This window comes from Tiliqua scincoides, chromosome 13 (genome assembly GCF_035046505.1).
Source record: "Tiliqua scincoides isolate rTilSci1 chromosome 13, rTilSci1.hap2, whole genome shotgun sequence".
NCBI classification, from domain to species: Eukaryota; Metazoa; Chordata; class Lepidosauria; order Squamata; family Scincidae; genus Tiliqua; species Tiliqua scincoides.
In genome coordinates, this window is record NC_089833.1 from 966,032 (window position 1) to 1,106,869 (window position 140,838).

At 48.9% G+C, this 140,838-nt stretch overlaps 5 protein-coding genes across 8 annotated transcripts in view; 1 reads left to right on the forward strand and 4 right to left on the reverse strand.

The window, feature by feature from the left end:
- The window catches only part of LCMT1 (leucine carboxyl methyltransferase 1), a 14,966-nt gene extending 14,755 nt beyond the window's left edge, over positions 1–211 (reverse strand). Inside the window, exon 1 of the mRNA XM_066640773.1 lies at positions 24–211. Coding sequence (XP_066496870.1) covers positions 24–112 — 89 coding nt within the window. The 5' untranslated portion in view covers positions 113–211. The remainder of the gene's footprint in view (positions 1–23) is intronic.
- A 6,976-nt stretch (positions 212–7,187) lies between these two features.
- Positions 7,188–74,184, forward strand: ARHGAP17 (Rho GTPase activating protein 17). Of its 4 annotated transcripts, XM_066640441.1 has the most exons (21): positions 7,188–7,369; positions 41,042–41,081; positions 46,502–46,606; positions 48,582–48,658; positions 49,745–49,856; positions 50,930–51,006; positions 52,761–52,872; positions 54,645–54,713; positions 54,831–54,912; positions 58,090–58,217; positions 59,408–59,519; positions 60,859–60,940; positions 61,397–61,477; positions 61,962–62,075; positions 62,531–62,622; positions 62,931–63,084; positions 65,296–65,538; positions 67,455–67,624; positions 68,829–69,443; positions 70,837–70,880; positions 73,280–73,349. In XM_066640441.1, the coding sequence occupies exons 1-20, from the start codon at positions 7,317–7,319 to the stop codon at positions 70,842–70,844; spliced, it is 2,526 nt and encodes an 841-aa protein (XP_066496538.1). In that variant the 5' UTR covers positions 7,188–7,316; the 3' UTR covers positions 70,845–70,880; positions 73,280–73,349. The 4 variants fall into 4 exon arrangements, with proteins under 4 accessions (XP_066496538.1, XP_066496536.1, XP_066496537.1 ...); XM_066640439.1 differs by lacking the exon at positions 70,837–70,880 and having other exon boundaries at positions 73,280–74,184; XM_066640440.1 differs by lacking the exon at positions 70,837–70,880 and having other exon boundaries at positions 68,832–69,443; positions 73,280–74,184.
- Positions 74,185–75,502: 1,318 nt separating this feature from the next.
- LOC136663626 (testis-expressed protein 47-like) lies at positions 75,503–81,875 on the reverse strand. The gene is made up of 7 exons (XM_066640450.1): positions 81,795–81,875; positions 80,912–80,981; positions 79,460–79,563; positions 78,605–78,669; positions 78,035–78,230; positions 77,049–77,208; positions 75,503–75,540 (listed from the first exon to the last, which is right to left on the reverse strand). The coding sequence occupies exons 1-7, from the start codon at positions 81,873–81,875 to the stop codon at positions 75,503–75,505; spliced, it is 714 nt and encodes a 237-aa protein (XP_066496547.1).
- Positions 81,876–92,304: 10,429 nt separating this feature from the next.
- On the reverse strand, positions 92,305–118,013 carry SLC5A11 (solute carrier family 5 member 11). Its single transcript, XM_066640444.1, has 15 exons — positions 117,882–118,013; positions 114,623–114,694; positions 113,949–114,053; positions 113,057–113,116; positions 111,504–111,608; positions 110,055–110,160; positions 104,921–105,001; positions 103,387–103,592; positions 102,712–102,847; positions 98,550–98,657; positions 98,143–98,293; positions 96,198–96,366; positions 95,879–96,094; positions 93,960–94,140; positions 92,305–92,525 (listed from the first exon to the last, which is right to left on the reverse strand). Exons 1-15 carry the CDS (start codon positions 118,011–118,013, stop codon positions 92,305–92,307), a joined length of 2,049 nt encoding a protein of 682 aa, XP_066496541.1.
- Positions 118,014–135,635: 17,622 nt separating this feature from the next.
- The window catches only part of GRID2IP (Grid2 interacting protein), a 71,635-nt gene continuing 66,432 nt past the window's right edge, over positions 135,636–140,838 (reverse strand). Inside the window, exons 19-23 of the mRNA XM_066640793.1 lie at positions 139,515–139,601; positions 138,908–139,037; positions 137,741–137,859; positions 137,064–137,228; positions 135,636–135,710 (exon numbers count right to left, since the gene is read on the reverse strand). Coding sequence (XP_066496890.1) covers positions 135,636–135,710; positions 137,064–137,228; positions 137,741–137,859; positions 138,908–139,037; positions 139,515–139,601 — 576 coding nt within the window. The remainder of the gene's footprint in view (positions 135,711–137,063; positions 137,229–137,740; positions 137,860–138,907; positions 139,038–139,514; positions 139,602–140,838) is intronic.

Consider the following 140,838-nt stretch of genomic DNA (forward strand, 5'->3'; position numbering starts at 1 on the left):
GAGTGCAGGCCACGCCCCCTCACCGCTTGCAGAGCGAGGCGTCGTCACAGGTGCCCCTCACCGCCTCATCGAACACATCCGCGGTCTGAGGGGGCCGCGAGGTGCCGGCCATGGCTGGGCGGTCAGGCTGTGCCGGGCGGGCGTTCAGCGAAGCGAGCGCGGCCTACCCATGCCGGCCGCGGCCGAACCCCCCCTCTCCTCCGAGCCTCCGCACCGTTCAACAAAGCCAGCGCCCATTGGTCCGAGCCGCGCGCGGTTTCCATTGGACAGCACAGCGCAGGAGGGCCGCCCTTATGGGAGAGTGCTCTTCCTATTGGTCAGCCGCCTTGTCAGTTCCGGGCTTGGCCCAATCAGGCCAAAGCGGGTTGCGAGGGTCCTCAGAGTCCTCTCTGGGAATTGTAGTCATTCTTTCGGGTTCCGCCCTTGGCCTGACGTCAAAACCCTTGGCTGGTGACGACATCCACTCGGCATTCTGGGAATTGTAGTCTCGTGTATTGCAGTCTGCGGGGAGGCTGAAGATGCTCAGGAAGAGCAAGAGATCCATCCATTGGCGTAGCTGGAGGGGGAGCAAAGCCCTAAGTTCTGCAGGGAGCCTCACTGCAGCGTACAAGGGGCCTCTCCCCTTTGGAACCATTGGGGGGGATGGGGGACGGAGACTTTGCCTGGAATGGCTCCAAAGAGGAGAGGCCCCTTTCATGCTGCGGTGAGGCTCCCTGCAGAACTTAGGACTTTGCCCCCCTCCAGCTACGCCACTGGATTGATCTCTTGCTCTGTCCCCATCACAGCTATACTAAAATCCTGGTTCTCTCCATTGCAGGATTTGCAGGTGGGGGGGCCGTGCTGTTTGCAGGCAGAAGAAGGTGCCCCTGCCCTGCCTGCACACACCGCCAGGAAAGTCTCAGGCAGCTCCAGGCCCAAATGGAAGTTTCTCCACCACCAGTGCATGCCTGTTAGGGCTGCTTCTGCTGCCCCATCTTACAAGAGCAGGGTGACCAGATTCAAGGAGTACATAATGCCTCTCCCTGAAACTGTGGTCTGGAAGAGGGAATCTGGGCAGGTGCAGCTTTTTCAACCCTTCCATGTTGAGCTGCACCTGCCTAAACTCCCTCTTCTATGCAGTGGTTACTCTGTCCTCCTTTGTATCTGGTCACCTGTACGAGAGACGTCCCTGTTGCTCTTCTCTGTAAGGAAGACCTACAGCTAAATTCTAGGCATGCTACATTGGGGCTTACTCTCAGGAAAGTGTGCAGCCTTAGAGCCTACTCCTATGCATGTCTGCTCAGAAGTAAGCCCCATAGTAGTCAGTGGGGCTTACTTCCCTGTAATTGTGGACCGGATGACAGCCTTAATCTGTAGTATGGGGCTTGTTTGCTTCTTTTAGTGAGGGTGCAATGGGGGGGTGGTGGTTTTCCAGCTTTTTCAGCACATGCCTCTTGAATGATGTGGCAGCCTCAGCAACCCCATAATTAAATATTGCCTGGGGACAGTCACACCTCCACTTCCCCAGTCAGAGAGAGATCCTCTTGGTATGGATTCCTCATTGCATGCAACTTCCTGGTTGCATGTAGGTGCATCTGGTGTTTAGTGCCCAGAGTAGTCACTCCACTGCAGAATATATCCCTGAGTACCTGTGATGTCCTTGGCTTGCATTGTTTCCCAGAAGCATCTGCCCACCTTCCTATTGTACAGAAAATGCAGGACCAGCTGCATCCTTAATCCAAATCTCCTCTAGTAGAGACTGAGGTATCAAAGGAACCTCCATGTTCAGGAGCAATCTACCTCCAATTTATGGTGTAAATGCTGCTACTGAATGCATGCCTGAAGGAATCACTTTTTCTATGTCTTGTGCCTGCGCAGGAGCAGAGCCTTGAAAAGAGAGTGACTGATCTCGGTGCCTCTGCAGGGAATTCCTGGGTGGACATTGCAGAAGCCTTTTTTTTAAATCCTTCTGGAATGGAAGACAGTTGAGCAGAGAGATCTGTGCAGAAATGCAGGGTTGGCCTGGCCATGACTGGCAGGAGGGTGTCCCTCCCTCCCAATAAAAACAAAAGACAGAAAGAGGAACTTCTTTAAAAAAAAAAAAATTTCCTTTAGTCGGAGTCTTTAAAATGTTTGAAAGGCTGCCCTTGCAAATCCAAACACCGGTATCCCTATATTGCAAGCTGCAGGGGGCTGAGGGCCCAATCCTATCTAACTTTCCAGAATGGGTGCAACAGCAATGCAGCCCTAAGGTAAAGGAACAAATGTCCCCATACCTTGAGGAGGCCTCTGTGACTGCCTCCCCACCACAGGATGCCGCATATGCCCCATTGGCACAGCTGCACTAGCACTGGAAAATTGGATAGGATTGGGCCATGAGATCCTATGCGCCTTTACTTAGCAGTCAGTTCCACTGAACTCAGCGTGATGCACTCCTGAGTAAACATGCACAGCCACTCCCAGTGGAAACTTTACAACAGTCCTGCAAGTTGGTATGCTTGATCTTACAGGGTTAGAGGTGATGCTGAAGACTGGTCTGGATTCTCATAGATAGGTAGGTAGGTAGGTAGGTAGAAAGCAAGCAAGAAAGAAAGACTTGGACATATCCTATCCAACCTGCCAGCTCTTCCACCACATATCTATGCATGTCTACTTGGAAGTCAGATCCACTGTGTCCAATACGGCTTACTCTCAGAAAAGACTGTATAGGATTGCAGTCTCACAAAGAGCTTTATAATTTTGTATTTTATATGTATGTATACTTATTTTTATATTATTTATATTTATATATAGAGAGATTTCTGTTTAATTTTGTTTTATGCAAAATACAACTATTTTATATTTATGACATGTACTATACTTTGACAGTGGTGGCCAGGTCATCATAGAATTTGTCCTTGGCTTCTGCTGGAGACGACAGAGTCGGTGCATAAGCACTGATGAGAGTGATAGGTCCTGCTGATGACTGGAGCTGCAGGGACAAAATTCTTTCACTTCCCACAGTAGGTGGGATGATGGATTTCAGCAGGGTATTTCTGACCGCAAAGCCAACGCCATGTTCCCTGGTTTCGTTTGGTGGTTTTCCCTGCCAGAAAAATGAGAAATTTCTCTCCTTGACAGATCCGGAATCTGGCAGCCTAGTCTCTTGAAGGGCGACGATGTCCATCTGCAGTCTGCTCAGCTCCATGTCGATGACAGCTGTTTTGCGTGCGTCGTCTATTTCTTGCAGGTCATCAGAGAAGCCAGGTGTCATTGTCCTAATGTTCCAGGTGCCCAGCTTTAGGGCAGTAGTTTTCTGTTTTCTGTTGCATGGTGCAGAGTTGTCGATCCGCTTGTCGGTTTTCACCCTAAACCCCACGCACCCCATGAGGTTAACGGACCGTGGCGAGGCAACACCTTACTGGCTGGGGACTGCCCAGCTTAAGGCGGGCGGTAGCTGCCCAATGAGATGCAATGATCTCTCCCACCGTCGGAAGCAGCCCCTGGCGTCATGCTCTACGCCAATCGAGCAAAGACTTATAACCGGTAAACTGCTGCTTCCCGTGTTGTGCCGACGCCGTATGGCGAAGTTGGAGTGTCCTCTCCAGTGCGCGAAGCCTGGGTAAAGAAGGTATGGAGGATAGGCTGTTACCCATGCAGCAAATCCCCCCTCTCCACGTCGCTGGAATGGTCCAATGGAAAGGCAGAAGCCAATACGGTTGGTTCCAGCGGCGTCGCAGGAGTTGCCAGAACGTGACTGTGTTCAGCCATGAACTGCCTAAGGGACTCCGGCTCCTGATTTTGCCTCGAGGTTGACTCCTGAAGCCTCTTCCAGAACTGGATGTAGCCACAAGGCAGTGGAGGTTTGAGGTCAGAGTTTCCTTCTCTTAGATGAGCTGCCTTCCTAGGCTGACGAGTCCCATCTACCCGGTGGCTGTTTAGTCGCCTCTTACGACAAGTACAGCCAAACTGAGCCAAACTGAGGGCCTATTCTTAGCTCCCAGCCCCCAGGGTAAATTTTTCACCACTGTCAAGAAAATCCCTGTAAAAGAGCCATTGTTCATCCTCGGCGATTTCAATGCTAGAGTTGGTGCTGATAACAGTTCATGGCCCACTTGCTTAGGTCAGTTTGGCACTGGGAGGATGAACGAAAATGGCCAACGCCTGCTAGAGTTTTGCTGTCATCACGGTCTCTGTGTCAGCAACACGTTCTTCAACACAAAGTCCCAACATAGAGTCTCTTGGAGACACCCAAGATCAAAGCACTGGCACCAGCTCGACCTGATCCTCACCAGACGCTCCAGCCTTCCCAGCATCAAGATCACACGCAGTTATCATGGTGCTGCCTGCGACACTGACCACTCCCTGGTGTGCAGCAGAGTGAAACTGCAAACAAAGCAACTGTATCACACGAAAAAGGAAGGAAGACCTCGCATTGATACCAGCAAGACCCGGGATCAGAGAAAAGTGGAGGAATTTGCACAAGCGCTTGAGGAATCTCTTCCAGGCCCGGCCGACGCAAACGCATCCAACAGATGGGAACATTTCAAGAATACCGTTTACAACACCGCCTTGTCCATATTCGGCAAAAAGACCAACAAGGCGGCAGACTGGTTTGAAGCCCACTCTGAGGAGTTGACACCAGTCACTGAGGAAAAGAAGAGAGCTCAAGCAGCATACAAAGCCTGTCCCAGTGAGCGCAACCTGCAGGTCCTCCGAACTGCTCGCAGCAAAGTCCAACAGACTGCCAGGAGATGTGCTAACGACTACTGGCTCCAGCTCTGTTCCGAGATACAGATAGCAGCTGACACGGGCAACATCAAGGGGATGTATGATGGTATCAAGCAGGCCCTAGGTCCAACACAGAAGAAAATTGCCCCTCTGAAGTCTGCCACAGGCGAGGTCATCCAGGATCGGGCGCAGCAGATGGAACGCTGGGTGCAGCACTACTCTGAGCTATATTCCAGAGAAAATGTAGTCACCGAAGAAGCACTGAACAACATTGAGTGCCTGCCTGTGCTGGAGGAGCTTGACAGTGAACCAACCCTAGAAGAACTTCACGTGGCCCTGGACTCCCTTGCCTTTGGCAAGGCACCTGGAAAAGACAGCATCCCTGCTGAAGTCCTAAAATGCTGCAAAGAGATCATCGTCACTGAGCTGCATGAAATCCTCTGTCTCTGCTGGAGAGAAGGTGGAGTACCTCAAGACATGAGGGATGCAAACATCATCACGCTGTACAAGAACAAAGGTGACAGGGGTGACTGCAACAACTACCGCGGCATCTCTCTCCTTAGCGTTGTAGGAAAGCTGTTTGCCCGAGTTGTACTAAAGAGGCTCCAGGTACTTGCAGAGAGCGTCTATCCAGAATCGCAGTGTGGATTCCGAGCCAACAGGTCCACCACTGATATGGTATTCTCCCTTAGACAACTGCAGGAGAAATGCAGGGAACAACGACAGCCACTCTTTATAGCCTTCATAGATCTCACAAAGGCTTTCGACCTGGTCAGCAGAGACGGCCTCTTCAAGATTCTCCCCAAGATTGGATGTCCACCCAGGCTCCTCAGCATCATCAGATCTTTCCACAAGGACATGAAGGGCACTGTTGTCTTCGATGGCTCCACATCAGACCCTTTTGACATCCGAAGCGGAGTGAAGCAGGGCTGTGTTCTTGCACCAACCTTGTTTGGGATTTTCTTCGCTGTCCTGCTGAAGCAGGCCTTTGGAACTGCAACAGAAGGCATCTATCTCCAGACCAGATCAGACGGAAAGCTCTTCAACCTCTCCAGACTGAGAGCAAAATCCAAAGTCCAGCTGAAATGTCTGCGTGACTTCCTCTTTGCCGACGATGCAGCTGTCACTACCCACTCTGCCAAAGATCTCCAGCAGCTCATGGATCGTTTTAGCAAGGCCTGCCAAGATTTTGGACTGACAATCAGCCTGAAGAAAACACAGGTCATGGTTCAGGATGTGGACTCACCTCCCTGCATTACAATCTCTGAGCATGAACTGGAGGTTGTCCATGACTTTGTGTACCTTGGCTCAACGATCTCCGACACTCATTCTCTCGATACCGAGCTAAACAAGCGCATCGGTAAAGCAGCTACCACGTTTTCCAGACTCACAAAGAGAGTCTGGTCCAACAAGAAGCTGACGGAACATACCAAGATCCAGGTCTACAGAGCTTGCGTCCTGAGTACACTTCTGTACTGCAGCGAGTCATGGACTCTCCGCTCACAACAGGAGAGGAAACTGAGCGCTTTCCACATGCGCTGCCTCCGACGCATCCTCGGCATCACCTGGCAGGACAAAGTTCCAAACAACACAGTCCTGGAACGTGCTGGAATCCCTAGCATGTATTCACTGCTGAAACAGAGACGCCTGCGTTGGCTTGGTCATGTCGTGAGAATGGATGATGGCCGGATCCCAAAGGATCTCCTCTATGGAGAACTCGTGCAAGGAAAGCGCCCTACAGGTAGACCACAGCTGCGATACAAGGACATCTGCAAGAGGGATCTGAAGGCCTTAGGGATGGACCTCAACAAGTGGGAAACCCTGGCCTCTGAGCGGCCCGCTTGGAGGCAGGCTGTGCAGCATGGCCTTTCCCAGTTTGAAGAGACACTTTGCCAACAGTCTGAGGCTAAGAGGCAAAGAAGGAAGGCCCATAGCCAGGGAGACAGACCAGGGACAGACTGCACTTGCTCCCGGTGTGGAAGGGATTGTCACTCCCGGATTGGCCTTTTCAGCCACACTAGACGCTGTGCCAGAACCACCTTTCAGAGCGCGATACCATAGTCTTTCGAGACTGAAGGTTGCCAATACAAATATACTTTAAAGGCATTTTATATTTATTTATTTTTACTTTATATAAGTTATATTTATATGATTTTATACTGTGTATTTATATAATTTAAATTTAATATTTGTGAGTTATGCATAATTTAATTAACACTTACTTTATTTCTGCTGTCTGTGCTAATGATGGATGTTTCAGCCCAGCCTCTGCACGTCTACTCAGAGGTAAGCCCCACTGACCACCAACTCCCAGGAAGGCGTGGCTAGGCGTGGTCTGCAGCCTCCCCCACCAACTGCGACCAGCCCCGCGGAGACGCTCTAGCCGCCCGCTCTTCTCTCCCTCCCTCGGCCCATAGAGTCTGGGGAGGGCGGGACAGAGCGGCCCGGGAGCCGGAAGTGACGGCAGCTGCGCGGCTGGTGCTTCCGGTGCGGCTGAGGCAGGAGGCCGGGCTGGGAGAGGGCGCGAGCCGGAGAGCGCGGCTGGCTGCGGGCGAGAGGAGCTCGGTGGGGCCGCTGGGGGAAGCAGGCAGCGGGCGAGGCGAGGAGGCCGCAGCGGCGCCGCCACCATGAAGAAGCAGTTCAACCGTATGAAGCAGCTGGCCAACCAGACGGTGGGCAGGTGAGTGGGGCGGGGGGGAAGAGTAGGAGGGCTCCCGTTGCCATGGAGACGGAGCCAGCGCGGCCCCCGCCTCACGTTGCCATGGGGACGGCGCTCCCCCTCCTGAGCTGAGCCACCACCAGGCTGAGCCACCAGCGGAGGGGAGGCGGGTGGGTGGCGCCCTGCTTCCTCCCCCCTCCCCCCTAGCCCTGCTTGGGCTTGGGGGCTGAGGAGACCCCACCTTGACTGGGTGTGTGGGGGCTCTGCCCTGGTGGTCCTCACAGGCGGCGGGGCCACATCACTCATCACCCACCCAGCGCATCATTACTTGCCACAGGATGTGCCACAGGAACTCCTTGCCACAGGACGTGGTGATGGGTAGAGTGGATAACGGATGTCCTTTTCTCTCTCACACAGCTCCAGAACAGTCACTAAAACTGGGTGGTGGGGGAGTCAGAACAGACAAAAGAAAATGTTTCTTTACCCAGTGTGTCCTTAGTCTGTGGAACTCCTTGCCACTGGATATGGTGATAGATAGAGCAAATGCTCTTTTCCCTCTCACACAACATCAGAATCAGGGGATAGCCACTAAAATTGAGTGGCAGGAGAGTCGGAACAGACAAAGGAAATATTTTGTTAGCCATTAATCTGTGGAACTCCTTGCCATAGGATGTGGTGATGGCATCTAGCCTAGATGCCTTGGAAAGGGGACTGGGCAGACTCATGCCTCCATGAGTCCATCACATGTTACAAGCCAGTGTGGGTGCGCGCAGTCTCCTGGTTCTAGAAGTAGGGCTGCCTCTGAATGCCAGGGAGTGGCAACAGGACACAGGTCTCTTGTTGCCTTGAATGCTCCCTGAGGCATCTGGTGGGCTGCTGTGAGATACAGGAAGCCTCTTCCAGCTGGGACTTCCTTCTAAAAACATTCAGGCTTCCTAATGGCTCTCACTGTGCCTTCCTGCATCACCTGCATGTTTCTCAGGTGCCTTGGGGGTGAATCCAGTTTCTGCCCCATCCAACACTTTGACAAACAGGGATCTTTTTTTTTCCAAGCACCTGCACTCCTGTGGGTGCCTCTTTTCCTTCACCTCCTTGAGAAAGAGCCTGCTTGTCCACTGGCATCAGCTGGAGAGGGTTGGACCCTTTTACTTTGCCCCCTTAGAAGTGTGTTCTCTGAGAATGTGACTTCTGTGCAGCATCCATCCCTGCCCCTGGAGACCCATCCGACTGGACCGCCTGACCTTTTGTCTTTTCACCTGAGTACTGCCTTATTATGCAGAACTCTCCGTTAGGTTCAGCTTAAAAAAAAATCTTATATTTTTAGCAACAAGTTGTCAGAATTCCACTACCTTAGCCAGCTTGGGTGGCTGAGCCTTGAGCCAGAGAAGTGGGTGTGAACATTCTGAAATAAATACATCTCTCAAAAGCAAGTACTCTCACATCTGACACACTTTGCAAGGTGCATTGGTCAAAGAACAGCTGGTTTCTTCCAAAGCAAAAGCTGAAGGGTCCTTGTTTTTGTGGTTAAACTGGCTTTAGCCCAGTTGGACTTGAAGGCCTGCCTGTTGGACTCCATGTATTTTGTGCACTGGCTGTTTTGAGTGGTCTGAGTGCTGGCGTGCAGCGGGTCTTGGGGTCATGCTAGATCAGCCTTTGTGTGCTGTCATGTCTACTTGATCAGGTGTTTCAGAAATACATGCCAGGCTGGCACAGTGAAACCAGTACACCGATGACCTGAGGTGGTTCATGCCTCCAGTGTCTTGCGGTGTGTTACATCTTGCTTCCCCGCCCGCTCCTTGTTTCATTTCCTGTAGCTTTGCAGAGATTGTTGTGTGTGGGAGGGAACCAACCCAACCTTCTCACCTCACTGGCCTCTGAGGTTAGATCATAGAAGTGTAAGAACTGAGGCAGGAGAAAATGGTTTGGTTTGGTCCTTCCTTGGCAGTACTGTGGTGAAGAAGAGGCTAGGAAGCAAAGCAGGAGGTTCTAGTCCTGTTTCATAAATTTTGTCGGTGGCCTTGGACAAGCTACCCTTTCTCTACCCCAGCTCCGTATCTGCAGTACGAGGATAATGCTGACCATTTCTGAAGGGCCATTGTAATGATCGGCAGAAGAGAATGTGCCTTAAATGCCTAAAATGTTACTTACATGTTTGATATTTTTTATGGTTGCGCTTGGATAGTAAAAGTCAATATTTTAGTAATATCAATATTACTTGGCTTTTTAAAGCAAGGGTTTCACATAACTCTTTACAGCAGTGATTCTCAAACTTTTAGTAGCAGGACCCACTTTTTAGAAGGAGAATCTGTCAGGACTCACCAGAAGTGATGTCATTATCAGAAGTGACATCATCAAGCAGGAAAATTTTCAACAATCCTAGGCTGCAATCCTACCCACATTTACCCAGGAGTGAGTCCATTTACTATCTTTGTTAAAGCATCAGTGTAGTAGGCTGTTAAAAGTACACATCTGTTTCATTTCCCCAAATGCAGTCACATACCATGGTAGCATTAAGTCTAATATATTCAAAATAAAATATTGAAATGAATGGGGACTCACCTGAAATTGGCTCACGACCCACCTAGTGGGCCCCAACCCACAGTTTGAGAAACGCTGCTTTAGAGCATTCACAGAACTTAGTTGTCCTTAAACATTGTTTGTATTCGGATACTAGGAAGAGGTGTGAGGTGGAGAGATGATGGGGTTTTCCTTGAAATCAGTACCAATTTCATGCAGAGGCGAGATTCAAACAGATAACCTCTGGTTCACCAGCCAGCCTTTTAGCTGCTTTGTGCAACAGGAGCTGTCAAAGTAAAGCTGTTCCAGCACCAAGACCTGTTTTGGTTCCCTTCGTAGTCTTCACAGTCAGAAAAGGAATTTGGAATAAATATCTAAAAAACTTGCTTGAATTCTCATAAGTGACTCTGGGAACAGTGCGGGAGTGTACAGGACTGAAGGTGACCTTTGCTGCGCAATGAGGGTGGTGTGGGGAGTGAAGGCCTTTGCTGCAATAACTGAGGAGCTTCTGCTATCAGCATTTTAATTTATTGCGGGCATTCTCAGGGTGTTGTACTTAGAGTAGCTATCAGTTTGCATTCCTCTGCTAGATACAGCGTTAATGTAATTTGGCCAGAAGAATGGCATTCACTTAAAAATGCTTGTGGATCTGCTGGCACAAATAAGCAAGGAGGCACATTCAGAGTTGGAGGGTCTGGTCTGAAGGAGCATGAGGTAGCTGCCTAGCTGAAGCGAAGAGGGTCTGGCATTGGTCGCTGCCTGGGTGGGAGCCCTGCGTACATCACTCTGAGTTTCTTCACAGGGGAAAGGCAGGACAGAAGTTCTTTCACAGTCTTGTCCATTGCACTTCTGCTTCAGTTTCAGATGGGAACTCTTGAGGAAGTGGTGGTGTTCCTTAAACAAATCTGGAGTATTGTGGCCTGCCAAGAGCACGACTTTCCAGACCAATTTCTCCTTTTACCCCAGGCGGTTTCAGATCACATGACCTACACAAACCAGGGGTAGCAGCAATCCCAGACAATGGTTTTGAAGGTTCCTGATGTTGTTTCTTGCCAATGGCTGAGCAAATCTCAGCTTAGTTAATACCTGGAGTGTGAGCTATTGAGGGGGGAGCCCTGTTTACTATCTCTGATGTTCTTGCAGCAAGTGAGGGTGATGATGCGTTAAATGAAATGGAATATTCCTATCTTGGTTTGTTGCATCCTGAAACAATCTGTTTAAATTTGTAGCCAGCAGCTGTCTTAAGGTTAGCTGATTATTAAACAATCATTTAAAAAGTTGTAAATATAAATATAATAGGTTTGTTTAAAAAAAAATTAAACCTACGCCTGAAAGCACTTGTCCCAGTCATATTAATGTCCCTATTTTAGCAGGGGGAGAGTAACTGGCCCACCTCACCCCAGCACTGTCTGTTCTAGTGGCTGTCTGCTGGTATTCATTTGCATCTTTTTAGATTGTGAGCCCTTTTGGGACAGGGAGCCATTTAGTTATTTGATTTTTCTCTGTAAACCACTTTGTGAACTTTTAGTTGAAAAGCGGTATATAAATACTGTTAATAATAATTAATAATAATATTAACTCTGGCCACTACAAAACAGTATGAATATTTAAAAACAAAGAGTTATAATGTTTTTGAGAGAGCTTTCAGTCAGTGCCCCTGAGAAGAGAGTTCAACCTCTCTCTCTGTCTTGGAACCTGACACTCAAATGGTAGTGCTGAAGAGCATGTTTCAGGTGATAACAAGAAGACCATGTAAGCAGTTGTCTCTTCTGCAGAAGGACTTCACATGGGGCATTCATGTTATGGGCTTCATTTGAATTTGGTGCCCTGTTAGGAAGCAGTGAGGGTGCAGCAGCGCAGTGAAAAGCTTCAGGTTTCAGGAATCTGGCAAGTGACTTGAGCACATGATGCACACCTTCCAGGAGCGCAGGAAAGGGACTCCACTTGCATCGTTTGCCATGTGGAAGATGAGGGGAAAGGGGGTTGTCAGACATGCTTCCTGGTTGACAGCATGGTAGTGGGGAGCCCTTTCAGTTCGGCCAGGCTTCTGACTTTGCCTGTGCTAAAGTACGTGTTTGGAAACTTTTGAATAGGGACTGGGTTGGCTGACGCAGGGCGTCCAGAATATTTTCTAGCAAAGTGTCCTTCTTTTTCCGCATTTGAAATAGCAGTCATTCCTGCAGACTTTTATAAAAAGCAGCTGGGGGGGCATTTGGTGGGATTGACAGCATTTGGAGGGCTTTCTTCCCATGGCTTCTTGCCAATGAAGTCTCCCACCCAGTACTTGTCCTATTAGGAAAAAATTGTGTGGGCATATAGTTTTTCCCATCAAGAGTTAAATAGCAGCTTTTCTGGGGGAAAGGGGAATGGTTCAACAGGAAAACCGTGTAGGGAAAGGGGTTAAGCCCCTCTGCCTGAAACATGGTCCCAATCTAAATCCTCCCCCAACTTCTTTTTTAAATATGTAAAAAGATGGTAGAAGTCATCCCACATCTCTGTTGTTTTATCTAATTTGGCTGTCCTCTTTTCCAGCTATCCACAGTTAGTTTTGTGTTTCTCCAACTTCCTGAAATACTACTGTCATTATAAACTGGTGCTGACTCCTCCTCCTCCTCAGGCCTTTCAGTGGGTGGACTTGCCTGTCTTGTGTATTCCTTTCTTGCCCACCCAGCAACTGTGAACCTTCTTTGCTTTAGGCGATGTGTCTATCTGCCACCATGTCTATCCACTTTGTGCACCTGTCAAAGCATGCTCCTGCCTGTGAACAGTATTTGTTTAAAATATTTTTATCTCGCCTTTCACCTCCCAGCAGTGAGATGCATGAGGCGATGCACAATAAACTGGAGACTGCAATGGTAATCTTTAAAACAAAACCAAAAAGCAGTGTAGTCACATAACACCGGGAAGCAGAAAGGAAAAAATGCACACACAACAGCAGAGCTGATCTAAATCTCCAAACCAATAGGAAAATGAATGATGGCTGTTGGATTGCAGGCAAAGAGGAAGCTGGGGCCACCATGGAAGGGGCCACCTCTTGCAGCAGCACCACTCCATGCCTCCTTATGAGTGAAATAGGCAGGAAGACCTCCCCAGTTCACCTCAAGGGATGGGCCGTGTCAGAAGGCTGGGAGCCTGGCCCTAGCTTTCAGGGTGCCCAGCACTTTGACTCACACTCAGAAACAGTCCAACATCCCGATGTGTTGGTCCATCTGGACTGTTCCAGACATTCATGCTATGAAAAACTTGGTATGCCTTCCAGGTGTCTCTGGGGTCCTTTTTATTTTATCTGAGGGGTTGCAGATCAGCATGGCTGTTCTTCCGGAACCGGAATAGGTCTTGCATTGCTTCCGAAACATGTTCATGTTCAGCCTACTGTGCCCTCAAGTCTCCACCCACCAGTTCACAGTACAAACACTGCATGCCGTCAGAATAACTCAGATTCCAAGATGCCAGAATAAAAATGCTGGGGGGGGGGGGCAGAATCAAACACATAAATGCCTGTACAGTAATTTTGTTGTGTCTTGCGGCAGATCGGTTGGCTCCTGAACCTGTGCTGCTCTGGGTCTAAGTGTGCAGGTTCCAGTCTCCTTGTTCAGTCAGTGGTTTGAGACTGGGTCCAAGGAGTGGTTTAGCATTGAGGCATGGCTGCTACTCCTTTTCCTGCAAACGTTACTTCTGACATTGCATTTGCAAGTGACTATTTACTTGTTCAACTGAAGCTGTCGTGTTTTTCTCTTGTGTTCCCTTCCAATCCACCCAACCTGATTAAATGATCAGCAGAAGAAATTACTCTGGGCTTCCTGCTGTCGAATGAATCATTTCATTGCCTTCCTCCCCCCCAGCGTGTATTTGATCTTCCACATCTCAACATGAGCTGCTGTTGTATGGGCTCTCAATTAATGACTGTAACTTGTTCAAATCTCCTAGAAGGCTGGAGGAAACTGAAGTTAATACGTTCATTAATCTTCCCCAGGCTTAGCTTCAGGAATGTTTTGAATCTGCTTCCAATAGAAAAGCTGCCAAGGTTGTGGGCTTTGGCTGTAGCACAATCTGGAATCGGATCTCTCTGTATTCCCTTCCCCTCAATTTTTCTCAACTCTATTTTTTTCCTGACAGGGCATTCTTGATTTTAGTGATGCAGAAAAATTTAAAATATCCTGTAACTTGAGTTTTGAACTTTCATGGTTTTATCCTGGCACATTCTTCAAAACAGATGCACAGACTTGAGTGGTCAAATCTTAAGGAGCCTGAATCCTTGGACTTTTGTTGTCCTAATTTAGCTCAGTTGAGGGTGGATTTTTTTCCTTTCATTGTTTGATCATTATCCTTGCTGTGATTTGGGAGCAGAGCCGTGCCCCCTCTCTGGGATACAGTGAACTCCAGTGATCAACTTGAGCTGCTTCAGACACAAATGTGCTTTCTAAATACCATTTGGAGAAATGATGGGAATTATGATTTGGGCAGGCAGGCCAGTCCAGCCATTGGTTCTAAGGTGTGGCTGATTTGGCCTCTCTCAGCAAGTCAGAGGTTATTGCTGTTGCCTCTGCCTCTTATGCAGCCTTCCTGAATCAACTTCGCTGCTTGTTGGCAACCTTCAGTCTCGAAAGACTATGGTATAACTTCTGCATAACTTCTGCATAACTTCGCTGCTAAGCATATCAATTGTAGGTGTGTTCCTTTCCCAAACTCTGTTTATAATCTTCCTTTTGTGTTTAACAATGAAACCTGCACTGTCCTATTAGCCAGCCATAGGCAGCAGTGGCTTTTCCTGAGAAGAGTGAACAAATCCCTACCTTAACTCAATTTGTGTGTTTGCTGTTACAAAAGAATGCAAGTCTTGAGTTGACAAGGACTGTGTAACTCTAAAGTCTGCACATTCCTGCATCAGCAGATTAGGGCTCAGTAAGTTTGCTTTGGGTCAAGGAGCCAGCCCAGAAGTTTAGGTACCAGACACACTTTTCAGCTTTTAGGTCTTTGTTTTAAACACAAAACAAACAAATTTATATGCCACCAATAAATATAAATTAAATTTTAATAAGGTTTAAATTAGAATTTTTATTGTGTATGCACACAATTTTTATATATACACACACACGCATAGAAAAGTATGAACTTCTTGTGTCATATGAAACAGCATATTTTGATGTGAAATAGCATGTGTGCTATATGCATACTTCCACTCACACATTGCATTTTTCTGTCTTCCAGCTGTTGCTGTACACTTCATTTTTACATCATTTGCTAATAAAGATTAATGCCTCAACACAGAGGCTAACACACCCACTATATAAAAGGCTATAAAAGGTAATTTGTGACTCATCTACTGCTTATTCACTTACCTGAAATTTTCAGATTGGCACACAAGCTGTGCTTTGTGCCATGCACAAACAGAACGTCCATCAGATGTACTCATGACAGCAAATGACACTAGGCAAAGAATTCAGCACTTGGATTCGCTGTTGGAGATGAACAGTTGAGTGGCACAGTTGCTACTTTTCATGTTTTACTGTTGCTACCAGCCTTGTGTGAAATGAAGGTATGGTATGGAATGCTTAGGTCAGGGGTGTTAAACTCATTTCATAAGAAGGGCCGAATAGCATTCATGATGCCTGCTGAGGGCTAGAAGTCATTAGGCAAGAAGTGATGTCATTAAACAGGTCATGACCAAAAATAAGCACTTTTTTCTCACTTAGGAACTCATTAGCAGCAAATGACAGAAGAGAAAATACTCAAACCTTGACATATTTCAAGATATGGGAGAGCCCAATTTTCATGTGGGCTACCCTTTCAGCAGTAACATCTCAGCACTGCTCAGTGCCTGAGGGCCGGATAAAAAGCTTCCACGGGCTGCATCCAGCCCCCCGGGCCTTATGTTTGACACCCCTGGTTTAGGTCCTCAATAGCATGCCAAAAACTTCAAGACCATGTATAAAATGAAATCATCTGTGCATATTTCCTAGGTATTCTGTAGATTACTGAGTTTGTTATCGGCATTAGGTGAAACTAAGATGAAATACTTAGTGAAATATTTTGCTGAAAACATGGTAGACATTATATAGAATACGTAGACATTGTATTAAAATCATCAGGTAAAGTATATCAGGTCAGGACAAAATAAGCTTTTTTTGATACTTTGCCAAAACAATGTAGGCATGCTATACAATACCCTAGTTTCACATAATGCCGCTAACACTAGCATGATGACTTGAAAAGAGGTGAATAACTATTGAAAATGCTAGGTACTCCGACTGAATTTCTACACCCCATGGCAACCTGGCATCCAGGATTTGTCAAGGGCTGAGTTAGGTCATCTTGTATTGGACTGTTTTGTAGGTTCTGCTTCAATTTTCACCCTGGCTGCGAAATTGCTAGGTGACCTGCTAATTCATCTCCAAAATAGGGATATTACACCAGCCCACCTTACAGGGCTGTTTTGATGGTTGTAGGACTTTGCAAAGTGCCTTAAACCCTGGAAATGTGCTTGGTATTAAAACTATGTCATTGCCATGTGACAACGCCTGCGCCAGGCAGCAGGCAGTGTCAACAGTGAGAATGTCTGGGTGTGATGTCAGCCTAACTGAGGCTCGTTGAACAACACTCCTGTGTACGATGAGTAACTTGGAAGGGTGGGTGTGTTCAGTTCCACACTGGTGACTGGTTTCCAGCTCATGAGGCTGTTTTGGCTGCAGTCCTGGTGGCTTCTTTTCTGACTCTCGTTGCCTGTCTGCTTTGTCATTGTTGGTTACAGGAGGAATCTCACTGCTTCTTTTGCTTTTCCTAAATAGTGACTTGTCATCCCAGATGCTGTAGACTCTAACCACAGGCCAGGGAGATTGCTGCATTAAGAACTGGCAGTTTTTTTCTGAGGATGAGAGGGACAGTGAAGGTGGGAAGCCAGCACTTCTTGATTTGGTCTAGTGGTTTTTTAAAATGTTGAAAGCAAAATTTGAGATTATGCTTTCTTTATCAGGGTCAAGTGCTCAAGAAAAAAGTTGATGATGTCCTTGGACTACTTCTCAGATGATTTTTTAGGAGAAAGCAGCAGGAAGTGCTGGGCTGCCCATGATCCAGTTTAGACAAGTAAAAAAGTATAGGCCAAGCCCCAAATTGCTACCTGAGCTCCCATCAGGAGCGTCTCTAAACCCCTGGTATGTTTTTCTTTTCTTTTTTTCCCTTTGAACACCACCACTACCTATGCTATTACATTTTATTTCACATACAGTAGTTTCAGTTTGGGAGAATTGCAGTGTAACCTGATCAGTGGCATTTCTGACACAGACACTCAAAATCAATCCCCCACCCCAAATTTTGCCCCGTATCTCTTTAATTTTGGGGAAATCTAGCATTTTCCCCTACCATTGCCTTTGCTGACATTGGAAAGTTTCATGTGGAGCTTATAAAAAATGCACTGGGCACCCATGTTTTGAAATGTGGGGAAGCTCTTTGTCCCCTGAATTCCAGGCCTCTAAATATTCTTTCTCTGTTACGGTGTGTAAGTGAGGTAGCTGTGCCATGTTCCTGGACTGTCACAAATTCAGTTTCAGTGAAACTAAGAAGCAATTATTATGAATGATACATGAAAAGGGGGATACAAACTCTGCACCGATATTTTGATATTTTTTGGGTGAATCACTTCCTTTTCAGCCTTCCCCATAGATGAGCTGAGATAGCAGCTGTTGTCAGTTGCTTTTGATGGGGCAAGCTTGAATAATATGAGAGGAGGGATTCTTTTGTCCCTCCCTACTTTGCATGAAACACAAACCTCTTGGGTCAACAGGATTTCCTTCGTTATTCTGAGCAAATATTCTTTGTATCATTAGTAATCTGTGAACCATCATGATTCAAGCCATATCCGCAATGTCTGTCGAAGTACTCTTGTCCTGATGCTCATTCGAACTGGTTTCTGATCCTGTAAGAATCCCAACAGTTGAAAGAAAGAGAGAAGAGTGAGTGCTCCTTTTGAATTTTAGACTGGAGAAATGTCTCCAGTCCTTGGGTCCCAGGGTCAGATTTAAAAGCGAGCATCACTGTGTCACATGCCAACCTTGTGCAAGGATAAAGGAGCCCCAGATTAATGCCATCTGCAAGGCCTGATATGGGCAGCCGTCTTCTGTCTTAAGCAAGTACAGAACATGTGTCTGTAACATAGCTCAGTGCAGGAAGCCCATTGTGACTGAAATTCTTATTTAAGCATTGGCTAGCATCCAGAGTTCTGCACAGTTCATTCTGCGTACCCAGTAGGGGGAGATTTATAAGAGCTTGGGTTTTTCCGTTGCCAGTCGCTTGTGCCACATGGCAACCATTTTTGAAACTTGGGGTGGGGGGTCTTTCAAAGGTAGATGGTGAAAAAAGGGACATGGGGGAGTCTACTCTTCAACGGGTCAGTAAACCCATGGGGTGCATCCAAACCGTGGCTGCTTCTTTGAATCCCAGACTGTGTATTCATTTCAACTGTCTCTGCTCCTAAATAAATAAATGAAATCTATTTCAAGACAGTTCCCATAAACAACAATAATTTTTTAAAAGTTATAACAATAGAAACTATGTGCTGTAGAAAGTTTACAGCAGGAAATTTATTCAAATTCAAGCACTTGCTCAGTCCTGTAGACTGAGCAAAACAATAACACCTGATTGTGTGTGCCTTGATTTTTGAGGACAACAGAATCCCTCAGGGAGGGTGTTCCCCAGTTACTTGGTTCAGTTTTCACAAGACCATTGCATGACTGAGGCCTGGTCCAAGAGGAAACCATGGCTTCTAAAAGTTTAGCATCTGTTTCAGGGCCTGACAAAATTTATTTTGGATCTAGGAGCCAGCCCCAAAATTAAGAGCAAGAAATCATACAGTATACCCATCAGAAAGTCCTGTCTTAATATTGCTGTTAAGAACACGCACACTCATCACACACCCTAGTACACTCATGGGCATTATAAATAAGAGGGTAATTATTAGGAGAGGCCGTGAGCCTCTCCTTGTAAAATACTGTGGACACGAACGTAGGTTAAGGAGCTTAACATACAGCTTAAAAGTGCCTTTGACACAAAGAAATTTTTGTAGAAGGTCAAACTGACCCAAGTCCAGAATACTCAGGGAAGAACTTCCTTCTCTGTATCTCAGCACACCATCTTACATAGAAATATAAGGAGGTATGGTTTAAAAGGAAAAATATCTTTGTTTAGGATCCATCTGACCATGCCAACCCCTCAGAAGCACGCCAGGCATGCCTTTCTAGTCCCAGCTGGGACACCAGAGCCCAGGTCTACCTACCGGGTAGATCAGGACTTTTGGTTGCCGCACCAGCCTCCGGCATCAAAGCCCAGTGCAGCTAGTATGAGCTGGGAGAGCTTCCTGCCTTTGGTCCTGGCTTGAAGGCTAGGCTCCAGAGTGTCCCCCTCTGTGTCAGCTTGTAACTCCTACCAGTACTGTTTATTTTTGTGGCACCCAGTGTTTGTCTAGCCCTAGTCTGTATCATCTTGATTGCTTTGCCATGGCAGGCAGTGTGGCCATTTAGTTGATGGCCTGCTATGGCAGTTTTCATCTGTTAAACCAGCCATTTTCAACCACTGTGCTGTGGCACACTGATGTGCCATGAGTGGTCCACAGGTGTGCCACAGGAATTTGGGGGAAGGTCATTTATTAGTAGGACCAATGGGAGATGTGAGCCCCCCCCCCCCCATTGGCAGCATGGTGTGCCTTGTCAATTGTCAAAAACCTGATGGTATGCCTTGACCATTTTAGTGCCCTGTCAGTGTGTCCTAAGATGGAAAAGGTTGAAAATCACTGTGTTAAACGATCCTCGGTCTGCTCTGCTCCTTAGAGTCGGGCGTTTGATCCTTTGCAATCCCACAGTCGTACAAATCTAGAGGCCATGTAATTTAAAGCTCTCCAGTTATGAGATGGAGTTGTGCGTCATCAGGATTTCTCTGTTTTGGATCCTGCCTCTGCTGCTAATTCCTACTCAGTGGCAGTGAGCAAGCCTTCTCAAGCTGCAGTATGAGGCTGATAGTGCTTTACAGGGTTCTGGTGAGAATTATGATCCTAAATGGCCTTGGGGCCAGGCCCCCTCCCATGAATCTACTTGGGTGTTAATGCCTTCTGAAGAGGCCCCTCTTGCACATCCTATCCACCTACTGCAGGGTTGAAGGAGATCCATGGGAGGGCCATCTAGGTGGTGACCCCCTCCTTATGGAACTCGCATCTCCAGGAGATTTGCTGTGTGAGTTTGTTTCTTTGCTCCATGAAAACCTGTTTATTTGTGGGCTTTTGGGGGTTCTGTTTAGTTCTTGGCTGGTTCTTTCTCTCTCCTTATGTTGGTTTATGGTTTTGTTTTCTGGCTCTTATGATGTCTGTCAGAGTTTCTTGCGAACAGCCTCAAGTCCTTCAGGGGTGACAAGCGTTGGAAATTTTTAAGAATGAATAAACTGACAAATGTGAAGTGTTTCATATTCATGCCACACCAATGCTGCCACACCAGTGCTATTATGATTATCTACCCTCAGTTTAGCCTACACGATTCAGGTCACAGTTCACTTCTCCCTTGTTTCATAATTGGTTTCCTGCATCTAATTACATGTGGCAAGTTCAAAGTCATCCACAAAGGTTTCGAGAGATCTTGTTGCTGCAGCAAATTATCCTTGAATTTGGGGCAGAAGAAAACAGATACTGGGACATCCACCCTTGAAGTAACATTGGTAACACTGCCTCTCTCCATATTCAGCTTGCATTTGAATGATCTTGCATCTCTTAGGAATCCAAGTTGCAGGCAGTCTTGGGACTAGAAGTCAGGCAAGTCATAATTCCTGTCGGTGGCAGTACTGGTTTTTGGTTTTTGGCAAAAGCTCTTTGAGGGCTCCCCAGTGGCACAGCCCCACAAGCTTTGGAAAACTCAAGCCAGTCATTTCCTCCCTCGTGCCCAGGAGCAAGGCAGCAGGTGGACACAAGCTCTCCTTCACATGCCACCCACAGCTACAGCAGCAACCATGTTTGCTCAGCAGTGCAGAGCAGTGTCAGATGCAGATCACCTCCTTTCTCACCCTGGGGCTGTTTTATAATTCCTGGATCATGCACTGGGCAACAGCCCGTTTGGGAGTTGTAAGGTGGTTCGGGGGAGAAAGAAGATGGTCTGCTGCCTCTTTCTGTACAATCATCTGGTAAACATTCCCATAGGACCTGCCTTGCCAGGTAACAGTGGGACACTCAAGACCTTAACTATCTCAGGATTTGGCCAGGCATGGACAGGAACCCCACATATGGAGCCCCCAGCCTGGTTCCTGATAGAATGAAACCTGCCTGCAAAATAGCAGGACCACTTGAAAAGCTTTAGAAGTTTGAAAAAAAGTTGCAGCCCTGGAAGCAAATGCAAAATCCTCTGGGTGGCCTGGATCCTCTGTTGTCATCAGACCACATTATCCTGGTAGCCCAGTGGCTCTCTCGCCGTTTCGTTTTTACCCTGAGGTATAGTGCATTCCATGCCCTCTCAAACCTGCCTCTAGCATTTTAAAACAGAATGGTTTTTATCTGTGAGAACAGCCACTCGTGCCAAATGATTTTGCAGGAAGGAGTGTGTGCTTGGAATTTATAGCATCGAGCATTATTGAGGTGGGTGACCACCTGTGCATCCTGGAAGAGAGACTTTGGTAGTCATGTTGAGAATGGGCTGTGCAGGAGCTGGTTCTTCAGCTTACACTCAGTGCACTTTAGTTTACTGGAAGGCCGCCCCAGAGAGCAGTGGAGGGGAGTGTCTGTCTCCATCAGGTCCTCCTTGTCCTTCCTGGTGAAACAGGCCACAGTTTGGAGGGGTGGGAATCATTCTGGACCACATGAACGTTTGGTCTGATCCAGCAAAGCCATTTCTCTGTTCTGAATACCAAGGCAATCAAGGGAAAGGTCAGTGGACAAAAATCACCCAACCTTAAGGAAGGGAGCCTGCCGTTTTGTTGCTGGGTGGTCTTGCTTCAATGTCCATATGCTGTAGTCAGGAATAAACAGGTCGGGCTGCTAAATGAGCCTTCGGTTTGTTTCGTCATCCATTGCATGAGTGGCTCTCTTCCCTTGAGACTGTGAATGTACTGCCATGATACATTCCACTGTACTTGTTTCCTGGGACAGCAGGGCATGGGTCTGTCATCATTGCAAGCAGCCACCCGAGCTAAGTGAGATCATAGGCTTTTAAGCAAGGAGGAGTTTCCTGTTCCAGGCGGGCTGCGTTGCATTGGGCTGAGGTGTGAAGAGAATAAAGCAGAAGGTCAGTGTGTGTCTTGGAGTGAGTGAGGCTGGTCGTGGGTTCCAGGACAAGAAGGAAACTGGCTGTCTCGTGTACTGGGGCACATGTCCTGAGCTCAGCGGGAGGCTGCACCAATTCATCCAGCTTTGTTTGGTCTTGACACCTTCAGGCAATTTGTCTGGATCCAGAGGCCTGGTCTGCCACATCAACTCTGTTCAGCTTTCTACTCTGAGGACAAATTCCTCTGTGAGGGGCCTTGATCACCAAGAAGAACAAACAGCATTCCTTCAAAATGTGGCGTTCGTTAAAATACTTTGGAAACCCCAGCTTTAGACATGGTGGTTTCTCGGTGCGAGCCCTGGTGCCTGTATCCTACGAAAGCAAATCCCAACTAAACCCCATTGAAATCAGTGAGACAAGTTAGGGCCCAATCATATCCAATTTTCCAACACTGGTGCAGCCACAATGCAACTCCATGGTAAGGGAACAAATTTCCCATACCTTGAGGAGGCTTCTGTGACTACCTCCCCATCACAGGATGTAGTGCATGCCCCATTGGCACGGCTGCACTGGCACTGGAAAATTGGATAGGATTGGGCCCTTAGTCATGACTGTTGTGTTGTTGTTGTGTTGTTAGTCATGATGACTATGTCCCCTTTGAAATTAATTCTAAGACTTCTCAGAATACGACCCAATAGTACTGAATGGTGCCTTTCTAGTAGTCACTATCACTTACCGAGTCCTGAGATTCTGTGCATGTCCCACCTCTGCCAGATACAGCAAGTGGATGTGAGAGGCAGGGCCTCCTAAGGGCCCAATCCTATCCAATTTTCTAGCACTGGTGCAACCTCAATGCAGCCCTGAGGTAAGGGAACAAATGTTCCCATACCTTGAGGAGGCCTTTGTGACTGCCTCCCCTTCACAGGAAGCAGTGCATACCCCATTGGTACAGCAGCACTGTACCAATGCACTGGAATGCACTGGAAAATCGAATAGGATTGGGTCCTAAGTTGTGGCCCCTACCCTTCTTAAGGAGGCCCACTTAGCTCTCATCAGTGCTTGCCTTTCAGCAGGGGGGTCAAAATATGGGCCTTTGCAACTTGTTGTGCTTGGCTGGCACTGAGCACTGATCCAGTCGCCCCTGGATGTGTGTCTGCTGTTCTGGAACTGTGCTGCAAATTGTGCTTCTGATGGCCATGTATAATATCCTCTTGTAGTCTATGCAATGTGGTGGTTGGTGTTCTGTTATTTCTGCTGTAGTGCGAATGCTGTTTTTTGGTGACGTAGACTGGAGCAGTGCTGAGGAGGGCAGCAAAGATGGTGAGGGTTCTGGAAACCGAGTCCTTTGATGAATGGCTAAAGGAGCTTGGTATGTTTAGACCAGAGAGGAGAAGACTAAGGGGGATACGAGAGCCATCTTCGAGTACCTGAAGCGTTGCCATGCAGAAGAAGGAAAGGACCCACCCTGTGAGGCTCCCGAGGGCAGTGCTAGGACAGGTGGGCTAACCATGAGAAAGAATGTATCAACCGTAAGAAGTGTCCAGCACTGGAACCGTCTGCCCTGTGCCATGGTGGGTCTTCCTTCATTGGGGGGTTTCCAGCAGAGGCTGGAGGGCCACCTATCAGGGATGCTGCAGCAGTTGCCTGCACTGAGCAGGGGGTTGGGCTAGATGACCTTCAAGGTACCTTCCAGCTCCCACATATTGAGCATGTTTGGCTAGCTCTCTCAGGCACTGTCATCTTGGATTGTGCCAGAAATAGCCAGGATTGTGTGAGAAATAGCACAGTTCTCACGAGATCTCGTGCAATGGTGGCACCTGGGAGAGCCGGGAAGGCCACCGGGGACATCCTGCCGTGCTCCTGTGAGTTTGCCATGCACCCTCAGGTCTTGTGCATACCAGTTCTTTTCTTTACTAGACCGTATGTCCCAGGGTTGTACATATAGTGAAGATCCAGGTCCTGGGACTGGAACCCTGGGAGTTGGCAGCAGCACGGAGGAATACACTCTCTTGTGTGGGCTATTCAGAGCTGCCTTGATCTAGTCTGCAGGGTAATGGCTGCAGTTGGTATTGCCAACTGGTAATACCAACTGGTATTGAAAGGCTGGTAATGCCAGTTGTAATCTAATAACCAGCACATGTGTGTTTCCAAATTGCTAGCAAGAAGCAGGAAGGCACGAATGAACCTGGCAGAATCTTAGTTTTCTTTAGACCGTGGGCAACAGTGGTCCCAAGCGCCACTGATCCCTAGTTCTGGCTGTGTGGTTTTAGAGAACAGGCTTCTGGGATCAAGGCCTTGACGTTTGTTGACATCGTTTCTCCCAAGTGTCCTATACACTGTCAGTGCTCTGTTTCTGCTCACACATTTCAATGGGTGGCCTCAAAGAACATCCTCTCTGCTCTCCATCTATGATATTGTAATTACAGCCTGCTTTTTGCTCTCATGGCAGACAAAATACAGATGGTGAAGTGCTCTCTGCAGTAAACGATACAGAAACGATTGCAGTTCTGTGGAGATCACATGCCAGGAAAGCAGTTTTGGCAAAGCCTCAAAGGCATGCTGAGCGTTGGGCTTAGCAGCTACTGCCAGGCTGCAATGGGGTTGTTTCTTGGAGCTCAGCATTTCAGAACTCTTGCGGGGCTCAGTTGAGACAGAGCTCATGTCCAGCTCCTGGGCTCTGTGACACACACGCTCTCCTTCCTGCCCTCGCTCTACTACAGGGTGTCCTCATTATTGGTGTTTGACTGTGTGTGTATCCTGTTGCTAAGCAGTATCAAAACAGACAGGAGCACCCAGTGACGCATGAGGTCAAGCTGGGCGTTCTGGATGGGATTCTCCAACCTGGCAGGGCCCCCGTGGCTCACTTCACAGTACTGAACTTAGCATGAATTCAAACTGACTGCATGCCAGGCTGTGGTGCCTGTACAAGGCCGATCTCTTTCCTCCACAGCAGTCTGTATATATTTGATAAACCTGCAAACTAATGAGAGGATAGTTGTCTTTAAATACAGGGTTTTATTTTTGAAATATTAAACTGTGAAAGCTTTAACTCTAGCAGGAGGGACAATAGGGCTGAAATGAATGCAAAAATATATAGCAAATACAAATCTAAGGCACATAAACTTGCAAAAGGCAAGAACTGACCTGGAGCCAGAAGGACAAACCTACCTGCAGCTGGAGATCACCTGGAGGCTCCTTTTTCCAGTTATCTTTGGCTGCTGAGGTTTGGTGGCTGGCAACTAGGTCTTTTCAGCTAGGGGTTCCTGCCTTTTGGTGTGCCCTCCCCAGCTAGTCCCCTCCCCTTGTGAGTTTTAAGTAGCAGCTGAAAACAGCATTACAGGCGTGTGCCTCTTAAGGACAAGGACACTTTCTCCAATCCCCATTGTTATGCAATTAGGCTGTTAAGCGAACATTCAGCCCAATCTAGTGCCTGTGTGAAGACACTGTCTGCACAGGCTACTGGGGACAGATGGCCTCTTCTTTGCATTAAGAGCCTCTTTGTGGTGTAAACAGACACTCTGCTGCAGGCTACGGGAGACCCAACTGCCTCATTAAGAGCATCTTTGTTGTGTTTTGACCACCATCAGTATATGTGGTCCGTCATTAAGCGAACAGCTAAGTGGTGTTAAGTAGTGTTAAGTGGTAAGTGGTGCAGCTTGTATTTGCCCAGGCAGGCCTTTTAATGCAAACTTCCTTTGTCTCATTCATTTCTGCTTTTTGTGAACATACTTTGCCTTGAAAACCCGTCAAAGTCTTTCCATTGCTGCTGTTTTGGTGGTTTCATTTTATATTTTGGCCTATAGGTTGCTTTAGATAGTTTTTAGTAAGGTTGGAATACATTGTATATTATAAGGGAAGCAAATGGGGCCCCCTGTCCTCCCCATAGCCCTGCTCTCTGGAGAAGGAAGCAAGGAGTCCTAACTGTGCATCAGCCCAGGGAGGGCTGAATAATCAAGGCCTCTCCTTTGATACTTTGGCATGTCTCTTCAGCTGCTACTATTGTTGAGAATGCAGATTATCAGGGACACAACTGGAACCCTGATCTCTTTCTTTTGCAGGTTTGCACTGGTTTAGAAGTGGTTTTTGCTAGCTCAGAGCTTCTGGGTGTTTGATTTGGCTCAAAATCTCTTCCACCAGTGGGTGCTGTCTTCTCACTACAGTCTCAGTGTCCCATCACTCCTTCTTCATTGTGTGTGTGTGTGTGTGTGTGTGTGTGTGTGTTTTCCTTTTAAAAATAGTTTCATCCACATAAGGAAACGTATATCTATTTCTTTATCAGGTGCTGTCTCTAATGGCGCAGCAGCCTCTTGAAAATGTCTTGCAAAATGTGCTTGTTTCTACGTCACGATGTGAACAATATCCTTTACCTCTAAAACAGCTATTTTCAACCAGTGAGCCACAGCACATTGTGTGCCACAGGCATGCTGCAGGATTTTGAGCACAGAGGTTGAAAATCGCTTTGTAATAAACCCTTTCTGGGTCCTGTGGCTCTGTTTTTAGTGCAACTATCTGTAGTAATGAATTGTCTGTTCCTCTTCCTCCGCTGGCAGAGCTTAGGAAGAGGAACAGACAATTTGTTACTACAGTTGCCCTAAAAACAGCCGCAGGACCCAGAAGCGTCTCTTGGAAGCCAGAAATGACATCGCAAAAGGTGAAGACTATAGAGGTCAGTGTGCCATGGCAAGAAAAAAATGTTGAAAACTGCCCTGAAGTGTGTTGAAAGAGGCTGAAAGACATCCTTAGCTGCCATGACTGTGAGTGTGATGATGATTTAAAGAGATATTCATCCTCACCAAATGATCTTGGTGCACTCTCGTCATCCCCCTGACCTGTGTGTTAGTCACTGGAAAAGAATGTGCGTTGTTGTACTTGTCAGCATGAGTGTCTAGCCTTCATTGAGCAGGTATAGCAGAGTGGCGAAGAGACTGGAGTTCAAAGAGTGGCGAAGAGACCCCAGTTCAAATCTTGCCTCTGCCACATTCACTAAGCAGCCTTAGATAAGTTACTCCTCCTTAGCCCCTGCAACACTATAGGAGTAGTATTACTTATCCGACAGGGTTGTTGTGAGGATCACATCAAGGCAGTACATGTGATGCTCATTGCTCACTCTGAAAAAGTGGCACCAGTGCTGAACTGTGCCCCACCAAGAATCATCAACTACTCTGTGAGAAGGCAGAGAGGCCTGTTCCTTATTTTTGTATTCTACTAATATGTAGAATTAAAATATGTATAATTCTGATATAATAGGTAGAATTTTGTTTTACTAATATGTAGAATTATTGCCCTAATGAAGAGAATAAAAAAGAACAAACTGTGGCAAAAGAAATGTAAGAAGGTTATACGGGAGGCCAAGCGAGACTATGAGGAACGCATGGCCAGCAATACTAAGGGGAATAATAAAAGCTTCTTCAAATATGTTAGAAGCAGGAAACCCGCCAGAGAAGCGACTGGACCTCTGGATCGTGAGGGAGGGAAAGGGGAGATAAAAGGAGACTTAGAGATGGCAGAGAAATTAAATGAGTTCTTTACACCTGTCTTCATGGCAGAAGACATCGGGCAGCTACTGCCCCTCCTGACCAAGGAATTAAGTCAGATAGAGGTTGAAAGAGAAGATGTTTCAGACCTCATTGATAAGTTAAAGATCAGTAAATCACCAGGCCCTGATGGCATCCACCCAAGAGTTATTAAGGAATCGAAGAATGAAGTTGCTGAGCTCTTGAATAAAATATGCAACTTGTCCCTCAAAATGGCCACAGTGCCAGAGGATTGGAGGATAGCAAATGTCATACCAATCTTTAAAAAGGGAAGGGGGGGGCCGAGAAACTATAGGCCGGTCAGCCTAACATCTGTACCGGGTAAGATGGCGGAATGCCTCATCAAAGATAGAATCTCAAAACACATAGACGAACAGGCCTTGCTGAGGGAGAATCAGCATGGCTTCTGTAAGGGTAAGTCTTGCCTCACAAACATTTTAGAATTCTTTGAAAAGGTCAACAGGAATGTGGATGTGGGAGAACCCGTGGACATTATATATCTGGATTTTCAGAAGGTGTTCAACACCAGTAGCCTCACCAAAGGCTACTGAAAAAACTCCACAGTCAGGGAATTAGAGGACAGGTCCTCTCCCGGAATGAGACCTAGTTGAAGACCAGGAAACAGAGAGTGGGTGTCAATGGGCAATTTTCACAGTGGAGAGAGGTGAAAAGTGGGGTTCCCTAAGGATCTGTCCTGGGACTGATGCTTTTCAACCTCTTCATAAATGACCTGGAGACAGGGTTGAGCAGTCAAGTGGCTAAGTTTGCAGACGACACCAAACTTTTCCGAGTGGTAAAGACCAGAAGTGATTGTGAGGAGCTCCAGAAGGATCTCTCCAAACTGGCAGAATGGGCAGCAAAATGGCAGTTGCATTAAAATGTAAGTAAGTGTAAAGTCATGCACATTGGGGCAAAAAATCAAAACTTTAGATATAGGCTGATGGGTTCTGAGCTGTCTGTGACAGATCAGGAGAGAGATCTTGGGGTAGTGGTGGACAGGTCGATGAAAGTGTCGACCCAATGTGCGGCGGCAGTGAAGAAGGCCAATTCTATGCTTGGGATCATTAGGAAGTGTATTGAGAACAAAACGGCTAATATTATAATGCCGTTGTACAAATCGATGGTAAGGCCACACCTGGAGTATTGTGTCCAGTTCTGGTCACCGCATCTCAAAAAAGACATAGTGGAAATGGAAAAGGTGCAAAAGAGAGCGACTAAGATGATGACTGGGCTGGGGCACCTTTCTTATGAGGAAAGGCTATGGCGTTTGGGCCTCTTCAGCCTAGAAAAGAGACGCCTGAGGGGGGACATGATTGAGACATACAAAATTATGCATGGGAAGGATAAAGTGGTTAGAGAGATGCTCTTTACATTCTCACATAACACCAGAATCAGGGGACAGCTCCTAAAATTGAGTATTGGGAGAGTTAGAACAGACAAAAGAAAATATTTCTTTACTCAGCGTGTGGTTGGTCTGTGGAACTCCTTGCCACAGGATGCAGTTACGGCATCTGGCCTGGATGCCTTTAAAAGGGGATTGGACAAGTTTCTGGAGGAAAAATCCGTTACGGGGTACAAACTATGATGTGTATGTGCAACCTCCTGATTTTAGAATTGGGCTATGTCAGATGCAAGGGAGGGCACCAGGATGCAGGTCTCTTGTTATCAGGTGTGCTCCCTGGGGTATTTGGTGGGCTGCTGTGAGATACAGGAAGCTGGACTAGATGCGCCTATGGCCTGAGCCAGTGGGGCTGTTCTTATGTTCATGGTCCAAGAGGGGAAAGAAAAATGGGATATAAATATTTTAAATAAAAATAAATGATTATTGAAGCTAAGAATAAGTGACAGTTCTTTCTTGTAACCATAATATTAGGAGCACTTCACATAGGATGGGGCAATGCCCCTTTGCTCCTTGTCCTAATGATTGAGGTGCCCTCAAAGAGTGTTCAGATAATGATATGGGGAGAGCCATATGTTTGCGTGGACAGTACTTAGGCTGAGATTGTGCGGGGCTGTTGGAAAGCAGCTGAGAATAATTCTGAGAAGTAGACCACAGAAGTTGCAGCACCCAGGAGCCTCGTTTCCCTCCTAGGTTAGGAATTCTAAGCCGTATTTTTAAAAACCTGCACATTTCTCAGTTGCACATTTTTCTTGGCAGCCAGTGTGGAAAAAACATAATTTGTTTAGTATTTGGCTGTGATTTTGGGCTGATGTTGCAAGGGAACTCCCAGGTCAGCTGCTGAGACGGAGGAAGGATTTGCTCTTCATTACACACTGAAAAACCCTTTGGTGTGATGGTGTGGAGCCTTCTGTGTGGTGGGGTTTTGAGGCAGCTTCATTCTTCTGTTTGTTCTGAGTGTAGTTAGTTGGGCACCCTGCAAAACAGGGATCTGGGGGACTTGCCTCGAGGTGCTTCTGTGGCATGAAGTGCTGTTCTTGCCCCCTTCAGTTGGTGTGACAGGTGTACCTCCTCCTGGAAAGAGGTGATCTGACCACGTTGATCCATGCTCTGATGCATTTTGACCTGGATTGCTATAGTACAGAGCATGTACCCTCCTGGACTTCTAATAGAGCTTCATTAACTTTCCAATTTGTTGAGCAGAGTCCCAAGGGCATGTTTGTGCCTTTTAGAGTCCTGAATGGTCTTGGGATCAGGGACCCTGCAGGACCTCTTTCTCCCACAAGGACCTGCCTGTCCCTTTGAATAACAGAAGCCTTGTTCTGGGTTCCTCCACTATAAGAGTTTAGGCTGGTGGCCGCTGGAGACCTGGATTTTCTTTTCATGATACCACAGCATGGAAATCGCCCTGCTGCTTTCAGGAATGTCTTTTTAGGGTTCAGCCAAGGCTGTCCCGTTTTCCCAAGTGCTTAATTTTTAATCATTGATATGTTTGCCCTCTTAGTGCCCTCTTTGGTTCCACCTTATGTTGCCATTTTATCAATTGGTTCCTGAGACTCTAATGCAGCGATTTTCAGTCTTTTTCATCTTGTGGCACACTGACAAGGCACTAAAATTGTCAAGGCAGACCATCAGGTTTTTGACAGTTGACAAGGCACACCATGCTGCCCGTGGGGCTCACATCTCCATTGGCCCTACTAATAAATGATCTTCCCCCAAATTCCTGTGGCACACCTGTGGACCACTCATGGCACACTAGTTGAAAATGGCTGCTCTAATGGGAGGGTATTGCTCTATTCAAGAAGATGAATGAAAATGGCATTGTTGGTATAATCTGCAAGATGCTCTTAAATCCCAAAGGGACTGGCAGAAGGAGATGGTCCAGCCTTTTTGCATTGCTGCTGACCCAGAGGGTCACACCATGGACAAGTGGCAGCCAGCCACGCTTTTTCTATGGTATGCAAAATCCAAATGGCAGCATATTCTGGCTGACGTGAGTGATGTGGGCTCAGTGGCAGAGCCCGTTTATTCTAAAGGTTCCAGGTTCAGTGTCTGGTTTTCATGTAAAGGACCTCAGGTTACAGGGCTTGTTAAGGCCTCTTTCTGCCTGAGACCCAGAAGACCCGTTGCTTGTCATTGCAGTGTAATGGGGAGCGTGTTGGACTTGAACCAGGAAGCCCAGGGTTCTAATCCCCACTTGGCCTTGAGGCTTATTTGAGTTACCTTGGACCAGTCACCGTCAGGCTACCTTACAGGGTGGCTGTGAGGGTAAAAAGAGGGGAAGGAGGAAGGGTGAGATATAAATGTGAAATAATGCATCCTGACCCAGGCAGGCAGCAGTCTGCTTCCGTATCAAGTGTCTTCCATATCAAGTGTCTTCCTTTTGCTTCCTAAGCGACTGCAGCCCGATATGATTCTCATGGGCCTCTGTGATCAGGTTTCATCATTCAGCTCATATACAGCAGGCTTGACACTTTCTGCAACTGCAGTTTGTGATGGATTTCTGACACTGGCTGGAGGGGAAGCCAGTCCCTTGAATTATGGAGGCTTTTAGTCTTGGCTTCTGCACAAAGCGGCAGACTTTCCATGGTTGGGTGCCTCTTGTTTTTTCCTCCTTGGCAGCATGTCCAGCCATTGTACATATGGAAAGTGAGCAGGATGTATCGGTAACGCAGCCTTTCTTGAGATGGCTGGGGGGGACAGTTCCTTCCCCTGAACTGAAAAAGTGTTTCTGAGGCAGTCAACACAAAGTGTTTGGCTACTGGATAAAACTGAAGACCTGTTTGCAAACCTCAAGTCCAGAACTGCTCAAATTGGGGTGGACTTCCATCTGCTCTAGTTTGGTTTTCAGAGCTTCCCTGACTTCCATCACTGCTCTGTTCTCACTTATGGTTCCTTACACTGAGCCAAAATTGGGCTCTCTGCTTCCAATTTGACAGTAGTGCTGAGTCACTGGTACTCCAGTGCGTGTGCTGATTGAGTTCATGGTCTCTTCAGATGTGTGTCAGCAAGAGCATCAGATTTTCTTGCTATTTCTTTGTCAGCCTCTAGAGAACATGAGAGTTTCCACCCTCTCTGCATCTCTTGGCCTGGTTTCTAGGTTGTCTGCAATGACAGATGAGCCTGTAGAACTGGGTTTGGAGCTGCTTCTCACCAGGAAATGGCTTTTCCTGATGTCTTACTCTTTTCCCCCCATCACTGTTCCAACCCTAGCTGCTGGCCAGCCATCATTGCTGACAAAGCATTCCTGGCTGGTTGAGTGTGCTGCTATGAAGGTATAGGCCTGGAACATTCCAGGTGCTCAGACGATACCTGGCACATAGAAATTTGCAGTGGTGCTCCAGCTCAGAGTTTAACTATTGTGCACTGAAGGATCCGCCATGCAAGTATGTAGTCTTGCAAATCACTTTGGCTCATTTTAAAAACAGTCTTCTTTTTAACGAAGAGGAAACAAACAAAATTATGCAGGAGATGGAATGTACTTTTTTCTCTCACACAGCACCAGAACCAAAGGACAACTACTAAAATTAAGTGTCAGAAGGGTCAGAACAGAGAAGAGAATTTTTTTTTTTTACTCAGCACATCATTAAGTCTGTGGAACTCCTTGCCACAGGATGTGGTGATGACATCTGACCTGAATGCCTTTAAAGGGAATTGGACAGATTTCTGGAGGAAAACTCCATCACAGGTTAAAAGCCATGGCATGTACATGCAACTTCCTAGTTCTAGAAGTAGGCTGTCTCAGAATGCCAGGTAAAAGAGAATGGCACAAAGATGCAGGTCCCTTGTTGCGTGTTCCTTAAGGCATCTGGTGGGCCCCTGTGAGATTTAGGGAACTAGACTAGATGGGCCTTTGGCCTGATCCAGCAGGGCTCTTCTTAAATGTGTGACTTAGTAGTATGGGGGCTGAATAATATAGTAGTAGAATAGTAGTAGAATAGTAGTATGGGGGCAGAGGGTGGACCTTTCGCTTATTCAGTCAGCCAGGTGACCCCATGTTTGAATCTGGCTGCTTTTAATTTCAGTTTCAGCACGCAAATTAGAATATTTGTACTGAATCAAGAAGTGCTGAACAACTTGGTTCATGGATTGTGTTAACCTCAACACATAAACAAACCCACACATTGTCAAAAATACTAGGCGCCGTAATGAAACTTCTTGGTGGCTTAGCACCTGGGATTTATTGAGCCCTGACTCAGCTGTCTTGGTTAAATAGGAATTACTGTATGGGGGTGCAGATTCTTGATGCATGATTGTATTTAATGGATGATATCCCCCCTGGGGAGGGGTTAATAACTCTCTAATAGCTCATAACACATGCTACTCTTGAAACCCCACAGTTGACTAATAAAATAGCCTTTTGGGAGGAAACTCAAATAGTTTTTGTCTCTTCTGGAAGGGGACAGTTCAGTAGTAGAGTGCGTGGGGTGGTTTGTGAGGTCTGTGGTTGGATCCCAGCCTCTCTAGCAAAAAGGACCTCCGATTCCACAGCTGTGGAACCCCTGCCTCAAAGGGATGTAGAGTGCGCATTGCCAATACCGGCTCTCAGCATCAGGCAGATTTCTCTGCTAGAGCTGGTAGTTCCGCTCCTGTCCCTCTTCTCCCCAGCAGCTGTGAGTCTTGTGGAGAGCTGCCCACTCAGCAGTTTCTCTTTTTCTCAGTTGTGTAAACAGCTGAGCAGTCGACTCTCCACTTCCCATTTTGAGAAACGATCTTGTGGACCCAGAGAATTCAGAATACCTGCTAATAAGCTCGGCATTGCTGCCATTTGCCCAGACCAGCTGGTTGGAGGAGGACATCCATGCACTCCTCTGGTTTTTTTGTGCTTTGTTGCTAGGAAGTGTTGTCCTGTGTTTCCAAAGTAGTGAAACCTATACTCTGCTGCCAAGTGTATTTACTCAGGAGTAAGCCCCTTTGGTTTCAGTAGCACTTACTCCAAGTAACCGAAGCTTGTAGCCTTAGGCAGCAATACTGTGTACCCTTGCTTGAGAGTAAGCCCCGTTGAATTCAGGGGAACTTGCTTCCCAAGAAACATGAACAGAATGGCATTGCTAATGTGTTAATATTTTTTTAATTGCAGTTCTTCCGTAGCCATGAGGGAATCTCCATGCTGGCTCTCCCAATGTATCTTAAGCTAAAGGGGTAGTCCAGGGAAAACCCTCTTCTGCATTTGTGTTGATAGTTCTCTACTCTGCGAATCTCAGTGGTTGAAGTGCCATGAAAGTCTCTGGGGCTGGAAATGGTGGCCTGACACTTCAGGAGTGTGAAAGTGACTGGAGAGAAGCTTTGCTTCCTGTGTGTGCCCATTTCATTCTAAAGAGGAATGCCCAAAACTGTTGTGTGTGAGGGTGGGAGATTCCGATTAGGAGGGGAAGTCAAGTTTTCGATTGCATAATCTCTGAAAATCCATATGCCCCCTTCCGTTTATTGGCCCCTGAAGAGGCTAACTTGTACGTATCCCATTGCACAGCCATTTTGTTGTGTTTCAAAGTGAGTTACTTTATCTTTTGAATTTGTGGCAAAGTGATTGCTGGAGTGCTTTCTCACCACCGTGATTTTCCAGCAGCAGCTCCCTGGTTGGCTGAATGTGTGGAGAACTGTAGTTGCCTTGAAGGAACTAAGGATTCTTCAGCCCCTCTAGTTTGTTTGCCAGCATGATGCAGAATTTATGATATGGCTTGGGATCCAGTACAGAACCCTCCAGGTCCACTGCGAGGTGGACTTGCTAGAGTCCCTTGTTTCTCACGGCTTCCAAGAATAGCCATAGAGGTCCATAAATGACCAGATTGGCAAGGCCCTTTGAGTGCTGGGGAGAAGTAATTAGGGTCGTAAACCCCCAGTGGTGGACTCCAATTAGGAACTAACACATGAAAGTTGAGTCTCCATTTGAGTCTCCTTGCTCTAGTCTAACCTTAAGGAAGTTGCTGCTCAGGTAGTAGCAAAGTGGCAACCAACTCTGCTTCTCGGTCTAGTTCACAATTTGACAGCTGCTTGAGGATGCATGACCAGAAGCTGTCATGTGTCCCATGGCGGTGACAGGGTGCCAAGGTGAAGCCATTAATACCTATTATTATTATTATTATTATTATTATTATTATTTATTATTTGGGTCCGTGGCTTTATTCCACCAGTGGTCAGAGTGCAAATCTTTGACAATGCTCTTGCGCTATTGTCAGGCACCAGAAATTCTGGCCTGCTCCAAAGACTCCACGCTTTGTTTGTGGCAGGGAAAGTACAGTTATTTTGAGAGGCTTGCTGTTTTTATAGACTGTCACTGTCAGACCCGGAGGTATCCAGGGAGTCCCAAGTAGTGGGGAGTGCAATCTGCATGAAATCCAAGCTTACACTGACCACACACCACCTCCTTGCACCACTAAGCACTTTCTCCCCACCACTGCCTTTCCAAATGCCGGCACCTTCCCACCTCCATGGCTTAGGTACAGGCAAAAAGGAAGGAGAATCACTGAGTCTCTCAGGTATTTCACCCAGACTTTCCGAAGGTTATTTGAGGCAGCCCAATTTCCCACTGGTCAGGCAATTGACGTGTACACCCAGCACTTTACTTGGCAGCGTTTATTAAAGCTTTCTCATGTTATTAAGAAAGAGAACTCCCTCCACACCCAGACTGAGGGCTCTCAAAGGGGTGTCCCATCCAGTGGGTGAATACGCACAGTTCAGAGGCAGCAGGAAAATCATAAACTACCTACTTATTGCATGATAGATTCTCAAAGTTCTACTCTACAAAGTTGGTGTTCAGCCAGACAGAACATCCCGCAGCACTCCAGGTGTGAAGCACAGGCTCTATAATATCACTTAATATAGGTAAAGCTTTTGTGGGTCCATCCAATCAAACAATCCTAAGTTCTGCAGAGACATGACTGACCAATCAGTGGCCAGGGCATGTAGTTCAAGGTATCTGGAATAATTCCAAATTAACGACCCTTGCAAATCCCATGTTCATCAGATAACCCAGATAGCAGCCACCTGTGAGTCCCTCCCTTTTGGTTCCCAGGCAGTAACTTTTCCATCCTGGCAGCCGACTTGGCAGTTTTATTCCTCTAGCTGGGTGGACCTCTGACTCCCACTTACTATCTTCAAACAATTTCGCACTTTCTTTCAAATGCTACAGGACTTTGGCATTTCAGAGCACCTGGATCTTCCAAAAAGCATCCCCACTTCAAAGCAGCATCCCCATCTACATTCATTCCTCTCTGCAGACGTAACAGCCGGGGGGGGGGGGAAGAGCCCACCTCTGTGACACAGACTAAGCTTGTATTGCTATTTAAATGGTTGGGAGGGGGGGAGAGAAACAGTACACTGAAAAATAAATAGAAACCAACAGAAGTCTGTTCCTATCAAGGCCAAACCAGAAATGAAAGTTCTGGGCCTGTAACGCCTGACACCCTTGTTTTCTCTTTCAGAAAGAAGTGGGGGGGGGGATTTGAATTGTCGTGTGGGGGAACATCTTCAAGCTTTTGCCCCCATGATGGTTCCCCCCCCCCATTAGCCACGGATGAGAAAACACTTGAGCGTACTGTTTCTCCTCCATGACTATCACTGCCACTGGCGTGGAAGCGCTTTGGATCAGGGCCACAACTTCTTACCTTCTTACCTACGCACTATGGTCTTGATCCAAACCACAACCACCCTGTGCCATGCCTTGCGTAGCCCCTTAGTCCTGTTCCATAAAGCTGTGACTTCTTTAGTATCAGCCTCTTGCCAGAATTTGAAGTAACTGTACACAACTTCAACTGTACACAGCTTCAGCTGTACACAACTTCAATTTCAAATGGAACTGTACAAACTTCCATTGGCGATTTCTGGATTTTGTCTTTTACCTTATTGTTCTGTGGTCTTCAGTCTTTATTTGAATCAGCCAGTAATAATTTATGTTGTGTTTATTTTTATTTTAAAAATCTTTGGTTCCAGAAGGTGGAATATCGCTGAAATAGAAATAAAATAAGCTGTACACAGATGATATGAAATAAAAAAATCAAAACTGCAGAAAATGTAGCTTAGCAAGAACTCTTAGTTCTGTGAGCGAAAGTGGGTTGCTTTTACAGTCATGGTAGTGTAAGTGTTTTATCTGCTTTCTCAGTGAGATTTTCCTGGGTGCAAAGTGGAGGAGGAGAAATGCTGTGTGTGCCTGCAAGGACTGTATTTTTAATTAAAGCGTTGTTTATATGGCAGCCAGTACTAGATCTGAGACTTGATCTTAGCATTAACATATTTGTTGGCATCCTTCAGTCTCAGAAGACTATGGTATCACGCTCTGAATAGTGTTCTGGAACAGAATGTCCTCTCCAGTGCGTGAAGCCTAGTTAAAGTAGATATAGTGGATAGACTTACCCATGCAGCAAATCCCCCCTCTCCATGTCGCTGAAATGTTCCAATGGAAAGGCAGAAGCCAGTACGGTTGGTTCCAGCGGCGTCGCAAGGGTTGCCAGGACGTGACTGTGTTCAGCCATGAACTGCCTCAGGGACTCCGGCTCCGGATTTTGCCTCGAGGTTGACTCCTGAAGCCTCTTCCATAACTGGATGTAGCCACAAGGCAGTGGAGGTTTGGGATCAGAGTTTTCCTTCTCTCAGATGAGCTGCCTTCCCAGCCTGAGTCCCACCTACCTGGTGGCTGTTTGGCTGCCTCTTACGACAAGTACAGCCAAACTGAGGGCCTATTCTTATCCCCAGCCCCCCAGGGGAAGCGTTAACATAACAGCAGACAGAATCCAAAAAACTTTGAAGCTACCTCTGTGAGCCCAAAGGGGCTTTAGGCTTATTTTCTTGAGCCCCTCATTTTTGCACAGTGAACAGCCTTTGAAACTCCAGGCCACTTGACAGCAAATTTGAACTTCTAAAACCAAAAAGAGGGTTGAAAGCAGTTTGATATACTGCATGATAGGGGTGGGGATGTCAGCCCTTTTGTTTGAAGGAAAAGTTTCATTGTGCTAGCACAAGCAGTTCTCAAACTCCTGGCTCACGTAAGGTGCCTGAAACGTGGAAGCCTGTTGCAAATACATATGGATAGTGTTCTGCCTGAGAGATGTGGAATTGCGTGAGTGGCGGTGCTTTTTAAAGATTTCTTTGTCATGGGAGGGATCAAGTGGCGGGAAACGAGGAAAGGGACACTCCATGAAATTTGCCAATTCCCAGGAAAGTTGGGAAATGTATGAATAACTGAACTTTGGCTGACAGCCACCCTAGTTCACGTATGGAAAAATGTCTCTGGAACCTGCTTCCAAGGAGCACCTCTGCCCTGGTGCATTGCAGAAGAGTGCTTTCCTTATGAGCAAAGTCTTGGGATGCAGCCTGTCACTTGCTGTTCTGCTACTTTCTGTTGCCCCAGACCTTTTGCCACGGGAATAGGAGCCCGTCGGAACAGACAGAAGAAAATATTTTTCTACCCTGTGTGTAATTAATATGTGGAACTCCTTGCCACAGGATGTAGGGACATCATCTAGACCAGATGCCTTTAAAAGGGGATTGGACACAGGTTACAGACCATGATGGGCATGTGCAATCTCTTGGTTTTAGAAGTAGGCTTTTTCAGAATGCCAGGTTCAGGAGAGCGGACAGAGGGTACAGGTTTCTTCTTGTCTTGTGTGTACCCAGAGTTCACACATGGGCCCTGTGAGATCCAGGAAACTGGACTTGACCTGATCCATCAGGGTTCTCCTGATGTTCTTAAGCTGCAGGGCCCATTTCCCAGCCATTCCCCTGGCCACGTTTAATAAACATACCCATGTGAGGTTGGGATCATCCTGTGGGACATATCCTTGCTCCCTTTGGAGAGTCCCAATGCCATGGGACAGCAAGAGGTGAGGAAAGTAACCTCCCCAAACAAGTCACAGCCCTACCTCCTCCTCCTCTAGCACCACCGTCATTCCCAAGTTTGCTTAGAGTGGCTGCTAGTGCCCCAGCCGTGGCCTTGCTTAGAATCTCTCACGTGGCATGAATGCATTGCATGTGCTGTCAAATGCAAACAGGGTGGTCAAGGGTGATGCGTGGTCAGCCACCTTGGGGCAGCAGCTAGCATCTCATGGTGTGAAGAACTCTTTAACACATGGAAGGTTGTTTGAGATGTCATAAGAACAAAAGAACAGCCCCACTGGATCAGGCCATAGGCCCATCTAGTCCAGCTTCCTGTATCTCACAGCAGCCCACCAAATGCCCCAGGGAGCACACCAGATAACAAGAGACCTGCAAGGCTTTCTGGGAATTGTAGTTAAGAACATAAGAACAGCCCCACTGGATTTGTACCCCGTAATGGATTTTTCCTCCAGAAACTTGTCCAATCCCCTTTTAAAGGCGTCTAGGCCAGTCGCCATCACCACATCCTGTGGCAAGGAGTTCCACAGACCAACCACACGCTGATTAAAGAAATATTTTCTTTTGTCTGTTCTAACTCTCCCAACACTCAATTTTAGTGGATGTCCCCTGGTTCTGGTGTTATGTGAGAGTGTAAAGAGCATCTCCCTATCCACTCTGTCCATCCCCTGCATAATTTTGTATGCCTAAATCATGTCCCCCCTCAGGCACCTCTTTTCTAGGCTGAAGAGGCCCAAACGCCGTAGCCTTTCATCGTAAGGAAGGTGCCCCAGCCCAGTCATCATCTTAGTCGCTCTCTTTTGCACCTTTTCCATTTCCACTATGTCTTTTTTGAGATGCGGCGACCAGAACTGGGCACAATACTCCAGGTGTGGCCTTACCATAGATTTGTACAACGGCATTATAATATTAGCCGTTTTGTTCTCAATACCTTTCCTAATGATCCCAAGCATAGAATTGGCCTTCTTCACTGCCGCCGCACATTGGTTCGACACTTTCATCGACCTGTCCACCACTACCGCAAGATCTCTCTCCTGATCTGTCACAGACAGCTCAGAACCCATTAGCCTATATGTGGAGTTTTGATTTCTTGCCCCAATGTGCATGACTTTACACTTACTTACATTGAAACGCATCTACCATTTTGCTGCCCATTCTGCCAGTTTGGAGGGAGCCTTCTGGAGCTCCTCACAATCACGTCTGGTCTTCACCACTCGGAAAAGTTTGGTGTTGTCTGCAAACTTAGCCACCTCACTGCTCAACCCTGTCTCCAGGTCATTTATAAAGAGTTGTGAAGAGTTATGAAGGTTGTGATGTGAATACAATACAATGTATACAATAGTTCACATTTCCTGCTACAGTGGGTGTGGATGTAAAGTGGATGACTTTACACTTACTGACATTGAAGCATCTGCCATTTTGTTGCCGATTCTGCCAGTCTGGAGAGATCCTTCTGGAGCTCCTCACAATCACTTCTGGTCTTCACCACTCAGAAAAGTTTGGTATCTTCTGCAAACTTTGCCACCTCACTGCTCAACCCTGTCTCCAGGTCATTTATGAAGAGGTTGAAAAGCACTAGTCCCAGGACAGATCCTTGGGGCACACTGCTTTTCACTTCTCTCCATTGTGAAAATTGCCCATTGACACCCACTCTCTGTTTCCTGGCCTTTAACCAGTTCTCAATCCATGAGAGGACCTGTCCTCTAATTCCCTGACTATGGAGTTTTTTCAGTAGCCTTTGGTGAGGGACCGTGTCCAACGCCTTCTGATAGTCCAGATATATAATGTCCACGGGTTCTCCCACATCCACATGCCTGTTGACCTTTTCAAAGAATTCTATAAGGTTTGTGAGGCAAGATGTCAACAAGATGTCACAAATACCAAAGCATTGCCTTCTTTTTGGCCTGTGCATCGGCTACTCTCACTTAATGGTGAGAAATGTTTCCTGGTGTGGATTGATGTGCCTTAAACCTGGAGCTCAAACCATGTGAAGAATTGCTTCTTAATCATGCTGATTTGTATGGCTAAATGGACAGTAAAAGGCTTTATATCAATCCAGTGGTGCTTGAAGCATGTGAAATTATTCAGTAAGCAGCTCTAAGAAGGGGAGTCCCGAGCTCCAGTTATGATGACAAGTTTGTGTTATGCTGTTGTGATCTATGCTCAAATTATGAACGCTTTTTCCCCCCCTTTACAGAGCTGAGAAAACAGAAGTCCTCAGTGAAGATCTGTTGCAGGTATGTAAAACCCATCCCTTCTGCTCAAAGGTAGCTTTTAGTACCTGTGGCCTACCCTGTGGATGATTACAAAGCTGCAAAAGAGTTTCAGACAAGAGAGATGGAGATTAACCCAGCTGCAACTCGCACAGCTGCTAAAAGGGAGCTTGAAACTGGTGGCAGGGGGTTTGTGGTAGAGAGCAAAACAAAAAATGAGAAGTGAAGTTGTTCAGAGTTGTGTTGGGTGTTTGAAGTCAGCATGATGCGAGCTTGTGCCAAGGCCTGTCTGTACTTCTTGGGCAGTGTGGGGGGGGGGGGTGCAAGAAAAAGCCAGATTCTGTGATTGGTGTGAAGTATACCCATATGGATACAGCAGCTTGCTTGGCAGAATTGTCAAGCTAAGCAGAGCAAGGGCAAGGACTACGCAGAGCCTTCCTGATGGCTAGTCTTGCTTGCTCAAGCAAGGAACTTTCTGATTTAAATCTGGAAGGGGATCCTCCCTGCCTGGAAGGATAGAAACTTAAAGAACCAAGAAGTGGCTGAGATGTTGAAATCCTATTCCATTTAGTGGCTTTTCTTTTCATTGTGATAATCAAAGCATGGATTGCATGCAGCCCGTCTCGGCCCTTCTGGCTGCTGCTTTTATATGTCTCAGGTTTCTGGGAGGGGGAAGGTTCCTCTGACAAGAGTCTGTGGCACTGGCTGAGCAAAATGTTGCCTTTGTGGGTCAGATTTGTACCCCATGGCCTTGGAGCAGATTTCATCCTATTTGCCCACGTGCATGCTTGTCCAGGAAGATGATACCACAGTAGAGTCCCCAGTCATGTCCTTTCAAGGCCCTTCTTGAAGACTGAGTGCTTTCTTTTATTCGAAATATTTTTATCCTGCTTTTTCCTCAGCTCCAAGCAGTGTGCAACATAAATTTAAAATGGCTAAACAACAATTTAAAATACTAAAAATGAAATATAAAATAAATACAGTAACGTTAAACTCAACTAACAAGAATATGCAGGAGAGGTTTAAAGCAGCTACTAGTAACAGAATAATGCCAAAAAATAATATTAGATAAAAACAAAACTTATAAACAATGACTAAAGAGTCACTGGGGGCTCATCCCTCCTCAAAAACTGAGCAAAATAGATGTGACTTTAAAACTCTGCAAGAAACCATACTAGGAGGAGGCCATCCTCAGGTCTTCTGCAAGTTCATTCCACAGACATGGTACCACAACAGAGAAGAGCCTGCACCTTGTTACCACCCCCACGGATGGCAGTGGTACTCTAAGCAGGGCCCCTGCCTGATTATTTTAGTGGATGGGTGGGATTATATAGAAGAAGGCAATCCCTAAAATAACCCAGTCCATGCTGTGAAGTTGCAATCTCCTGTACATGTTAATAAGTACTACCGGGACACTGCCCGCAAACCATGTTGTCTGTATATCTGTGGCTTGTGGCTGTAGCATCTATTGAGTGCCACTTCACCCTCTTTGGAAGGGAAGGTCTTGATCAGGAAACTAGGGAAGGAAACTAAATATGGCTCATTATCCTATTTGTAAAATAGTTAACTTTGCAAATGTCTGGCTTTTCATTCCTGTTTGTCAAAAAGCCCAGCCTGAATGTAAGGCACTGCCTGGTGACTCATCAGCCTATCTTCATTTAAAGTCCACTCAATTTCACTTTCCAGATTTGAGACTCACCACTCTCCATATAAATGTGGGGTGCTGAGCTACTTTTTCTTGATTTTGTTTCAATATTCCCACTTTCCGCCATGACTAAAAGGAGTTATGGACTTTCTGAGTCAGTGAGGATGAGGGAACAAGCCAATTTGGCGAGGGTCCCGTGTAAATATCTGCAGCAAAGGTTCCAAGCAAAAGAATAAAAAATCTGTCTTGCGACTCCCATCTGTTGCCTCGGTGACCGTATGAAATATTTTGCTGTTAGTGGGGAGAGAAGCCAGAGATTTTTCTCGCTGATTGTTGGCAAGCCCTTTTCTGTGCACAAGGGTTTCCCAGGCACAAGCGCTTGACCTGCTGTGCCCAACGGAATGACTTACTCATTTGCTTGCTTCGCTTTGCGAGAGGAATGCTGTCCAGCCCGGCGTCCAGCCGGACACGTTGCTGGGTGTGTGTTTTCCGTTGCTCTTCTTTCTGTGAAGCTCTTTGGGTTTAACCTGACAGCAGAATTTTTTTCCTGCCCTCCAGAATGCTCTCCTCTGAACAGATTCCTCTGTAGGAGAAGTGGAGGGTGGCTGTTCTGACAGAAGGAATTGTGCTCTCTATAAGTTGTCTGAGATGCAAATAAAATGCCAAATGGCTCAACAGTACAGCAGATTAAGCCATGACAGCTGGGCCTAGGAAGTCCTGCTCAAACTATCAAGGCCGTGCTTGTTTTCTTTCTGATCTAGAAGAGACGGCATTACAAATGTGGTTTGGACTTTCCTCATGCCCTTGAGTTGACCAGTTTTGTAGTACACAGAACTATATACCAATCACTTCCTTTTCTGTCCTTGGGTATGCAAAGCTGCGTACTTTTAAACATACCACATTTCCTAAAACACTTGCATGTAAGTATTCAGCATCCATGGCGGAATAATTTTTAAAAGGTTTGACAGCCTGCCTAAAACTCCTTATGCAGCCTGACAGGCCACCCCGGAGAGCCTATAGTGGTGCCAGTATAGGGAAGGCCCCACCACAACACTTGCCTCTCAAAAAGAAAGCATGCCAGAACAGGGCCTCCTCCTCAGAGGATCTCACGAATCAGGGAGGCCTCCAATATTGTTGCTGATTGGGGTTGTTTTTTTTTTTGTTTTTTTTGGTCTGCATCTGCCTTTGATCCAAAATCATGATAATCTTGCAGAACGATCTTTTAAAAAGTTAGAAGCACAGCAAAAATAGCACAACATCTTATTGAATAGCAGTACAGTTAGCCTGGAGATTTTCTGGTACTTGTAATGGATTCCCTTTGTGGAAAGGTAGTCATGGTCGCCGTCAACCCCCCCCCCTCCCCCGAGATCTGAAACTGTAGATCTTAACAGAGTGAGGAAGTCAGAGAACGGACATTCCTGCCTTGCAGCGAGGAGTTGGAAGGGGCTGAAATGCCACCTAATCCGAGTCTGTGGCTTTGTCCCTTACTGAAGTGGGGTGCCACAGGGCATGCTCTCCTGCATTTTTATAACTGCCTGGGAGGCTGGGGGTAGAGGAGAAGGCTGATCAAATTTGATGTCCAAGGCACAAAAGATGCATTGGGGTTCCTTTCTTTGGCCTCTCTTACTGCCAACAAGCATGAAGGAATCCCAGAAGCAACATGTTTGCCCAGGAAGTGCAGTCTCTAAATTCTTTTAAAACAAGCATATCCTCCCTTTCAACCGTCATTTCTGAAGCATCTTGCAACAGAATTTAAAAATCCATGCAAGAACTAAAACCAGTGAAATTAACAGCCGTAATAACACTTTGATAGTTGCATCCCTGAGCCCTACAGGACAAAAGAGAAGGTGGCAAATATTACCTGTAATATTATCTTACAAGTTCAGGGAAAAGTGCCCCTTGAGTCCATCTTTATGTATGAGTGTAATTGTGCAGTGTGTCTTGTAGTTTTAGTCCAGAAATCACTGTGCCTTGGGTATCAGCGGAGAGTTGTCTGGGGCCAGTTTTGAGAGATCTGCTTTGTGCAGCAGGTGTGACTGTACCCTTTTTGTCACTCGCTTGAGCAGGAGGAATCTGACATGAATCTAAACACATTTTTTTAGGATGTTACTTCAAGCAGTTGAAGCACTTCTGAGCTAAAGGTGGACTTTACCATATTATCTTTTTTGCCCAACCCTGCCCAGTGTGGTTCTTCCTAGATTAGAATCTGACCAGAGTTTCTCTGTGGTTTGCTGTGGACAAAACTGATCTCAGGTTGGTCAAGCTGTGGCAGTTATTCTTGAAGTCTCAGTTTATGCTCTGGCAGTTACTAGAATGAGGCCCCATTTTCCAGAAGCAAATCTGATCAAGCACTGGTGGATCTTCTGATCCATCCTTCCAAACTCACAGCACAAGCCTGTATGCATGTCTATGCTGAAGTAAGGCCCACTGAGTTCAACGGGACGTACTTCCAGATAAGTGTGCATTGGATTGCAGCCTCAGTTGGATTGAGAAATGGACAACCTACATGTAATGTTAGGAATAAATTTTTTTCATTAAACATATTTTCTTGTTGTGCTGCTGGTATTGAAAAGCATTGAGAGGGTTCTTCTCTTGCCTCTCATAGTGAAACTTGTTATACTTTCTTGGCTGGTTTTCTTCAAGCAGAAACCATTCCAGAAGGCGTCCTTTTAACCTTCATGACTCACCAAAACACAGATAAACCACATTCCTTTGCTGTTGCCCGTGGAGGTTCCCAGCAGAACTTGGCAGGCCTTGCTGTGCTCTCAGACGTTTGAACTCTTAAATCCTTCCATAGAAAGAATCTCAGCTTCTTATCTGATAGGCCTTGCAGGCGACCACCCTTCTTCGATGATATTTCCTCACCTCATATTAAAGCGGTAGGCTGTCGCTTGCTATGAGTGAGGAGACTTGCCACTCAAATGTTCCTGGTTAACAGAAAATACGAGCTGTGTTTAATGAGATTAACTTATTGATCTAATATCTATACACCTCCTTTTGATCACATAATGATTCTCCCAAAGTGATTTACAGCCAAAGCAAGGAGAGAGAAAAATGATAAAAGCAAGCAGATTAAAGACAATTAAAACATGTCTACGATAAAAGGAAATAGCAGGGAATTGGACAGTAATAAAGATTGATAAAAAAAGGTGGCTTTCACAGTAGCCAGCACCTGGTCCTGGGCTCCCTGGAGCACCCCAAGATGGTGCCATATTGGGTGCTATCATTGGTTTTCCAGGCTTGGCCTGAGTAGGCCTTCATTGAGTACTCTTGTTGGTACAGGGTCAGCCTTGTTGGGCCCTCTGTGTATGGACCCATAAGCAGGGCCCACTGGGCAACCCCTAATTGCTACCCTAACAGTCATCCTGGGATTGAAAGAGTGGAGCCGGATGTGCCTCCTCCTAGAGTGAGAACTGAAGTCACGGCATCACCACTAAGCGGACTCTGTTCCATGTACCCATCACCTTCACCTCAGCAGTAGGAGATCAAGCAGATCTTCCCCAAGGACAGTTTTATTGCCTTCCTGTCAGTTCATAATGGCTCACAGCGACCAACTGTAAGACAGTAAAGCTAAGAAGGAACTGGCTGGATATTGGTTTGTGCACTGCCTCCCCCCAGTCTTTCCCTGAAGTGGTCAGGAAGCAGGCCTGGTGCAAGAAGTACTTGTTGTCCCAGTTGGCCTTGGTGATGGGTGAGAATGCCAGCAAAAGCTTCATGTGGCATGTAAGGAAGGTATCTTACTAATGGCTGGATTCTGTGACTCTGTTCTTCTTTGCTCCCGTTTTTCTCCTCTGGTCAGATTGAGCGGCGTCTGGACAACATGAGGTCTGTCTGCCATAATTCCTGCAAGCGGCTCGTGGCATGTCTGCATGGCCAGTATGGAACAGATGCTGAAAAGAGACATGTGAGTACTGGTCCTTTCTGTGAGTTCCGTCCCCTTCCTGACCCTATTGGCCTCCCGGCTGTAGGGGCTCCTGTGCAACTGCACTTTCTCTCCCCAGAATTATCCCCATCCTGGCACACAGTGGAGCTTTTTAGAAGTGTTTCTGAGCAGAAGCTACTCCAGCTGGACCTGTATTTGCAGGCCACATCTCCCTCAGTAGTCCTGTAGTTGGGTTGAATCTCCTGAATTTCTTTGGCCAGGACCTGCTGGGGTGGCCCTGTGCGCCATTGTACTTAATGTATGTTCCATTATTTGGAGTTCTGTGTTTAAGTCTCTGGGTTCCTTTCATGGGTATTTAGATCTTGCTCTCCCTTTAAGTACAAGTATGTGTCGTTTAATGAGGGGTTTATGTAATCTGAACCCTGTCCTTAAGCAGTTTCATTGTTATGCTATCTTACCTTTGCATGACGTTGGTATTGTCCTTGGGAGACCCCAGAGGCCTCCTCTGGATCACACTGGGCCTCCAGAGGTCTCGGCCCACAGAAGTTATTTCCAGTTTTCAGAAGCAGCCTTCTGGGGCCTCCTAAGGACAACACTCAGCGTGTGGTTGGTCTGTGGAACTCCTTGCCACAGGATGTGGTGATGGCGTCTAGCCTAGACGCCTTTAAAAGGGGATTGGACAAGTTTCTGGAGGAAAAATCCATTATGGGGTACAAGCCATGATGTGTATGCGCAACCTCCTGATTTTAGAAATGGGTTATGTCAGAATGCCAGATGCAAGGGAGGGCACCAGGATGAGGTCTCTTGTTATCTGGTGTGCTCCCTGGGGCATTTGGTGGGCTGCTGTGAGATACAGGAAGCTGGACTAGATGGGCCTATGGCCTGATCCAGCGGGACTGTTCTTATGTTCTTAACTACAATTCCCAGGAAGCCTTGCAGGTCTCTTGTTATCTGGTGTGCTCCCTGGGGCATTTGGTGGGCCGCTGTGAGATACAGGAAGCTGGACTAGATGGGCCTATGGCCTGATCCAGCGGGACTGTTCTTATGTTCTTAACTACAATTCCCAGGAAGCCTTGCAGGTCTCTTGTTATCCGGTGTGCTCCCTGGGGCATTTGGTGGGCCGCTGTGAGATACAGGAAGCTGGACTAGATGGGCCTATGGCCTGATCCAGTGGGGCTGTTCTTATGTTCTTAACTACAATTCCCAGAAAGCCTTGCAGGTCTCTTGTTATCTGGTGTGCTCCCTGGGGCATTTGGTGGGCTGCTGTGAGATACAGGAAGCTGGACTAGATGGGCCTATGGCCTGATCCAGTGGGGCTGTTCTTATGTTCTTACCACCTGTCTGCTTGAATATGGACAAGTAGAAGGGGGAGCTGGTTCAGGGTTCATTGCTGCTTCAGTTATGCTCTGCCTCTAGCCTTCATATTAATTGATCTGGAAAGTGTTACCCAGGCCTAATTCCATCCTCCAGTCACTACAGGGGTCTGGAATTCATGCTTCTTTGATGGGCCGGTAAGGGTGCTTGGGCCTGTCTGTTAGACTTCTGGGCATATATGCTGTCCAGCTGAAAGTTCCCCAGAATCTTTGCAGTGGTTCAACCAGAATCCCCGACCTCCCATGTGAGGTTGAAGGTTCCCCATGATCCAACAATTTAACATATCGGAGTGGGAGGACCATGGCTGTGTCAAAAGATTAAAATCCATGTTGTGAAAGTCCAACGGTTTGTTCTGTAAGTTTTTCAGAACTTTGTCAGGGAAACAAGCCGAGATAGAGTGACCATCATCATGGGGAACTATCTGACCCCCTCAGCCTTCGCTGCCCCTCTCTCCCCCTTCTGTCACCCCCATCTCTGCATGTTTTGCTGCAGCTTGGGGCAGCTGCTAATGCAGAAGCCCTGCTGCGATGTCGTCTCTTGCTCCTAATGGCACCCAGGGACTCCGAGCTTCACTGAGTGATCTGGAGGTGCGCATCTAAAAAGTATGTGTTTTCTTTCACAGAAAAAGCTCCCTCTCACTGCTTTTGCCCAGAATGTACAAGAAGGCGGTCTTCAGCTAAGCAACGAAACTTTACTGGGGTAAGGGCTGCATCTCCCTTTTTTCTTTTCTTGGTGCCCTGGCCTGGTCACAGTTGCCTGCTGTTTGAAGTTTTGAAAACGGCCCTGCAGAATGTAGGTGGATACCCTTTGCTTTGGTTGCTGGCTAACCAACCAGTCTGCTTTGTACATGCCACATTGGCCCCTGGCTGTTTGCCAGGCTGCTATGAAGCACCAATTCTTACTTTTATTGGGTTTAATTAAAAAAATAAAAATCAATGTTGACCTGAGAACCCAATACTGGCAAAGAGAAAAAAGAATCAGAATAAGCAACTGGGAATAGCAAGAGAATAAGAAACAGAACTCTGAAAACAGAAGGAGATAAAAAGAAAAATGGTGTGGGGTGGGCAACAAAGGAGGTGCAGAAGTGTCTTTTAAACTCTATGAAGTTTAGAAGGTGGTTTTCGGAGGGGGCTTTTCATCTGCATCTTTTCAGAAACATTGCCCTGTTGGCAGTTGTGTGGCCTGCTGCGTCTGCAACTTGACACTTAATCAAACCGAGTCCTCTTTGTGGGGAACGTGTAAGCACTGCAGAATTAAGAATGCGCTCTTGAAGAAGCCCTACAGAAGTACTTAATGCCTTCTGCTTTCTTTCAAAACCGCTAAGTTATAGAGGTGCTTAAAGAAAAGTAGCTGCAGTGCTTATTATATCTGGTGAATAAAACCTTTGGCTGCCTTTTCTGCCCTTCCCAGAGGAGCTGGAAGTAGACAAGGCAAAGGCTTGTTCTGCTAGAGCGGCCATTTTCAACCACTGTGCTGTGAATGGTATGCAGGTGTGCCGCCGGAATTTGGGGGAGGGTCATTTATTAGTAGGGCTACTAGGGGAATGTGAGCCCCCACCAACACCATAGTATGCCTTGTCAGTTGTCAAAAAACTGAAGGTGTGCCTTGACAATTTTAGTACCTTATCAGTGTGCTATGAGATGAAAAAAGGTTGAAAATCACTGCACTAGAGGGTTGCCCCCTCTACCAGGTGAACAAGAGAGTGGTCCTTCTCTCTCACTCTTTCTCAGCATCTTGGTAAGCTTGGACACGCTTGCTACAACAGGCACGTTTTTGTGTTTCCAGGAAAATGCTAGAGACGTGTGGTGATGCAGAGAACCTGCTTGCGATGGAGCTCTCTCACCATGAGGTGCAGGTGGAGAAGGACATTCTGGAGCCGCTTTGTCAACTGACAGAGGTGAGTCCCTTCAGCCGCTGCACCTCACTCCTCTGTTTTTCCCATTGGTCAAATTGCTAAACCAGTAAGGTAGCCACAGAACCAGACTCAGACTGATCAACTCGCTGATCTTTCCAAAATGAACCAAGCAATTTATGGGCGCAATGAAGATGGTGAAATGAAATAATGTAGATTAGCATAAATTAAAACTACCAGGGCAAACATAGAGATATCCTCACAATGTATCTCTCTATATAATTAACAAACTTGCAGCACAACTAAATGCAAACTAATCACTAAAAGCAATAATAGCAAACCTGCTTTCTCCTCCACTTTACGCCCAGAATACTCTGTGCATAAAGGGAAAAACAAAGAAACAGATGAAAGAAAAGGAAGCAAATAAAGTTTTTAAAAGAGCAGTCATCAGAAATGGGGGAGGCAGAGAAAGGTGGCCTGGTGTTCTCAAGGAGAAACCCCACATATGCATGTTCTCTGGCTAACCTGTTTATACTCTCTTGCTCTGATTATCTGCAGGGCAGGGGTTCTACTCCATTTTCATTGAAGGGTAGAATCACCTGATTGAGTCCCAGTTAACTCGGTTGCTCCTTTCACTGTCTGCATCTCCTGTGTATGTGGAAGTGGACCACATCTCTGTTGCTTTGGTAACCATCCATCTACTCATATTTGTGCCACTGGTTGCATCCTTATCAAAAGCCCCCAATTCCAAAACATTGTTAGCTTCAGAATCCAGACTTTTTTTTTTTACCCTGTGTCGCTGGCAAAGATCACACAATATTTACCTCTTTTGTTGTCAGCTGCCTTGATAAGTATGGTTAAGGCAGGTTGGAAATCCAGTCAATAAAAATAAATATAGAAGTGCCAGTTTTTTTCTGCTTCCTGGAGTCCACAAGTCTCCACCTGTGATCCATTCAAGAGGCCGTAAAGTCGGTCTTCTCCAAGGGTCAACAGGAATTAAAAAGGGTCAGAAGACAAAACAGCAAGTGAAAAAGGCAGCTAGCCATCAGTTTCGGTTAAATATAGCTGTCCACATGACAGACTTTCAGAGATAGATTTCCTGTTGTCTCTGCTTTCAGATGGAAATCCCCAACATTCAGAAGCAGAGGAAGCAGCTAGCGAAGCTGGTCTTGGACTGGGATTCTGCAAGAGCCAGGTGAGATGCACCTAGTGACAGCCTCACTTCAGGACAGGAAATGTCTGTTTCCAACAACATTCCTTTAGCGTTTTGTTGCTCTCTTTTCCCAGAAGCACTTCTGAACATGGCTCCTCTATAGGGGACCTGTGGGCCACATCCAACTGTCTGAATGTTTCCAGTGGGTTCACCAACTCTGGAGATGAGCCTATCCACCCGCCTTGCCTCTGGGCTTTTTTCTGCCACTCCCCAGGACCCATGCACACTGTCATAAAGAAGCATGGTTGCTGGGATGAGATGTGGGTAGGCGGATGGGGCAGGTGGCACACTGGCCAGCTCCACAATTGAACATGCACTGCTTGAAAAGCCAAGCTTCTTGACTTGTACGCAAACAGGCACCTGGAATTTCTGTTTGTGAGTCCTTGTAGAGCAGGGTCTGTTTCACGTCCTCCCTCCTGTGCACTCACTGTCTCCAGTTGGTGGTTTGTAAACCTTTGGATGGTGGTGACCTGGGAGTGGAGGAGCCAAGATGGACTTCATTGTCATGTGGACAGTTTGTGACCTGGTTATGGTTGCCTTGTGGGTCAGCCCAGAAGATCTCTGTTGAGTTGGAGGATTGGGTGCCTCTTTTAGGGTTACTTAAAGGACCGCATGAAATTTTGCCTTGGCCCACCATTAATAGTATTTTATTCTCATTCTCATCTGGTGTGATGCATCAGAAAAACCCCTTGCTGATTGAAATGGACCGCCAACCCTTTTGTTTCAAAAGAGTTAACACGGAATTTTGTGTTTTGTTGTGTGTCACCTTGAGAGATTTTTGCTCTGAAAGGCAGAATAAGCATCTTTCAGATAAATAAAAACTTGACACACTGAAGACAACACCTGATGATGTAGTTCAGGGGTGGGCAAACATTTTGGCAGGAGGGCTACATCTCTCTGACACTGTGTCAGAAGCCAGGAAAATCAATTTGCATTTTAAATTTACATAAATTTGCATAAATGAAAGCCTTAGAGACAGAACTTACATGAATGAATGGATTTTACTGAGCTTATTTATAATATACTTGAGAACTATAACACAGGCATGTAGAACCACATGAGAACTATGAAATGTTTGCCACACTCCTCATTCTCAGTGAAAATACACAGACCAAGCCAGAAACACATGGAGACATAAGTTGTTCAGAGGCAATTGGGGGGGGGGGGGAGGTTAAAATAATTCCCAGGGAAAAGCAGAAAACACATGGGGACTATAATAGGCCTTGCTCTAACTCAGCCCACAGCTCGCACCTGGTGGTTGCAACTGGCAGTCGTGGGCCAGTGCCGTTTTCAACAGTCTCCGATGGGCTAGAGACTCATTGGAGACTGAGGGCTCCTGCGGGCCAGATTGGGTGTCCCTGAGGGCTGCAAATGACCCACAGACTGGGGTTTGCACACCCTGGTTTAGTTGACCAGAGCTGCAGATCCAACACTTGGTAGCATCTGAGAACCTTTTTCTTATGTGCCCAGTTCTATGGACACCCCTGCGTTGCCTCTTTGCTTGCCTCCTGCAGGCCAGGGGGTGAACTGCTGTTTGCTTTAGAAATCTGTTTGGGCATCTCTTCAGAATGGAGTACAGAGGCTCATACCATATTAGTAATTATGTCCCCTTGTCGTGGCTGCAGCTTGACAGCGGGTGGGGGTGATGGGGAGAGTGTAGATCGGTCGTCGCAATGCCTTTCCTCTCTGGTACTCTTCTGTGTTCAACGAGACTAAATTGGGTTTCTCTGAAACAGATGGAACCAGGCTCACAAAACGTCCGCCACCAGCTTCCAGGGGCTTCCATCCAAGATAGATTCTCTGAAGGAGGAGATGGACGAAGCGGGGAACAAAGTTGAGCAATGCAAGGTGTGTGGTGTTGTGAACACGTGACCCAGTGCCCCAGAGGTGCACTTGTATGCCTCTGATCCACACTCAGCCTGTCACTTCCCGTCTCAGATACAGGTCTAGTAGGCGAGGCCTATTCTCCCTAACTAGTCTTCAAGGACACAGTTCAGCTTCCTGCAGAGGGAAACACATCCCCTAGGTATCTTCCTTTCTAGGCTGCATTCTCGGTTTCATCTGCTATCAGTCTTTGCCTTCTGTGCAGTAGACATATGGGCAGCACATTGGGCAGCTCCTGGCCTGTCTCTGCAGTGAGTGTCTTGAGCAGTGCTCCAGTCACTGAGAGAGGGGGGAGGAGTGCAAAGAGGGCCTATCTCCTTAAATTTTGTGGTTACTGCCACAAGGCAGGGGGTGTGATTGGCTCAAATTCAGAGGGATCAGAGTGTGGGGTTGTGGATCGTTAAAGGCCCTCCTCTCCCTCTAATTAAAGCATTGATCCTGAGGGCCACACCTGGCAGGCAGAGCCCAGATGGTCCCCCATTTTAGCTGTTCATTTCTGTGAATCCTTATTCTATGATCAGAGCCATGTAACTCTGCGCTCATGCGTGTCCACACCAATGTTTTGTGCGCTAATGATATTTTTATCTTAATGTGCGTGGGTTTTTGTTCACCTTGGAAGGAGGCAGGTACAGAAATGCATGAAACAAAAAAAATACAAACACAAGACTTGTCTGTCAGAAAAAATGGTGCAAATTAAGCGACTGGTGATGGTGGTGATATCACTACTTTCTCCTGCTATTTGCTTTTTTTACTTGTCTTGTACATTTAAGTGGGGTTCTGCTGACCAAAGAAGGAGAAATGAAGCTGTGCAAAGTCTTGAAGTTGTGATTTCTGAAACTTCTATTCAGCTCCCACACTTGCTTCCATGATTCCATGAGGTGCTGCCAGACAAACTGCTGAGCGCATGTCTATCTCCATGTTCATATCATTAATCAGTGCAGGTCTCTTGTCTTTTATGCTCCCTGAAGCATCTGGTGGCCACTGTGAGATACAAGAAGCGGAACTAGGTGGACTTTTGACCTGATCCAGCAGGGTTGCTCTTACGTTCTTAATTTAATAGTAGGTGTTGGAACCTTTTACTGTAAAAACAGGAAGTTCTAGTGAGGTCCCCGACTTATGTGACTGATACTCAGTGCAGCAATTGTCAGTGTGTGTAATTGCACTCGTTGTGACAGGCTTGTCCACTTGACCTGTCTTGATTGGTCCTTGTGTCCTGCAGTAAGGGGGTCATGAGTGGCTCCATCTTGATCCAACAGACAAAAGGAAATACTTCTTTACACAGCATGAGCTAATCTCAGGAACTCTTTGCCACAGGATGTGGTGGTGGCTTATAGCGTAGATACTTTGAAATGGAGTGAACAGATTAGTGGTGAAAAAGTCTATCACAGGTTATGTCATGATGACTGTATGCAGCCTCTGGGTTTAAGAGGTAACCCATCTCTGAATGCCAGGTGCAAGGGAGTGACAACAGGATGCAGCTATCTTGTTCTCTTGAGTACTCCCTGAGGCATCTGGTGGGCCACTGAGATAGATACAGGAGGCTGGACTAGATGGGCCTTTGGCCTGATCCAGTGGGGCTCTTCTGGTGTTCCTTTGCTCTTCGTGCCCAAATGAGGGGAAGAGAGAAGGTTTTCTCCATCTGGGTCTCCTCAGGGCTTTGCTGGCCAATTGGATGCCCAGTGCGGGCCCTGCCATTGCTAACACTCAACTTCTGTCTCTTTCCCCCGGTCTGAAAGGATCAGCTTGCTGCAGACATGTACAGCTTCATCTCCAAAGAAGGCGACTACGCCAGGCATTTTGTATCGGTGAGTGTCCGTCCGTCAAAGATGGCCATTTTCACATGCTTGAACCTTCTGTCTGTGTGTGGTGTTGTCTTCACCTGATGCTAATACTGTGTTTTACAATGTGGGTTCTGTTCTCAGTTATTAGAAGCCCAAGCAGATTACCATAGAAAAGCATTAGCAGTCTTAGAAAAGGTGCTCCCCGAAATCCACTCCCATCAAGGTAAAGTACACCTGTGCGCTGCCTCCTGCTTTGCCTGTTCCACCTCTGCACCTACTACTCCTCTGCCTCCAACTTGATTTCCCCCCTCTGGCATGCTGCCCCTCTTGATCAAGAACACGGGGCCTTTCTTCATGACACAGCTTTCAGAATTACTCCCCTCTACAGCAGCACTTCTGCTGCTCTTCCAAGTCTCTTTTAATCTACTAACCCACCACTGAGGATGTGCTTGGCCCCCTTTGGGGTCATGCTGTTTCACAAAATGGGCATGCTTGTCTCCAGTCCTAGGCCTGCCACCAGCAGCCACCATCTTTCCCATACAGTTGCTGCTTTTTTGGCTACCGTGTTTAGGAATTCTTGAAACTGCCTTATAAGCAAGTCAGACTCCTTGCCCCATCTAGTCCAGTGGCATTGGATGTCCAGAGTCTCAGCAGAGCAGAACTGGAATTGAATGGGGGGGGGTATTGCATTCAGAGTCATGTGCTGTGACTGGTTGGAACCACAGCCGCTACAAGGTAGATATTCATTGGGAGGAGCAAGCAGCAGGGATAGGAAGAAGCAAAGATCTGCAGGCCAGTTGGAAAGACCCTGCGGGCCCAAAGTCAGAAAAACTGCATTTGCTTCCTTGCTGTTCCACCTGGCCCAGCAGCACCAACCAGGTGCTTCTGGAAGGCAACAGGTAGGGTGTTTGGTTCCAGCACCTGGTATTTGGAGGTCGACTGCCCCAGCAAGTGGAGGTTCTGCATAGCTGTTAACATTATTTCAGTGTGTCCTAGTAGTCACTTTTTCAGCATTTAGGTGCTCCAGGCACCCATCTAAAAATCTAAAACCACCATCTGGTGTTGTCCCAATAAAGCATGCTAAAATCAGCACTCTTAAAAATCACAGAATGTTCTACTATGGCAGTCGTAGAGGCACCAACTCTCCTCCACAAAATGGTCCATCATTTTTGAAAATTCTCCTGTCAAATAGCTGCCAAAGCATGCCATGGCACTGAGTTCCTCAGGATCAGCCTGGAATTGCTGCTGGTTGTGGAGACAGGAAGGAGATGCTTCAGACCGTGAAGGGTGAAAGTCACCTTGTCCCAGGATGGGTCCCTCTGGGAGCATGAATGGGACCCAGGATGGGTCCCTCTGGGTCTGTGGCAGGGGAGGAAAGGAGTCCCTTGAGGCTGCTTTCCTGGTGCTTAGCTGCCATTTTCCTTTACAAGTTGCCTAAGGACATTCACAGCCCCCCATGGGACACCTGGAGTCCAGGGCTGGAGGGCCAGCAACCCTGGAAGCTACAGGGCCAAATGCTGGCATTAGAGTAAGGGGAGGGAGCAGAAGATCAGTGACCTAACTGTATCCCTGGCAAAGTTTTCAGTGACTGTTGCAAGCCGTCCTCAGTCCCTTTCCCAGAGCCATGGTGTCAGAGTCCAGGGTGATCTGAGTTTCTTCTCTTTCTTTGAGAAATGGTTGCAGTTATGTAGGGAGGGCGATAGTGCATTTGCTGCTTCAGCTTAATCTCCACAGCTCTGTTTAAATGCTGCATGTGGGCAAGAGACGAGGCTGGAGAAGGCCCAAGCTTTGTTTGCAGAAGTGCTTCAGGCTCCATGCAGGGGCTGGCAGAGTGTCCGGCTAGGGGTTCCGCAACCGCCATGGGCAACACCAAGGGCTGAGTGCTTCCAGTGTCTCCTCTCCAACACTTCCTGCATCACTAACAATCTGCTAACATTCTTCTGTCTCAGACCTTTATTTGCTGTTCTAGTTGGGGGGGGAATGGAAAAGTTGTTTGTTTTGTCAACTGGAAAGAGCAGAGTTGACTTTTGCTCAGCGATTTGCAAGGTCTGCTGTTAATCCTCCCCAGGCTGTGAAATTAGGATGGTTAGAATGATGACAGCCTCTTAGACAGGTTACTGCATCAGAGGTTTGACTGGGAGTCTGAAAATTGTAGCTTGCTGTTCGCCTTAAGGGGCAGAGTTGCACCTGGCGCTCTGGGGCTGACTGCTCCTACAGGATGGGGGGGTGTCCTGTTTTCCATTCTTCTGGGGTTGGTTTCATGGGCCCCTTGGGTATCTGGCCATCTGCTCTTGCAGATGGCCAGTGTGGTCCATCCGAAGGTCTAAATGTTATCAGTTATGGGTGGGTGGGTGGAGGAGCTTGGAATGTTTCCAGGCAGAGGTCCACTTCCAGCAAGTTGTCACATTTCAGCTTTGCTCTCCAGGAAGGCCTCAGGAGGTGCAACCACCACCAAACAGACCATCCATGGAGAGAGGATTACACAGGCAAAATATCAAAGTAATGGGTCAAGGGAAGGAATTTGAGAGGAAGAATGTGTTGTAACATTAAAAAAAAAATCCGCTGTTGACTCACCACAGGATTCAGTCACACCTAAAAATGTTAGAAAAATCAGGCTGGATCAGGCCCAGGACCCATCCAGCCCAGCTTTCCATATCTCACAGTGGCCCACCAGATGCCTTGGGAAGCACACAAGACCCCTTGACCCTGATACCACTCCCTACATCCGGCATTCAGAGATGGGGGTCCTCTAAACCCAGAGGGCACATACCGTCACCATGACTTGTAACCTGTGAGTGACTTTTCCTCCATCAACCTGTCCAGTCTCCTTTTAATGACACCTAGGCCAGGACCATCACAACATTCTGTGGCAAGGAGTTCCACAGATTGGTTATGCACTGGGTGAACCCTGTGCATAATACTAACCTTGGTCTTTGTGTGGATCTGGCCTTCGGAGGAATCCTGGAGGTGAAAATTAACTCCTGTGCAACCTCCAGATTTTGGAAATGGGCTATGTTTCAGAATGCCGGATGCAAGGGAGGGCACCAGGATGCAGGTCTCTTGTTATCTGGTGTGCTCCCTGGGGCATTTGGTGAGATACAGGAAGCTGGACTATGTCCTGATCCAGTGGGGCTGTTCTTATGTTCTTATGACTCTTTGGCAAACCCAATCTCTTGAATTAGGGCTCTGGCATGAAGAGCTAGGTCAACCCATGATGAGGACGGGCCAGTGCTTGATGCCTTGGTTGGCAGAACTGCAGTCCGTAACGCCTCCTGCAGGCCTAGTGTCCTGGTGTCTTGCCCACTGCAAAGCATGAAAAGTCCCTGCACACAAACCCTATTTGTTGGACTCGAGACTCCTCAGCTGTGTTGCTTACTCTTCATGCTGCTTCTCTAACTAGACAAATGGACAGAGAAGCCTGCCTTTGGGACACCCCTGGAGGAGCACCTGAAGCGCAGCGGCCGGGAAATTGCCCTCCCCATTGAAGCCTGCGTGATGATGCTGTTGGAGACAGGCATGAAGGAGGAGGTGAGGTGTCTTCCCCTAACTGCAGCTGCTCCTCTCCACTTCCACCTGTTGCTGTTTGCAGAGGGGGCAGCATGTTCACGTCCCTCATTTGTGACCGGTGGCCGTTTCTTGTCCAGGGTGGGGGTGGACATTAAGCAGCTCTTGTAAATGGCCAGGCAGCTCCCCCAGAGGGCACCCAGGCTGCTTCCTGTGGCTACGTTCTGACTGTTTCTGTCTGGATCTTGAAATGCTGCACTTTCTGCCTCTACAAGGACTGTCACAGGCTGAGGACACTTGGGGGGGGGGAGCCACGGAGTGGTCCCTTTGGAGGACTCAGTGGTTGGCTTTTGCCATTGTGACTTGGCTGTGTTCCCCTTGATCAGGATGCCCAAGGAGCCGGGAAGGGACTTCTGGCACTTTCTCCAGTGCATACAGTGTGGCACATTTGACCTTTTTGCAGTGTAAACTCAACAAAAGGAGTGATTTCTTGTGTGGTGCCCCTGCTGGCTGCATATGCTGCAGCTTGAATTGTGTAGGATGCTCAGGCATGGGGGAAGGGGCAGGAGGGGGATGACTTGGGGGGTTTCCCTGGTCTTCCCAATGCTGGTTCTGTGCATGCTTGGGGTACCCCAGGAGAAGTTCCAGGCTCTTTTGGTGTGGGTGACCCCTTTGGCCTGGAAGAAACACACACCCCCTTTGTGCTCAGTCGGTCCACAGACAGGAGCAGAATCCCTTCACTGAATGCTCTCATATAGAATCACAGGATAGCGGTTCCCAGCTTGCTTAAGCCAAGAATTCCAAGGGGTGGGCATGGCCTCCCACCCCCATGTCAGTAGACTGTTTGCCCCCTAGAAGAAGCTGTTTGGGTGCCATCATGTATGTGACTGTGACTGCATACGACTTGTATATGCAACTTGTATGTGGCAGTGCCTGAGGGGCGTCTATCTGGAATATTGGGGGGGGGGTTCTGAGTTATACCAGTCATGTGGGTTCAAGGGGGGAAACTGTTGCAATTGTGAGTGTCTTTTTTGAGCAGATGGGAGGGACAGGACCAGATCCGCAATCCCTTAAGAGATCCACCATGAGGTTGTCATCCTGGGAGCTGTCTGCTGGTGGCCCCCAGAGCAACATAGCAGTCTGCAGGCACCAGAGAGCCTTCTCATGGTGTAGCAAATACCCCCAGCTGATGAGGCACCTTTCTTGCTGCACAGGGCTTATTCCGCATTGCTGCTGGAGCCTCCAAACTCAAGAAGCTGAAAGCAGCCCTGGACTGTTCTGCTTCCCAGCTGGATGAGTTTTACTCGGATCCTCATGCCGTAGCAGGTGGGTCTTGAGAGAGCCAGGCCAGACTCTTCTTGCAGAGAGAACAGTGTCCTGAGAGGCAGGTGTGGCGATCGTGCTCCCTCCCAGAATCCAGTATGGTGTGAAGTGGCTCAGACTTGTCTCAGACTGGGCTGAATGTCCAGCATGTCAGGACCTAGACCACCCTTGCCCCTGGCTCTTCACGCGACCAAAAGATTCCATGGCCCTTGATCATGGTCACAGAAGTAGTGGGCATTCGCCTCCTTTAGTTAGGATCCATGTGGGTCTTACAGCAGCGAAGTTTGTGATCCGCCAGCACAGGCCCTGGGGTGATGGCGTGAAAGTCACTTCACTGTTCTGCGGGTGGCCACAGCAGCGTAAAAGCCCAGAGACGATGCTTGGGTTCCACCAGTCCTCAGCCCCCCATTGTCGCTGGTAAGTCAGTGGGAGGAGGAACCTTGGCAGCACATGCTGAGATTCTGGCTCACGCTTCCCACCCCCAGGAGTCTTCTCAGACCTACATCAGCAAACCATTTGTAAACAAAAGTATTTTTACTCACTTCTCCTGGGTTGGCTGGTCATCGTCCCTTCCACCCCTGGCCCACAGCATGCAGCACATGATCCGTCATTGGTGCTGCCCATTCTCTGGGCTGGTGGAGACAGGATTGGGCTCTGAATGACCCCAAACTTCTCCTGTTGATTTGGGGGGGGGGGTCCTTGAAGAGCCAAACCAAAATAAACTATTGAAGAAGCGTTGCTCAAACTTCTGTATTTGTGCTGAAATTAATTCCTTGATGGGTTTTGCACGTTTTGAGAGGTGTGAAGTTCAAGGCAACAAGAATGGAGAAAATCTGCAAAAACTTAATGCACCAAAAAATTTCATTCCAAAACATATGCAGATGTCAAAGCAATACATTTTCTTTCTTTTTTTTATGTTCCCCTTCAAGCTGCTTAAAGGTCAGTCAGAGATGTTTGGGGTCATGTAGACACTGATTCTCATTAAAAAGGGGAGAAAATCTGGCACTTCTAAGTCTACTAGAAGTGAATTCTGCTTCTGAGGCCACCTGCTTTAGATTACTTAGTTCTGTGTGTTGCCCCAGCCCCCTGGTGAGTCAGCATTTAATTGGCACAAATAATTTGGTTTCTTTCAGCCGTTTTATATGAATGCATGTCGCTGGTTTACTCTGTAGTACTTGTGAGCTTGACAGGCTGTGCATAGTTGATCATCAGGAGTTACCCCGAAACGTGCTTGCTGGTGGTGACTGTATCTTCAAACGGGGCCCATGGGGGTTGCAGTCCAGCTGCCAGGGGCCTCTCCTCCACTCCGTCAAGCCTTTCTTCTTGCTGCCTTCTTCTCCAGGTGCCCTGAAGTCTTACCTCCGAGAGCTGCCGGAGCCACTCATGACTTACACTCTGTATGAAGAATGGACACAAGTTGCAAAGTAGGAGCAGGCTGTGAGGGGAAGGGGTGGGAGTCAGGGGTGGTGAGGAATAAATGGCAACTTGGAAAGTCTTTGCTCTCAAGTGGAGCTTCACCCCCTTTCATCTTCTGCCGAGCTTCCCATGGGCGAAGCCCTTCTGGCTATTGCATCCTTTTTGCCATCCATCTTGTTCTGCATGTGCCCACAGGCAGAAAGAGCTTCGCAAACGTTAACTGTTTCCCTGTGAATCTAATTCTCCCCCCCCCCACCTACTTTTGTAGTTCAACTGAGAACTGTTTGCGCGGCCCCTGAGCACAACACCCCGGGGTCCCATGTCACAGTGTGGTCAAGGGGCAGACTGTAGTCTTGGGGGTAAAACCTCCCCAACATTGGCCTTGGAGCCAAAGAAGATGAGCACCAGTGTCTGGTTTCGCTGGGCTTTGGTCTAGAGAGGATGACGTCTTCTTCTTTTCCCAGCATACAGGATCAGGACAAGAAGCTGCAGGACCTGTGGAGGATTTGCCAGAAACTGCCAAAGCACAACCTGGCCAACTTCAGGTGAGTGGTGAGGAGCTGTGGTGAGTGCAGGTCCCTTTCTACATCCTCCTGGCCTAAAAGGTGGCCCTGTTAAAGCGATCTCATCTTCTCTCCCCTTTCTTGCTTTTAAACTGGAGCACTGCAGAACTCTCTGCTGCAGAGTCTGGAGGAAGACCGTGGTTTTTTTCTTTTAATAATGCAAGCTGTTGCTTGTTCTTTGTGCATTTTGTGTTGTGCTCTGCTTTGAGTTTTTGAGTGGTCTCCAGGATGGAAATCTTTTGTGGATTGTTTCTGAAGCAAGCTGTTGCGTAACCAGTCTTTTCTGTATTCCTGTTCAAGCAAGAGCCAGGGTGCAGGATTCCACCAGAAGTGATCACCATCCTCCTTTCCCCCAGGAGCAGGCAGGAGAGGGACAAAAGTTTCTGAGGAGGAACTTGGGAGTTCCTGCCACATGGCGGACCTGTTGCCTCTTCAGAAGGGTAACATCGCAATCTCTTCCTTGTAGGTATTTGATCAAATTCCTTGCAAAGCTTGCACAGTACAGTGACGTCAACAAGATGACCCCCAGCAACATCGCCATCGTCCTGGGCCCGAACTTGTTGTGGGCCAAGAGCGAAGGGTAAGTGCTGGTTGGGTAATGGTGGTGGAGGAGAAGCTTAAACGTGCAATGGACCTTTCTAGTTGCAAAAAGCATACAGGCATTTCTCATGCTCAAGACGGCCACAGGCACTCTTTAGGCTTTAATCGTTTCATTGCAGAGGGATGGGTAGCAAAGTTCAGCTGGTGAATGCCTTGGACCTGGGTGCAAATCTGCTTCAGAATCACTGCAAGGCAGTCCTGGTTCAGAACAGAAAGGGACCCCAGTGCAGATGACAACTACACTGGTTTCTTTCCTGAAGAGTTCTTATTCCCTGTTTGATTGCCACATTTTGACTTTCCTCATGAGAGCAGCACATGGGTGACCTGGTCAGATTTTCAGGGGTTGGTAGAGAGTGGCCAGTCCCTGGCTGAGTCTCTGCTCATGAAGAGCACCCATGCCACGTAAAAACAGTCTCACTCCCCACGTGTCCCCAGGTCTCTTGCGGAAATGGCAGCTGCGACTTCCGTTCACGTGGTAGCAGTTGTCGAACCAATCATCCAGCATGCCAACTGGTTCTTCCCCGAAGGTGAGTCATTCCTGTGTTAACGCATCATCCAGGAGGTTCTTCCACAGGGAAATGTGTAGGAATTCTGAGAGGTTCATGTAAGACACACTTTGTCCTTTGCCTCCGGATGTTTTGGCACACCAGGTAGCACCTGGGTGCTGCGATGGAGCGGGGGTGGAGCTTGGTTCCCTGGCTACACCTAGCCATGACACCCTTTTTCCTCTCTCTCAGCCCCCAAAGGTGGTTTATGAGGTTGTGCTGCCCCTCTGGTTTGGACGAAGGGCAGGAGACCAGACTACCGACTAGGAATTGCCTTTCTTTAACTTCAGAGTTGGACTTCAATGTGTCTGGAGCGTTTGTGGGACAGCCTGCCTTGAATTCGAATCACCTACACATGGGGACAGACTATGACTCGGGCACACTGGAGCGGAAGAGGCCAGTCAGCATGGCTGTGATGGACGGGGAGCTGCTGAAGAAGGAAGGGTGAGGCAGTGGCTCTTCCCCCTCAACCCCTGGCCAAGCCGTTAGAACCCATTTCTTCCCCACAGTGTAGAGAGGTGTGCTGGAGCTCCCTGAGAGTTTGTTCAAGGTCATTGACTTGGGGCTGTTGCCTTCAGCAGTTCCACTTCCCCTTCTCGTGGAGAGCAGTAGGAAAGAGAAGGCGAGGGGCTTGGCTCTTGCTGGACGCTTTCAGCCAGTGTCCCCTTTTCCCAGCCCTCTTGCGTGCATAGGAGAGATTGGCTGAAATCTGCTGAATGGTGACAATCCCACATCTCCCTTGCTGATTCCATCCCCCTTTTGTAAAAGCAGCTTTGGGGGCGCAGGTGTCTCTGCTTGTCAGGTTTGCTGACTGTCAACATGCACTGAGATTTGGGACATTCATGATCTATTTGGATCTGGGATTGTCAGCATTTGTACACGTGCATTAATTATTACATGATAGTATACAGCTGGGCCCTCAGTAGTGGCATCACTTCCAAGAAGGCCCCAAATGTCACTGTGTATCTGATTCTGAACATTTGCTATCATGCACACAACAAAGGGGAAGCATTCCTAGGGTGGCAGGTCATGTCCACAGGTGCCTCCCAGAGAGGATTGGTGTGAGGGTGTGTGCTGTATTGTTGCAAACAAGTGTTCAGTGGGTCCTTTCCCCCTCCTCGCTGCAGCCTGAGGAAGATTCAGAGGTAACGTACCAGCATTTCCTTCATCTGTTTCATGCATGATGTCAAAGCCCAGCCAGCCAGCTGTGGTTGACAGTCTCTTCGAAACTTTCTAAGAGTTTCCTGTGAAGCAGCAGCAGTCGCAGCTCCTTTCCCCTTAAATCGCGCAGTGCCTGCAGCACCATGTCGTGTCTGAATGATCCGAGGAGGGCTTCAGGCCAGATCAAGACTTCTGGTTTGGTGGGGAGGCATCCAGAGTGCAGGCTGGAGCTCTCAGAACCCGCTTCCCACTGTGTGCTGCAGCTTCTCCCCTACATGCAAGTTGTAACTCACTGCAGTGTGTAGCCTGCTTGGTCCTGTCGGTCCCCATCACTGCCGCTCTCCAGCTACGTGTGGTTCCAGGGCAGCTCCTTCTGGACAATGGCTTGGCCCGGTGCTCCTCTCCCTCCTGCCAGCTCTCATCTGCCTGACAGGCCTTCCCTTCTCCCCGCAGAGTGGAAGTGCAGCCCTCAGTCTTCCTGGTCTTGCCTGCAGCTTACAACAGTGCAGCTCAACTAGAGTTCATGTTCTTAAGTGCTGTACATGCTGGGGTTGATTTGGGGCTGGGCCTCCATCCATGGTGCCATTTAACAGCCTTTTTGTGTTTCATGCTTTGTCAGTACAAATAACCATGTTGGCACATGGTTGTGTGTGTGGGTCTGCACAGAAGCATGCACGAGTTTGCTGCTTAAAATAAAAATTGTTGCACCCAGGAAAAGGGGGATTCTGCAAGTGGTATAAACTGTGCAGGTGAAGCAGGACTGCATATTCATGCTTTGCGTCCATCCTGCTTTCTCCAGGTATGCCCCACCCCCTTCTTGTTCTTGGGAACCTTGTTCGGTTGCCCCAACCAAGGGGCCGAGGTTTCACTGTGCACTGCCTGCATATTTCAAAGCCCCAACCCCAGCTTGGGTGGCTGGAAGTCTGGCTTTTAGACTCTTGGGAAGATGAATTTGGAGCTTGGGACCACATTCTTAGCTGTTTCTGTGCTTGCATGGGTTTGCAGAACACACACACACAGACCTGCAGATAAAACTGAGAGGTCCCAAATGCAGCATCCGTGGCTTAATCAAACGTGGCGGCTGCCGGAACGTGCCAGGCCTCTGGACTAAATGTGAGACCCTCTGGAGCTGCTGTGGAGAAGGAGGCAGCACCTCCAGACGTTGCCGGGAAGGAAAATTGCATCCCGTGTTTTAGCCATGGGCCATTCCACATGGTCCCTGCACCCCAAAAGATGCACATTGGCAACTGAAGAGCCTCTTTTGCAATCCATCCCTTGCCTGCCCACCCACCTGTGCGATTAAGCCTGGATGCCTTGCATACCTGGAACTCCAGAAGTATTGTGCAGACAAAACTCTGGAGGGCTTTTCCTTGTTGCTTCTTTGCATGTCAGGCAACAGGGACTAGTCTCTTGTCTGGCCCTGTAGTTGTACTGCTCCCTTTTGGTGTTTTCTGTGTAGCCAGTCTGCATGGTGTGTTTCTCTCTCCTCTGTAGCTTTGGTGTCAAGGTTATGGACTTCCAGGCGAACCCCCGGAGAGGTGGCACTCTAAGTAGAAAGCACGCGGCCCCTGCTTTCCAGCCGCCCCTGCCGCCCACTGAGGCTGGCCTGCTGGCTCAGGCCGTGGCAGAGCAGCACCCACAGGCTGCTGGGGCAGACCCTGGCTCCATGGGTGCTGCCTCTGTCCCCCTTCCCAGCCCAGCAGAGCCACCCCAAAGCCAAGGCACTGAGGACAACAGGTAAGATGGACAGAGTTCAGCTACCAGGCAGGGTGGTGCAAAAATGGGAGCGCACTGGCATTGGCCCCTGGATCCCAGCATGCCCTGTAACTAGGGGAGTGAGCACATTCCTTCTGGTGCACTCAGTGGTGCCCCAGCATCCCGATTAACCCTTTGGTTCCACTGTGCTTGAATTCTCACCGAAAATCAGTGAGAAGGCCAGTAATGGGACACAGAGTTTTTGCTTTTAACGTTGGTGATAAAAATGTAAACGTTTCCCATTTATAAAAGCATAAAAGTTGCTTATTTTTTAAAAGTACACTTTGCACAATTTCAGAAGAATAAAATGTTTGAAATCGCACCATTGAAAAAAATCATTTTTTTAATCAACTGGTTTGTTCGATTTTTTAAAATTTCCTGCACACGTCTGGAAATAAAATTCCTGTCTCCCTAACAATTAACCAGACTTGGCCTCCATAGCAGAGCTGGAACAGATTAATGATCCCATAGTTCAGCCTCCTCCCCAAAGGTCATCCAAATTCACTGCGCTGCGTACTTCAGCGTCTGCGCTTCTCCCACCCACTGTGTGTGTGAGAGAAAGAGAGAGAGAGAGAGCTTGTTCCAGCCAGCCCTTAGCTAGAGCCCCGCAAGTCTTGTGTGTCAGCAGTGTGGTCTGTATGCCTCCCCCCCCCCTGTTCCAGTCTATGTGTTGAAGTCCTTCCTTTGTGACTCTTCCTGTCATATTGAAACAGGAAGGGGGCTTGGTTTGGAAGAACTTGTTCGCCATGCCAGAGGGGTGTGTAGTTCTGCTCTTCTGTTTGTGACTGTGCATTCCATTTGTGCTAACAGTACTGGAGTTGATGTGTGTCCCTGAATGGCGCCCCCTCTGTGAGCACTCCCATCAATTTGCCTCTGTTTCCACATAGCCCTCGACACCATGTGTGTTTTGGGGAATGTTTGGGGAACATTTTGGGGAGTGTTTGGGGAATGTGAGAACGTTTTTTTGAGGGTGGGACCAGCGACTCAGAAGTCAATCAGTTATTGTCCATTTACAGCATCGAAGCAGATCTCTTGTGTTTGAGCTCTGGGACCAGCATTCTGGATTGTGTGCCTCGGCATCCCTCATTTCAACCGGCTATCACTGTCCAAAGGGGAGGGTGGGGTGGGGAGGAAGGCACAGGGAGCCCAGCGTTCCTTGGGATTGTGCTCCCAAGTCTGTCTGGGGCCGTCGTTCAGGAGTGGTGCGCGTGCTTTGTCTGGGCTTGTCAGTGGTGGCGTGGCCCTTTCTGTGTTGGCAAGCTAGGAGCTGCACCTCTTCTCGCAACGCCTCTTTGGTGCTGTCTCTTAGGGGTGCCCACCTCCACGTTTAAGAACATCTGGTAGTTTTCTGGGACTGACATGACTGCCTTCCGTGTAGAAAGTCTTCTCCCCGAGAGAGCAGGTATTTTCAAATGGCGTTACATCACATTGGGTGCTGCCAAAGGTCCACAGGTGTGCCATTGAAGTTTGGAGCACAGAACTTGAACATCATGAAAAACTCTTCCAGGTTCTGCGGCTCTGTTTCCAGGGCAACTATCTGTATTAACAAATTGCCCCTCTTCCTCTGCTGGTTTTGCTGGCGGGAGAAGGACAGACAGTTGCTGTAGAAACAGAGCTGAAGAACCTGCAAGAGTCTCCCGGAAGTGACATCGCAAGAGAAGACCGTGAAGGCCAGTGTGCTGTGAGAAGAGAAACGTTGCAAATCGCTGATATATTGGTTGTGGGCCTTGCTCCGACTCCATAGTGAATGCATTAGCGCCTCAGTGCCAGCAGTACCTGGGGCAGCCAACCTAGGACAGGTCTTGGCGTGGTATTCAAGTCTTCTGAAGACCTTGAACTATAGAGAGCAGCAGCGCAGACTTGTCGAGGGCAGCCTTTGACCAGTTCTTTCTTTTCAGCACTGCCAAGCCAAAGGACTCCACATCCTCCACCACTCCTCCCCCCACAAGAAATGGGGGTCACGGAAGCGCTACTCAGGCCCACCCCCTGCCTCCTGGCAGTGGCAGTCAGCTCTCGGTTGGGCAGGTGCAGAATACCGCTGGTCCCAGTCCACATGCACTCAGGCGAGGTGGGTTGAATTAGCACATGTTTCCAGGGAACTGCTCAGCAGGGTTTCTCCGTGTATTCAGATGGCAGAGCTGAGGGGTGGAAAGAGGAGTCCCACGCAGATGGAGACAGTGAAGCGTATGTTGGCATGATCTTGGTGACTTCTGCCTAGTTCCATTGGCCGGACACGTCTGCCACATGAGGCATTTTCAGCAAATCTCTGTGGCATGTGCGCACCTGGAGGTCTGGTTTTCAACTGTTTTGGGGTAGATAGCTGGAGAGGGAGTGGCAGCAAGTGGGCAAGTGGTGCTGGCAGAGAAGTGGGAAGGTGAGGCTTGGTGAGAGGAGGAGAGAGCTCTTGGGAAGCTGCAAACATGGCGGCAGGCATGGGAAAGGGAAGCTTAGTCTTTCCACAACAGCCCCTCAACTGTAAGTTGAATTGGCAGGGAGCTATTCTGTGGGGGAAAGGTGGAGCAGGACCCCTGCAGGATCACCTTCTCAGATAGAAATCTGCCTGCCCACCGCGGTCGTAAAGGTGGTTCTCCTTGGGCCACTTTTTACATGGCCGGGCATGCCGCTTGCAGGCAGTCATGGTCCTTCTCCATGGAGTGCTCCAGTGCTCGAGCTGCATAACTCCCCATCCCCGAAGAGCCCTTTGGATCCTTCCTGGCAGAAGAAAATCCTTTGTTTTGCTCCAGTGGTTGATTCTTCTGGCCTTGACTGAGAGTGGGATTTAGGCTGCACGGGGTGGTTAGTTTTGGCTTTGTATTGAGTTTAGTTCCAGTTCACCAAGGAAGCCGCTTGGTGCCTCTTCTGAAGGCCAGAACATAATTTTTTAAAAATAATACTACTTGTCACTCAGTGTTGTGTGGCAGCTTTCTTTTTCCCTTCCCTGTTCTCAGAACTTTGATTTGTAGTAAGAGGAGGAAAAGGCAGGAGCAAGGCGCTGGATCTGGCCTCCCAGTGCCCGCCACCTGTGACAGTCACCACCAGGTGACATCCATCTGGCATTTCTCTCCAAGTGTTGGGAGGTTTAACTCCGTCCATGCCAAGCTTCTGATTTCAGGGGTGCATGCAGGGGGTGGTGGTACTTAGGCAGAAAAGTCAGGAATTTGGGATTTGAATCCCCAGGGCCTTTCTGTGGGGGAGCCGGCAGGTGGATGTTGTGCTTGAGGCCTCTTTCGGCAGTGCCTGCTGACTAATGTTCTCCCTGGCCTTTCTTGCAGCAGTGAAGAAGCCTGCGCCTGCCCCTCCCAAGCCAGCCAACCCCCCTCCTGGACAGCCAGGAAACCAAAGTGCTGCCCCAGCCCCTCAGCCTCCATCAGTGTCCCCCAAGCCCCCCACCCGAAGCCCTTCTCCTCCCAGCCAGCATCCAAACCATGGGGGCACCCAGCAGTCCACCGCTGCCTCCTCCCAGGTCTCTGCACCTCGACGGTACTCCAGCAGCTTGTCCCCCATCCAGGCTCCCAGCCACCCACCCCCCCAGCCCCCCACACAAGCAGTGACCCCTCCTCCACAGCCAAAGGCCAGCAGCCCTGGAACATCCCCAACTGAACTTGGAGCTGAGCTGCCATCACCCACCCCTCCTCACACCCCCACGCCACCCGACACGCCCCCCCTGGAGAAGCACAGTGCTGCCTCCCCAGCCCCTCTGCCTCCTGCTCAGGAAGTGCCCCCAGCTCCATCCCCTCCTCAGACTGGCACATTGCCGCGGCCAAGGCCGGTGCCCAAGCCAAGGAACAGACCCACCGTCCCCCCACCCCCTAACCCTCTGGCTCCTAACCCGGCTGGCGACGGCTCTGCTCCTGGACTCCCTGCAACTGCATCTCGTATCATAACTGGTGAGTAGCTCTTCTCAAGCTCTTCCTGGTGCCGGGTGGAACTGGCAGCAGGGGGAGGAGCAAAGGACTTCCGCAGTTCTGGGCATTGTTCTGAAGTCAGCATTGCGAAAGTGGCTAAAGGAAGTGCATAAGCTGGTTTGGAGAAGTCCGGGGTGGGGGAGCAGCCTGAATCCCTCAGCTTTCCCAGAGAAAGAATGGCTCCTAAACAGGCGGATCAACACAGGACCCACTGCAGTCATCAAAGGAAGGTCCACGTGGCATGACACACAAGAGAAGCAAAACTCATCTGGGTCTCTGTGAGCCTTTTCAAGCAGGAGCTGGCAATAGAAGAGGGCATTTTTGTGCCACTGCCCCCCCCAAAAGTTTCTAGTTCTCGTGGTCAGAGGGATACTTGAAATGTGATGGCTAAAACGTTGAATCCATGGAAGCATTTTTGTTTTACCATCAGCTTAAATTAAGGGCTGACTTTATAGGTTTCCATCAGCTGCAAACTAGGAAATCTTTGGCTGCTAGAGACCGGCAGCCATTATTTTTTCCATCATTTTTCATTTCTCTCTATCCCTTTCCAGCAATAGCACACACAATCTTCCTTGTAGCCGATTGTGTGTGGACCACCCAAACTGATTTTCCTTTGCCCCACTTGCACTGACAGGAAGCTTTCCTTGAGACTGGCTACTTTCTTCCCTGTTTTTAGACCCTTTGAATGTTCTGTGACGTCACAGCAGCTCAGCCAGTGACAGGACCCTCAGACTGGCTTTGCCAGTTTCTGCCTTACATGAGCCTTTTTCACTGTCGCGGGTCCAGGTTTCAGGAGTGCCCAGCAAGCTGCCCCAGCAAAGATGCCCGTGTCCATTTCAGAACATTGCATGTGCTGGAAATGTAAGCCGTGCACTTAGAGCATGTCAGAGCAGTTCCAGAGTTGACAAGAAATTTGGAAGAGGAGCAGGAAGCCTCTTCTCAGCCTCACCGTACTCTGATTGCAGGAGGAACCCCTTTTCATTGATATAGGAAAGGGTGCCAGTTTCACCCTTTGGAGCAAGCCCTGGCCTCCTCCCCTGTGGATGTTGGGATAACATAACCTGTGTGCAAAGCAAGTTGCGTCAGTGGCCACTGCCTGACTCTTGTGCGAATCTGGTTTGGGTGCTTCTCAATCACGCTTAATCTGCAATGGCACCTTTGTGATGAAAGCTGCCCTTCCCCCCAGGCCGAAACAGCGCATGCCCAGCAAATAATGTAGCAACACTCTAACCTGTCGTCCCCCCATCAGTTCCCGAATCCAGCGCTGCATTAAATGTTCTTTAGCTGCACAAATAACCCTTTGACTCCCCTCTAGGTTGTAACACAGACTTGCAAAGAGAAATATTCTAATTGAGAATTTTATTAAACAATCTAGATGTTTGACCCTGCATTGTTCAGTAGGAACTGAGATTGGAAATGGTAAGAAGAAACGAGGCTTCCGATTGGCCAGACATGTTGTGAATGTGTAATCATGGATGCAGCTTTGTCCCTCACTAACTCACCACCCTAACACAGCTTGCTTGCACCCGGACTAACCCTGCATGTGGAAGGCGTGACGCTTCACTCCCTCACACCCCTTTTTTCCTTCATTTAATACACTCACTGGACACATCCGTGTGCCCACAATTAAACCTCGACCCTCCACAGCGGGGGTTTGCTCCATCCACCCTGGCCTAAGGAATGAATGTTTCTACTCTCAAAAATCTTGGGCACTCCAATAGATTGCAGCAGTCGGTCACCCCCTTCCCTTTCTCTGTCCTCCATCTGGGGGGGGGAGGGTTGGGCATGATATTTCTCCACTGGAAACTGAGGCACAGCCTAAGAGGCTGACAAAAAGGAGGGGAAGATACACAGCATGATCTGTACTTTACGGTGCGATCCTGGACATGTCTGCTTAGAAGTAAGCCCCATTCAAGGGCAGTGGGGCTTACTCCCAGGTAAGTGTGTCTAGGATTGCTGCTGGTGTTAAGTGTCACCTGTGCTCAGAAGACATCATGCCTTGTCTAGAGCCAAAGACCCCAAGGATGCAGGGAAGTCCAAGACTGAATGGACAGCTCACGTCAATGGGAAGTTGGTATTAAAGTTCCCACAAACCAGGGCAAGCAGGCGGCATGGCTGGTGAAGCAGTCCATTTCTGCTGCTGCCATAGTGCAGCTGGAAGGGACAAGGCAGGTGCAGTAGTGCTGCAGTGGTTGTGTGGCTGACTCTGACTCTGGACCTTTTCACCTAGTTGTGGCAGTGAGCCACACTTGCAGCTCTCACAGTGGTGCTCTGTTAGCCTCGGATCAGTTGTGCATGCTCCTGCCTTATGCTAAGGCCAGCACAGACAGAGCAAGGAGGCTGGCCACAGTCCCAGCAACAGTCGGGTGCAGCAGAGGGGGTGGGGTGGGCAAGCCCCCCTTCAGGCTTAACTGTGAGCCTTTGGCCTGCCATGGCAGCTCCTGCAGTGCTGGCAGCTGGGACCAGGCTGGTACTAATCCTCCAGGAGTCAGTCCTTGGAGAGGCTTCAGAGTCCCCCCAAAGGGCTGTCTCCATTCCCGTGCATCCATGTATTTGTAGCTCCTCCCCCTCCACTAACTGCACAGGAGATTGTTGGTTAACACCAGCACAACCACAACCAGTACAGCTGTGCGCCTGTGCCCTGCTGATCTGGGCAGAGCCTGCAAGGGATTGTCGGGTAGCCAACGATGGCCATAAGCTGAGTATGGAAAATGTCCTCTGCACCGTTTTTCATGTACCAGGGCCTCTCCCCTCATTTCCAGGCAGAGTCTTGCATATAAAAGGGGGGTGGTACTTCCCACTGGTACCACAACATCTTGGGGAAGTTGAGCGCTGCGCACTTGTGCGATGTTGACTGTGCTTCTGGTCTGTCAGTGTCATGGGCAGAAGTGTCCACCAGCGTCAGACTGTCTGTCTGTGCCATAGAGGACTGAGGCGTGTGTCCTGCTTGTCTGTCTTTGAGCTGGGAAGAGTGGGTGGGTGCAGGGTGATGAGCAGTGAGCCCTGATGAAATTATTGTAACTGCAGTGACTGTTTGCTCAAGAATGCCCCAGTTCCAGGCACAGATAGAGCTGTCACTCGCTTTAGCTTTGTCCCAAAGGTTGAGAGCAGTCCTGTTCTTGTGGGCAGCCCCACTTGAAACGAGGGCTTCCTTGCAGAATGAGTCTGCAGCACCTGCTGAAGATCCTCACTGTCGTAGTTAATATAATGACAAGAGGAAGGTGGGATTCGAAGGCAGCAGTTGTTTTTCCCCCCTCAAAGCCATGCACCAGAGCACACCAGTCAAAAGGCCAATGTGAATCAGTTTGGGGGGAGTGTCCCAGTACCTCCATACATGGCAGAGGCTGTCTCTCCAGGTTCTGTAGCGCACTGGAGGAAGTCATGGCCCCTCCCTTCCCTTGGGCAAGCCCCACATGGGGTCATCTGTTTTCTGTGTCCCCACCGTCAATGTTTGCAGTTTCATAGTGGGAGCAGAACCATTCTCCTGAGAGTTTCTCAGGCTTGACACAACTCCTAATCCTTGCATTTGCAAAGAAATGCGTAGCAGTGCATGGAAGTCTGGTATATTCCCAGGACTCAGAGAGGTGGGGCAGAATCAGCCCACAGAACCAGCGTTCTCAGTTCTTCCCCTAAGGCAAGAAGGAGAAGTTCTGCAGAATGCTTAAGTTATATCCTGCACTTGGGTCAGAGTATCTACATTTGTGTGGCACTGTTGTGGAAGGGCTCAAGCCCTGTTGAGGGCTGGGTCTCCTGGTTTGCTCGATCTCTCTCTGACAAGGAAATGCACTTTCAACCCGTTCTGTGTCTTCCCTGTGCAGACTCAAATTCCAGTGTTCAAGAGCCACCACGGGGCCTCTCCACCACAGAGCTTCCTCCAACCGAACCGGCCGCTTTGCCAAACCAGAGTCCGCAAAACCACCTGGTGCTTGACATGGAGCACGACACCGAGAGCACCGCTTTGTAGAAGACCAAAACTGCTCACAAGGGGCCGTCCCCCGTCAAGGCTCGACAGCGAGAAACTTTTCAGATGTGCCTCCGGAAAAAGAACCTGTCCCATGTCCGGGAAAGTTTAATGACCTGCGTCTTGACGAACGGGGCCTCCAGCTGCAGAGAGGGTCGCGTGGCTTTTGCCGGCTCTTGTATAGGACGCATAACTTGCTGCTGTTAACAGAGGTGGCATTTCCCAGGAGAGAATCCCAAAGCAGTGCGTGTACAACGGACATCACCTCCTTCTGGTGGCCTCCGATGGACTCTTCCTCTTAACTCTTTGCTCTTACCAAGGAGGCGGCTTGCAAGCAAGAGACATTCCCGCTTTGACATGCTGCAGACTTTTTTGTTTAAACGTATGAACCAAAAAACCGCCACGAGTGCCGAGGGGGGCTGCTGGTTCTCAGTCACTTCTCCAAACTGTGGACGTGTCCTTGTGCCTTGACGGACTGTCACACTGTCGAAGGAAGCAAAAGTCTCTCCCTCTCTCTCTCTCTTTCCCCCTCTCCTCTAACCATTTCAGTGCTATTATTTTAAGTTTTGATTGTTATTTACCCTTTTTTCATAGTTATTTGTAATATTAACCACCTTGCTTTGGTGTCTGTAATGCCCATAGACAACTGCTGCCCAGCCGAGACCTCTGGCTAGCCATGTATTGCTTTCAGTTGTTGTCATGGGTTGGATTTTGAGAAACCTGTTTGGATTCATCTGCTGAGTAAAATTATTCTCTCACTTTCCCGACTCTCAGGCAGATTTATTCCATTTCCAACCTGAACAGCTGCCCCAGCTGTGGTCCTGTTAGAATCATCAAAGAATGATGTAGTTATAGTGGGTGCCTTTTGGCCCACCAAAAACAGCTTGGGAGGAACTTAAGCTCACAGGTTTAGCAAGGGATCTCTGTTCTATACTGTCAGCGTCATTCTGTGCTATCATCTAAAAAATCTTATTTACTCAAGGTGTATTCTGTCTGTCTGTCTCTCTCTCTCCCTCTCTCTCTCTCTCCCTCTCTCTCTGTCCTTTTGAAACATCAAGGCTTTGTTACTTTCTCAGTGATCATCAGTGGTGTCTCTTGAGAGAAGTTACAGTGAAACTTGGAGGAGGGTGTATCTGTCCACCTGAACTATTCATCCCTGAAAGTCAGTGCTTCCCAATCCTCAGCACCCCAGCGCATGGCCCCCGGAAGTGACCGTCAGTTACTTTTGGGTTTGAAGAACACACAAATGGAGGTGAGAGGCTGAGGGTGGGCGGGGCACCCTTTCCCACTGCACAGAAACCTCTTGCAGCCCTCCAGGCTGAGCATCCTACAACTGTTTGTTGTGTTCTCTGTGGTCCCTCAGAGAGTGCCTCAAGGCACCCCTGGGGGTTGCCACACACAGTTTGGGTTACACAGCAGGGTTCCCAAATAGGGTTTGCTCTGCTGGTTCACTGACGGCCTCATTAGAGTGCGAGCGAGCAAGTGTGCCCACACCATTTCACCCAAAACTGCAGACAGGCTACCCCACTGCTTCACCAGGCTCCCCCGAACATTCTCCTCTGGGGGTTCTGCACTCATGCTTCATGCTTCAACCCTTGTCACTGGTATGGCTAGAGGGAGCGCAAAGCATGAAGTTCTGCAGGGAGCCTCACCGCAGCATGCAAGTGGGCCCCCCTCCGCTTCAGAGCCATTCTGGACCTGGGAGGCGAGAGAACAGGAGGCATTCTGAAGGGAAGGGAAGGCCTGCTTGCATGCTGCGGTGAGGCTCCCTGCAGAACTTAGTGCTTTGCACCCCCTCTGGCTACACCACTGACCCTTGTAATAGTAACTTTAAGTTCCTTTGTTCACATGGCCACAAACGAACATCAAACAGGCACCAGGCTTTTCTCTTGTCTTTCGTACTTCCCGCCCTTCTCTAGGTGTGGCTGGAATGCCTTTAATAGGCATCAAGGTGTCGAGTTACAAAGTTGGTTCAGACTGTATCTATCCATGGTGGCTCTTTCCTCTTCTCTAATTGCTGCCTGTGAAGATGTTGCAGAGCAAAACTGCACAGCAGCTTGCAGGGAGTCCTGTAGGGATTTCACACAGCGAGGTGAGCAGGAGTGGGCCACACCGTTTCTGAAAGGAAGGCAAGAAAGATAGTAACATTTTGGAATAGAACAGGGGTGCTCAAACTTTCAACTTTAGGGGTGCTGGACCTTTAACAAGTGTATAGAAGAGAGAATTGCAGCAGGTGCAACTTGTCATCCCACAGATGACAAGCTGCACCTGCTGAAATTCTCTCTTCTATACACTTGTTAAAGGTCCAACATCCCTAAAGTTGAAAGTTTGAGCACCCCTGTAATAGAAGATGGCTTCTCACCACCCCAGGCTTCTCTGTTTCGTACACAACTCTCCTACCCTATCTCTACATGAAGATTCGACTCATCTAGAAGAAAATCTCATTCGCTCAATGCAGTGGGATCACTCAGGTTGATGTCACCCCAATTCCCTTTATTTATTTTAGTATAGAACAGTCCAGGTCACCCAATGCATCAGTGGCCAATTGAATGGCCCTCACACTACGGAGTAAGAGTTTTACTACCAGCTCTGGGACACGGAAAGGAGAGCTGACTCATACACCTTATTTCAGTCCCTGCTATGTTATAACACCACCTCATTGGCTCTTGGAACAATCACTCCCATTGGTCAGTTTTGAGTGAAGGAGATCCACTTATTGCACAAGGCAGTTGTGTTTTCTTTTTCTGACCAGTTGGCCATAACTTTTGTTAGAATACAGATAATGCAACATGGTTTGTTTCATTGCACTCTGCGTGAAATTACCTTTCCAATGGTGTATAGCATGACGGTATTATTCATAAATACAAATTTTCCAAAATGCTTCCAAAATTTTGGCCACTAGCGGTGTCACATACACACCCCCTGAGAGTGTCACCCAGTGCAGTCCACACGCCATAGTGATGCCACTGGTCTAGATAACAAGAGCAGTGTGTAATTTCAAGTGTTTATTCAGACTGCTTCTTGCTGTTAGGCTGCAAAAAAAGCAGAATCACCTTTTCCAGCTCTGCCTTTGCATTCTAAGAACCACCAGCTCATGCAAGTGACTTTGAACAGCTATGTAAGAACATAAGAACAGCCCCACTGGATCAGGCCATAGGCCCATCTAGTCCAGCTTCCTGTATCACAGCGGCCCACCAAATGCCCCAAGGAGCACACCAGATAACAAGAGTCCTGCATCCTGGTGCCCTCCCTTGCATCTGGCATTCTGACATAACCCATTTCTAAAATCAGGAGGTTACACTATGTATGTACACTACATTTGAGTGCACTGCTGGGGAAAGGTAGGGGTGGCCACCAGGAGATGCACCATACCGCTTATTTACAGCTCTGAGCTGCAGAGAGATTCCCCCACACCTGAAGAAACGCTATAAGTCTCTGCCTGGTGCCCAAAAATAGCAGAGTGAGGGACCTGGCAAGTCTCCCTGGGGAGAGCATTCAACCAGGTGAGTGTCACAACTGAAAAGGTCCTCTTCCCAGACACAGCCCAGCTAAGCAGCCGTAGACTTGGCATGCACTAGACTCACTTGCATTCTGGATGATGTACCTTCCCAGGAGGGATGAAATACCTGCATCCATTTGGGGCTGCAGAGGATCATAGTACATCTTCAGGAACTCCCTGGGACTCAGGCATTCTTTGGTCTTGCACAGGTACTTGATGGTTTCTGCCGGGATCAGCAGCTCTGGCACAAGGGTGTGGAGGTTGTCGCCCAGCCCTTTGCTGTTCATCTGTCGGGGGAAGCAAACAGGCTCCTGAGAGCCAAGCCCAGGCCCCTGCCCCCTGAGGCACCCCAGGCAGCAGGTTGGTGGGCAGCATCTACTGCCAAACTCCCTTGCAAAAGCTGACCTTGGATGTACTCTCTGAGCACAGAATATGGTATTTTTTTAATTGGGTGAGTTACAACTCATTGGATTAGTTCTCCCGTTACTGTGTTATAGCTGATCAAACTTAATTGTTTCACCAGCATGCCAGAGTAACTATCTTTTTTCTGCTGAGCTAAGTGAATCCATCATTTAAGAACCAGAGAAGATTTCCTAACCGGTCTTAAAAAGCCCCAGTCAGGGAAAGGTGACCTTTAAGCTGTGACTGCTGCCACATATCCAAACAATTTTATGGGTGGAAAGAGCTTCACCGTTAAGCATCATTATCTATGGGCAATTGAAGGGATGGCCTCAACCAAGGGAGGTTCACTGTTGGGATGAACCCTTGATTTTCATTTTATGGAAGAAGGAACAGATCTGTTCTCAACTGCTACTGAAAGCAGAACTAGATTCACTGGGTACAAACTGCAGGAAAGGAGATTCTGGATGGGTCTCAGAATTTCTTGATGTTCAGGACGGTTTGGCAGTGGAACAGATTGCCGAGGAAGGTGGTGCATTCTTCCTCACTGAAGATCTTCAACAGGCACTGCTGGAGGTGCTCTGGACTAGATGGTCTTATGGGTTCCTTCCAATTCTCTTACATGCCTTGTGGACCTGGTCTAATGGTTTTGGGGAAAGCCAAAAGGAATGCATTTCCCAAGATTATTGGCCCTTCTACCTGGTTTCATCTCACCTTGAGCGTTGCCAGGTAAACTCCCATTTTAAGGACAAGCGTAAGGCATTCTGTAATCACTTCCTCCGTTGACTGGACCTGTGTGTCGTATCCAATAGTTATGGGCACCTCCACCTTGGTAGCGCTCCATTGCGCAAAGAGCCTGGTTGGGATGTTGTGAGACATCACTAATATCTTAATATCCTGCAGCAAAGCCCTGAAGGGAAAGGTGAGTCGCACACCGTCATACACAAGCAACCTGGTTGTGCAAACACCTAAGGGGCACCTGCCCTCCGGGTTGGCCCTGTGAACATAGCTGAGCCATCAGGAGAGCATCCTTAAGCATAGCAAATGTGTGCTGTTGAGACTGCATGGCAACAAGAAAGGTAGCAGCTTATCCTTGACTTTGGAATTCTCTTCGGGAGCTCTGCCACAGGCTGAGCCTGGGCATATCTGTACTTCCTCTTATATCCCACCCACGTCAACCCAAGTGAACCAGACCACTACCGGGCACAGGTTGTAGAGCCGCCCTAAACAGTCCCTGTGGGGGTCTTACCCTCACGCCACCCCTGCAGATTTCAAATAACTTACTGAGGGCCTTCATCTTCAAAGGTTGCGAGATCCATAAGGATATGGTAGAGTGTGCCACTGGATGCCTGCAAGAAAAAGCATGAAGTGGCCAGGAGGGGGATGTAAGCTACCTTGATCACCCCCAGTTGCTTCAGGGCGGTCACATCCCCTGCCTTGGAGGGACTAATTTGGCAGGAACTGAGCAGTTAGAGTAGCGAACTTATCAAGTCTCTAAGGAGATCCGATGCTTGCTATTTTTTGCAAAAAGTCAAATCATAAGAAGGGACCATCTCATCCAGCTTCCTGAATCTCAAAAGGGCTCACCAGATGCCTCAGAGACCACACAAGACCACCTGCATGCTGTTGCCACTCTCTTGCACCTGGCATTCAGAGGAAGCAACCAGGAGGTTGCGTATACCCATCTTGTAACCTATGATGGAGTTTTCCTCCAGAAATCTGTCCAATCTCCTATTAAAGGCATCTTTAATTGGGCAGGTGTCATCACCACAGCCTGTGGCAAGGACTTCCACAAATTAAGCCATTTCTGCCCAACTTTGCATATATGCATCAGGGACCAAATATGTGCACCTGTGGCCAGGCAAAAATGGGGAAATGATCAAGAAATGATCAAGAAAAAATAGGTCAAAAAATGTCCATGTACATGGCAAATGTAAATGTCCATGTCTATGGCAAAATAATTGGGGGGGGGGAGGGACAGTAAGGCAGTTCTCATGGGCCCTTGAAGTAAGTCCCACCAAACAAAGAGGCGCGCACACAGGAGGAAGCAGGGGTAAGATCAGGCTTCCTGTGGTGTCTGCTGGAAAGTGCACTCAGTGACCCCACTTAACTTGCTGTAAGGGAAGAGACTCAACCTACCTCCAGAATATGGAAAATGCAGTTTGAGTAGAGGAGGAGGATCCCAGAGGCCGGTTCCCCCAGGTGGAACTTCTGGATCTTCTGAAAAAGGAGCTCGTGGTACGCTTGTGGGGAAGGGAGGGAAAGGTGGTGTCAGCCTGGAACTGCCCCTGCAGAAGCCTAATTGGGGGAGTGCGCACAATTTCCAGGGCTCCAGCGCTGCTGATCCCACCAGACTGCCTTGGTGGAAAACCCCTTTGAGGAATCGGTTTCCCTGCTGCAAAAAGAGGCAAGGTGTTTTTTTGGAGTGCTGTGATTTGTTTGATTCAAAAAGACTTTCATTGCGTCTTGGGGGGGGGGGTTGCGCTGTTAAGGGGTTTGCATTATGGGCAATTTGCATATCGTGTTCATTCTCTGCCTTTTCGGGGGCTAGCTTTCTTCTCCTTGGGGGCCTGCCTTTGCAACAAGAGCCAGTCCCTCATCACCACATGTTGCGTCATAGCCACAAAGACACAGGGTCCCCTTGTGCCCTCTTCCTAGGCCCCCAAGAGGTAAGTATATACTCCCCCAACAGGGAGTATATCATACCTGGGCTTGGGGTCAAAAAGGGGACCCGGGTGCCCAGGAAGGGGAGCTGGAAATTTCTGACCAGGACCTCTGCTGGCCTCGTGAAGAGTGAAAGATGGAAATTGGGCCAACTGGGAGGCCAGGTCTACCAGGCAGTTAGACCTGGGTTCCACATTGGGAAGCCTGGAAGACCTGGGTGCTGGATCATTTTCCAGCTGGTATTGATTTCCTTTACCCTGTTCTCCATTTGTGGATGAGGCATTCCAAAGGATCGGTTTGCCCTCATATGAGGAGGTGGGGTTGGCTAAAATTAATAGTTGTGCACACAATGAGGTAGCCCACCATTCTCTCCTCTACATTTCCTCTTCCTTCCCATCCCCCTTTTCCTTTTCCCATCTAGAGAAGAGGAGGACAAGGAGCAGTGGAGCAAGCAAGCAGACAAAGATGTGAGACCCCAACCAATCTGCTGCCTGAGGCAACCACCTCAGTTGGCCTTGTAGATGGACCGGCCCTGGCAGGCAGAACCACATGTCAGAAGGCAGTGCTTAAGGCACCTCCATCTAAACCAGGATGAGAGAGAGAGAGAGAGAGAGAGAGAGGATTGAGAACCAGGATTGTGTGGAACCATGGAAGATCCAGGTTCAAATCTCCACTCAGCCATGAAGCTTCTGGGATGACCTGGGGCCAGCCACTCTCTCAGCCTCACCAACCTCGCAGGGTTATTGTGAGAAAAAAAGGAGGGGAGGAACCATGGAGCTCTGAGCTCCTTGGAGGAAGGGCAGTACAAAATTATTTTAAAAAATTAAATAAATAAAAATACACAGTGCTGGGCTTTGAAGGGAATGGAACCTGGAGAGTGGATTCTGCCCCCTTCCCAGGCTATTGCATGACCAGCCACCACCATACCTGTGATCTCGCCATCCTGCCTTTCTTCTCGCAACAGTGCCACAAAGAACAGCCGATGGAGCAGGTACTTCTGCATGGAAGAGCACCAGCAGTGTCTGTTAGCGGCAGCTGCAACCCCACGTTTGGGCTCACTCTACCCTATTAAGCCCAGGCATCAAGACCTGCTAGACTCAGGGCGCAATCCTAACCCCTTAGGCAATGCAGCTCTGAGGTTGGGGAACAAACATTCCCTTACTTTGAGGAGGCCTCTGTGAGTGCCACCCAACTGCAGGATGCATCACACGTCCCGTTGGCACCGCTAAGCCAGTGCTGGAAAGCACTGACATAAGGGGTTAGGACTGCGCCCTCAGTCAATGTTTCCAGGACAGAGCACAAGAAGACAGGTGAGATGGAAACACAGAGTGTGGCTTGTCCGGCTTCCCTGTCTGGCTTTTGACAGCCTCTTGCTCGGCCAGAGGAATGGTGGGCATTAGGCTAGGCCAGGAAAAGTTGTCGTGGGCAAAACCCCAATTATGTGAAGGATGATGAGGCCCCAAGGGACTGCTGAGGAGGTGAGGAAGATTGGGAAGAGATGAGGTGCCCCCCTCCGATGAGGGCCACCTCACAAGGAAGAGGCAGGAGACCAAAACAAGGGGACATGAGGAAGAGGAGGTGAGGAGGATTACAGAAAGGGGGGCTTTAGGAGGAGGCAGAGTGAGGGCAGGGCAGGGGAAGGTGAAGGGCAGGGTGGGGCTGGTCAGATGGCAAGGTGCAAGGTCAGAGTGTGGCCATGTGGGGAGAAATCCCCCCTGAGGAAACATGAGGTCAATAAAAGGACAGAACTGGAGGGGGGCAGGCTGTGGACAGGAAGGGGGCCCTTCCTTCTCACACCCCCATCCCATACCTTCATCTGGTGGCGCCGCTTCTCCTCCAGGGCGCTCAGGAGGGTGGTCCTCGTCACCGAGTTGGTTGCCAGGTTTGCCATCAGGCTCAATGAGGCAGTTCCGGAAGGCAAGAGAACAACCCATGGCTACCAGCCCTCCAGAGAATCCTGCTGGCAGTTAACAGATGCACCACCGGCCCTCCGCGGTCAGTGTGATGTGCCTTGTTAACTCACCTCATGACGGGAGCATCCGGTGCAAGCCCAACGCATCTCATAATACTTCAGATAACTTTTTCACCAACACCAACAGGGGACATTGTCATGAATATGTACAGTTTAGGCCTAGTCCAGGGGTCGGCAACCTGCGGCTCTAGAGCCGCATGTGGCTCTTTCAGCTGCCTGCTGCAGCTCTTCCCGGTGAAAGTGGCAAAGAGTGACAGGAGGCACCTGTGCTGGGAGGGCAGGCTGCTTCCCTCCGCCCCCTGAGCTCACTGCCCTCCTCTCCCTTCATCCCCACCTGCCCCATTGGCTTCCCTTTTCAACTTTGCCCGCTCTGCAGGCTTAAGGTCCCTGTTTTCCCCTTCCCCAACTCTCCAGCAGGCTCAGCCAATCAGCATCCAGCAGGCTCCTGGCTTTTTCTGCTGGAATGGCTCAGGACCCTTCACTGGCAGACCAGCCAATCCTGAGCCGCCTTCCTCCTCAGCCATTGCAAGCCCTGGCAGCCCACCTTTCCCTAAGCAGGTCCCCACTCAGTGCAAGGAGAGGCTTTTCCTCCACAGCAGAGGAGACATCCTGTGTGTCTACTCACTAGTAAGCCCCATTACAGTAGATGAAGCTTGCTCCCAGGAAAGGGTGCCTGGGATGGCAGCCTTGGAGCCAGTGGGAGCCCATGCAGGTCTGTTCGAGAGTAAGCCCCGATGTAGTCCCTGGGCTAAACCCAGGAAGGTGTGGAGGGCTGTAGCCGCAGCCTCCTCCTGTGCAGGTCTACTCACAAGTAAGCCCTGCTGTAGTCAGTGGGGCTTCCTCCCAGGAAGGTGTGGAGGGCTGCAGCCTCAGCCCCCTCCTATGCAGGTCTACTCACAAGTAGTCAGTGAGGCTTCCTCCCAGGAAAGTGTGGGGAGGACTGCAACCTGAGAGCTCCAACCAACTTGTCTGCTCAGAAGTCCCATTGTAGTCAATGGGGCTTACTCCCAGGATAGTGTGGAGAGGGTTTGCAGCCTGAGTGAGGGAAGGCAGGCAGGCAGGCAGGCAGGCAGGGCAGAAGCTGGCCTGTGGCTGCCCCCCCACCTTTCCCCCCCAGCTCTGGCTTCTTCTCTTCCCCACCTCTGGAGTCTGTGTCCTTTTTTCCTTCCAGCAGCGTGCCTCTGGAAGGTGGGGGGAGTTCTTTAGTATCCATGTAAGATAAGCAGGTGTCAACCGCCATATGTATTGGAATCAAGGAAGATCTGGTGAGGAGGTAGATGTGGTGTCAGCAGTGGCCCCTTGAAGGGTAAGGCCTGGGCATCCAGCAGAGTGTGCTGCACAGCTGCAGCCACTTGAAGGCAATAGGGCCCTCAGGGATATAAGGAGCACCTGAGGCAGGAAGGGGGCTGTGGGTTGGAGGGGAAACTGACTCACTTGGCTTATTGACTCTGACTGATTTGACTGACTGACTTTGGAATCTGACCTTGGACTGTGACTTGGCTTATTGACTTTGGACTCTGCCCTGGATACTCTGACTGACTTTGTGACTAATGGACTGCTGGAGACACTGGAGTTTGAAGAGTGGCTGCTGTGCCCAAGACCTGCTGAGGACCAAGGGTCTGCTGTAGTGGTGGGAGGCTGCTGGCAGGAGAGGGAACCTCTGCAGGTTGAACAGGTGAGCTACCCTGGAGGTGGGGTCCAGCAGGGCTGCAGGGCAGAACCAGGGTCATTTGTTGGGGGAAAGAAGGGGAGCTAATTTGCTTAAAGTGGGCATAATTCTCCAGGCAGAGAATGGCCTTGGAATCAGGCAAAACACCATAGAGGACCAGGTGTCTGAAAACACAGGATAAGAATGTGTGACAAAACTAACTAAAAGCTACAAGAGGGGGCTACGTTATAAAAATGGGACCTATAAGAGCATAAAGGTAAAAAAAAAACTATATATGCAGTTTTATCTTCATTTTAGATATCAAAAGGGTTTTGTGGCTCCTGAGGGTTTTTTTTCCTCTGGAAAACGGGTCCAAATGGCTCTTTGAGTGTTTAAGGTTGCCGACCCCTGGCCTAGTAACATGTAAAACCTGAACCAAGCTAAAACAGTAACACAGAAGTGGCTTGCAGTCCTAGCTGCCAGGATTTACAATTCAATGGAAGGTGATAATGTAGCACCTAGGCGGCCAGAAAGACACCCATCAAGGATGGAATGCAGCTGCAGATCTCCAGGGGGGAGGGAAGAGCTGAGAGGGCGAGCTTCCAGCCCCACTTCCGGAGGACAGGGTCTTTTGGTCTTGGTGAGATAGGTGGTGGGTGCACATCCTGCCCCACCAGTACCATGTGGCCCTTAGGTAGACCTGAGGATCTACAAAAGAAGCTGACCCAGGTGAGAGTCAGAGAATAATTGAGTTAGCCAGTTAGCTTTGTTGTTTTATGCTGATATGTTTCCTAGAAGTTTTTATGCCTCTAGCATTTGCTGCCTTTTGTAACTTTTTGTAACCCTATGTACTTAATAAAGTAAAAATCCTTTTACCATGTTGGTTCATTGTCTGTTGGGGACAAAGGTTCAGAATCCTGCCTAGCCGTTCAGCAAGCTACCAAAAATCCTCATTGTGGACTAGAAACTTGAGGACTGAGACTTTAAGTAAAGAAAGTGCTCAGTGCCTACAAGGGATATAGTTAAGCCTAGAGGGTCTCGGTGTCCCTGGACTGAGGCACTGGCTCTTACAGGGTGGTGGCAGTACTACCGAACAGGGATCTTTGAGGGCTTTAGGGTTCAGAACCAACAACTCTGAGCACCCAAAACCCTGGGAGTGTGAGACCAAGTATACGACAGACATCCACTAAAACTGAGTGTCAAGTTAGAACAGACAAAAGAAAATATTTCTTTACCCAGCGAATAAGTCTGTGGAACTCCTTGGCACAAGATGTGGTGACAGCATCTGGCCTAGATGCCTTGAAAAGGAAATTGGATAGATTTATAGAGGAAAAGTCTATCTCAGGTTACAAGGGAGTGGCTACAGGATGCAGGTCTCTTGTGGTCTTGTGTACTCCCTGAGGCATCTGGTGGGTCACTGTGAGATACAGGAGGCTAATCTAGGTGGGCTTCTGGCCTGATCCAGTGGGGAAATTCTGATGTTCTTATCCATGACTCACTCATGTACACATGACAGTCCTGTCAGATAGACTAGATCAGTCATTTTCAACCACTGGGCTGTGGCACATTGGTGTGCCACGAGTGGTCCACAGGTGTGTCACAGGAATTTGGGGGAAGGTCATTTGTTAGTAGGGCCAATGGGCAGCATGATGTGCCTTGTCAATTGTCAAAAGACTGACAAGGCATTAAAATTGTCAAGGCACACCATCAGTGTGTCATGAGATGAAAAAGGTTGAAAATTGCTGGACTAGATCAAGTGGGGATTTGAACCCAGGATCTCCCCCATCATAATCCAACCACTGAACAAGGAATGGGTCGGTTTGCAGGATCTGCTTTGCTTCTTACTGGAGCTCTGAGATTGACTGACCAGAGCCAAGTGCTGACGCACGCTTAAGACAAGTACACATATTGTGCGGTGGGGGGGACGGGACTGGGTTGTGCAAATGCAGCATTACTTCAGTGTGGGGAATGGGGGGCCTTTAACACTTGGCCTCCATTGGGGTTCCAAACCAGAGCATGTGTGACAAAGAGCTTCAAGTTGCTTTCAATTGGCAGGTCCTTAAGTTTGTTTTCAATCCAAAACTGAGCCCCAAATCCACTCACTCACCTTTTCCTTCCTCCAGCAGCTCTCTTCATTAAAGTGGCTGCTTCTAGCAGGAGAAATCCCTCTGCCTTTCTGCTGTTATTGTTAACCCAGTGGGCAATCAGAAACCCCTATTAATCTCTGCTATTGTAGGTCTACCAGTAGATCTCAATTCACTCTGAAATATGATTTGATCTGGTGATTTTTTTTTCTTGTTGGCTGGCCTGTATGCCGGAACCCACTCGGTAGGGTCATGACCTGATTTCTGATGGGTCTCACAAGGCCTCCAACAGCAGCGTAGCTGAGGCACCTGCTGCCCTGGGTCACAAAAAATTTGGTGCCGCTCACAAGATGAAACCAAATTTAATTAATTAATTGTGTAAATAAACACGTGTGACTTGAGCTTCCCAATAGTCTTGCTGACTGTGGCAGAAGTGGGAGGCCCTTTGCCACCCCCTTCCTGCGCAGGTTGGAGGACACGCTGATGCTTTGGAGGGGGGACTCCTGGAAGCTCTTTCCTTGGCAGGTGGCTCGCTGCACTGGGGTCACAGTATCCCCCACCCCCACAGAATTGCAGCTACACAACTGGCCCCCAATGAAAACAAAGAGCAAAGAGTGGAGCTCCTGCAGTTCGCAAGCTTGAGGGCCCAATCCTATCCAGCTTTCCAGAATCGGTGCAGCCACAATGCAGCTCCAAGGCAAGGGAACAAATGTTCCCGTACCTGGAGGAGGCCTCTGTGACAGCCTCACCAACACAGAAGGCAGTTCATGCCCCATTGGCACAGCTGCACTGAACCCGGAAAATTGGATAGGATTGGGCTCTAAGTCAATATAGGGAGATAAATGTCAGAGTGTCTTTTTTCTGGTGTGTTTTTTTCCAAGTCCATCAACAACAGATAGCAGGGTCAGGTGAAGCCCCGGGTCACGTAACTAAGCCCCTTACACCTTGAGGCTTTTATTAGGGCTGCCTCATGACAAGAAATGGAGAGATTTTAGAAATGGGCTATGCCAGATGCAAGAGAGGGCACCAGGATGAGGTCTCTTGTTATCTGGTGTGCTCCCTGGGGCATTTGGTGAGCTGCTGTGAGATACAGGAAGCTGGACTAGATGGACCTGATCCAGTGGGGCTGTACTTATGTAAATGGATAAAGTTGTTTTTGCTGACAGACAGACAGACAGATACCCCAAAATGCCCAGCACACAATATTGAAATACCCACAAGGCCCAATTCTCTGGCTTAAAGCCCCTCTCTGACCCTTGTTAGAGGGACGGTTCCCAGCATTGTCTGGGAATGCTACCAGTCAGCATCTAATATTCTTCTCAGAAAACAAGCTGAATACAGGATAAGCCTGGTATGGGCCTCCAAGGACGAACAGATGACAATAAACAAATAGGCCAAGGATGTGAGACCCTGGGAAGACTAAGGTCAAGTAGTGTGATTGATTACCAAACCATCAATAACCTATCAATGCACATTGTATGGTCCTTGTATGGTCCATTGTATGGTCCCCATACACAAGGGGCTGGGGCACCTTCCTTATGAGGAAAGGCTACGGCGTTTGGGAACCACTGATCTAATATTGTGGTTCTTTAAATCATGTTCTCTTTTACATATACTTCATGAGTAAATACAAGAAATTGGTTAGAACAGTTTCTTGGGCAGAAGAACACAGAAAGCTGTTGAGTTTTTCTACACCCATTTATTGCCCACCCATTTGATGGAGATTGACTTGCATTGCTGGATGTCAGAGAATTATGTTGTTGTCCCCACCTGAGACAGTACAGAAGTTGTGCACAGTCCACTCTCTGTGAGGCTCATACACACAGCAGAACGTCTCTGTGGATCATGCACACCCTTTGCACATCACACAGAAGCAAGTCACACATATTGTGGGGTTAGCCTGATGATTGCTTTGGGAGGAAAAGAGACTAAGGGGGACATCAAATAGCAGCACAGATAAATGGAGGTGTTTTCCTACCAATGCGAAGGTCCTTAACCTCAACTGCTGGCAATGAATGACTTTTTCCCAGTTTGATTCCAGTTACCCAGTAAGAAGAGTGCACCAAGGAGTCAGAGAGAAGGGTGCTGTCGCTAACTGCTAGGTGCTGTGCCCCTTTTGTCCCCTGGCTGCCTTTGCCAGTTCATACAAAATGCTCTCTGCCACTATCTCTCAGTTAAAACTGCCAGGTTTTCTTTCTTTCTTTCTTCCCCAAGATAACTCACACCAGTCTATTTTTTTTTTTCCTCTCTGCTCCATAAGAACATAAGAAATGCCCTGCTGGATCAGGCCGAAGGCCCATCTAGTCCACTTCCTGTACCTCACAGTGGCCCACCAGATGCCTCAGGGAGCACCCAAGACAACAAGAGACCTGCACCCTGTGGCCACTCCCTGGCACATGGCATTCAGAGGTCGCCTACTTCTCAAACATGGTGGTTGCACATAACCATCATGGTTTGTAACCTGTGAAGAGCTTTTCTCCATCAATCTGTCCAATCTCCTTTTGAAGGCATCTAAGCCAGACGCCATCACCACATCCTGTGGCAGGCAGTTCCACAGAGTCCATAAATGTTTTCTGTGATCTGTTCTGACTCTCCCGTCCTTCAGTTTTAGTGGCTGTTCCCTGGTTCTGGTGTTGTGTGAGACGGAAAAGAACATCTCTCTATCCCTCTTTGATGCCTGACTTTCCTGAGGCCTCTGGCACCCTCGTCTCCTTCTCCTGCAGGCAGCCAGGGTCACCTTGGCCAAGAGAGTTCCTCAAGTGGAATGGAAAGTGGCCCCTGAGATACATTCACTCCACAACGCACCTCATCAGGCCATGAAATTCCTGGCAAGGGCTTCATGTGGAATAGTAAATGAAAACATGCTCAGTACTTGTAAACAGACAAGGGGAGCAATGGCTGCTTATAACACATGGCACAAAACATCACTGGCATTTTCCATGCGCAGAGAGAGCAATGTCCTCCACACGTCCTTCCTCTGGAATCCTGGGAATCAGCTTCGCATCCCAAAATGACCCTAAAAGAAAAGCTTTTGCAGGCACATTGAATCTCTTGACAACCGTTTCATTTCCCTTGCCAGCAAATGCGATACCTTGCAACTCATCAAACATCTTCAGCATTCCCTGAAGATTCAGCCTTTCTCTGTGAGTATTCATGCGCTTTCCCCCACACATTTGTCACCAGCACCTTAGTTTTTGCACAAGTCATATTTTCACAAACATCCCTGGAAATCATGCACCAGTAACTCTTAACAACATACCAAAATATATACACCGGAGAGGAGAAGGAACATTCTTACATTCTGTGCCCATTACCTGAGGGCCCAATCCTATCCAACTTTCCAGCACTGGTGAACAAATGTTCCCATACCTTGAGGAGGCCTCTGTGACTGCGTCCCCACCGCAGGATGCAGTGCACGTCCCATTGGCACAGCTACACTGATCCTGGAAAATTGAATAGGTTTGGGCCGTGAGAGCAGAGAATGTACACTAGAAATACAACCAATGCTTGCTAAATGGAGCCTCCAAATTCCAGGGCAATCTACCTTTGAATCCAGATGCTGAGAATCAACAGGAATCAGTCTTTTTCAGGCCATTCTTGCAATTGACAGGATTCTTTCAGAAAAGCCATGGCTGGGTTCCAAACTGGCTTACCTTTGCGTTGCAGAGATCACATGTAAATACAATTTGGCCCTTAATAGTAACCTAACTGTTCCCACACTGGATGTCCAGGAAATGGATCTAGCACAGGAAAAAAACCAAGCTGACACTGCACAGCCGTGACATCACTGGCACGGGCCAGTATGTCTCTTTTCCCCCTACTGCACAGACAAGCAGGCAACCACTAAAGGCTGTGAACTTTCAGGATCCGAAATGAGAGCATCCAAGCCCCAAAGAAACCCACATTACCTCTGCATCTCCCCCCCTCCATCCACTCACCAGGAATCCACACCATGCTGTTGCTAAATCACTACTGTCCATGTTTTATTGTTTTTCCACTACTTTTCAGCTCTAATGTGTGGTCTGTTTTTTCCCTGGCTAAAAAATGCAACTGCAGAGCCAGAGTGTTCAGGAAGACAGGCAAAGAACTACAGTTGCTGGAAAGAATAAGTTTATCCATGGGTGCTCCCCACCCATCTGCTGCCTGAGACACCTGCTTCAGTTGGCCTCATGGATGGGCCAGCCTTACTTTTCCTTTTTTCTGAAGCCTTCCTGTTTGCAAGTTCCGCTTCAGTATGGCTGGGGTAAGAGTTGATGAATGGCCCCTGAATTCATCAGGTGCTGTGTCCTGTGTAATATGCTTTGGCGACAGCCAGAACAGGCCACAGTGAGATGATCATCGAGCAGAGGGCTAGAAGCAGGCAAAGCCATTGAAAATGGGCCACCAGAGTCAAGTACCAGGTGAATTGGGCAGAAGATGTATTGAGGTCTGGGTTGCAGTTGAATGCCAACTCCAGCTCCCAATGGCTGACCAGAATCAAGGCGGTATTTATCACCATTTGGCTGAGCCAACCAAACTGTTGGCTGGGAGATATGCTCATAAGGCCACAGGGTCCGCCAGCTGCATCGAGCTCTCTGCATGGCATCCCTTCTCCAGGATATATTGGCTTGACTACCTGGCATGGCTAATAGAAGGGACTGGCAGAGCCTAGGAGAGGGGGGTAAAGGGGGTAATTTCTCCCAGGGCTCAGGGTCAAAAAGGGGGCCCAGGAACCGAAGGAGGGGGCCCAGAAATTTCCTGGGATCTTACATTCTCCTGTCTACACATTTGTTCGCACAGGATGCTAGGGACATGGCCACAAGTCTGCAGCTGCAGCTACCACAGCTATTGGCAAGCCATCTATGCTGGGCCAAGGAATGCATACATGATACTCCTTGACAGTGTCAAATCTGGGAGGAAACTGGCCTGCTACAGTAGCTCTGTGGTTTGTGGATCTGCTTACCATGAAGGAGCGTATAGGAGCTCAGGGACACAGCTGCCAGACTAGAACTGCTGAAGAAGCAAGGACACTTCCCATTCTAGTGTGAGCCTAAATGTGATGATGCTCATTTTCTGCATGATTTCTATATTTAAAAGATTTTAAAGAGGAGTGTGTTTGGTTTTTCATATTACTGTGTCTAGCTGCCAGTGCCACCTGGGTGGGTAGACCTGAGCTCCAAAGACTTTGCCAGCTGTCTCCACCCTCCCCTCCCCTCTGTTTTGCCCCTCCCTGCCCTCATTCTGCTCACCCATCACCACTCTCCCCTCCCCAAAAGGGCCCAAAAGAAACTTTGTACCCCCTGATAAAATTCCTCTAGAGGCCCTGGGGACCAGCCCTGCTCAAGGCCTCAGAATGACACCAAATTCCATTATGGCAAAATAGTGCAGGAAAGAAAGAGAACAAACAATAATGCCAAGAAACCAAAACTCCACTAAAACTGGGTGTCAGGAAAGTTAGAACAAAAAAGATATTACTTTACTCAGCCTGTCATTAATCTGTGGAACTCCTTGGGGAAGGACGTGGTGATGGTGTCTGGCCTTAGATGCCTTTAAAAGGGGACTGGACAGACTTCTGGAAGAAAGATCCATCACAGGTTGCAGGCCATGATGGCTACATCCATTCTCCTGGTTTTAGAAGTAGGCTACCTCCGAATGCCAGGTGCAAGGGAGTGGGCAACAGGATGCAAGTGTCTTGTTGTCTTGAGTGCTCCTAGAGGCCTCCGATGGGCCACTGTGAGATACAGGAAGCTGACGGGCCTTTCCAGCAAGGCTGTTCCAGCAGGGCTGCTCTTAACATGTGGCCTGTGGGGAGGGGGGAGTAACTGTCTTTCATATCTACAGCACAGTGTCTTTTCTAGTAGATTGTGAGCCCTTTGGGGACAGGGAGCCATTTACTTATTTGATTTTCTCTGTAAAATCACTTTGTGAAATTTTTTTGTTGAAAAGTGGCATATAAATATTCTTGTTAACAACCACAACAAGAAGCAGGACTGGCCCAGTCATGAGGCAGAGTGAGGCTGGTGCCTCAGGCAAGCTGATGGACTCAGGGAGTGCTATGTCTATTGAATACCAAGTAGAATATCAAGTGATAAACCCAGTCCTCCCTATGTGGTGTGTCCGTCTCTCTGTTCTTGGGATGCTTATAAGTTTTCCAACAAGTATCTTACAAGGGCATCCTGTGCCCATCAGCCACCTCTGTGGCAGCCTCACCTAGGCCCTGTTCGCCCCCTGGCCTCTTCCATCTTTGCCCCTCTAAGATTTAAAATAGCAGGGCAGAACAAGTACACTGGAAAAACCCCTGTTTCACCTAAGCTTCTCTAGGCTTCACCTCTTCTCTTCCTCCATTTCTAAAATGTCAGTGTATTTTCTAAACATTATAATATGTCTTGTTGGAGAAACCTGCCACAGACCTGTGCAGGGGATCTGATTTTGGGGAAAGTGCTCCAGATCCAACCCCACATGGACTCTTCAGGTGCCACTCCATCCCACGCAGGCTGTCTTGCCTTTTGAATTTAAGAAACAGGTCCCATAGTTTACCAAGTCATCATTTAGTCTTAATGGCCATCTTGGTCACTTACTCCAGCACACAGGGCTAGAATGACCTTGACCCTGTCCCTTAAACTGACTGTGCTCAGTGCTATGCAAAGAAGGCCCAGAGGAAGACACCAGCACTCAAACACACGATCAAATTCATGTTGAGGACGTGCTGCACCAAGGGTCTTTCATCCTGTGAAGCCACGGTGGTGTCTGTTTTGGTCACCGCAGCCGGCTCGGAAGAGTCCTGGTCTTTGCTGTCCATCCCACAGATCCACAAAAAGACTTTCATCAGTCGAGAGCTTTTCCGAGCAGCCAAGGCATCTGCAGAGGGAAATGTCAGTAAAGTATGTATTATCCTGCTCTGAAGCACGTTGTCTATGCTGAAAGACTGCAGAGACTGATCCAGTAGCGTAGCCAGAGGGGGTGAAAAGCAGAGCCATTCTGGGCAGGGGAGCAAAAAGGAGCTGGAACACCTCTGTTTTGCTCCCTCCACCTGGAATGGCTCCGAAGGAGAGGGGCCGCTTGCACTGCACGTGGAGGCTCCCTGCAAAACTTAGTGCTTTGTACCCCCTCTAACTATGCCACTGTCCCAATCTAAAGGACACACAGCTGGAACCTAAGCATGTCTGCTCAGAAGTAAGCCCCACTGTACTCAAGTGAAGATAGGATTGTGGCCCTAATGCAGCATGCGGGGCCTCTGACAGGAAGTTTTGTACCTTCCCTTCTCCATTGGATCACAATTGCTACAAATTACAATATATAAAACAATGAAGGTTTACACCAGATGTGAATGCTGGTCTTCAACACAATATACACAAACTAAGATCCCAGGACTTTTCTGACTCCCCGGCCCCCCATTTGACCCCAAGCCTAGGTACAATGTACCCCCTGCAATCTCCCTCTCATGGAGCCTGGCATCATGACCTAGGGGCTGGAAAATCTCACATGCCCTTCCATTGCCAGGGTCATCCAACATTTGGCAGAGCCCCCCATCACCACATACAGAAGCCGTGTATTTCTACTCTGGAGTAATGATGCCAGGCTAACTGTCAGCTCAGGTTCTCTACTGATAGCTTCTAAAAGGACCTTCCATTTCTTGCTGCTCCCCTCTGACTTTGGCTCCCTTTATCAAGAGTGTGCACTGCAAATTATTGACGCTCGGGGTCACTTGGACATCCACATTAAACATCTTCAGGACAGCCTGTCCTTGAAATACATCCAGTGAGAGAGATGCATTCAGAGTGGAAATTTCTCCCCATTGCGGGGGGGGGAGAAGCAACCATCACTGGTGACAGGACACCCACTTTCCATAGATAAGGTGCCCAACTGAACCCAGGAATCACTGGATAAATGGGACTCCATTCGCAACAGGGCTGGGGAGGGTCCTTTTCTGCCCAAGACCCAGGAGAGCCTCAGCCTGTCAAAGCAGAGAGTACACAAGCAGATCAGGCCAAAGGCCAAATGCCTCCCTGAGGTGTCTGATGGGCCACTGAGAGGTGCCTTTGGCCTGATCCACCAGGACTCTTCTAAGGTTCTTATGATGCCATAGTAGTCTTCAGTTCTCCTCCCCGTTTCCTTGTCTGTGCCCCACCCCCCTCTTCCTTCTGCAATCCAGGAAGCAAGAGGAGAAGGAAGAGCAGAGGAGGCCCGCAGGTGGAAGGAGGTGACCGGGTGGGAAGAGCTGCTGCCTGGGGGGCAGCCTCACCCGCTGAATTGGCCTTGGAAGGAGCTTGCAGGTCCCACAACCCCACTCACGTTTCTGGTCGCCGCAGAGGTTTTCAGGGCCATCACTGATTTCAAGCTGCACTGGAGGAGGTGAAGGGATGCCCCCCTCCTGGCTTCCATGGGCAGGGATGGGCATGGGACTGACAGAGGTCGGGGGAATCTCCTTCTCTGCTGGGACATCCTTGCGCGTGAACCATGTGAGCTGGCTGACCTGTGGGCATAGGAGAAGGGGTTAAGCAGACAGCACCATCTCCCAGATCCCAAAGCTGGCTCTCAGCAGCTGTTGAGGGTGGGGCAGGGGCAGCACAACCATGAGGAATGTGCTTCCTTACGAGGAAAGGCTACGCGTTTGGGCCTCTTCAGCCTAGAAAAGAGGCGCCTGAGGGGGGACATGATTGAGACACAGAAAATTATGCAGGGGATGGACAGAGTGGATAGAGAGATGCTCTTTACACTCTCACATAACACCAGAACCAGGGACATCCACTAAAATTGAGTGTTGGGCGGGTTAGGACAGACAAAAGAAAATATTTCTTTACTCAGCGCGTGGTCGGTCTGTGGAACTCCTTGCCACAGGATGTGGTGCTGGCGTCTAGCCTGGACGCCTTTAAAAGGGGATTGGACAAGTTTCTGGAGGAAAAATCCATTATGGGGTACAAGCCATGATGTGTATGCGCAACCTCCTGATTTTAGGAATGGGTTAAGTCAGAATGCCAGATGTAGGAGAGGGCACCAGGATGAGGTCTTCTGGTGTGCTCCCTGGGGCATCTGTTGGGCCGCTGTGAGATACAGGAAGCTGAATTAGATGGGCCTATGGCCTGATCCAGTGGGTCTGTTCTTATGTTCTTAACTACAATTCCCAGGAAGCCTTGCAGGTCTCTAGTTATCTGGTGTGCTCCCTGGCTCATTTGGTGGGCCGCTCTGAGATACAGGAAGCTGGACTAGATGGGCCTATGGCCTGATCCAGCGGGGCTGTTCTTATGTTCTTAACTACAATTCCCAGGAAGCCTTGCAGGTCTCTTGTTATCTGGTGTGCTCCCTGGGGCATTTGGTGGGCCGCTGTGAGATACAGGAAGCTGGACTAGGTGGGCCTATGGCCTGATCCAGTGGGTCTGTTCTTATGTTCTTAACTACAATTCCCAGGAAGCTTTGCAGGTCTCTTGTTATCTGGTGTGCTCCCTGGGGCATTTGGTGGGCCGCTGTGAGATACAGGAAGCTGGACTAGATGGGCCTATGGCCTGATCCAGTGGGGCTGTTCTTATGAGGCCCTTCTCATGTGCACCCTCTCTGAATTGGAAAAGGGGGGGCAGCATTGAAGATGGGGGGAGGAGACCTGGATAATCAGGATTGCAACTGGAATGGTCCAGCTCAGCGGTTCCCAAACTTACTCCAACTGCAACACTTTCAGAACCAGGAAGTGAGTGGCACTGACGCAAAATGTGTCACATGATGACATCACCAGCCACTCACCCCTTGCACTGCTCCCTCCGCACTCACTGCCGCCTGGCACTGCCTCCCCCCAAGCCCCCAGACTGAGATGCTCCCTGCTCCTACCTCCTCCTGCAAGGAAGGAGGAGAGCCCCCACACACAACCACCCTCCCTCCTTCCCCGTGGGTGTGACACCACTTCTGGTTGTGCCATCAGGAGGCATCATTTTGAAATTTGGCCCGGGTGCCAGGGTGGCTAGCTATGCCACTGTTTGTGTGCGCATTTGGGCAAGCATGTGTGCATGCACCAAGCAGGCCACTCAGAGCTATGGGGGCATGTGGAACAATGCACTCTGGGCTATACAATAGTTCCACCGGTAGGTAGGAGCAAATGTGCTTGCAATGCATGTTCAGGGATGTTGCTCTTGTTCCAGAGCTCTAGAAAGATCCTTACTGCCCTGAGACAAGCACCATAAAACAGATCCCTTGGGACCCACAGACAGCCTTTCGGAATTCCGCACCATGGCATCTGGAGGAGGCTCTGTCAAGAGGCTGATGACCACCACCACGACCAGCGTGACCAGTGTCAGGATCATGGAGAAGTAAAGATAGTGGACGTATTTCACCACCGCCGGCCGGTTGTCTGCCTCATCGCACCGTGGCTGCATGTAGACAAAATCCAGCACCATCCGGATGAGACCCAGGACCATCCCAACTAAGAGGCCACAGAATGCACCCTGGGAGACAGAGGAAGAAACAGAGTCAGCCCTTCCCTCTGTCGTGGGTCAGGGACAAGAAGAGCCATCCAGACTCCAGAGGTCGCCTTTTGGGCAGCGCTACCTTTTCGTTCGTCCTCCTCCAGAAGCAGCCCAGGATGAAGACCACGGCCACAGGTGGCTGCAAGTAAGAGCTGATGGTCTGGATGTAAATGAACAGCTGGCCTCCCTGGCTGACTTGCACCAGAGGGATCCACAGAATGGAGATCACCACCAGCAGCAGCACAAAGACCCTGCAGCAGGGAGAAAGACCTGAGCTTTTGGTGAAGGAGTAGGAAGCCGTCAATGAAACTGTGATCAGCAAGAGGTGCAATGCAGTCTCACACAGGCCTACTTGTAAGAAATCCTCCAGAAATCCTAAAAGCCCAATCCATAAGCATGTCTACTCAGAAGCAAGTCCCATTAGAGTCAGTGGGGTCTACTCCCAGATCAGCATGGCTTTGATCACACCCTCAGAGCACTCCTTGGTCTTCTTGATTGTAAGTAGGGGTCTTTGTTTTGGGTATTTGTGAAATCAAGCAAAATAAAACCAATTTTAGTCCATTAAACAAAATATTTATTGTAGGGAGATGCTCTTTACACTCTCACATAACACCAGAACCAGGGGACATCCACTAAAATTGAGTGTTGGGAGAGTTAGAACAGACAAAAGAAAATATTTCTCTACTCAGCGTGTGGTTGGTCTGTGGAACTCTTTGCCACAGGATGTGGTGATGGCGACTGGCCTGGATGCCTTTAAAAGGGGTTTGGACAAGTTTCTGGAGAAAAATCCATTATGGGGTACAAGCCATGATGTGTATGCGCAACCTCCTGATTTTAGAAATGGGTTATGTCAGAATGCCAGATGCAAGGGAGGGCACCAGGATGCAGGTCTCTTGTTATCTGGTGTGCTCCCTGGGGCATTTGGTGGGCCGCTGAGATACAGGAAGCTGGACTAGATGGGCCTATGGCCTGATCCAGTGGGGCTGTTCTTATGTTCTTAACTACAATTCCCAGGAGGCCTTGCAGGTCTCTTGTTATCAGGTGTGCTCCCTGGGGCATTTGGTGGGCCGCTGTGAGATACAGGAAGCTGGACTAGATGGGCCTATGGCCTGATCCAGTGGGGCTGTTCTTATGTTCTTATATCACTAAATATCACCAATTTCACTCCACCCCATGTTGACCGGCCATTCCTCCGCCTCTTCCACGTGCCTTCTGTTGGCTTGAGGGGCACAAGGCCTGTTGGGGCATAACTGTGCAGGCAAGTGCAGGCTGCAGAGGCAGCTTCCAGCCTCAGCCTGAACCAGAAGGCTATGCCATGCCCGCAAGAACAGGTCCAGGGCCAGCAAGTTCAGGTGTGATTCTGTAGGCACCATCAGGTAGCTCCCACCTTCTCTCCACCACCATGCCAGCAATGCATAAAATTGAATACAGTGGGCCTTCTTTATCCGCAGATGTCGAGCCTGCAGTTGGAAGGCCTCAGAGGACATCCTGGACGTGACCAGAGGTGTCTTCCAGGAGGTGTTCTGAGGTACAGGGAAGCCACCCCACACCTCAGCAGGCCTCCCAGACATGACTGGAAGGCACCTCCTGGTTTGCCAGTGCCCTCCCCACACATTTCATTATTTACAGAATTCAGTGTCTGCAGTGGGGGGGGGGGGGTAGGTGTCCAGGAATGGATCCCACATAGATACTGAGGGCCCACCGTATATTCTTCTGTTTCCCAGATTTGGAGCAAAATTACCAACTTTCTACTGGCTGTGGGCTGCATCTGGTTAAAACAGATTAATTTTCCAGTAATCAGTATTTTTAAAAACGTTTTTAAAAATTAAAATAAAAGTTGTATTGAATAAAAACACAAAACCATATTTTGCCTTTTTCTTCCTTAGGTTAAAAAAACAACCCTGATGATTAGGGGTTTTCAGACTCCCCTAATCATCAGTACGCAACTCCCTGCACAATGTCTTAGCTTGGTGGGTTGCTCTGCAGTTTTCTGGGGCTCGTGGTCTTGAGCATTCTGTCCCTCTTACCTGCCGACGATCATGAGTTCCCACTCGGAAGACAAAGGCCGGAAGTGGCCCCAGAGGTCCATGGTGAAAATGGTGCTGGCGCTGTTGAAGATGGAAGTCAGGGAGGACATCAGTGCTGCGATCATCACGGACATCATGAGCCCTCTGAGCCCTGGAACCGAGAAGAGAAACCGTTGCCCAAATGGCTGGGATGAGAACACCACAGGGCACAACCCATGGCAAGGGGCCATGCTCTGACCAAGTGCCACCAAGGGGACTCTGGGCATAGAGGTAACCCTGAAGCCTGCATCATTCATTGGGCAGATACCAGCTGCAGAAAAGACCATTCTGTTCCTTGTGCACTGACATCAAACCCAGAGGTGCGGGACTTCTGATTACATTGACAGGCTCGGCTTGCTGTCTCTTACCCAGAGGCAGGAGCTCAATGACAAGCTTGGGGTACGCAATGTCCGAACAGCCAGAAGGGTTGCCACAGATCTCTTTGCAGAGTTTTGGATCTGCGCAGGCCACCAGATCTGCAAGAAACGGCATGACAAAGAGTCATAAATAGCAGGGGAAAGTTCCTGGAGAGGCACAGCGGATGGGAAGCTAATGGGAAAGGGCTGTCACTCTTGTGGTAGAGTCTCAACAGTACTGAGCTCAACAGAACAAGGGGTTAGAATGGCTTGGAATAAAGATAGCTTCATTCGTAGACTGTCAGAAACCAGGGTTATGACCCCACAAAGGCTCCAACATAGTAGTCGTGATCACACAGATTTCTGAAAGGCCTCCTGTCAACATAATCCCCCCAAGCAAGGAAACCCTCCACCCACCTCACCTTACTAGATCTGGCCCTCATGGTGTGCGAAATGTCAGTTTGTGTGCATTGAGGGTCAGTTTCCAAGGCAGGGTTCTGCTAGCCCCTAGGGCAGTTCTCAAACTTTTAGCTCTGGGACCCACTTTTTACAGTGATACTGTATTGGGACCCACCTAGCTTTACGAGACTTTTAAAAAAAGTGATCTAGAAAGAAATATTTTATTTACTTATTTATAAGTGGGTTCCAACCTACAGTTTGAGAAATGCTGCCGTAGAATATTTATTAATTAGTCCATTGAGTGATTTCTGAATGCTGTTTGCTCAGTTCAAAGTACAAGTCGACAGGCCACCTGAGAGATTTTTACACTCGAGATTGACTCCCCCAATACAATTTTCTCTTATATAAGCAGCTGTGGGGTGGGTGGGTGTTGAATTCGTGTTCTGGCACTGCCAGGGAGGGGGTCCAATCTAGTGTCTCACCAGTTCCCTAGCTTAATTAACAGTGATGCTTAATGTGAGAGGACAACTTGGGGGCACAAAGGCTAAGAGCAACTTTGGGGACGATTTTATCAGGGCTGTGTTTCTGAAGGGATAAGGGTTAGAAATTCCCTCGCCCTCTGCTGCAGGCCTGCTTCAAACAGAGGGCCTCACAGATGCCTTTACAAGATCTTGGTGTATCATTCCAACATAACCTGTACTTTGGCCCCGAGACACTGAGGGGTGGTCCTTGGGGAGGGCAACACTTGGTATGCACAAGATCCCTTGTGATTACATTGACATACATCCTTGAACATAAGAACATAAGAACAGCCCCACTGGATCAGGCCATAGGCCCATCTAGTCCAGCTTCCTGTATCTCACAGCGGCCCACCAAATGCCCCAGGGAGCACCAGATAACAAGAGACCTCATCCTGGTGCTCTCCCCTACATCTGGCATTCTGACTTAACCCATTCCTAAAATCAGGAGGTTGCGCATACACATCATGGCTTGTACCCCATAATGGATTTTTCCTCCAGAAACTCGTCCAATCCCCTTTTAAAGGCGTCTAGGCTAGACGCCAGCACCACATCCTGTGGCAAGGAGTTCCACAGACCGACCACGCGCTGAGTAAAGAAATATTTTCTTTTGTCTGTCCTAACCCGCCCAACACTCAATTTTAGTGGATGTCCCCTGGTTCTGGTATTATGTGAGAGTGTAAAGAGCATCTCCCTATCCACTCTGTCCATCCCCTGCATAATTTTGTATGTCTCAATCATGTCCCCCCTCAAGCGTCTCTTTTCTAGGCTGAAGAGGCCCAAACGCCGTAGCCTTTCCTCATAAGGAAGGTGCCCCAGCCCCGTAATCATCTTAGTCGCTCTCTTTTGCACCTTTTCCATTTCCACTATGTCTTTTTTGAGATGCGGCGACCAGAACTGGACACAATACTCCAGGTGTGGCCTTACCATCGATTTGTACAACGGCATTATAATACTAACCGTTTTGTTCTCAATACCCTTCCTAATGATCCCAAGCATAGAATTGGCCTTCTTCACTGCCGCCGCACATTGGGTCGACACTGGGTTGCACATTGGGTCGCACATTGGGGCGTGCAGAGAGCCTCACGCGATGGCCTGCCTAGCTTGGTATGTGGATGTGGGAGAACCCATGGACATTATATATCTGGACTTTCAGAAGGCGTTCGACACGGTCCCTCACCAAAGGCTACTGAAAAAACTCCACAGTCAGGGAATTAGAGGACAGGTCCTCTCGTGGATTGAGAACTGGTTGGAGGCCAGGAAGCAGAGAGTGGGTGTCAATGGGCAATTTTCACAATGGAGAGAGGTGAAAAGCGGTGTGCCCCAAGGATCTGTCCTGGGACCGGTGCTTTTCAACCTCTTCATAAATGACCTGGAGACAGGGTTGAGCAGTGAAGTGGCTAAGTTTGCAGACGACACCAAACTTTTCCGAGTGGTAAAGACCAGAAGTGATTGTGAGGAGCTCCAGAAGGATCTCTCCAGACTGGCAGAATGGGCAGCAAAATGGCAGATGCGCTTCAATGTCAGTAAGTGTAAAGTCATGCACATTGGGGCAAAAAATCAAAACTTTAGATATAGGCTGATGGGTTCTGAGCTGTCTGTGACAGATCAGGAGAGAGATCTTGGGGTGGTGGTGGACAGGTCGATGAAAGTGTCGACCCAATGTGCGGCGGCAGTGAAGAAGGCCAATTCTATGCTTGGGATCATTAGGAAGGGTATTGAGAACAAAACGGCTAATATTATAATGCCGTTGTACAAATCTATGGTAAGGCCACACCTGGAGTATTGTGTCCAGTTCTGGTCGCCGCATCTCAAAAAAGAAATAGTGGAAATGGAAAAGGTGCAAAAGAGAGCGACTAAGATGATTACGGGGCTGGGGCACCTTCCTTTTGAGGAAAGGCTACGGTGTTTGGGCTTCTTCAGCCTAGAAAAGAGACGCCTGAGGGGGGGGGGATGATTGAGACATACAAAATCATGCAGGGGATGGACAGAGTGGATAGGGAGATGCTCTTTACACTCTCACATAACACCAGAACCAGGGGACATCCACTAAAATTGAGTGTTGGGCGGGTTAGGACAGACAAAAGAAAATATTTCTTTACTCAGCGTGTGGTCGGTCTGTGGAACTCCTTGCCACAGGATGTGGTGCTGGCGTCTAGCCTAGACGCCTTTAAAAGGGGATTGGACGAGTTTCTGGAGGAAAAATCCATTACGGGGTACAAGCCATGATGTGTATGCGCAACCTCCTGATTTTAGAAATGGGCTATGCCAGATGCAAGGGAGGGCACCAGGATGCAGGTCTCTTGTTATCTGGTGTGCTCCCTGGGGCATTTGGTGGGCCGCTGTGAGATACAGGAAGCTGGACTAGATGGGCCTATGGTCTGATCCAGTGGGGCTGTTCTTATGTTCTTTTCCCAGGGTCAATATTTGGCATTTCCTGATAGGGCTGGAGAATGGCAGCTGCCAGGGCAAACAATGCTGTGAGTCAAGGGGTGGGTGCTGTCGGTCTCAGGTGGCCTGTGATACCCAGGACATTGAGCAAGAGGTGCTATTCTTTCCCATCAGGCTATCTCTGCGTGTCCCACATGGACAAGAAACTGTTCTGCTGCTATAAGCCTCTTCCTCCCACGAAAATCTCAAAAACACAAGAAGAGCCCCACTGGATCAGGCCAAAGGAGCCCATCTAGTCCAGCTTTCTGTATCTCACAGTGGCTCACCAACTGCCTCAGCACACAAGACAACAAGAGACCTGCATCCTGTTGCCACTCTTTTGAGATACAGGAAGCCGGACTAGAGGGGCCTTTGGCCTGATCCAGTGGAGCTCTGCATATGTTCTTACAATTATAGCTCGGTGTTTCTAATCTTTAGAGCAGTGATTTTCAACCTTTTTTGTCTCATGGCACACTGACACGGTACAAAAATTGCCAAGGCACACCATCAGTTTTTGGACAATTGACAAGGCGCACCTTGCTGTTGGTGGGGAGCTCATTTCCCCGACGGTCCTATTAATAAATGACCCTCCACCAAACTCCCGGGGACACACCTGGGGACCATTCGCGGCACACCAGTGTGCCATGGCACAGTGGTTGAAAATGGCTGCTTTAGAGCTTTGGAGCTTCCTGGGAATTTTCCCCACCCTGGCTCACAAGACACCCTGGAACCTGTTTTCTCCTTCTCCTCCTCCTCCCTCCTCCACCACCAACACCAACACTGAAATGGCAAGCTTGGGCAGGAGAGGACTTCTTGGTCCTTCTTACCTGGGAAAAGAATGCGGCTGATCATGCCAGGCAAGACCATCATGAAGAGGGGCAGGATCTTCAAGTAGGAGGCCAACAGCGCCCCCCCTTTGGCATGAGACAGACTCTTGGCCGCAAGGGATCTTTGAACAATGACCTGTGGGGTTAAGGACACCACTGGAGTGAACCATGACCTTGGAAGATAAACAGAGATGTGCACAAGGAGGCAGGGATTATTTATAATAATGTCTCCACCTAATCCAGTAGTCCTCAATCGGTGAGTTGTGGCTCCCAGGGGTGGTGTGACAAATGTGCAGGGGAGTCGTTCAACCACTCGCCTCCTTCAGCCACTCATCTCCTGCTCCAAAGAGCAGAAAAGAGAGTGCAGAGAAGAGTAGAGTGGTGGACTAGAGTGTCTCCACTCGAAGCTAATACTCTTCTTTTCACTTCCTCTTCCACTCCAGGAAGCAGAAGGAGCAAATGCTGGCATACCAGCAGGTAGACGGGGGTGGGAGGCTCCCCAGCCAGCCTATAGCATGATGATATTATTCAAAAACACCAAGATTTTAAAAATTTTGGCCAGTAGTGGTGTCACCTTTCCCGTGCACATCACCAAATGCGGCCCACCCCTTCCACCTCCTAGCAGTGCCACTGCAGAAATTTTTTCAGTCCCTCAATCAACGCACAGAGCCTTACCTGGTCTGTGCACCAGTACCACAAGGACGGGATGGTCATCCCCACCAGGACCCCTGGCCAAGGAAGGTCTGACGTGACCGGGTCCCGAAATATGTGGAAGGCGTCTTCCCTGGGCAAGCCGCAGCTGGTGTTTCTGTCGCGGTTGCTCGTGATGGCGGTAAAGTACCTGCTCTGCAGCTCTTCCAGGCTTCCAACTTTGGCAAAGCCTGGAAAAAGGAAGCCATCGTCTTCATCACTGCCCGCTGGTTCTGCACGCACAGGACCAGCTATGGTGCTGCAGCATCCCAGGCTCAAGCAAGAGCACTTGGGTAGCATCATAGCTCCATACTGGCATGTAGTATGTTAAACCGCCCTCTGCTGACTCAGAGCCCAATCCTGAGCTCGTCTCCTGGGTGTCACAAATGCAACAGTCCACGCCGAGCCCAGCACCACCTAGAAGCCAGCCACAAACTGCCTGGAGCAAGGGATGAGCTCCAGGCAGCAGAAAGGTTTGTCGGGGTGGGTGGGGGGAAGCTTCCAGGGTAGGGGGAAGGTGGAGGAGGGCGGGATGGGGGGAGGAAGCAGGGCAAGAGGGGGCGGAAAAGCTTCCATTTTGCACCCACCACCCAGAATGGCTCCGAAGGGGAGGGGCTGCTTGCACGCCACGGTGAAACTGCAAAACTTAGTGCTTTGCACCCCCTCTAGCTATGCCACTGCTCACAGGACACAACCAGAAAGCACTACTAGGTCCTGTGAAGACCTTCCCGTGGATTTCATTATCTGCAGAAATTCATATCCCTGGGGGGTCCTCGATCTCCCGTGGATATCAAAGACCCCCCAGGGCACCAAGGATTTGCTTTGAAACCTTCTGGCTGCCTCTGCTCCTGTCTCACTGTTTGCAGGAAACTAGCCAGGGTTGGCAGGGAGCAGTCAGGGGAAAAGGGTCTTCCACTACATGATTCTGCTGGATTTTTAGACCTCATTATCAATAAGCAGCCCCCCAATGTCTGAAGCAAAGCTTCTTTCTGGGTCCTCCTGCTAGCGTGGAGATGCTGGGAGTGAAACTGAGCCCTTCAGTAAGCAAAGTACCAGCTCCTCTAGATGCAGACCAAGTTATGTAGTGATATACCAATTCTTTCTCTTGGCTGCCTGTCTTGGTTGCTGCTTCTCTGCCTGCCTTTTGGATTCGTAAAGCAAGCGCGGGGTTGAGTCACAGAGGAAGTGTGGAGGAGTGAGAAGCAGAGATGCTCTAGCTCACAACTCTTCTGCCCTCCACACTTCCTCCTCTGGAAGCGTGAAGAGGGTGAGGAGTGGTGGAGGTGAGTGGGGGAAGCTTGTGGAGTTTTGTGTGGCAAGGCACCACATAGGGGGGGTGCAGTAACACTTGGCTTCCCACCTCAGGCCTTGGAAGACCTTGGACTTGCCCTGGCTTGCCACCTTTCAAACACGCAAAGGACAGCCGTGAAGCAGATCACTGTCGTGGTTTCTGCGACGTAACATGGACCAAATCGGGAAAAGTGCCACCTAAAGACTCACCCCTTCCCCCAGTACTCACTGAAGCCCATCAGAGTCAGTGCCCCCGCCAGCATGATAACGGTCTGCAGAGTGTCCGTGTAGATCACAGCTGCCAGGCCGCCTGTGGAGGGAATTATTAACTTTATTTTTACCCCGCCTTTCTCCCCGGAGGGACTCAAGGCGGCTTACAAGCAAGGTTAAAACAAGTTAAAAAACATAAATAAAAACAGATAAAAACATAACGACATATCATAAAAACAGTAGTCAGAGAAAAAAGTAGTCAGGTAAAAGAGCATAGCGCAGCAAATTATAAAAGGATCAGGCCTGTAACCAGATGTTAAAAAAGATATTAAAAGATGTTAAAAAGATGTTAAGAAGGCCAGGAACTCAGAAGGCTTGTCTAAACAGAAGGGTCTTCAGGCCTCACTGAAAAGTTTCAAGAGAGGGAGCAGTTCTTAAGTCAAGGGGAAGGGAATTCCATAGTGTTGGTGCCACTACTGAGAAGGCCCTATTTCTTGCTGCCGCCCCACATACCTCCCTAGGCTTGTAAAAAGGCCTTCTCTGATGACCTAAGAGGATGAGCCGGATTGTACAGGAGAAGGCGATCTTTAAGATACCCTGGCCCAGAGCAGTACAGGGCTTTAAGGGTCAAAATCAGCACCTTGAATTGGGCCCGAAATGAATGGGCAGCCAGTGCAGCTGCTGGAGAAGTGGACTGCAAGATCAACGTTTAAATGTAGCTTTACCTTTAGCTTAGCTTTACCTAACCTTTACCTAAGTTAGCAACTAATCTAACCTGAGGGAGGGATTCTAAAGTCCAGCAAGTTGGGGCACAGGAGCTAGGTGAGGGCAAAAAAAATAAATAAGTAAGTCTTTATACAGAGGTCTACTCTGAGCAGGAGCAGAGTCCTACTTGTGAGTAAGAGCCCAAGGTACAGGCACTTGGAAAAATAAATAAAACAGAGGAGGATAAAGTGGAAAGCAAGTTTTTCTACTTGGTTTAAATTAACCCTATACTTAACCCAAGTTAAACTTAATCTAAGTTAGAACATAATCTAAAGGTTCAGTAAATTAGGACACAGGATCTAGTTGAGAGCAATAAACAAGCAAACAAACAAAACAAAATAAAGGTGCACACTTAATAAAAGCAGGATTTTAGCAGGGCTAAACAGGATTTAAACCTTAGTGTGTAAGTTCTGTCAAGTCAAAAAACTCTTAAACCAGTGCAGTTTAAACTCAAATAAAAAACCAGCTTGAGGTTAAAAAAATAGTCCAGCCTCAGAGAACTGAAGTAGGAGGGTGTGTGTGGGCATCCTTCAGTCTCGGAAGACTATGGTGTCACGCTCTGAATGGTGGTTCTGGAACAGTGTCCTCTCCAGTGCGCAAAGCCTGGGTAAAGTAGGTATGGAGGATAGGCTGTTACCCATGCAGCAAATCCCCCCTCTCCACGTTGCTGAAATGGTCCAATGGAAAGGCAGAGGCCAATACGGTTGGTTCCAGCAGCGTCGCAGGAGTTGCCAGAACATGACTGTGTTCAGCCATGAACTGCCTCAGGGACTCCGGCTCCGGATTTTGCCTCAAGGTTGACTCCTGAAGCCTTTTCCATAACTGGATGTAGCCACAAGGCAGTGGAGGTTTGGGATCAGAGTTTTCCTTCTCTCAGATGAGCTGCCTTCCCAGGCTGACAAGTCCCATCTACCCGGTGGCTGTTAGTAGGAGGGTAAGAACCTAGGAAGGGCCCTGGTCTCACCCAGCTAGGGCAATTTAGCATAGTCATTGTCCTTTAGGTCATAGCAATTGACCTTTAGGAGTTGATAAGAGCCCCATTAGGCAAATCCAAGCACCCCATTCAGGGAAATCTCACCTGGGAAGACCAGCCCCTTTTCAGTCAGCAAGGAGGGAGGGAGGAGGAGCAAGCTAGGAGTATAAAGCTAGTGCCTGCCACCGCGTGAGCTTCTCTGCAGAAGCACGTACAGCCTCTGGGACACCCAGTGCTCAGGAACAAAGTGCCAGGTAAGGCACCGCGAGTTTAGCATCTGTGCAAGTTCAGCAGCAGGGCGAAGAGGCCAGGGCCCCAGACACTGCCCTTCTCTTCCCTTGAGAAGGGGGCTGCTAACCAGTGTAGGGTTTTTTAAGTACCCCTAAACAAAAACAAACAAAATAAAAAAAGCTATGCAGTCAGGCAGCCAGCAGCAGGGTGGGGGCTATCCAGTGTTTTAATCGAGTGCCACATGTATGACTATATGCCTCTGGGGCATAAGTCATGGGTGTGTCCTCGGTGCAAGGAGCTCCAGGGACTCAGGGAACGCGTCCGCTCCCTTGAAGCCTTGGTGGCCGACCTGGAGAAGCAGAGGCAGGCAGAGAAGGACCATGGGGAGACTTCCAGGGACAATCAGGCTTCATCCCAACCTCAGGTGTGCAGCTCCTCCGCTGCCTGGGTGGGAAGTCTCGGGGCTGGAGGACGTCATCCTGGAGAGGAGGGAAACAATCCCCTAGGGGGGACCCCTTCTCCAGGGGACGGACCCGTATCTGAACGCACTCAGGATACTCCTCAGCGGGAGGGGGGAGGGGGCTTCTTGTAGTGGGGGAGTCGATTATTAGAAACATAGAGAGGGGGGTTTGCAACAGATGTGAGAACCGCATGGTGACTTGAATGCCTGGTGCAAAGGTTGTGGACATCGCTTCTCATCTAGACAGGCAGTGGAGGAGGTAGCAGTTGTGGTGCATGTCGGCACCAACGACATGGGCAAATGTAGCTGGAAGGTCCTGGAGGCCAAATTTAGGCTATTAGGTAGGAAGCTGAAAGCCAGGACCTCAAAGGTAGTGTTCTCTGAAGTGCTACCTGTTCCATGCGCAGGCCAGCTAGGCAGGCAGAGATCAGGGGTCTCAATGTGTGGATGAGATGGTGGTGTAGGGAGGAGGGGTTTAGATTCATTTTGGGACAAGCAGGGCCTTACAAGAGGGACGGGCTTCACTTGAACCAGAATGGAACCAGACTGCTGGCACAAAACATTAGAAAGGTGGCAGAGCAGCTCTTAAACTGATCCCTGGGGGAAGGCCGACAGGAGCCGAGGGACATCCGGTTCAGGACTCCTCATACCTATGGGACAAGGATGGGGAGGTTAGAGAACAAAAAGGTAAAGGCAGAGTAGGAGAAGAAATTGGGAATGGTAGCGTGATGGGATGTGATAGACGGTTTGGCACAATGAGAGGATGCGGAGACATAGGAGCGAATAAGCAGCCCATCCTGGGGCATTCCATGTACAAATGCTTTTATGCAAATGCCTGAAGTCTCCAAGCAAAGATAGGAGAACTAGAATGTCTGGTGACAAAGGAAAACATTGACATATTGGGCATAACGGAAACCTGGTGGAATGCGGAGAATCAATGGGATACTGCAACCCCGGGCTACAAACCCTACAGGAGGGACAGGGAGGGGCATGCTGGAGGTGGGGTGGCTGTTTATGTTAAGGAAGGGATAGAATCCAGCAAAGTAGAGATTGAAGGTGGGTCCAACTCCATAGAATTTCTGTGGGTTAAATTACCAGGCCTCAGGAGCGATGTAATACTGGGGGCGTACTATTGTCCCCCAGACCAGAAACCAGAAGGGGACCTTGAAATGAGGAAACAGATCATAGAATTATAGAATTCTTTGAAAAGGTCAACAGGCATGTGGATGCGGGAGAACCCATAGACATTATATATCTGGACTTTCAGAAGGCGTTCAACACAGTCGCTCACCAAAGGCTACTGAATAAACTCCACAGTCAGGGAATTAGAGGACAGGTCCTCTCCTGGATTGAGACCTCATTGAAGACCAGGAAGTGGAAATGGAACAGGTGCAAAAGAGAGCGACTAAGATGATTACTGGGCTGGGGCACCTTCCTTATGAGGAAAGGCTATGGCGTTTGGGCCTCTTCAGCCTAGAAAAGAGGCACTTCAGGGGGGACATGATTGAGACATACACAATTATGCATGGGAAGGATAAAGTGGATAGAGAGATTCTCTTTACGCTCTCACATAACACCAGAACCAGGGGACATCCGCTAAAACGGAGTGTTGGGAGAGTTAGGACAAAAGAAAATATTTCTTTACTCAGCACGTGGTTGGTCTGTGGAACTCCTTGCCGCAGGATGTGGTGACGGCATCTGGCCTGGATGCCTTTAAAAGGGGATTGGACAAGCTTCTGGAGGAAAAATCCATTCTGGGTTACAAGCCATGATGTGTATGTGCAACCTCCTGATTTTAGAAATGGGCTATGTCAGATGCAGGGGAGGGCACCAGGATGCAGGTCTTGTTATCAGGTGTGCTCGCTGGGGCATTTGGTGGGCCGCTATGAGATACAGGAAGCTGGACTAGATGGGCCTATGGCTTGATCCAATGGGACTGTTCTTATGGACTGACAGAGTCAAACCGCCTACCTCCAGTAACTACACGGGCCGCCGCATTCTGCACTAGTTGCAGTTTCCAAACCGTCTGCAAGGGCAACCCCACATAGAGTGCATTACAATAATCTAGCCTCGATGTCACCGTGGCATGGATCACCGCGGCCAGGTCTGCACGATCCAAGTACGGCCACAGCTGGCGAACCAGCCGAAGCTGAGCAAAGGCCCCCCTAGACACAGCCGCCACCTGGGAATCCAGGAGCAGCTGCGAGTCCAGATGGACCCCCAAGCTGCGGACCTGCTCCTTCAGGGAGAGTGCAACCCCATTCAGTGCAAGCCGATACTCCAGCACCTGCATCGAGGGAAGAGGAGAGTGAGGCTTGAGCAGAGAACTGGGCCCAGCCAACCATATTTCTTGCTGAAAGGTCTGGACAAGCAGCATGAGCCTCAACACCTGAAGCCTTCCAGGCAGGGGACCAGGCAGTGGCCAAGTAGGGAAGGAAAAAGTTTTTCACTTGGGGCCTTTGCCGGCCCCTGGTATGCAGACACTGGGCCAACCCAGCTGTAAATGAGTTGACCCCATTCATGGGAACATGGAACATCATGCCAAAACACAGCCACCTACTAGGAAAGAGATCTCCACTTGCTCCGTGCAACCCTTTGCAGAAGTCCTGCTGTGCCCAGAGGGGTTCACTCTCACAAGACGCATGCCCAAGAATGAACATGTGAATGTGGGAATGAAGAGGTGCCAGCACATTGGTCCCCACCTTTCCCAATGCTCGGACCCACCTGCCACCGTGTAAATAGCTGTGATGCCCAACAAGCCAATGACAGCCACGTAGAGATCCCAGTGCAAGGCCTGCTGGATGAAGAGCGCCCCGGCGTACATGTCCACCTGAGGAAAGAACATCCAGTTGGCCATCAGGAGGGTGAACTTCTCACCAGGGATGTGTCGCACCAGTGCTGGGCAGAAACTAGCCAAGTTCTGTATCCCTCAAAGACCAAAACCTCCAGGGCCCATTTGAAAAGCTCAGTTCTCCTTCACGCACACTTCTTCCCATTCACCTTTACTGTCCATCAAACCCTGCTCAGCTCTCCTTATTTACAGCTTCATGCTCTTTTTGCACAAAGGGGAGGCTCGTTTAGACAAGGTAGAGCTTTTCACAAGAACCTCATTCTATGGACCACAGCTACCAAGTAATTCATGGGGAACATGACCTCAGTAGGGGTTGGTGATCAGAGGCAGCTGCATGCTGGGAGTTTAAGCACAGCCGCCGCTCAGGCCTCAGGAAATATGCATGGCCTGATTCTCTGCTTAAGACTTGCAGATACAGTTCCATCAAGCACAGACCTATGGAAATTCTATAACATAACCCAGTTGACCTTTCCAAAATGGATCCAAGGGTGACATCTTAGACTCCTGTTAAGTTCTACATACTGGATTTGGCATTGAAAAAGTGTTCTGAGTACAGGGCCCATTGGGGGGGGGGATGCAGGGGGTAAATTGTGACCCAGGGTCAAAAAGGAGGCCCAGGAACCAGAGGGGGGGGGAACCCAAAAATTTCCTGGTATCTTACATTTTCCTATTTAACCAGGGCCTGTGGGGGTGAGGCAGGGGGAACCTCATAGCTGGGCCTGGGGGAAAAGAAATGAGGCCTGCCAGGGGGTCAAAGGAGGGGAGCCAGAAATTTTCTGGGTTCTCAAAAAACGTTTGTCTATTTTGTGTGAAGAGCAGCATTCACATTTTGTGTCAGCCTACATAGTTTTATATATTGAAATTTGTAGAAATTATGATCCAATGATTGTATGACATTATGGTCCAATGGAGAAGGGAAGGGGCCCAAAAGAAACATTGTACCCCTTGGTAAAATTCCTCTCAAAGGCCCTGCCTGAGTAGACCATCCCTGTTTGGTCTTTCCAGATGTGTGAGCTCAAGGATCACATTGGAAAGACTCCTGTTTTGTGCCTAGTGCATGTAACATCAGAATCTGTTCTTAGAGAACAGATTGGGACAGCATGTGACTCTCAGAAAGTTGTCTGGGGGAACAGACTCTGCAGCTGTCCAAAGTTTCAGCCCTCCTAACAGGCTTCCGAAATTCACAGCCCTTCCTTCTTTTCCCCCACAGTTGTCACAACACATCAGCAACATCAAAAAGGAAGAAAAGGTGACTCTAGGCCTATGTCCACCTACTCTTTCCAAGCCAATTCTGTTCTGTCTCCTCTCGCCTCCTTACTTACTGAGATTTTGGTGAATATATAGATAAACAAGTAGAGAACCGCTAGGAAGATCTGAATCCTTTTGCCACCAAACCTTCTCTGCAAATATTCTGGCATGGTTGTGACCTGCAAGGAATGAGACAATATTAGTGAATGGGGGGGGGGGGGTAAAATAATAATAATAATAATAATATACAGTATTTATATACCGCCTTTCTTGGTCTTTATTCAAGACTTTATTCAAGGCGGTTTACACAGGCAGGCTTATTAAATCCACGCAGGGATTTTTACAAATTGAAAGAAGGTTCTCTCTTTCAAGAACCACCACATTCAAGATGTTACACTCCGATCTGGTTTAACATTCTGGCCTCCATCCTCCCACGCTCCGAGCAGATGGAACAGCTCAGCTGCAGCTTGCCAGCTGCTTCAAGGTCGCACGGTGCCGGTGGCCTCGAACTGGCGACCTTGTGGATGTTAATCTTCAGGCAAATGGAGGCTCTACCCTCTAGACCAGACCTCCTGCCCAATGGGGTTATGCCAATGTTTGCGTGGAGCAGGTGTCTGTGGGGCTGTGAGGTTGGCAGCAATGGGCTGGAAGTTAGGAGGAGGAACAATTATCAAAGCTTTCTGCACATGGCTGCTGAGAAGGGCTGAAATGACTAAAACAGTACACCAGCCCTCCCTGCACAGAGTCTGTGGTCAAGGGGTCTGGTCATGTCAGTCTCCAGCATGCAAGCCCTTCCCTCTTGCTGTGAGAGGCTAGAATGAAAAGCCAGCTTGAAACTATAAAATCAAGCATGAGAGGGAAGTGCTGTGATAGGACAAGCCAAGAAGAAAACCAGCATTAAGTGGCTGGTGATGTAGCCTGGGTCACATAGAGATCCTTAATTGATGGGCCACCAATTAGAGATTTGCCTGGTATTCTTCCCCAACGTGCACGTCAAAACGGATCGCAGCATGATCACTGTTCCCCAATGGCTCAGTAACGTTTACATCTCTAACCAGGTCCTGTGTACCGCACAATATTAGGCCACCCCATCCTAAGCAGCACTGGTGCAGTCGGGCTACATAGCCCACACCAGATCCAGCACTAGAATTAGGCAGGCTGGGAACATCTGTTCCCTTACCACAAGTAGCACTCCAGCCTGCTCAATGAGGCTACTTGGAGCTGCGCCAGCAAAATTGCTGGCTACGTTTGAAAAGTCCAGCATAGGGCTTCAAGGCCTGGGAAGGAGGTTAGGATATGATGGGGGCCTCATCTGCTGACCCCAATCCCCTCCCAGATCTGATCCTGTTCAGCTCCCCCCCCCAATAATCCCCTCCCTCCATCCTTCACTGGATTCACGCTCCCCCTGCTTCACCAGTCCTCTGGATTCAGTGCCGGTGGGATGGCAAAGGCCTTCCCGCCAGCACTCCTTATTCTGAAGTTGTTGCAAACATCCTTTATGGCACATTTGCAATGGCTACCGACCTTAAGGATTCGACTGTAAAGTCTTTAAATCCATCCTGTCCTTTCCTTTTTTTCTTGGAGGGGCCCAGCCCCATTTTTACTCTGGAGGGGCCTCCACACTCACCCCTGCTGCGATGTAGATTGGAAGAAACAGCCACGCCAGCACCAAGACACAGAACATGCCCTGAGGAGGGAAAAGGAGCTCTGCTTAGAGATGGGGGTCCAGCCAAAGGATCGGTGGACCAACAGGACCATCCGGCAGAGGCTTTGGGGCAACATCAGAGAGAAGGACACATGCACAGGTGCAGCTCCATCTCCAGGCTCCAGCCTGGGCATCCCTGAACTGAAACTGGAAGCAACATCAAAGCTATTGCTGTGCCCCAAAGGGTCCAAATAATGATATAAATCAGTGGTTCTCAAACTTTTTAGCATCAGGACTCACTTTTAGAATGACAAACTGTCAGGACCCACCAGACCTTATGCCATTAACCTGGAAGTGATGTTATGGCCAGAAGTGACATCATCAAGCAGGAAAAATTTTAATACCCCCCATATGGCAAAATCAAATCAATTAAGTGAGGCTACAATCCTATCTGCACTTATTGGGAGTAAGCCCCATTGAATATAATGAGACGTATTTCTGAGTAGACATGCATTTGGCTCTAAGTAAATTACAAGTTTACGATAATTATATGTTTTGAAATTACAGGTGGAGCCTTTTTATCCTAGTTCCATTCCATGACTCAGCGAGATTAACAAAAAACTTTGTGCTAAATTCCATAGAGTTGCGAAAATACGCTGCAGCCTGACACTTGGGGCTGGAAGGAAACTAAGGCAGTTGTTATCAATCCCCTCCACTCTGCTCCTTCCCCTCCCCCTCCTCTCCCTTTCACAGGTGGGATGCTGAGCTTTTAAGAGTCCAGTCCTACACGTTTGAAAAGTGCCCGCAGGCCAGAGGAGACAAAGGCCACGCCCAAGTGCCAGGATCGAGCCTAGCAGATGGTTGCAATACTTACATTCCACTCATAGGCTGTGGCGGCGATTCCAGCTGCTGCACCAGAGCCGGCCAGGCCAATGAAATGCCCACTGCCAACGTTACTGGCAAAGAGGGAAGCCCCCACCTAGCAGGAGAAACTGAGAGTCAGCTTTGTGTGCAGTTTCTCTACTGACTCCCTATTGCACTCATCTCTTGTGAGCCATTACAGGGTGGCTCGAGAGCAGGGCTGAGCCAAGATCTCCATGTGAAAGTGTTGTGTGCCCTCCCTCCCCCGTACCTGTGCCAGGCTTTGCTCCTCCTATCCCTGAGTTTCCAAAGGAAGAGAAGGATGGAATAAAAGAGGGAGGGAAGGAGAGCAGAAGGTTAAAGCATCCCTGAGGTGCTAACCCACTGCCTCCTCTCCTCTATGCTTTTGTTCTGTTGCCATCTTCCTTTTGCAATCCAGGGACTGGGTGCAGGAGCAAGGAAAGCAAGTAGGCAACCTCTCCACCAATCTGCTGCCTGAGGCGCCTGCTTCGGTCAGCCTCGTGGACTGCCTGGCTAGACAGACCCACCGCAGGACAGACCAGAGAAACCTGCTAGCCACAACTCCAGGCTGCCGAGGTGAAAACGAAACTGACAGCCACTCACTTCTGGCCCTTTCCCCCCAAACACAGCAAAGTCCCGTGCCGCTGGTAGGAGGGGAGAACTCACCGGCCACCAAACCATGTCCCCTCCAGCCAGGAAGTAGCCCTTCACGGTGCTCCGCTTGGTCTTCCACATGGACTGAAAGACACAGGAAAGGGACAATCCTGAAGGTGGTGACAGGATTCTGCTGCAGGGCTGGCTTTCGGAGCCCAACTGAAGACATGTTTTGTAGACATGATACAGACTTTCTGTCTCTATGGTAGAATGAAAAGCTATCAAAATGTGCACTTACAAGTGCATGTGAGTTCATGGACCAAATGGATCTAAGCAGATTTAAATATACAATTGCACATAAGGTTACCTTATGTGTAACCTGTGTTGTACCCACCCTAAGTTAAACCTATTTCCTTTCCTGTACCTGTAAGAAATAAATAAATAAAATAAAATAAATATACAACTGCAGACATGTCAGAATACAAATGTGTCAATTACCTTTGGAAAGTAAAAAGTTACAAAACCAATTGTTTTAGTGGTCGTTAAATGATTTAGACAAAATATTACTTTCATTTTTTTTAATTTTTACTCTAGCACAGGGCCCAGGGGACTTGGACCGATGGACAAAGGGTGGTGCTAGTTCAGGGGTGGATACAGAATGTGATGGACTCAGGAGGAGTTTTGGAGAGGAAGGAGGAGAGCAAGATTAGCGGCCCAAGCAAGGCTTAGAGCAGAACATCAGAAGAGCCCTGCAGGATCAGGTCCAGCTTCCTGTATCTCCCAGTGGCCCACCAGATGCCTCAGAGAACGCACAAGAAAACAAGATACCTCTATCCTGTTGCCACTCCCTTGCATCTATCAGTCAGAGACAGCCTGCTTCTAAAATGAGGAGGTGGCACACGCCCATCATGGCTTGTAAGCTAGAATGGACTTTTCTTCTATCAATCTGTTCAATCTCCTTTCCAAGGCATACAGGTCAGAGGCCATCACCACATCTTGTGGCAAGGAAATCCACAGGTTAATATCATGTTGGGTAAAAAATATTTTAGAGAGTTGGATGTTTCCTTGCATGCCCAACCTGATCAGGAGGGCAACTGTTGCCATGGCCACAAGGGGCAGCTTGGTGGGGGGGGTGCCATCTTCCATCCACCTGCCCCACCTTAACTGCTTCTCTCTTTCCCACTGCCCGAATGCCAAGTGAAAGTTGGGAATGGAGTGAAATGGAGTGGAAGAGGACAAGTGGAGAAAAGGAGAGTGTCAAGTGCCCACCAATACCCTCCAGACTTCCTTTTGTTTTTCGGATTCCGGAACAGAGGAGGAGGCTGGAGAGCAGTGGCTGGCACAGCCTTTGGCAAGAAAGACCACCGAGTGGACTGTTTCAGGGGCTGGGAGATCTTGGCCAGCATGGAGTTTGCAGGTGCAGGTAAAGAGCAGAGGAGGTTATGAGAGAGATGGATGGGGTGGGGCACAGCGTACCTGCCAGGCTGAGCGCATGAGAAACTTGTCTGTGTGTCGGCACTGTGACAGAACTCAGAGAGAACCTGCCTGCCCTTTTCGAGTTGCACAAGCATCTCTTGGGAACAGCCACTGTTCCCAATCATTCCACTGTTGGCTACATACATATATCAACGTGAGTGGCACAGTGCCCTGGCAGAGCTGAGTTGCCAAGTGTCCCTGAGTTGCCAAGTGTTCCAGGTGATTTACATCTCTCCCAACATGCTTTCCTCTCTTTCAGTCCTAGAGCCCTGGTGCACATTCCAAAAGATTCCTGGCCTATCCTGGTGGGTTGGCAACTAGATGGCATAGGGCACCGACTGTTAATCACATCGACTTCCTGGATTCCACCAATGGAGGGCAAGATTCCTATCTCCAAAGAGCAACTTGTATCATACAGGAGCACAAGTCCAGCTAGATAACAGATCTCCTGGGGGATGAAAAGGCTCTCAGATCAGGATTTGCAACATGTGGGACAAGCATTCATCTTTGCAAAATTGTGCACAGAGGTTGGGGTGGGGGAGGAAAGGTGGGCTTTGTGTGAGTCAGTTCAACCATGGAACTTGTGCAATATTATAATGCCATTGTATAAACTGATGGTAAGGCTGCAACACGAGTATTGCATACAGTTCTGGTTGCCACATCTCAAAAAGGACATTGTGGAACCGGAAAAGGGGCAGAAGAGAGCGACTTAGGACGCAATCCTAACCCCTTATGTCAGTGCTTTCCAACAACTGACATAAGGGCAGTGCAGCTTTGGGGTAAGGGAACAAAAATTCCCTTACTTTGAAGAGGCCGCTGTGAGTGACACCCAACTGCAGGACGCAGTACACGTCCCGTTGGCACTGCTCTGCCATTGCTAGAAAGCACTGACATAAGGTTGCACCCTAAAATGATTACTGTGCTGAGGCACCTCCCTTACGAGGAAAGGCGACAGCGTTTGGGGCTCTTCAGTCTTGAAAAAAGGCGCCTGAGGGGGGGACATGATTGAAATGTACAAAATTATGCAGGGGATAGACAGAGTGGATCGAGGGATGTCCTTTCCCCTCTCACACAACACCAGAACCAGGGGACATCCACTAAAACTGAGTGTCGAGTGAGTTAGAACAGACAAAAGAAAATATTTCTTGACCCAGAGTTTCATTAATCTGTGGAACTCCTTGCTACAGGATGTGGTGATGGCATCTGGCCTAGGTGCCTTGAAAAGGGGATTGGACAGATTTATAGAGGCCAAATCTGTTACAGGTTACAAGCCGTGATGGGTTTGTGTAGCCTCCTGATTTTAGAAGTAGGCTACCTTTGAAAGCCAAATACCAGGGAGTGGCAACAGGATGCAGGTCTCTTGTTGTCTTGTATACTCCTTGAGGACCCAATCCTATCCAACTTCCCAGTGAAATGCAATCCCAAGGCAAGGGAACAAATGTTCCTTACCTTGAGGAGGCCTCTGTGACTGCCTCCCCACCACAGGATGCAGCGCACGCCTCGTTGGCATGGCTACACTGGTCCTGGAAAATTGAATAGGATTGGGCCCTAAGGCATCTGGTGGGTCACCATGAGATCCAAAAAGCTGGACTAGGTGGGCCTTCAGCCTGATCCTGCAGGGCTCTTCTCATGTTCATTGGAGTAAACCACATGGTACATAATATGACTTACTTCTTAGTAGACATACATAGGCATGCAGTGTAAAAGACCAGGGTTCATCCAATCATGTGCTCAGCTCAGGAATTTTTTTGTAGGATCAGAACTGAATGCACTTTCATACAAAACTCTACTTGGGTGCCCCTGCGAGCTTTCTTCATTTCAGTATCCTAAAGTAGGAAAAAAATACCCTGCTTACCCAGAGCCCAACGGCCAAAACAAAGACAAAGTACAGGACTAGGATGGCGATGTCCACTGCTTCCAGGGTCCGCTGCGGAAAGGCATTCCAGCTGCCAGTGGTGGGCGACAAAGTGGTTGTGCTGAGCTCCATGGCTTCTAAAGCTGGCTGGTGGCCTGCTCATTTATCTGTCGAAGAAGCAAGAGGTGACCCATGGAGAGGGACCTGCTGGCTGCGCTCTGGGGCAGCTTTGGCTCTTCACCTAGGACCCCTACTTTGAATGCAGCTGTATGGTCTGAAGCTCCCATTGCTGCTACTAGAAAAGCCATCCCATTGTGGCAGGTTGAGGGGGGACATACAAATTTGTGCAGGGGATGGACAGAGGGAAGGTCTTATCAGGGATGGGCATGACTCAGGCTGACTTGAGTCATGCAGTAACACAGTTTTTGATGACTTGAGTTGACTCAAGTAAGATGTCACAAACTCCGACTTAACTCACGATTCAGGACCAGTGACTCGAAAAAGAGTCAGAACTCGAGTCACAGCTCTCTTGTTGTGTGTGTTCCAGCTTACTTTTTTCACTGCTTCCGTGTTACACCAAAGACCTCATGGGTGGTCCAGAAGCCGGCATTCTGAAGGACAGAAGCAGACATGGTGGGAAGGTAGTTTCCAGTGACTCAGGCTCAGTGACTAGAACACATCCCTGGTTCTTATCCCTCTCACAAAACACCAGAATCAGGGGACATCTACTAACCATGAGTGTCGGGTGGGTTAGAACAGACTAAAGAAAATATTTCTCGGCCCAGTGCATAATTAGTCTGTGGAACTCCATGCCACAGGATGTGGTGATGGTGTCTGACCCAGATGCCTTGAAAAAGGGGATTGGACAGGTTGATGGAGGAAAATTCCATCACAGGTGACAAGCCGTGATGGGTGTGTGCAACCTTCTGGTTTTAGAAGTAGAATGCCAGACGGTGGCATAGTTGGAAGGGGGGTGGAGGAGGCAGTCCCGCGGGGAGGCTCAGTGGTGCGGGCAAGGGGCCCTTCTCTTCGGAGCCATTACTGGCTCCGAAGGGAGGGGTCACTTGCCCACCTCACTGAGGCTCCCTGCCAGCCTGAGTGCGCCGCCGCCCCTCCAGCTATGAGGCTGATGCCAGATGCCAGGGAGTGGCAACAGGATGCAGGTGTTTTGTGGTCTTGTGTGCTTCCTGAGGTATCGGATGGACCACTGTGAGATCCAGAAAGTTGAACTAGATGGCCCTTTGGCCTGATCTAGCAGGGCTTTTCTGTTGTTCTTAGGTTCCTAACTGGATTGACTGCATGCAAAGTCTGAAGTGCTGGACTGTCTGTCTGTCTGTCTGTCACCTGGGACATTTTCCAAGCCAGCAGACACAGAATGTTACTGGCTGGCACATCAAGAGAGAAACACTTCCCTTACATTAGCAGGCCATATCCCATGCTACAGAGCGCCAACTGTCTTGGTCAGACCCAAAAGTTATTGAACAAGAAATGGATCCTGACAACAGGAGAGTCAGTTGCGCTTCTATTCCAACCTCCCCAGCCCATGTCCATGGGCTGCTGCTCCTTCCCAGGTGCCTTCGCTACACCACTGAATCAAATCAAGAAAGTGGAGTGTCCAATTTTTCCCCGATAGGGTGAAGCAATACCAGAGGAGAAGCATCAACAGTGCTTGTGTGGGAGGGAACACCCTCACCACATCCACACTTCTGGGAACAAAACTGCCTTTTCACAACACCTTAAAACCTCACACTCCATCTTCAAAGTTGTGGCTGGAAGTAGATATTTGGGGAAGTCTGTAGAACAGGAAGTCCACCACCAAAAGGCACTGATTGAGGAGTGGTCTTAGACTGGTCAAGAGCAGGGATGTGCTACCCCCAGCTTTCAATATGGTGTCCACCTTCAAGGGCCCAGTGGGCAAGAGGTTGGGTGGGTCCCAACTGCTGGTGTCCAATCAGATTGTGCAACCAGTGCATCGCTCTTCCTCTTCTTTACTACCAGGCCAGTTGGAAGGGAGAGGAAGGCCAGATGGCAGCATGATGGCCATGATGGGAACTCATTTGGGAAAGGTGGGGGGGGGGAGAAAGGTCACAAGGGGAGGCAAGGCCGAGAGCAGAGGGAGTGCTGCAGCAGGGCAGAGCAGGGGGACAAATGGGAGGCACTAGGGGAGCTTGGCCAAAGCTGTCTCTCCAAAGCCAAATTCTCTGGTGGGATTTACCTCAGCGAGGACCCTTGACCCTGCTTGCTATTTGAATGGTGCAGGCTGGAGCCTCAAAGCAAAACAGTGGGGGGTCGCATCACCAAGACCCAGCAGAATACAGGAAAGAACCCACTTCTGGGTCCCAACCCCCCTGTTCAAGACCCCCTGTGCATCACAGCACACAGGAAAATGAAGAAGAATGACCTGCACAAGTTCTAGGGTATGAACCAGGAGGGAGACCCTTCTGAGGCTCCAAGAACCCGATCCTGCCCCTTGGATGGTGGATTCAGAGGACCCCTGGGACCCCCTTGCATTCAGAAGCAAAACCTCTATTTCTTTTTAGCACAACGGAAAATTTGAGAGAAGGAGAATCCAGGCAAGCAGGGACTATGGAAGAATCCATTCCCAAGACAATCCAAGCAGGTCTAGAATATCTCTCCAGGACAGGATTGCACTACAAGCAGCCATTCTGTCTCTTCTGCTCCCCTTGCCATCCTTCTCCTTTGGGGTCCGTTGCCCCCTGCAGTGCAGGCCTTTGTCTTTCATTTCATTCTTTCAGGGCTACCGCCAACGGAAGAGCCACCATCGTCGGTGCTCCTCTCCGCTGAGGAGTTGAGGCTCCCCTAGCCATGCAACAGCCAACCCAAAGCTTCCCCCAAGAACCGTGGCTGATGGGATCCCAGGCAAAGAAGACCCCATTGCCACTGGACATGGGAGGACCGAAGTGCTCCTCTCAAGCCCTCAGCCCATGGTCTTAATTCCACCTTGATGTTGCCCAGCTTGGAGAGCAGCAACATAACAAGCCTTTGTGGGATGGTTTCTCCTGCTGCGCCCTGCCATTTAAAGTCTGTGCCTCAGGCTGAAGTAAGTTCCTTCTCTACCAGAAACAAAGAGAGCTTTATGGTGTCCTCACCTACCTAGTACACTTTTAAAGTGATTATAATTTATAATTATAATGTACATTTTGAACCAAAATACCACTTTCTGCACTTCTAACTTTTGGAAAAGACAGAAATCAGTAATTAAAAAAAGGCCATTTTCTCCCACCTCTACCCATGAGAAAACACTCACTGTTCCATGGGTGTGTCTGGCCAAGCCACAGATTGCTAGGAAAGTGCGCTGGGCAGTTCAACTTCTCAGCCTCTGAGGCTGGCAGGGCTGCTGTGCCAGGCTGTGGAGAGTCCCACTGAGAGGTTCTTGGCGACGGCTGCTCAGATTACCTGGTGTGCTGCTCTGAGAGAAGACAAACAGGTTCTTCCCCTTGGCTCAAGGGTGCTCCTGATGGGTGCTCGGAAGCCAAAGCACCACCCTGTGTGCAGATGTCACTTTCGCAATTGGCCTCGATCTTACCAGGAAGTTTTATCTGGCCCTGAAAAGCGCAGATTTCCCTAAGATCCACCAGTCATGCCAGTCTAGGAATTCACCTGCCCAAAAGGAGCCTCTAAAGTGGGCAGCTAAACTTCTGGCTGATGCTACCATCTGGAGATGCTGAAGAAAGCATGTCAGGAGCCACTGCTTACAAATACTCTTAACCAAATTGTGGGAGTGCAGCAGATTTGCCAAGGGTGGAGGTTCACTGGAGATCTTCAAGCAGATCACTGCTTGATCTCACTGGAGATCTTCTGCTTCTTCAAGCAGAAGATCACTGGAGATCTTCAAGCAGAGGGTGAACAGGCACCTGCTGGCACTGAACCAGCACTGCTCTGGGGGGATTTCCTGCTATAGGCAGGGTGTTGGACTAGATGACCTTGCGGACACCTTCCATGATTCTATGATTTTGCAACATGCCAGTTTGAGCTACTTGCTCTTGTTTGCTTGGTTATTTAATGTACTTTTGCAGTTGTCACTTTTTGTTGGGTGACCCACCTTGAGAGGTCCAGTTTGAACGAGAAAAAGTGGTACAGAAATATTCTTCAAAAATGGAAGAGAGGGAAATAGATCCAACTGATTGATCTATGATTTCAAGCACAAGGAAAGACAAGCTCACTGAGGACCAATCTCTCAAAAGGCCCTTAGCTACAGCAACTAAGAATGAAACCTCTGAGATGCTATCTCTGATGACTGCATCGCATTGCTCCAGGCACACCTGGTCAGCCACTGTTGGAGACAGAGTGATGGGTTAGAGCAGTGTTCTTCAACCTTGGGGTTGGGACCCCATGGGAATTACACAGCCTCAGTTGTGGGGTCGCAGCAACTTACAGGAATGAAAAAGGCTGAAGACCACTGGACTAGAGCACCGTCAGGTAAAGGGAGAGGCATCTGATGTACCCCTTCAGGTAGCAGGAGACTGTGTCCCACTTTGACTCAGGTTCTTAGAAAGCATCCTAAAATAGCTTTCACTAGTCCCAGGCTTCATGGTAATTCTTTCTACTCTCTCTAATAAGAATATGTGGCTACAGTGAACAGTGCTGGGAGGTGGTAACGGGGTAGGGAGTGGACAGCAAGGGAAGCAAGGAGGGTCCCAAGAGAGGGTGGGACCAACTGTGGGTCTCCAGTCTCGTACTGTCCTTATTTATTTATCGGGGTTGTGGCACGAGAAAGGTTGAAGACCACTGGGGGAGAGAGTCCAGTGGGCAGACTGAGCAGAGCATTGATTCTTGCACAGTATGTGTGGCTCACTCCTCAATTCGATCTGTGAACAGTCCCAGGGCTGAACTACCTGGGCTCTGGATTTCCTGTGGAAGAAAACACGCTGGAGGCTTATGATGGCCTTGTTGCAATCCATGCTTTATTTGCAAAGAGGCAGGTTCCAGCATTCGGAGGGAGTCCAGGGGCATGCTTCCGCAAGCAGCACCGGCTCCATGCGTGTTGGGAGTGTGTCCACAGCTGCAGGCTGCCAGCAACCCCGTTAGCTCCCAGATCAACTCCTAACTCCCTCCTTCTGAATGTCCAGCTCCGGCTGACTTTTTAGTCTCTCACTAAGAGAAGGAGGAATCCCCTTCGTGCTTAGCCCTTCCTCCCAGGTAGATGTACTTCAGAATCCTGAGGTGGGGGCTCAAGGGGGTTCCCTTTCAAGGAATTACTCAGGACCATCACCTCTGTCAAACCTTTTTTGTCAGTTCCAGGGAAACTGACTGTTCTTCGCCTCGAGGCCTGAGTGTGCATTCCAACATCCGCTCCCAATTCACGGCACCGGATCAAAAGTCAGCAAGGCACAATGTTCTCCAACAAAGTCTGGGTATCATAGCACCCCAAAGCACTTACAGTTGGGGGACTCCATAACCGCAGATCCTGTACCTGCAGATCTGGCTCAATGCGGGTCCCCGGGACACGCATTGAACCAGACTTGGCCAACCTGAGCCCTCCAGAGGCTACTGGCTTTCTGAAGCCACAGAGGCTGCGTGTATCTGCCTGCAGCCTTTGCAAGCTTCAGAATGGCCATGGAGCACGAAAAAACACTGAAGTGGCTTGTTTGTCCTTATAAGGCATTCTGAGTCCAGGGAAGGTCCTGGAAGGCTTAAAAGGGCCAGAACCATGGATTTCATTATCCGCAGTTTTAGGTATCTGCGAGAGGGTCTGAGAACGGAACTCCTGTGGATACCAAGGCCCCCCATGTGGAGATATATTGGCTTCAAAATTGAGATTTCTCTAAATGCTGCCAACCAGTGGTGACACTGACTGACAGCAGCTCTTCAGGATTTATTTATTTATTCAATTTATACCCTGCCTTTCTCCCCAAAGGGTACCCAGGGTAGCTCACAACAAATTAAAAATGTATGTACAGTAAGAACATAAACTATAAAATACACAAACTATAAAACACACATTAAAAGCCAGCCAGTGGCAAACTGCAGCAGAAAAAACCATCAATCGTAAAATCATTGCATAAATTACTAAAAATCAGTGCACACCAGTCTTCATGGATGGGAGACCGCCTGGGAATACCGGGTGCTGTAGGCTTATACCATAGTCTTTCGAGACTGAAGGTTGCCAACCACCAGTCTTCAGCCAGCAAACCCTAAGAACCCCAAAAGGCTCCAAAGGCTTTTTGAAAGAAAAATGTCTCCTTGGAATACTAATAATGAAGGAGCTGTTCTCAGCTCAAGGGGAGAGGAATTCCATAATGCAGGTACCACCACTGAGAAGGACCTATTTCAGGAAGGAACCCATCTCTGCCCATCCTGAAGACACCAGGGACTAGACTAGATCACTGAACATACATTTGGTATTGAGGGATCATATACACCAGTGGTTCCCAACCTTTAGGAGCCTGCGGACCACTGAGGCAAAAATTGGAATTGTCATGGACCATATGCAACCCCCTCCATCCCCACCACACACAAAAATATAATTCAATTTGGTAGCCCATGGAGGAGAGCTCTTGCCCAGACAATGGAAATGCCAGCTGCAGGGAGGGGGTCCATTCTCCACCCTCTCTGGTGGTCAATGGGGAAGCACCTCACCAAGTGAACACTCCTCCACAGACTACCAGAAAGGGTGGAGAATGGGCCTTCCTACAGCTGGCACTTCAGCAAGAACTGGACAACCGGAGAGGGGAAATGGACTACCTACAGCCACAGCCATAGTGTCCATGGAGAAACTCTCACTTGGAGAGACATGGGAAGTGATCAAAGGTGATCATCTTTCTTTTTCCTGAGACCTTGTGATCCCAGGACCACAGGTTGGGAACCACTGATATACACAGACTTCTTTGTGACCCACTAGCATCTCACTCTGGTTCTCCTCATCCATGTAAAACCCAAGCACTTTTGAGAGGACTCTGCCCTGGGGAGCATACAATCTATAATCGGAGAAGGATATAGAGGAGCGGCATGCCATGAAGTGATGGGGCTGTATGTGTCAGACCATCCAAGTCAGAATAAGCTATTCAAAATGCACCAGATGCTAGAGACATATTTTCCATCACCCACAGAAGCAGCAGTCCCAGCAGCAGCCAGCCAGGAATGGAGGCACAAATGAAACACACACCCACAACTAGTGCACAGTGAGAAATCAGGTACCACTTGTGTGCAATGTGCAGCTTTGTTAGAAATACTATGAAGATGAAGCCTGCTTCTCTGCTCTCCAGCTGCGAAGGGATCTCAAAATGCTTGACACCCCAGCTGCAAAGTGTCCTTTTGGGGATTGACTCTGGAGGAGCAGACAGATTAGGACTGGGTTTTATACTAGATAAAACAGCTTTTATCCTAGAGCTATAACCATATCGAACAATGAACTTAAAAATTACTAGGAATGTGATAACAGCATCTTCAAATGTTTACTGGGTTTTATTATCTATTTATTACATCTCTAATAGGAGTATTATTTTATTTTATTTTGAAATATTTATATTAATAGATGTATATGTAGTAATATTGAATATTGTATATATATTGTATTGAATATGGGATGGATTTAAATGTATTGTATGATTGTTGTATAAACGTCTTATGTCTGTGTCTTGGAGTGCATTGTACCTTGTACAATGACAATAAAGTATCTATCTAGTTGACCCCAATGGAAAAATCCTGATTCATTCACAAAGCTACTGGTTGACGTGAAGCTAGTTACGAGGTCTAACCCACCTCGCAGGGTTATTGTGACAATAAAATGGGAAAGGGGGGGAAGGAAAGATGGCAGGTGCTGCCCTGAGTTCCTTAGATGTGGGGTGGGCAGAAAATTGAAATAATATAATTGCATAGTTTGGCCCCTGCTGGGTGGTTCCTTTAGGCTACAATCTACATACACTGATGTGGAATCAGGTCCCACCCAATTCAGTGGGAATCGCTCCTGAGCAGACATGCATAGGATCAGGGTGCATATTTTGGTGGGATCTGTGACTATGCTATGACCTTCCTCATTGGAGGTTTTCAAGCAGAGTCTGGATGGCCTGTTTACAGGAATGTTGTAGCTGCTGCCTGCACTGAGCAAAGGGTTCGACTAGATGGGCTCTAAGGTCCCCTCCAACTCTAACATTATATGATTCTACTTCCGACCGCAGCCCAGGTGACTTTCCCTGGCACTTCAGGAGCATTTGGAGATTTCTCCCTGGGTCCCTGGGTAAAAGAGTGGCTAAGAAACTGAGACTGCAATCCTATACACACCTTCCTGGGAGTAAATCCAATTTAGTTCAATGTCACTTCTGAGCAGACATTCATAGGATTGTGCTGTAAGTTGCAGTTCAGAACATTCCTGGTTTGACCATCTCAACTTCACTCCAAACTCCCAACAGGTTTCACTACAATACAGAGGATGACAATAATATTCACTCACCTTATAAGGTTGCTGTGAGGACTTCATCGGGATGATACAAAGGTAATATTTTGCACGCTCAGAAAGTGCAGTATAAATGCAAAAGGATGACAATTATTTCTTTTGCGGACCTACAACTTTCCCAATGGAAAGTTTAGGAGTTTTGTGAATTCTAAGCACAGCTTCATGTCTCTTCACTCCCTTGGCACAAGTGGTAGCCCTTTGATGGGCGGGCAAGGCGGGGGGGAGGACTTTGCAGAGAACAAGCAAGGCATTGAACTGGATCCACCGAAGGCAGCCCAAGCACAGGCAGATGCCCACATGGCTGGCTCACAAACAGCCCCGGACCCCAGTCTCCTTTCACCTCTCGTCACTTGGCATCCAGTTCTGTGTAAACACCCACAAAGGAACTGGCCTGAAACCTACCCCCAGGCCCACGCAAAGGCGTCTCCTCCATGGGATCCAGACTTCCCCACTGACACAAGCCCACTGCAAAGAGGGCACACTTACCATGCTGCTCCAATTCTGGTGTCACGCCGGATGCCATCAGCTTGTTACCAATCCACGAGCCAGCTTACGTATTGCCAGCAGGCTGTGCTGTGCCAACTGGGCTGTTTCACATTTGCACGAGGTACAAGAGGGGAAATTCTGGGTTGAGTCTGTCCTTGCACTGGTCCTGGTTCCTCTTACAGCTCTCGATGCTGCTCAGTCACAAGCTGGCTTCTGCAGCTGCCTTATCAAGGATTTGGGGGGTCAAACTCCAAAGTGTATTATTACATACACACACACACACACACACTTTCTGAAGCAATAATTGAAGAAGGGAAAAGAGAGAGAGAATAAACTGTAGAGACAGACAGGAACAGTCCCCACAGAGGCCCAAAGTGACCCCAAGCCTGAAGGGGAACCATGAGCAGCCCAGACCTGCTGGCCACACCCTGTGCAATCAGTTGAGAAGAGACTCCTGCTTGCACGTTTTGAACCCAGGATCCTTCTACCCTTTCCATGCATAGCCCTTTGCTCTGGAATTGCCATCCTTCCTTTGCACTAACGCTGAAAGCAGCCATTTGATTGCACTCTTGCCTGCATTCTCTCCTTGTGTTCTGATCTGATCTACAGGGAATCCTTCCCCACCCCCAAGAAGGCAGATCCTAGCACAAGTCAAGCAAAGCCCTAGTGAGGTTATTCAGGTCTCCTGTCTCCCATCAGTTTCCTGCTCAGAGGTCCTGCCCATTTTATAGCTTCTTATCAGCAGAGTCACAGAGGCAGAACCTCTCTGAATTGCCCCTTGAACAGCCTGCCTGAATTGCCCCATATTTCTGTTTCTGCAGATGTCTTTTCTGTTTAATATTATGAAATAACTGCCAGGTAGCAATTAACCAGGCAGAGCTGGCAACAGAACCCTTTGGGATCTTTGCTGAATGAGACTGACTCCCAAGAAAGCTCTGAGGAAGGCTCTTGTTCATGGAGGAGTGTAGGGCTGGGTGATGTTATGCACTGTTAAAGTGCTGACTTGAAGGTCTGCATTCATTGCATTTCTAGTCATTAGCCAGCATAGTGATGCCTCAGCACCTCTGAATGACTCCAACGGGGAAGGAACCCAAGGCAAGCCCAAGACTCCCTGATGCCCGAGGTGGCATGCCAAATGCTTGCCCCCCCCTTACTCAATGCAGTGCCAGCCTCTGTTCTTCCCACCCTCCACCACTCAGCCCTCCCTTCCACATTTCCTCTTCCTCTCAGTTCCAAAAGAGAAGGAAAAGAAGTGGAGGCAAGACATCGACACTCCCCCACCAATCTGCTGCCTGAGGCAACAGCTTCATTTGGCCTCATGGATGGGCTGGTCCTGAAGTAACCACTGCCCCAGATTGCAGTTCCTGGTTGGCAGCTGTGAACCAGTGGCAGCTCCAGCATTGGAGGAGTCTCGGGCAAACGCACCTGTTGAGTCTGGCATGTTGTTCCCCCCCCCTCGTGCCCGAGAAGCTGAAGAAGGGGACCCAGTTGGTGACGAGGGTGCCAGACTCCAAGGACAGCTCTTGGACCTCCCCAGCAGCCCTTAGATCCCGTCCTAAATACCCAGAACAAGGACCTACTTCTCTGATCCATTGGGACCCAAGGCTATTGTCTCCTTGGTGGGGAAGATGCTCGGCTTCCCTAGTCATCTTTCCCTCCGTAGACTCACCTTCTGTGCCATCTGCATCTCACGTCTATAGGCTAGCATGCATATTCATCACGTCCCACCCTGCGGGGCTTAAATGCCTGAACAGGGGTCAACCCCAGCGTGTACCCACCAGCAAAAGCATCCTCCTCCTCTCGGGAAGGACTTCAGAGCAAGGTCGGTTTTCCTCATTGCTGCAACATTGGCCAGCAGGGCAAGTGTGCGACAAGCCTGATAGCCCTGCCCACACCCACAGTCACAAAGTGCTGCTTGTGCCCTGCCTGGGCTGTGTGCCCAAAATGATCTCAGGCCCGTCACATGGACCAGCAGGCAACTCACAGCCTGGGTGCTCTTAAGAAGGGCAGGGGAAGATGTCCTGATATCTCAGTGGGAACCCTGAGCCAAGAAACTCAGGAAGGGGACCCAGCACCCTCCAGGACTCATAGCATCCTAGATAGCACCCCCCGGGCAAAGATGTTAACAAGACCTTGTGGGGTTCCTCCTCCAATGCACGGAGTTCCCACCTCTTTCCAAAGGGTGGGTAGCAACAGATCAATAAACACAACAGATTTGCTCACGCTTGCTTCCTGAAGGCTGTTGAATGCCAGCCTTGACTGGATGTGGCTGAGAGAGGACTGCTTTAAACCAATTGGACCAATTTATCCCAATTGGGCCCCGTGCCTAAGAGGCCCCTGTGCTAGGGTCATCTACTCTAGGGTAATGCAAAATATATGATCCTTGGTCCCTGAACAACTCACATGCACTTTTAAAAGTGCGCGTTTTGATTTCATTCCATTCTACCATAGAGATATAGTCTATAATCCAGCGTTTCTCCAATTGTGGGTCAGGACCCACTTGGTAGGTTGCAAGCCAGTTTCAGGTGGGTCCCCATTCCTTCCAATGTGTAGTTTATTTTTAATATATTAGATTTGATGCTACCATGACTGCATTTGGGGAAATGTGACAGATGTGTATTTTGAGCAGCCTACTATGTATATGCTTCTAACAGTGGGGCTTACTCTCCTGTAAGCATGGATAGGATTGCAGCCTTTGGGATGTTTGGGGATTATTTTTTAAACAGATCAGCAACTGCTTGGGATGGTTATTAAACATACTTATTGTAAATTTGTAATTTACTTATTTGAATGATTTAATTTTATTGTATGGGGGGGTTTAAACATTTTGCTGCTTGATGATGTCTTTTCCAGCCATGAAATCACATCCAGGTTAATGACATCACTTTCGGTAGACCCCCAAATAGATTGTCATTCTAAAGAGTGGGTCCCAGTGCTAAAACGTTTGAGAACCATTGCTATAATCAATTTTATTTATATCTCTTAGGCTGCAATCCTAACCACACTTTCCTGAGAGTAAGCTCCATTGAACAAAATAGGACTTACTTCTGAGTAGACCTGGTTAGGATTGTGTCCTATGCTACAGAACTTGGCTGTGACCCTTGTTCCCCACAGAAAGGTTTCCAACTAGGCCCCACAGCTCTTTAGGCCAGCTCTGACTGCACTCCATAAACTCTTGTGCAGAGTTCAGTGGAGATGATCGCTAGTGAAGATCCACTGCTTACCATGATCACAGTAAAAAAACAATCAATGAGTGAGTGCCCTGCCTGGACCGAGAAACAGTTAATGAACAGCTCCCCAAGGCCACACAGCTTGCGTGCATAGAATAAGCAGAGTATGTGGCATGATCAACAAAGAGCCACATGCGTTCAGGAATATACAAGAAGGGAACCAGTGCGGGCACACGCAGCACATCAGCACGTTCCCATTCACGAACTGGCGCTTCCTGCTAAGGCCACAGTCTCCTGGCACCTGAGACGGGTGGCCAAGTGCCAAGTGCTCCCTCTGCTCCTCCCACTTCCTGGTTTGGAAAGCAAACTGGGAGGTCCACACATCAGGTGACAGGTGGTCTTCCACCAGGTCTGCGCATATCTGCAAGGTGCAGGGAGGCAGCTGAGCTCTACGAAAGGTGCTGATAATCTCTCTGGATCATAAGATTTTTAACCAGGCACTGACCAGTGGCTGTGTTTTTTCCAAGAACCTTCACAATCATAAGGTCTAGAAACGTGGTTTGTTTTTTTTAAAGAAAATTACAGCTAAGATTTTTTCTGAGTGGCAATGCTTTTCCCACATCTGGGCACAACTGGAGCATAAACACAGCCTTGAACCCGATTCAAACATAAATCTGCATTCCCAACAATGCTTATTTCCTCATGACAAACCTCAAAAATTAATCGCAATCTCCTTCCCACAGGAACCCGGATTAAGATTTAAATTATTTCCATACCAGAGCCTGTTAATGCTGCCAAGATAAGGGTTTGCCTCAATTACTTGGAAGGAAAAAAGCACCCCAGATAGCACTGATGAATCAAGATCCTTCTATAGAATTTACACACCAGTAAGTGCTGTTCAGCAAAGCTCCCTTCCACAGTTCATTTAACAGTTCCTCTTTCCAGGTCCCACCTGAATTATGGTTTCTGGCTTTCAGAGTTTGGGACTTTGGGATAAATTGCCTCTTGAATAGCCTCAATTAATTATCTCCAAGTCAATTTTGTTTCTTGCCACCTGGTTCCCTGACACTATTTTTTTTCTTTTAAATTCTTGCAGCAGAATAACACTATTTTGTATTAAAAACAACAAAAATTGTTGTTTAGCTCTCCAAACAGACCAAAACCAGATAATAAAGAGAGAACGCAAATAGACCAGTGTATCTCAAACGGTGGGTTGGGACCCACTTGGTGGGTCGTGATCCAATTTCTGGTGAGTCCTGTGGAGCCTTCAATAAAAACACAGGTGATGGAGAGCTCAGATAACTCATTATTTCCAGCCCCAAGGCTATTCAGAAATTGGAAATCTGCAATTTAATGCAGAATGCAATGAAACAGACTGCACTGAAATACCTGTATTCTATCAAATGTTATAGCCAAATAACCAGAAAACACAACCACCATATATAACAAAAAATGGATTTCCTTCACTTAAAGACCAAAGAGATTGATTGTTCTGAGAGCCAATGAGGTGTTACGATGACACAGCAGGGAACCAATCAGATGTTCGTCTGAGTTAGCTTTCCATGCATCAGAGCTAATACTAGAACTCTGATTCAGTTGTGTGAGTGTCATCAAGTTAGCCGCTGGTATTTTGTGGGTTACCTATTGGTTGGGTGACCTGCACTGTTCTATATTCAAATAAACAAATAAATCAAGGCAAAGGGGGGTGACACCAATCACTCGTATATGATACTGTAATTTATTTTATATGGTCTGGTACGGGAGGACATCCATGATGGGGATGATGCAATGAGCTCTTGCACTGGGTGATGCAAACCCCAGGTGCACCTCTGGAATCACTGCTCTAGAGCAGGGGTGTCATGAATATGTGCAGTTGAGGCCTAGTAGCATTGCAAAGCCTGAACCAAAGTAACCCAGTAACATAGAAGTGACTTGCATCCTAGCTGCAAGGAATTTACAATTCATGGAAGGCGATAAATGTAGCACCTCAGTAGCCAGAAAGGCGCCCAGGAGTCTCCAGTGGGGAGCAGGAGAGCTAGGAGGACTAGCATCCAGCCCCACTTCGAGAAGATTCTGACCTCAAGGGTTTCTGATTGGACAGTTTAAAATGAGTACAGAGTCACCCCATCCTGGTAGCCTGTGAAGTATAAAAAACAAAGCCCAAAGGGGCTTTTGTCTTTTGGGTGGGTGCAACATCCTGGAGGGGAGAGCCCGCCAGGGCCATGTGGCCTCACAGGTATACTGGGAGCTGAAGATCTACAACAGAAGCTGACCCAGGTGAGAGTCAGAGAATAACAGAGTTAGCCAGTTAGCTTTGTTGTTTTATGCTGATATGTTTCCTAGAAGTTTTTATGCCTCTAGCATTTGCTGCCTTTTGTAACTTTTTGTAACCCTATGTACTTAATAAAGTAAAAATCCTTTTACCATGTTGGTTCATTGTCTGTTGGGGACAAAGGTTCAGAATCCTGCCTAGCCGTTCAGCAAGCTACCAAAAATCCTCTTTGTGGACTAGTAACTTGAGGACTGAGACTTTAAGTAAAGAAAGTGCTCAGTGCCTACAAGGGATATAGTTAAGCCTAGAGGGTCTTGGTGTCCCTGGACTGAGGCACTGGCTCTTACAGGGTGGTGGCAGTACTACCAAAGAGGGATCTTTGAGGGCTCTAGGGTTCAGAACCAACAACTCTGAGCACCCCAAAACCCTGGGAGTGAGACCAAGTCTACGACAAGGGGTCTCTAAACTTTTTGGCCTAAGGGCCACATCAACTATCTGGCACAGTGCCAAGGGCCTGAAAAAAAATTAAATATAAAATTTAAATGAATACATTAGAGATGGAACTTAGATGAATGAATAAATGAATGCTGGCCATGGGCTGGAAAGAGGCTCATCGCGGGCTGCATCTGGCCCTTGGGCCGGAGTTTGGAGACCTTGCTCTAGAGGATGCTAGTTTTAAGGGGGGGAAAGAATAGTGTGGCAAGAAGGAAGAGACACTGAAGAATGTTGCATGTAACAGATTTTGCTCAAGGGGACTTTATTGGAGGGGGGAGGATCACATAGGTCTGAACAGAGACGGGGACCCAGATACATGTACATTGTCCTTAACGGGAACTCTTCAGTCCTGGAAATACATCACAAGAAAACACCACCTGGAGACCCAGCAGTCCTTCGCTGCCTCATTATGGTTACAAGTGAGCAAAGACAGTCACAATAATTCAAGACAGTTCTGTGGCAAGAAGATGAGCCGCCCACGAGGCGTGTCCTCCAGCCAGAAAGAGGTCACGGCAATTGCGTCTCAAGACACAGCACAGCAGACCAAAGCCTGAGCAGGTCAATCCCTCAAGGGCAGGAGAGGGCTGCCACTTGACACAGCGCAAGAGGTGGGTTTCTGTGGTGACGGGGGGGGGGGGCAGCTGGACTGGGCTTTACAAAAGGGACAGAGAACAAAACCCAGGCGCCCAGGGCCATGCCCTGCCAAGGTCTACTCTAGTGTCATTAATGCACTGGCTGGTGGTGAATATGTGGTTGGACCAAGGCCACAGTGCAGCCACGTCCTCTGGTGTTGCATGATAGAAATACAGTAATGAGGCAAAGCAGGGGGCATCTTCCAGGAGTGGGGCCAAAATGAAGCACTCCTGAAGGACCGACACCAAAAAGGGTCCCTGAAGTCTCCATTCCGTCCAGAAGGGCACTGTGTTCATGGAGGGGCATCCCTGACAACCTACCCAGCCAACAGGATCGCAGGTTGCCATGGGGGGGGGCAGGAAAGACTGCCCAAGACCCTGGAAAGCTACTGCCAGGCAGAATTGGGCAATGAAGCAGTCTTAGCTCAAGGCAACTTCAACTATACACACTGAAGATTTGCCTGGCTAAACGTCCTCACTTCGGTGCACACTTATGTCTTCCATGCCATTGGTCGCTGGTCCAATAGGGCTGGCAGCTTCTGAACATGGTACCCACATCTGCTCAAGTGGTGGACAGAGATCACGGAGGGATGCAGCAAGCACTGCGTCTCTCCTGCCAGCCTCCCATCTCTGAAAAAATAATCTCCTGTCTGAGCAGATCAAGCCGTCTTAAAAAATGCCAATCTAGCTCACCACCATCTCCTCTCACCCAGCAAGCATCCAGGGACTCAGGCAGAGCTCTTTTCTAGTCCTTGAGAGCAAACTAGGACTTCAGGCATGCAAAATGTGTGCTCTACCTCTACATTGCAGTCAGGATCCTTCCACTTAAGAAGAGAATGGAGAGGGGAGCCCACTTCTGCCTGCCCACCTGACTCCGTTTCTCTCCCTCCCACTCTCTGGATTGGACAAGAAAGCGAGGAGGAAGTGTGGAGGAGAAGAGAGTGGTGAGTTAGAGCATCTCTGGCATTCTAGCCCACCATCTCCTCTCCTCCACAGGTCCCCATCTGCTTCATCCTTAGAGAATGCTTCCTCTCCTATTCATTCCTGGAGGATGTCTGAAGTCACAAGAGCTCCATCCAACCCCCATCACGTTCCCCCCCCACCTCCAACTCCTTGGGAAAGCTGTTAAAAAGCTGAGCCCCTTGACTTTTTCTTTCCGGGGAGAAGAGCCTGCAAAAGAAGCATCCCATGAAGACTGACTTGATGTATTTGCAACCCATCATGGCTTAGGGCCCTGGTATCTTAAGGACCACCTTTTCCCATGTGAAGTGACCCAGCCCCAGAGCTCACCTGGAGGGAACCTCCTCATGTGTGCACCCTCAATTTCAGAAGATCAATTGGCAACGAGAAGGAGGGCCTTCTCTGTGTTGGTGCCATATCTATGAAATCCTCTCCTAACTGAGTCGAGACCTGAATCATTCCTGTTCCTCTTCCGGCAGAAGCTGGAGACCTTTTCATATTGGATCGGCTTGATTATGAGTGTTATTTTATTTGGGGGCTGCCTCATTGTTTGCATTTGATGTTTATGACTTTTATTGCATTTTGACTATGTCATGAGCTGCCTCAGGCCATTTTGCCAACAGGAAAGGCGGGGTAGAAATATTGTAAGTATAGGAAAACAAAACACATGATAAGAATGGCCTTCCCTGGATACAGACTGGAGAACCCTGGAGATGACAGCAGCCACTGGACAAGACACTGAGGTCCTCTAAGAGGTGAAAGAACGAGGCACACGTGCTATTGGACCTGGGCAGGCAGGCGCAAGACTGGGCTGCTGTGATGCCTGTCAGGTCAGCCACAGAACAAGCAGGAGGAGCAGTTGGGATGGGGCTGCCTCTTCCCGTGTGAAAAGAGCAAGACCACACTCAGGCTCTGGTTGCATCTCCACCAAAGTCCCTTAAAGCAGGGAGAAAACAAAGATGGCTCCTTCCTTGCCTTGTTGCTTCCTAAAGGAAAGCTCTGGTATTCAACAGGCCCAACAGGTGCGCAGCGCAAGAGCAAAGCTTTGTGGTTTGCAGAAGCAGGACGACAGTCAGGAGCACCCCAGAGTCACTCTGTCTGAGTGCCTGTCTGCTAGATTCACTCCTGTTTGCTTGCTGTCTCTCATGGCATCGGAGGCATCTTGGAAACAGTTTCCCCAGCACCGCACCGAGCACAGAGTCGCGGTCCTTTGCACTCTCTTGGTGCCCGATAGAGACACAACCAGTTTTGCTATTTACAGGTGAACCTGACCAGGATCAATTGCACTTTGTTGGCCAGAAAGAGCCTTGCCCAAAGACCGTCCTGTCACCAGGCCAGAGGTGGGGTCATCCTGGGGCTCCGCTGGGTGTCGCCACCAGCCTGCACATCACTGAAGGCCCGCTGTGGGGAGAAAGGGAGACAGAGTGAGGCCCTGGCCACGGCAGTGGGTTGCAGAACCCAAGAACATTCAGAGATCACAGGATGCAGATTCAGGGGGTGACATTTCTCCCTGCATAGCTTCACCACAAACACAGTATAGTTTTGGTGTGAGCCGCAGTGATGTGCTGGGGGCACATGATTCAGGCAACCTATTTGCCACAAATGGGGGGGGGGGTCAATCTAACTGCAAGATGCACAGCCCTGTGATTTCAAGCAGTAGTGTACCTAGGGGGGGTCCACAAGTGCAAGTACTCCTGGGTGGCATGGCTGGACAGGGTGCCCCCTCAGCCGTGCTACCCCAAGGGCTGCCCATTTCCACTGCCTCCCCATCCAGAGGTGTTTTGAGGGCTGGACACACCTGGCCTCCTCGACCCTCAGAAGGCCTCCGAAGGCCTCCAGAGGGCCTTAAAATGTTACTTTTGGTTTTCTCAGAAAAAAACAGAAGTGATGTTTTCAGGCCTCTGGAGTCCAGATAGTGGGGGCAGGATTTTCCTTGATGAGGGGTGGCATTCTGCAGTCCTGGCCTGGGTGGCACAATGGCCAGGATTGCCACTGATTTCAGGTCTCACTATGCTGTACTAATCAGCCCTGAGCCAGTCTTCTGGTGCAACACAGGAGATGTGGGAGAGACTGGGCAAATCCCATCAATCTCTCAAACCCCCCCCCCTCTGCCCCGGGTGACTTCCAACCTCTCTGCAGGGCCCACAGCACATCAGCACTAAGCACCCACACCTGCTATCTGTACAGATTGTGGGGTGAGATTTGGGATTCTCCCAGATGCAGGATGGTGACACTGGAGATCATCAACTTCACCCCCTCCTCCAGAGCCGGCCTAAGAAGTTGCAGGGCCCAGTTGGAAACGCTTTCTTTGCGGGGACCCAGGTCCACAGCCAAGGTCGGTAGAATCTTAGAGCTATAAATAACATTTCTGATAAGACTTTATGTCTAGGTGGTGGAATGGAAAGCAATCAAAATGTGCGCTGAAAAAGTGCAGGTGAGTCAATGGACCAAATGGATCTAAGCACAGTTTAATGTAAGATTGCATGCAAGACTAGATGACCCTAGCCCAGGGACCCCTTAGGCATGGGGCCCAATTGGCTTAAAGCCGGCCCTGCCCTCCTCTGAAGCTGCAAAGACAGCCGGTTTCCAGACTTGGGCTTTTCTTAAAAGGTTGGGGCTTCCAGGCAAAGTCAAATATTCCCTCCAATGGGGGCAGGATCTTCTCCCCCCTCACCAGCACACACAGAAGGAAAAAAAGCTTTGCCAATGCACCAGTCCAACCTGTGCCAGAGAGGCCCAGAACCCCAGGCTCACCTCAAACTTGCTCATGAACTCTGCAAAGATGCCGAAGAAGGCTTCCGAGGTGGCAACTTTGGCGTCCTCCCCAAAGAAGGACAAGACTCGGCCAAACTCCTCCATGGCCTTCTGCTGGAGTTCGTCCAGGGACTGGATGGTGGGGTGGGCCTTTTCCAGGAAGGCCTGCAGGGGGCAGACTAAGGAGAAACTCAGTCACTGCCAGTGTGTGTGTGTGGGTTGTGCATTTGTGTTTGTTCAACTCTTAAAATGAGAACTAAAACCTGAACCAAGAAATGAAAGATTGACAGCAGAGCCGGCCCAGCCAAGAGGATGGCTGAGCTGGCTGCCTCAGGCAGCAGTGGTGGGCAGTACCCACCCCTCTTTTATTGAGCAGGAGGCAGGCAGGGCACTCTGGGTCACCAATGCTAAACGTGCACAAGAGGCCTATGTGAGGCCTATGTGTTGCTCCCACGGCCAAGTGCCAGCAATGTTTCACTCCACCCTCCTGTGGGCAAGAGTTAGAGTGCGCTCACAGGAAGAGTCTCAGACCCTCCTTGCTTTCTCCTGGGGTGGAGAGAAACAAGTGGGCTGGGCGCAGTCCTCTCCTGCTGGGCACCCAGCTCCTGCCTTTCTTGTTGCAGGTCTTGTTGCAGTGATGCCTGCAGTTCATTGCCCCCCTTTCACATCAAGGATACATCCATCACCACTGCAAACCGGTCCTCAGAGGAAACCTCCATGTTCTGGCAAGCGGTCTCAATCTCATTGACAGTGGTGTGAAGGTCACTGAGGTCGGCGGTCAACGTTCTCTGATTCACTATTGGAGAAAAAGAAGGGGAGGGAAACGGGGGCCTGACTCCTTCTCCTTCCACCACCAAGTAGCCAAAGGAAAAAGTTACTCTGCCAGCCTGCAGAGATTTTGCATGTGACGGGTAGACCAAACTAGAAGGTACTGAAGGGACCTTCATCCCACCTGAGGCTGTGAAGAGGTGAAACAGTCTTCTCCCAAAGCAGCCCACTGGTGGGTCCAGCCCAGCCCCGCCCAGTATTGTCTACTCCAGCTGGTAGTAGCTTTCTAAGGTTTTGGGCAGTTACACAGCCCTGGATCATTTTAACCTGAGAATGCCAGAAAACCAGCCTAGAATCACATACCTTCAAAGCATGCACTGTGTCTGCTAAACTATGGGACCTCCACTATGCAGTGCCACAAGCACTATTACTTACCTGGCACACTTTTAGGTGACTGAAACAAATGGTAGGCATCAGCAAACTTCCGTTTCAGGGGAAACTTCACAAAGCCCTTGAGGACATGGGGACTGGCCAATAGGGAATGAATCCAAATAGTGTGCTATGCACTCAGATACACAAGGGAGATACACTCAGATACACTCCTGCAAGGAAAGCGCCCTACAGGTAGACCACAGCTGCGATACAAGGACATCTGCAAGAGGGATCTGAAGGCCTTAGGAGTGGACCTCAACAGGTGGGAAAACCTGGCCTCTGAGCGGCCCGCTTGGAGGCAGGCTGTGCAGCATGGCCTTTCCCAGTCTGAAGAGACACTTGGCCAACAGACTGAGGCAAAGAGGCAAAGAAGGAAGGCCCGTAGCCAGGGAGACAGACCAGGGACAGACTGCACTTGCTCCCGGTGTGGAAGGGATTGTCACTCCCGAATTGGCCTTTTCAGCCACACTAGACGCTGTTCCAGAACCACCTTTCAGAGCGCAATACCAGAGTCTTTTGAGACTGAAGGTTGTCAACAACACAAGGGGACTGAAGCTAAGAGCCAGATCTCAAAGGCCTCTGGGAGTAACTTATTCATTGCTCCCCCTTCAAAGGCCACAGGACTACTGCTCTCAGTGACTCACCTTTGGCAGCATGTGGCACTGTAGGGAGATCCTTGGCAAAGCCCAGGAGTTCTGGGAAATGTTGGCTAAGGGATTTGGCAAGAATGTGCAGGAAGGTGGATTTCCCATCCACGGTCTTGGTTGTGTTGAGCTGAAATGAAGCAAAGCGAAAAAGTGGCCAGCAGAACTCTGGGCCACAGGATGTCTGGGTGAAGAGCATTCAGTCCAGGAATGCAGTTGACTCAACAGGGACATGGCCACTGCAGTGAAATGTCTCCCCTTTATGGCTACAATAGTGAGCAGTTTGAAAAAACACATGTGCGGCCGAGAGGGCACAGCATCTGATTAAGCCCCTCGCACCAAGGCAAGGGGCTGGGTAGGTGAGACAGTGACTTCTGTGCAGCTCCTGAAGCCCTGGCGGTTATATTTATATCCCACTTTTCAACCAAAGGAGTGTACAATTTCTGTTCACAAAAAGTGAAGTGAACTGAAGTGACAAGTGAACTTTCCACCAGTGTGGCTACAGTCCAAATTCTAGACTCTTTCCACGGCCGAGAGTGAGCAGAAGGTGGACTCAGGGGCTGGGCCAATCTCTCTTGCTCCCAAGGAGGGCTATGACTTCACTTACCTCCGTGAGGAAGTTGATTTTAAAGCCGGTAGTTTTGTTGGTCTTTGGCTGCCCACGATTCAGGTAGTTTCCCATGGCCAGCACAAACTGCAAAGAGGAGCCCTGGTGAATAGGACATCTGTGGACCCCGAGACATATACCTTCTACCCTCCCACTCACAACCACAGCATTCACGTCACTCAGCACTGAGCCCAAGAGGCAGACAGAAAAAAGAAAGTTCAGGATGGGCAGAAGACACGATGGCCTTGCACAACTCTGAATTCCACAAGTGGAATCTGTTGCCATCAGATGTGGTGATGACCACTTGATGGCTTCCAAATAGGCCTAGGCTCACGGGAGAAGAGAGGTCTGTCTCCAGTGGCTACTGGTAATGCTGGCTAATGGATCCTCCATGCCTAGAAGTAGTATGCTGAGAAATACCATCCATTGCTCATAGATGTTTCAAAGGCACCTGGTTGGCCTAGATGGGCTTCAGTCATACTGAGTAGGGCTCTTTCTGTGTTCTCCACCAGGCCATCTAGGTCAGAGCTCCTGCCCCAGAACAAGGACTTCCACACATGCCTCATTAGCAGATGAACCTTGCAAACAAGCTGTGCCACCAGTAGGAAGTGGATCAGCTACAGGTAAGGGTTTGCAAGCATGTCGACACCGTTTAAACACATCAATTGTTTGAAGGAACTCCCAGCCATCAGTCCTCCATAAGGGAGACGTTTTCCCACAGCACCAGAAACATGGGCCCCCATCACACATTCTTGAGAGCTTCTGGACCTGAAACTCCCACCCTCCCCAGTCCTCCTATGGGTCAAAGATGAGGTCCAGGACCCCTCGAGTCACAAGACTGGAGGCTCTGCCAGGGTTGGCAGCTGGAATCGACTCCCAGAGTGGCAGGCAAGTTTCTTGTGAGTTAATGGGTAGCCCATGAATCACTCCTTGCTGTTAACCAGGTGTCATTCATGTGCTCATTAACAGGAGCACAGACTCATTTGGAAGCCCGCCTTGGCGCATTCCATTTGGCCCTTAAGGGGCAAACTGCACCTTACAGGCAAAAATGTGTAATGAACTTTTTCATGCCAGCAAATAGCCTAGCTAAGCAGGAGCTAAAAAGCACATAAGCAGGGGTTTTTTTTTTTGGGGGGGGGGAGTTGCTTAACCCTTTCCCTACGGCAGGGCTTTTCAAACTGGGGCGTCGCGATGCTCCAGCCTGGGGGCCCTGGTCACTTTCCCCTTAAGGAGCAGGACTTATCAGTCCCTGCAACACCCTCCTGGGGAGCCCTGCGCAACCCTCTGCAGGGCTCAATGAGGCTTTAAAAGTGAAAGCGCAGTG

Excerpts from the sequence above, each read along its gene's own strand:
- ARHGAP17 (XM_066640439.1), top strand. The coding sequence starts at position 7,317 with ATGAAGAAGCAGTTCAACCGTATGAAGCAGCTGGCCAACCAGACGGTG. Across the intron at positions 51,007-52,760 it reads TGGGATTCTGCAAGAGCCAG|ATGGAACCAGGCTCACAAAA; the intron begins GTGAGATGCACC and ends TCTCTGAAACAG. Across the intron at positions 63,085-65,295 it reads GAGCTGCTGAAGAAGGAAGG|CTTTGGTGTCAAGGTTATGG; the intron begins GTGAGGCAGTGG and ends TCTCCTCTGTAG.
- LOC136663626 (XM_066640450.1), bottom strand. The coding sequence starts at position 81,875 with ATGGCAAACCTGGCAACCAACTCGGTGACGAGGACCACCCTCCTGAGC. Across the intron at positions 80,982-81,794 it reads AGCGGCGCCACCAGATGAAG|AAGTACCTGCTCCATCGGCT; the intron begins GTATGGGATGGG and ends TCTTCCATGCAG. Across the intron at positions 75,541-77,048 it reads GCAGCCCCAAATGGATGCAG|AAACGGTGTGGCCCACTCCT; the intron begins GTATTTCATCCC and ends CCTTCCTTTCAG.
- SLC5A11 (XM_066640444.1), bottom strand. The coding sequence starts at position 118,013 with ATGGAGCTCAGCACAACCACTTTGTCGCCCACCACTGGCAGCTGGAAT. Across the intron at positions 114,054-114,622 it reads GGGACATGGTTTGGTGGCCG|GTGGGGGCTTCCCTCTTTGC; the intron begins GTGAGTTCTCCC and ends TTCTCCTGCTAG. Across the intron at positions 102,848-103,386 it reads GGTACTGGTGCACAGACCAG|GTCATTGTTCAAAGATCCCT; the intron begins GTAAGGCTCTGT and ends TTAACCCCACAG.